Source organism: Amborella trichopoda, chromosome 4 (genome assembly GCF_054954075.1).
Source record: "Amborella trichopoda isolate Santa Cruz 75 chromosome 4, AtrichopodaSantaCruz75HAP2 v2.0, whole genome shotgun sequence".
Classification (NCBI taxonomy): domain Eukaryota; kingdom Viridiplantae; phylum Streptophyta; class Magnoliopsida; order Amborellales; family Amborellaceae; genus Amborella; species Amborella trichopoda.
In genome coordinates this window covers 7657785-7801963 of record NC_142339.1, presented here as the reverse complement: position 1 = coordinate 7801963, position 144179 = coordinate 7657785, and the positions used below count along the sequence as shown (strand labels likewise).

Genomic DNA, 144179 nt, shown 5'->3' with positions numbered 1-144179 from the left:
TGTCACTAGGGTAGTTCACTGTAGAGACTCGGGCGGTTCAAAAATCGAGTCATGATGTCACTCGGGCAGGTTCACTGCAGAGACTATTGGGTCATGATGTCACTCGGGTGGTTCACTGTAGAGACTCAGGCGGTTCAAAACACCAAGTCATGATATCACTCGGGCGGTTCACTGTAGAGAATATTGAGTCATGATGTCACTCAGGCGGTTCACTGTAGAGACGTGGGCAGTTCCAAACACCGAGTCATGATGTCACTCAAGCGGTTCACTGTAGAGACTCACCGTTTTTTCTCTAAAACCCGATGATATTGCGAATTTTACTCATGTGGTTCGGGCGGTTCACTGTACTAGATCCGGCGAACTCGATGATACTGCGAATTTTACTTGAGTGGTTCACTGTACTAGAACTGACGATACTGCAAATTTTACTGGACTCAACACGGTGTGACCGATTCCCGTGTCGACTCTAAAATATAGTACGTCTTGCGAGACATTATCTGGTCAGTCTATTTTCAAGATTTTCATGTATTTGTATATCTACTTGATTTGAACCATTATGGAGTTTAAAATTTTAGATGGATAAGGCCATCCAAGTCTTTTTTTTTATGCAAATCACACCCTTTCTTAAAGAAAAATGGTTTGATAGGGCTGCATCCCTATCAAAATAAGTAAAGCCTCACCAAATGACTCATCGAAAATTGTAATTCAAGTATTGGAAAATCTTTACATTCATCATCTTGATTTAAACAAAAAAATTAGGATTTCAAATTCTAAAAAATAGTGTATAGTTTAAAAAATTATCTAGACCGTCCATTTCGCTCTAAAAATAAGTGCTCAAAGATCCACAAGATCGGTACGATATTTTAAGTTTCGATTTTTATTATCGGTGTTGAAAATTGATTTTTAGAGCTTGAACCTTTGCATGGCTCAAAGTGCTTTCCAAACTAGGATTTAAGGTTAGGCTTTATTTGGTTTTCATATACCCTACGCCTTATAGAAATTTCATCCCTTAAAATGGGTGTTGAAAATTGATTTGAGAGGGCACATTTCCATAGCCGAAAGTGCTTTCAAGACTAAGATTTAAGGTTAGGCATTATTTGGTTGTCATATACCCTAGGCATTATAGAAACTTCATCCCTTCTCAAAAGCGCCTCATTTTTCGCTGGTTCCTGATGAAGATCACGGGAGTGTAGACCTCGTCTCTGCCTGCCTTCTATCTCACAGCGATTAGGGCCCTAGAGAGGAGAAATATTCCAGTAGGAGGAGAGAGAGAGAGAGAGAGAGAGAGAGAGAGAGAGAGAGAGAGAGAGAGAGAGAGAGAGAGAGAGAGAGATGGATAGGGATTGGGGTTCGAAACCGGGGAGTGGAGGCGCGGCGTCCGCACAGAATGAGGCGATCGACAGGAGGGAGCGGTTGCGGAGGCTGGCCCTCGAAACCATTGACCTCGCCAAGGACCCCTACTTCATGCGCAACCACCTTGGAAGGTAAGGTTTTTTCTCTGCCTTCTTCTCTCTCTTAATATGCCAAAATCCCAACCACTCTCTCTCTCTAGTCTGTCAACATTGAGTAATCAACTCTCTCTCTCTCTGTATTTAGGGTTTATGTTTGTTTGTTGTGGTTGATAGCTATGAGTGTAAGCTTTGTTTGACACTGCACAACAATGAGGGCAACTACTTGGCACATACTCAGGGGAAGCGCCATCAGACCAACTTGGCAAAGAGAGCTGCACGTGAGGCCAAGGAGGCGCCTGCTCAGCCCCAGCCGAACAAGCGCAAAGTCGCCCTTCGAAAATCAGGTTTTTTTTTCCCATTGTTAATCTCTGATGAAGATCCGAATACCTGAAACCCCAATTTAACCGATCACTTAATATCACACACTCAATACCAAACACTCAATTCCAAGTATGTAAAATCGATGATTCAATAATAAGCTCAAGGATAATGTGCAACAATTTAGATAATAAATTAGAGACGGAAAACATAGTCGTGAGAGAAAATTAGAGAGACAAACTACAACACCAATTTAACGTGGTTCACCCTGTAGGGCTACGTCTACGGGCAAGTCGGCAAGTATTCCACTATCAAAAGAAAAATTTACAAGGGGATATAGTGTTACCTTAAAAGGAAAAAATTGATGAAAAAACATTACCAAAAATATCTTCCTTGTGATCATCCAAAAGAACACGATTTACCTTGCTTCACTTCGGATATCGCAAGAACATGAGCAATACATGCTCATACCATTTCTCTCAAAAATAGAACAAGAAAATTCTTCTTCACCCTATTCCCTTTCTCAACACAATCCAAGAAGCTCTGGCCCCTTTTAGAGAGAGAGAGAGAGAGAGAGAGAGAGAGAGAGAGAGAGAGAGAGAGAGACGAGTTCAAGAACAAGAAGAATCGTGTATCATAAAAAATCCCTTTGTTTTTTGTTTTTATTCAAGCCACCTAATTACAGTGACCAAAAAGCCCCCAAACAAATGATAAAAGACAAAAGCATTTATCATGTGATTTTTCTATCACCATTCAACAATCTCCATCTTGATAGTAAATTACTTATTTGCCTTGCCGATAATCCCCTTTTTACTTCTTCGTGAAGCCTAGAGAAGTTAGGCTCCATTCCAACTTCTCTATTGGAACCGTCTTTGTGAGCATATCCTCCACATTTTCCTTGGTTCAAACTTTCACCAAACGAACCAAACCATCTTCAACAACTTGTCGAACATAATGGTATTGAACTAGTATGTGCTTCGTCCTCTTGTGATAAACAAGATTCTTAGCAAACCGCTTCTTTGCTTGCTTCGGTTGCCGTCATGTATTCCGCCTCGGTGGTGGACAATGTCACTGTTGATTGAAGCTTAGACATCCAACTTATCGGCCAATTTTCAAACTTGAAAACATAGCCGGTAGTTGATCTTCCTCTATCAAGATCACCGGCATAATTTGCATCAACATAGCCTTGAATCTGCCTCGAGCCTTTGCTAAACGTCATGACATAATCACTCGTGCCTCTCAAATAACGAAGCACCCATTTTGCACCTTCCCAATGAGCTTTTTCGGGATTTGCCATAAAGCGACTCAAGACACCAACCGAATATGCTATGTCCGGTCTAGTACACACCATGGCAAACATTAGGCTTCTCACAACACTTGCATGTGGCACCTTAGCCATATTCTCTTTTTCATCCACAGTCTTCGGAATTTGCTTGAAATACAACTTAAAATGGGGAGCTAATGGAGTCTTCACCGGCCTTGCCTTGCTCATGCCAAACTTTTCAAGCATCTTTTCCACAAAACTCTTTTATAAAAGTGGCAAAGTCCCACTCCGTCGATCTCTTTGGATTTCAATTCTAAGTATTTGTTTTGTCGGCCCGAGATCTTTCATTTAAAAACTCTTGCTTAAAGATGCCTTGAGCTCATCAATCCTAATCTTATCCTTGCATGCTAAAAGTATATCATCAACATACAAGACTAAAATTAAATAAGAACCATCATAAAAAAACTTCATATAAACATAATGGTCATAATCACTCCTATGGTATCCAAGACCAATCATGAACATGTCAAAAGTCTTGTACCATTGTCTTGATGCTTGCTTGAGTCCATATATGGATTTCTTCAACTTGCATACTAACCTTTCTTTTCCCTTTGTAAGAAATTCTTCCGGTTGTTGTATGTACGCTTCTTCATCAAGTTCACCATGTAAAAATGCCGTTTTTACATCCATTTGTTCAAGTTCCAAATCATGCAATGCAACAAGCCCAAGCACCAACCTTATGGAGTCTAATTTGACAATCGGGACAAATATTTCAAGAAAGTCGACACCTTCCTTTTATGCAAACCCTTTTGCAACTAGCCTTGCCCTATTTCTTTCCAAACTTTCATCAATCTCTTTCTTCATTTTGAACACCCACTTGCAACCAACCGATTTTCTACCCTTTGACAACTCTACCAAATCCTAAGTCTTGTTCTTACGAAGAGCCAACATTTCATCTTTCATGACCTTCTTTCAAGATATGGAATCATCCCCTTCCATAGCTTCTTGGTAAGGGCTCGATTCTTCATTCATAACAACCAAAGCATATAGTACTTCAAGATCCACATAGTCCCTAAACTGCTCGGGTGGATGAATCACTTGGTTCACCAACTTGCTCTTCTTCATCAATGACTTCTTCATTGATACTTGTGGGTGCTTTTTCCGGCATATGACCTTCATTAGATGATGGGACATAAGGTTGAAAATAAATTTCTTGGGTGTCATTATGAGATTCTTTCCTTTCTTTAATCTCATTTTCTACACCTCTTGTCAACACGGATGACTCATCAAAATGCACATCTCGACTTGTAATTATCTTTCGAGCACTTGGATCCCATAACTGGTATCCTTTCACGCCTTTGCTATATCCAACAAAAGTGCATTTATTTGATTTTGGTTCAAGCTTATTTATTTGACAATTAGGAATTAAAACAGAAGCATCACAACCAAAAATCTTTAAATCGAAATAATCACAAGGAGTTTCGGACCATACCTCTTGTGATGTTTTCTCCCACAAAGCCGTCGAAGGTGATCGATTGATGAGATAACAAGCCGTCATCATGGCTTCGGTCCATAGCTCTTGTTTCAGTTCGGCATTGCTCAACATGCTTCTGGCTCGCTCCATCAATGTGCGATTCATCCTCCGCGACACCATTTTGTTGTGGAGTGTAAACGAAGGTGAAATGTCTCTTGATTCCTTCATCTTTACAAAATTTTATAAACTCATCGGAATTGTACTCCTTCCCAATGTTGGTGCGAAGTATTTTGATGTGGGGCCCCGTACTCTTTTCAACTTCGGCCTTAAAATGCTTAAAGGCCAAAAATGCATCACTCTTTGATTTAAGAGTGAACACTCATACTTTCCTTGAGAAGTTATCTATAAAAGAAATAAAATATAATGCACCACCATATGACATTATGGGTGAGGGCCCCCATAAATCCGAGTGAACATAATCAAGTATTCCCTTGCTTGTATGGCTTTCGGCTTTGAAAATTCGTCTATGTTGTTTCCCATAGACACAATGCTCACAAAATTCGGATTCCCTAAATTTTATAGTGGGAATTAGCTTCCTCTTCATCAAAATCTCCATACCTTTTTCACTCAAGTGGCCTAACTTCCTATGCCATAAGCGTAGTGGAAGATCATTACTTTCCACTGCCGAATTTGCCGCATCATCAACAATGAAGGTTTGCAAGAGCTTATACAAGTTCCCAACTCTAACACCCTTGATCACAACAAGAGTACCCTTAAATTCTTTGAGAACTCCCTTTTGCCCGGTGAATTTATAGCCATGGGAATCCAATAAAGAAATAGAAATTAAACTTTTCTTCAAGTCCGGTACATGTCGAACATGCTCAACTGTACGGATACTTCCATCATACATCCTTAATTGCACCGTGCCAACCCCAACAATTCTACTACTTGAATTATTTCCCATCAACACGGAACCACCATCCAATGGTACTAAACCATGACTTGTGTGGACACATATGATGTGTAGCACCACTATCCAAAATCCAATTTTGATGGAATTCAGGATTGCTACCCACGGCATAAACCTCTTCTTCATTAAAACTGGATGTAGATTCTTTCACTTGATTCATCTCATTTTTAGATTCATTGGTTTCCTTTGCTTTTTAGAACTTTTGTCCTTTACTTTTTGTACAATTTTACTTCATATGTCCCGCTTCACCACATCCCCAACAAACAAACTTGTTTTCTCGACCTTTAGACTTAGATCGACCTTTCTACTTACATCTAGAAAAATTTCGAGAGGAATTACGTCTCTCACTTGAACGACACCTTGGAAAGTGTACTTCCGATTCCGGTTCTCCAATAGATGCCTCTTTTCAAAGTTCATGGGCAAGCAAAGTACTAGTCACCGTACTTAAGTCAAGTGAATCTTCTTTATTGCAACTTAATGTTGTCACTAAATTATCATAAGATTCCGGTGAAGTACATAACAAACTTACCGTCGTGTCCTCATCTTTCATTTTTTCACCAACACTATCAAATTCACAAATACTGTTATTGAAAGTTTTCAAATGATCGGAAACTTTTGTCCCCTCTTTCATCCTAACAATTTTCTCTTTAATAGAGTACGATTCTTAAGAGATTTGTTTTGATAAACACTTTCCAATTTATCCCACAAGCCTTTTGCTGTCTTCTCTCCCACTATATTGAATAAAATCTTATTTGCTAAGCACAATCGAATTGTAGCCATAGCCTTAAGGTCCATTTCCTCCCAATCCTCATTACTCATAGACTCTGGTTTCTTTTCCTTTCCGAGTAATGTTTTGTATAACCCTTGTTCGACCAAAAGATCATGAACTTGAATTTTCCATATCTCAAAATCATTTTGTCCATCAAATTTCTCCACCGCAAACCAATTACTCGCCATTTTCCAAAATATATTGCACAAAACCTAATGCTCTGATACCACTTATTGAAGATTTGAATACCCGAAACCCCAATTTAAACGATCACCGAATATCACACACTCAATACCAAGTATGTAAAATCGATGATCCAATAATAAGCTCAAGGATAATGTGCAACAATTTAAGAAAATAAATTAGAGATGAAAAACATAGTCATGAGAGAAAATTAGAGAGACAAACCAGAACACCATTTTAACGTGGTTCACCCCGTAGGGCTAGGGCTACGTCTACGGGAAAGCCGGCAAGTATTCCACTATCAAAAGAGAAATTTACAAAAGGATACAGTGTTATCTTAAAAGGAGAAAATTGATGAAAAAACATCACCAAAAATACCTTCCTTGTGATCATCCAAAAGAATGCGATTCACCCCGCTTCACTTCGGATAACCCAAGAACATGAGCGATACGCGCTCATACCATTTCTCTCAAAAATAGCACAAGAAAATTCTTCTTCACGTCATTCCCTTTCTCAACACAATTCAAGAAGCTCTAGCCCCTTTTTAGAGAGAGAGAGGAGTTCAAGAACAAGAAGAATCGTGTATCATAAAAAATCCCTTTGTTTTTGGCTTTTATACAAGCCACCTAATTACAGTGACCAAAAAGCCCCCAAACAAATGATAAAAGACAAAAGCATCTATCATGTGATTTTTTTATCACCATTCAACAATCTCCTTCAGTTTATTTATTTTATATAATTAACTTAGTTGTTTTATCTTTTTTTGCTTTGATTGTTTTGGCATGTCTGTTACATGATTCTGTCATTTGGGTCACAAAGGCTATTTTTTGTTCTGAAACATATTGTGACCTCTGAATACCTTTTCTGAGTGAGTAACGATTTCTTTGAATTTCTTCTTTGACAAAATGATAATTAGATTATTGTAGTGAAATTTTAGAAATATCAAGTTTAGGGATAACAGAAATCCCATTCAAGTGTTTTAAGTTCTTCAGACTCGAGAATCGGGACTCATGAATCGACATGTAGATCGCCCGCTTGGGAATCATGATATGAAGCGAGCAGGATGTGTTCACATAGTGGCAACTTCTAATGTGATTTATTATATATTATTGTCAATTTCAATTTGTTGAGTTCAATTTTATATTATATCCGCTTTACATTTTCTGCAAATTAAATTCATAATTATGAACGTTGTGATTATTGAGCTGCTTATATGGAACATAACTTCAGGCCCCAAGCCTAGTGCAAATGACATTCTCTTACAATACAACTTGTTATAAGGACAAGACTTGATTCCATAAGTTGCAATTAATCAACTTCCAAAATGTTATAGTTGATATCGCTTAGCTTCCTAGGGATTTTGGCCATGAAATTGCTATTATGGTATGATTAAATCACTCGCTGATATCCAATAGTGCTCAGAAAATTTTCATTTTTTTTTTTTGAAGAGCTGGTATTGTTTGATAAGGTGACCTGCATTAGTTTTCCATTTGACGAGTCTGCACAAAAACTGAAATATTCATGCTTCACATTTACAGAATGCAAACGTAATTAGGATATTAGCGGGTAGATGAAGTTTCCCTCCCTTCATTCAGTCTACTCTTGGGCCATGAGAGCTTGATACATATAGTTCTTATGAATTGTGATACTTGTCTATCGTTTATCATCCTCCACGTCATTAGGTCCTTGAACACACGGGGAGTCTGGAAAACGTAACACTAAGATTTTCTTCTTAGGTAGTACAAATGTTGGTTATTGATGTACCAACTTGATATGCCCAGCAGAGATTTAAGGATCAAAAGATAGTGATTCCTAGCTTTGATAGAGCGGGCTCCTCTTTCTTAACAGTTTAGTCCTTCAATTCAAAGGTGTCCTCCGCAAAGCTTTTGGAAAGTAATTATGACAATCCATGGGTTGCTCTTCTTGGTCACAAGAATCAAAGATTGATTTACACAACATAAATCGTGAGCTGATAGACAACTAGAGTGCTTCTCTTATTGGAAAGAGAAGAGGGAGGAATATAGTGTGGTTTTTTTTGGTTTCTCAGAGTAGAGAGGGTGGGGAGAGGGCCACGATCTAAAGAAGGAGAGAGGGAGAACTTCATTTACACTGTGGGGTGTGTTTATCTGATGTGCATCTGTGTGTGTGTGTTAATCTCTTTGTATATAATGCCCATTTCGGAGTCCCTCTAATATTGGATTGCACCAACGCGTTTCCTTACTCTAGTGATACTAGATAGAGAATGTAACTTCTTTTTAATATCATCCATATTCAATTCAAACTTCTAGTTAGATTTGGATTTTGAATCAAACCTCTAATATTTCCTTCTTACATTTCGTCTCTTTGGGCCAACCTAGTTGGCCTTCTCTGATAAGTACCATAGAGAAGAACAGGAATGGGAATTTCTCGTTGTTTTGCTAGAAAGGAAGGCTACTGAAGCAACTGAATCCTGAAAGTCAAGAGAAAGGATTATGGAACTACAGATAAGTACAAGGCCCAATTAGTGGCAAAAGGCTATACCCTAGTTAAGGGTATAGGCTACAATGATACTTCATCCACAGTGGTGAGAATGATCTCAATTTGTCCTATCCTTAACATGTTGCCTATTCAGATTTTTTTTTTTTGATAAAGTTAACATTATATTGCTGTAAGGAGAGAGAGTACACAGAAGAGGGGGGGTGGATGGGACCGGAAGTACCCATGAGACAGGTACCTCGGTCAAAAAATTTGGTCCAGCGGCGTTATACAAAAATTGACCTTTGAACCTTCCTGATTACAAAATATATACTTATCTATAACAAAATATGGGGCTTATAGGAGTGCTTGATTACAAGATGAGTAGGTGTGACTAATTACACTCCTAGGCGCCCTCTGTGGTCTAGAGCAGAAAAGGAGATGGACCAGGCGGGGTCTTCAAGACGGGCCCTTGCTCCGTCTTTAGCGAGAAAATTGGCGAACTTGTTCGATGTCCGCCAAGTATGCCTCCAAGAGACATTCATATCCCTGCATATGAAATTAATTTCATCAAAAATAGTGGAGAGGTACCAAGGAGGTGTTGTAGTGCCTGCAGCCCAGGAAATAACATTTTTGGAGTCTCCTTCCACCACCAAGATTGGGCCCCATGAAGGGTTAAAATTTTTGAGACCCATAAGAAGAGCCATGGCTTCTGCATATTGGGAGTCTTTATGTCCCAAGTATTCTAAGTAGGTGAAAAGGATATTGCATTTATGATGACAGAAGACACCTCCAGCTCCAGCTGGGCCCGGGTTACCCAGCGAACAGCCGTCGAAGTTGAGCTTCATGGCACCTTTTGGAGGAGGCTGCCAATTGTGAGGTCTTTGGGTTATATGTGGCTGGAGGTAAAGAATATTCTCCCATTGGCTGAGAAAAGTATTTGCGGGTATCCTCGCAAAAGCCCTGTGATTAGAGGCCTAAAACATTACTAGGGTTGTAACCTTATGGAAAAGCATTGGGACTTCATTTTTGTGCCCTTGGAAGATCCTCTCGTTCCTTTCTAGCCAAATTACCCAGGTAATTGCAGCAATGGCAGACTTGCACAAAGTTCTATCGGCTTTCGGCCAATGGCATACGTAGTATGAAGAGATGGGAGCCTTGACCGAGGGTGGGGTGGCCCATTGAAAGTGGAACAACTGAAGCACCTTGCTCCACAGGTCATAGGCGAGACTACAGTGAATGAAAAGGTGAGATTCCTCCTCACTCATGCACATGGCACACCTATTGGGGAGTGGAATACCTCTTTTTTGGATCTGTTCAATTGTGAGAGCCCTTTGACAACAGGCAATCCAATTGAACGCCTGAACTTTTGGTGGAGCAATGGTGTGCCAGACCTTGGAGAGGATGGAGATAGGATTAAGAGGGAAGGTAGGAGGTTGCTTGAGTTTTTTATAAAAGGGGGCCACTGAAAATGTACCGGATGGAGTGAGAGTCCATACGAGAGCTTCCTTCCCAATCAGAGCTAAGAAAAAGGGGTGCAAAGCAGTCGAAAGAGAGATGAAGAGTCTAGTTTCCTCTTCAGTGAGATTCCTTCTGAAAGAGGGGTTCCAAACTCTTCGGCCCCCTGAGAGGACCATTTCTTCAGCTATGGTGGAATCTTTGTTAGAGGTTAGATGAAAAAGAGATGGGAAGAGGTCCCTAAGAGAAGTGTGGCCTATCCAGAGGTCAGACCATAATCGCACTTTTGTACCTTCTTTAGGATGGAGACGAATAGATTGTTTGAACAGAGAGAGAGAGGTGGCAAAGGACTTCCATGCTCCAGAGCCCCTACTCTTGGAAATCCTGTCGGGCACCCACATTTGTTTCGGAATCCTGTATTTATTACGAATAACCTGAGCTCAGAGGGATTTAGTCTGGGTGGCCAATCTCCACCACCATTTTCCTAATAGAGCCTGGTTGTGTTTTCTTAAGTCTCTAATTCCTAAACCTCCTTGAGATTTAGGTAATCGGACTCTATCCCATGAGATTAGGTAATGTTTGGTCTTTTCGGCCTATCCAGACCATAGGAAGTTTCTCATGAGTTGGTCCAGCTGATTGGCCATCGATGCTGGCAAATGGAAAATTGAAATTAAGTACTGGGGCATTTGCCAGTGTGGCTTTGATCAATGTAGAGCAGCCAACCAAGGAGAGAAATCTCCCTTTCCAACCTGCCAAGCGCATGTCCACTTGGTCCATGACTTGGGCCCATTGTCTCTTTTTGCGTTTCCCCAAGCCCAGTGGTATACCCAAGTAGGCAGTGGCCTCCACTTTGCATTCCAAGTTAGGAATAAGGGTCCTGATTTCGTCTATTTTCAGGCCTACCTCCATCATCTTTGATTTATCCATATTGACCTTGAAACCTGTGGCAATCTCAAAGCATTTGAGAAAGAGCCTTGGGTTTTGGGTTTCTTCAGGGGATGCATCTAGGAAGACAAAGGTGTCATTTGCCTATTGCAGATGTGACACCATTGGACCTTGTGGGCTGCATTGAAATGCCATGAGAAGTCCTTCCTGGTACAAACAAGAGATAGACCTGCTAAAAACCTTTGCTACAATTGCAAATCGAAAGGGGGACAGGGGATATCCTTGACGAAGTCCTCTTGAGGAAGGGAAAAACCCTTTTGGGCTCTGTTGATGAGTATCGAGAAATGAGGATGGGAAATGCAACCTTTCATCCACTGTCTCCATCAGTCACCAAATCCCATTCTGGCCAATGTCTCATCTAGCACTGACCAATCAACATGGTCATAGGCCTTTTCCCAATCGATTTTGAAGATGAGACCTGACTTTTTGGATAAGTGTTTGGATTATAGACAGTCATGTGCCACAACAGTCCCATCAAGGATTTGCCTATCTTTGATAAAGGCTGGCTGAGACGGCGAAATAATCAGTGGGAAGACTTGTTTAAGCCTTGATGCCCGGACCTTGGCCATAATCTTATAGGATGAGTTGAGCTGGCTAATCGGGCGAAAGTCCTTTAGTTCCTTTGCCCTTTCTACCTTAGGTACTAAAGCAATAAAGGTGCCGTTGATTGCTTTGTGTAGGACACCCCGTCGGTAGAATTCTTCAAAGAAACTAATGAAGTCAGGTAGAAAAGTTCCCAAAAAGGATTTGAAAGGGGCCATGGGAAAACCATCTGGCCTTGGAGCTTTTTCTTTCGCTAATTGGTCTATGGCACTGGAGATTTCCTCCACTGTGAAAGGTCATTCAAGCCATAATAACCAATAGTCTGGAAGGGTAGGAAATTCAGGGTGGTCATCCTTGGTCTGTAGCCCCGAGGGCCAGTATAAAGTGACTTGAAGTATCCAAGGATGGCGGATTCGATCTCATCCGGCTGGACCAAATAGCGATTGTCCACCTTGATAGTGGATATAGAATTTTCTCTTCTTCAACAGTTCGCTATTCGGTGGAAGAAAGTAGTATTCTGGTTCCTTGCTTTTAACCATTTGACTCTGGATCTCTGGAGCCAATAGAGTTCTTCTTTCTTAAGGGTGGAAAGGTACTCCAGCTTGGTGTGGGTTCTAAGGTTAACTTTTGAGTCTGTGAGAGGTCTAGACTCTTCTAAACAGTCATGGTCTTGGATGGATTTAAGCAGAGAGCATTTAGTTTGGGAGTAGTTTCCCTGTAAAGACTTACTCCGGGTTTTGAGGGACTGTATAAGGAGTTGGATTTTAGTTTGCTGCCTAAAACCAGCTCTACCCGTAACTTGGGTAGAAAAAGAACTCCACTAGCTAGGAATCAGGGTTTGGAGAGATAGTTCTTCTAACCATGTCAGTTCAAAATCTAAAAGGTTTTGGTCCTCTCTTGACAGGTTGAGTGTTTAGGTTAATGGGGCAGTGGTCCGAGGTTGGTTTAAGCAAATTTAAGGCATGGGAGCCCGGAAAAAGTTCCTCCCAGTCCAAGGAGAGGAGGAAGCGATCCAGCTTAGAGAGGGAAGGTTGGGAAGCATGGTTCGACCAGGTAAAACAATTACCTTGGAGAGGAATATCAAGAATTTCTTGGCGAGAAATAAAATCAGAAAAGTCCATCATTCCCTGAGATATAGTGGGGTTAAGATTTCTCTCATGGGACCATCTAGTGATATTGAAATCACCACCCAAGCACCAAGCAGAGTGAGGTAAAGAGGCGACAAAGTCTAATTCAACCCAGAAATGAGGCCTATTTAGATTTTTTACTTCTCCAATAGGACATAAGAAATTTTAAATAATATTTGGGGTGTTAGCAAGTCGAGATTAGCTTTGGCATGTTCAAGCTCGATCTGTATTTATAGAGCTCAATCTTGAGCATGGCTAAGCTTGAGCGACTGACCCTGAACTTGGGTTGATTCAGGTAAGGGAAGCTTAAGCTTGGTGGACCCTCAAATCGGTTCAGATTGAATCTAGGTTGTTGGGCTCATATGTAGCTGTGAGCCAGTGGGCCTACGGCAGCTTTGTGGTAGGATTAGAGGAAAAACAAACACAAGCAGGATAAAAAGATAAAGATAAATCCATTGCAAACAATCACAGAAGTACAAACTACCATGTCCAGCAGCAAAAACAAAGGACTATAAGAACCATATAGAAATATCATCAATGAGCAAATTTTCAAAGACAATAAGAATGCAACAACACATGACCTGGAAAAGAAGAGAACGGTGGTTAGTATCTGAGTCAAATTACTTTGTCACACGATACCTAGGTCTTCCAATCTTGATTGCAACCATATGAAATAAATCAATGATGTAAATAATATCCAAACAAAATAACAATAGTAATACAAAGGCTCCAGTGTCAGCAAATAATATTTGTAGGACTTCTAAAGCTTCTATTACAAGATACAAGTAACTTGGTTTCTTCTAATAATCTTTAGAGAGTGTGACCTTAAGCAGTGCCTTGGATTGTGGCCCTAATCGCTTCAAGGTTGGACCAGAGCATGAGATTCAAGAACCTTAGGCCATGTGTCAGTGCAACACTTAGGCTCCTAGAAGATGACCAGTGCCTTAGAGGAATCAATCCACGAATAAAGTGGGTAAGACCACTTCAGTGAATGTAGAACACTGTAGATTGACTACGAGCCTTCAGCATTGTTCAAGACAATATAAAGTGAAGAGGACAACTCTATATCACATCTTGTTGTTTTAGCCCTTTCAATTCTATTGTTTTCTGTTGGTTCTCTATGTAATTCTTGGTTTAAGGGTAGAACAGATGAGATGTGTGCCTATGTACTTTAAGAGTCTTACAGTTCTAGTGAAATCATAAAAAATATTTCCGGCCATCTTTTAGGAGCCTAATTGTTACATTGACACGTGGCGTCAGGTTCTTGAATGTCATGCTCTGGTGCAACCTTGAAGCGACTAGGGCCACAATCCAAGACACTGCTTAAGGTTATACCCTATAGGATTATTAGAAAAAACCAAGTTACTAGTATTCTGTAATAGAAGCTTTAGAAGTCCTGCAGATATTAGCTACTGACACTGAAGCCTTTGTATTACTATTGTTATTTTGTTTGGATATTATTTACGTCATTGGTTTGTTTCATATGGTTGCAGTCAAGATTGGAAGACTTGGGTATCATGTGACAAGGCAATTTGACTCGCATACTAAGCAACGTTCTCTTCTTTTCCAGGTCATGTGTTGTTGCACTCTTATTGTCTTTGAAAATTCGCTCATTGATGATATTTATATATGGTTCTTATAGTCTTTTGTTTTTGCCGCTGGACGTGGTAGTTTTGTATTGCTGTGATTGTTTGCAATGGATTTCTCTTTATCTTTTTATCCTGCTTGTGTGTTGTTTTCCTCTGATCCTACGTTGTGTAGATTTAGTTATTTGTCATTTTTAAAGAATTTTTTTTCAGTTCCTACATTATGTAGATTTAGTTATTTAAGTACTCCATTAAGCTTGTTGGTGGTAATATGTCAATTGAGATTCTCCTCTTGATTCACCTGAAACCTGAATTCGCATTTCAGGAGACTAAGGCCTACTGATAGACTTAATAAGGGCATTGCAAAAGATAATGATTCAAATTGAAAATCTGTTCTGAAGGGGAATAAGTGCGGCAAATGGGCCAAACATTACTTATCATTTTGAAGATAAAATACACTAAAATTCTCTCAAATATAAAATAAAATAAGAAAATGCACCAAATAACTACCTGAAAAATTATTGAAAATATTCCATGATGAATGGGTAAATCTCTATAATCTCCCATGTGGGGGGAGTTAGAATCACATATGAATGAATGGTAGGAGATGGAAGTTAAACCTGTTTATGTTTTGCTTGTGATCAAATTTTACTTGTAAACCCTCCTTTGATTCAATGAAGAACAGTTAATTATCCAAGAAAAGGGGTAAGCCTGTTTGTGGGTCATTCAACAGGGTGGACCTTCGCTTGAGATTAGAAAAGAAATTCCCAAATTAGACTTATGCTAGTGATTTAGAAAGATCCAGATTTTTTTTCCAATTGTATCAAGATTTGGCTGTCAAGCATAATGGTGTTATATACAAGTTCAATTTTCTCAGCCAGACACTCTTCTATCTAGCTTCATATATTTGTGAATTGGAAAACCTCAAAAATGATCCTGAACTTCATGAATTTTCACTTATTCTCAAAACTTCCACCCTGACACAAATTATAGGTATGTTTGGCTGATCTTTTTTCCTTTAGCTGATTTTTGGTTTATTGATCTTGCCATACTTCTCTCTAGAATGAGAGTCCTAGGTCAAGGATCATCCCAATCTGATACCATGTAGAGAAAGTACAGAAAAAAAAATTCCCATGTGGAAACTATTAGGTTTCAAAGGAGAAGAAAAGTTGGCTGGACATATTTTTTATGATTTCATTGGAACTGTAAGACTCTTAAAGTACATAGGCATACCTCTCATCTGTTCTGCCCTTAAACCAAGAATTACATAGAGAACCAACATAATACAGTGGAATTGAAAGGGCTAGAACAACAAGATGTGATATTGTCTTGAACAGAGCTGAACGCTCATGGTCAATCCACAGTGTTCTTCATTCACTGAAGTGGTCTTACCCACTTTATTCGTGGATACCAGTCTCAAGGCCAGCATGTGAATCACAATGGGCTGGTATTTTGATTGATGCCACTTACTAGAACTGGATGCACCAATAGAGCTCTTGTTGATTAGAATATGCAAGAGCATGATGCTGTTCCTCACTAACCTGGCGATGGAAGTGTTCTCTCTCACACTGCATATGCCCCATCCATGCATTTAAAAGTTCAGATTTGAGCCTTTACCCTAGCTCTTAAGTATGTTCATACAAACTCCCTTCGTGATGTGTACCTCAAAGGCACTGGTCATCTTCTAGGAGCCTAATTGTTGCACTGGCACATGGCCTCATGCTCTTGAATGTCATGCTTTGGTCCAACCTTGAAGCGATTAGGGCTACAATCCAAGACAATGCTTAAGGTCATACTCTCTAAGATTATTAGAAGAAACCAAGTTACTTGTATCATGTAATAGAAGCTTTAGAAATCCTCCAGATATTATCTGCTGACATTGGAGCCTTTGTATTACTATTGTTATTTTGTTTGGATATTATTTACATCATTGATTTGTTTCATATGGTTGCAGTTAAGATTGGAAGACCTGGGTATCGTGTGACAAAGCAATTTGACTCGGATACCAAGCAACGTTCTCTTCTTTTCCAGGTCATGTGTTGTTTCATTCTTATTGTCTTTGAAAATTTGCTCATTGATGATATTTCTATATGGTTCTTATAGTCCTTTGTTTTTGCTGCTGGACGTGGTAGTTTTGTATTGCTGTGATTGTTCGCAATGGATTCTCTTTATCTTTTTATCCTGCTTGTGTTTTTTTCCATATGATCCTACATTGTGTAGATTTAGTTATTTGTCATTTTTAAAGAATTTTTGTCAGTTCCTACATTATGTAGATTTAGTTATTTATCAAGGACAAATAATTTAAGATGAATAAGGATATTCTGTGCAGGTTTTCGGCCATAAGACACAAGCTTGTGGCAGAATTGGGATATTATGGAGATTATCCCTTGGATATAAGAGAAAAACCAACCAAATCATGTGGTTACCATCATTCGGACAATGGTCATACTGTGACTGGATTGTTTATTACTTGTAATCTGTTAGATTATTTCAGGGCTTAAGGGATCATGTTAAGTATAGAAATGCTTATATTGTTCGTGTTGTCAGAATGAATGTAGAAATTTATTCTTGGTGTTCTCATTGTATGTTAAGGAACCGTTCTCCACAATATCCTGAATGACTGAAACTAACATCAGCTTTGATCTTCCCGCTCAGAATCTACTTGTCATATCCTTCATACATTTTATGACATACCTTCAAAAATTTTCCAACTGATGAAGGTCATGGATTTGAAATTTTAAACTGATGAAGAATATCCACATATGCATGGATATTAAATGAATAGAACAAGAGAATAGGTAATTCACTCAAAGAGAGAGAGAGAGAGAGAGTAGGCTTACACAGGTAGAATATTGTGTGTACACAATAAAATATGTTGTACTTGCAAGGTGTTCATTATGAAGTATCCGTCCACATTGAGGACTTGCATTTAATCTTCAGAAAATGAAAATTAAAGTTGAGTTGAGCTATCAGGAAGTAGTGACTGAATCTGCTGATGGTTGCCTCTTGTTATTTGTATTTAACACAATATTGTTATAGTTATGTAAGGCTACTCCTACATATGGAGTATTTCTTTAATGTACTCAACATTTTTGAACATTTAGTACCTTTACTCGACAATGTAGTAACTTTTCGTATAAGGGTGAGGCCTTAAACAGTCAAATTAAGGCTCACCTAAAAAATTCACTAGAAGACGTTTCAATATTGAAAACCCTCAATTCAATCATCTCGACCTCAAGATGAATGGACAAAAAGAAATAGATTTTAAGTTTTAGAAATAATGCATCTTGTAATCTATTATCTGGACCATCAATTTGCAATATTTTCAAGTGTTCATAGATCTGCTCGATTTGCACTATTTTTGCATTTTTAAATTTTATAATTAAAGATGAAAACAAATTTCAAGCCATCACAAAGACTTCTGATATGGAAACAACATATTTACACAACTATTTGAAGGTGCACGTTATTTTGATTGTTAGGGCCTCAACTTTATGGAAACCACACCCTTTAGGTAATTAATTAATAGTAAAGTAGAAATTCTTGATAGAAAGAAAAACATTTATTAACTATAGTGGAGAATGACATCATCGACATAGACGTAAAATCACCCACATGCATATTTAATTATATTCTACCCCTCTTAATGAAAAAAAATACCTTTGATCGAAAAAGAATTTATTACAAATCAAGGGTAATAAATGTCCAAAAATATTGAGTACATTAAGGCCATACTCCATGTGTAGGAGTACCCAAACATAACATACATGCTCATGGGGAGTGTCGCTTGTTTTGTCTAGTTGCAGTCACTAAGAAACTTATATGATTCAATGTTTGATCTTGTATTGTTCAGCTTCCTCGTATATATTTATTGGGGAAGATTTATTATGCTATTCTATATATATTATGGGTTAATTCGGTTTCTTTCCTTTCTAATGCTGGCTTTTTGATTTGTTGCAGATTGAGTACCCTGAAATTGAAGACAATACTAAGCCTAGACACCGGTTTATGTCATCATTTGAGCAGGTTAATGTGGATTATTTTCTAAAAAAATGAACTCCATGTTAACCCATAATATACTTGCAATGCATCGATATTCCCTTTTAGCCTTTCCACAATTTTTATAGTGGCTTTGGATTGGCTTGCATCATTCTTGCCCTAATCCCTGTCTAATTTTGCTTGATTTTCTTGTATGAGGAAGCCTCCCATTAAGAACCCAGTTTAAGTTGTGATCTAGCTGCAAGACACAAGCCAAGTGTTAACAAATTACATAACAAGAAATACATGACATGATATATTATGTTTTGTCGAAAGATTATATGCTCCCGGAAGATATTGTACATTTTCGCCCTTGGGGTGAGGCTCTATCTAGGCGTATTTTTAGGAGCCCAAACTTTGGGGATATAACCTCTTCAACCTAGAGACCAACCATAGGAAAAGAAAATGTACCCATTCTATATGTTCCTGAAAAAAAAAAAAAAAATCTTGAACAGTGTTAAAATTTTGGATGGTCAGGTCTAAGTTAGAAACTCAAAATCCTTTGTTTGCTTGTGAAAATACTCATCTGGTGATTCTTAAGTGGCCCCCAATTTTCATGTCAAAAAATGCCCTCCTAATTAGCTCTTTTACCTCACGGAGAAAATGTACAGTGTGATTCCTCAATACTAACTACTCAGTAGTATGCAATACATGCTGTTATACGTTTGTCTATTTTGTGGCACAGAGGGTCCAGGGCTGGGATAAAAGGTACCAGTATCTTCTATTCGCTGCCGAGCCATATGAGATCATTGCTTTCAAGGTATGCCATTATCAATTCAGGTCACAAAAAGCTTACTGACCATGGTCCTTATACCTAACATGCCTCATGTCAAACTTATCTTTACCTCCCTCTGGCCAGGTTCCAAGCACTGAGATAGATAAATCCACACCAAAATTCTTTTCGCACTGGGACCCCGACACAAAAATGTTCACGGTTTGTTTGACTATTTTCTCTTCTTGGGGAGTGTACTAAATTTATGATGACTATGGAAAATCCATCTTTCTTACAATCTTCACAAACCATTGAAATGATGCACATGAACAGCACGTGGGACCTGCCAAAGTCCGAAGGAGGACAGGACTGTCATGGCTCCATCACTGTCTATGATTTCAATGGACTGTGATATGGCCCCAATGATTCTAGATTTCCCACGATCATTTGGATTAGAACAATTGTTTCATGCGGGCTCGACTGCATTTGTACAATATGCAGTCCAGAGGTATAAAGCATCCATCTTAAAGACGGATGCAAATAGGTGGTCCATCTAAAAACAATTGTAACCAACGGTCCAAATATTTTCTTAATGTAATTGTTATTTCAAGTTTTCAAAATTTATTTATTTATTCATATTCATGATCTCCATGTTAAAGATTATATATTCTCTAAAAATTAGGAGCAAATTATATTTAAAAATATATTTATTGCCAAGCCCGCATTTGTACATGTGCGAGCTTGGCCGCATGCTAATCGCACGTCCTTTGGATTATGGCATACTTTTCTGTCTTATTTACTCTTCTTAATGCTATAAACTGGAAATGCAGACTTTTAGTTCATGATTATATGTACAAGCTCTCTCTCTCTCTTTCTCTCTCTCTCTCTCTCTCTCTCTCTTTTTCTCTCTCTCTCTCTCTTTTTCTTTCTCTTTCTCTCTTCCTCTTAAATTTATAGTGCACTCTGAAATCTGTCATGTAGTTGCAACTCTACTTCAAAACCAAACCACCCGAAGCCAACAAGCCACCTGGTGTGCCTCCTCCTGTCACTACCAATGGTGCTCCTCCTAGTGCCCCCCCACCTCCAAGGACGCTGCCACCACCACCACAGGCACCACCACCCCCACCACCACCGATGAACCCTCCTCGGGCCCCTCCTCCCCCATTGGGTGGGGGCCCTCAAGTGATGACAAATGGGCCCCGCCCCATGCCACCTGGCAGCGGCCCACCTGTCCCTCCGCCGCCTCCTATTGGGGGTAATACTATGGCAAACTTCACTCTTGGTAGTCAGATGTCTCAGCCTCCGCCTCTACAACAAGGGTTTCTAGGGCAAGGGGTTCGATTGGGTGCCCCTCCAAGTATTATGCCGAGGCCTGCACCTCCATCACAGTGACTAACTCCTTCCCTTTTGGGTTGTATAGACCCGTATGCTTGGCTTCCTGTGCTGTTTGTACATGTGACTGCTTTTTATTTGGTAGAGTTGGGGCTTGCTACGGCACATGAAACACCCTGCTTTTTATTTTAACTGGTTCAGCTTGGATCCTAGTGCAACCATTTGTTCTTTGGGATGTGATATATTGCCGCAATGGCGTGAATGCTTAGCTCTATTAGTTGTGGCGTGTGTTTTATGGTTCATTGTTTTGGGTAGTAAGGTTCTGCATCTTCACAGCACATTTACACGTGTTGAGCACTTTAAGCGGAAGAACTTATTTTTTGACAAGAATTAAGGGAAAAAGCTTTCAATTTCAGCCTCATGAAACATTGCCTGAATTATAAATACCCATTCTTGATTCATTTGCTTGAATTATTTTTTCACATTTGCTTGAATCTTTTTTTCACATTTCGGTGAGATCTATTTCAGGTAGGACTCTTTATGAGCCTCTGAGTTCCGTAACTGTAAAATTTGCCAAGATTTATAGCAGTGAATAACCTCCTATTTTTTGATTATTGGATTCCCAGATCAGATTGCTTTGAGAATGGATGGTTTATGTTTAGAAATGAGTTTCCTTGCATCAGCTAATTTATTATTTGGGCATCAGTGCTATGCCCATTGTGCCCTTCATTAGAAGATTACGCTGACCCAACAAGAAGAGTCAAATTGGCTCCTTGGTTTAGTGGATTTTACTAAAATGTGGGTGGCCAAACTGGCCTTTTTTTTGACAAAGCCCTATATTCGATCGTGATTATTATCATCTGTAAATTTTCTGAAGTTCTATCTTGAAATTCTGTACGTTATCCACACAAAGACTAGGCAACCCTACTTGATCCGAATTTTCGCCAAATTGGGGACATTTTTGTTTTTTTGGGTAATTAAGTGGGGAAGAAATTTGTTTTTTTGGGTAATTAAGTGGGGAAGACATCTTGAAACTCCGTACGGTATCCACACAAAGACTAGGCAACCCTCTACTTGATCCGAATTTTTGATAAATTGGAGACATTTTTGTTTTTTTGGGTAATTAAGTGGGGAAGATATGCCTCTTCCCATTTTTTTCAAATAGTTTAGGAGTTAGTTTTTTTTACATTATTAGTGGGATGGTATCAGTGGGAATGAAAACCATAATGTGGTGGCTAGGTTGTGGGGGTGTTACCATCATGACCCTAGCCACATTATAGTGTATTATTTGGTTGTGTATTGCTACGTAGAATGCAATATGGAGTAGCCTACTAAAAGAGTGGCTGCCCGATCAATTTTGGAGGTCAATGAGGCGGTGTTTTATCAATTCTGTTTTGATTAATGTAGAGCTTAACTAACACTTTTGTATGAAGTCCTAAAGTAACTTCTTAGAAAGAAGTTAAGAAAGAAAGAAAAAAAGGAAAAAAATATCCATACCCAGATTTTGGAATCTATTTATTAAGAGGTTCAAAGTTTCAAAACTTTTTTTATACCATAAAGTTTCAAACTCAAATAACCCTATTTGATCACATATTATTGACTTAAACAAATAATAAAATGGCACCTTTCTCTCAAGATTGAGCATAATGCGTCTCTCCTCTCTCTCTCAATAACCCATAGAGAAATTTTCTCTTTTATTAATCTCCTTCGAAATGAAACATTCAAACTTCACTTTTTCATTTTAAATTATTATTTTTGTAAAACAAATGTGCTCCCTCAGCTTGTTGCATACGCTTCTTCCACTGCAAATGCATAACCCGCAATAAAAAGAACAAAAAGAAGAATAAAAAAAGTGGGTCTCGACTCTCAAAATCTCTTCTTTCTACCTAAATGTCCTCTCTCTCTCTCTCTCTCTAGACTTTTCTATACCCCATCATTTTCGCTTAGCAAATTTCCCCGTTGATCGGAAAACCAAGACAACTGAAAATCTTGTGATGGTAAACCAAAACACAAGGAATTTCAGTCAAAATCCCGGCATACTGTTCACTAAAAAATTCATAAAAAATTGTTGCTCTGATATTGATTTCAAAGTCAAAATATGAACAAATTTAGGTTAAATCCCTTCAGGGGAGCACCAATAAAAGGCCATGATTTCTCCAGTTTTGAGGAATCTTAATAGCACTGTGAGTTTTTCTTCTCTGGTTTTTGTTTCGAAGAAGAGAGCATTTTTGGGTGAGAGAATTTGGGGGAAGAGGGAATTTGTGAGGTGCAGAATGACAGTGAGTTCTAGGCTGTGGATTGAGGACGCTTGCTTGAAGATCAATGGCTATGATGCTCTGACGGGTGTGCCGGATATTATGGTGTTAACGCTGGCTTCATATTCGTCGGTGTTTTTGGGGCGGTGTCGAAGGAGAAGAGGAGTCGCCATGTCTTCAAGCTCGGGGTTTTACAGTGAGCTCTCTCCCTCTCTCTCTCCACCGACTAATTCTTTACTATTTCTCTTTCTCTCTCTCAAATCTTTGTTCTGAATCGAATGTAATGAATTAAAGTTTCGAATTTATGTTTCCATGTTTGAAATGTAACAAGAGAAAGGAGAGAGATATAGACATTGTAGAGAGATGGGGCTTTTGAGAGACCATAGGGCCCGAGAGCTCTATGGGTTTTTGAGAGAGAAAGAGGGGACAGAGAGAGAAACACAATAGAGATCTGAGGCTTTTGAGAGGGACCATGAGGCTTTTGAGAGGGGACCACAAGGCTTGAGAGCTCTATGGGTTTTTGAGAGAGAGAGAGGTGTCATATTATTAGTTGTTTGGGTCAATAATATGTGATCAAATAGGGCTATTTGAGTTAAAGGGGTTGGATGATACAAAAGTTTCAAACCTTATGGTGTAAGAAAGGTTTTCAAACCTTAAGTCGTTTGAAAAATAGATTCCAAAATCTGGGGGTACGAATAAATTTTCTCAAAAGAAAACACATTAAAAAGTAAAATTGCTTAGTAGAAAAACAAGACGGCATGAAGGCATCAATAAGTAAAAACTTACAATAACTCTGATTGTATGCTATAAGACTATTCACTTTTAATATAAGGAGGTTAAAATCATTATTAGCCATTAGATGTGAAATCCGATAGATTAAGTGTTAAATAATATTCGATAAGTTTTATTTTAGACTTCATGCTCAATCAATGATACATATCCAATTACCCAACTTCCACTCAAATAATGCTACCATCACGACCTCAACCCCCATTGGTGACCTTGTACAAAAAAATAAGTTATCTCATTGTATACATTTCCAAATCAATAATGAGTTTGAACTTAGAAAGACAATATAAAATGGAAGGGCGGTTTAATGGTTTGGCTTGTCGAAGGCATGTAAAAAGATCCAAATGTATCCAAGAAAAAGTTGACAAATGATGGCATTCCAAGTTATGTAACTTGATTATTTAATAACAAATGATAGCTAATAGCTGAATTGGCAGGACTTGATTATACAAAAGTAAAGTGATATGGACCAATTAAAATAAGCTGAACTTGGTTGAAGGAGTGGTTTTGGAGCCCCTAGGTCTAAGCCGCCTGCCAAATCCTCATAAAGACAAGAACAAATAAAAAAAGCTGATGATAAACTTCATTCCTAATGGGTCCAGCAATAATATCTTTGCTGATACTGGTCCCATCTTCTTTTTACTTCAATTTCTTTTTTAATACTCATTTGGTGATTCTAAGTGGACTCTTTGCTTGGGATTTTAGGGGGAAAACTTCTAGGAATCTAACCTTTGACCTTCCTGCACCCAAACTCGAAAACTTCTATGACGGCTTGAAAATCTATTTCTGCTTCTGATTATAAAATTTGAAGCTCTAAAATGGTGAAGGTGGTGGATCTATAAACACTTCGAAAGACGATGGTCCCAATAATTAATTATGAGATACTATTTTTTATGATTGAAATAAGTATCCATATTTAATGAAATCAAGATGATCAATTTGAAGGCTTCCATAGCTTATGTTCATAGGAAGGGTTCTGAGATGTGGCTTTACTTTTTCACAATTAGTTTGGGCCTTACATTAATGTTCTCTTTTGGAAAAAGAGAATTGGCTTTCAAGAATGGGATCAAGGTCGGGTGGTCAGGTTGACGGAGTGCTACAATGTGACGTTTTGAGTTTAATTTGTAACATAAATAATATACCTCTTCAAATTGTAAAAAATAAAAAGGAACTCGGAACAATATACACACATACTCTCTACGACAATAGGGTATAAGAATGGTAGGTTTACGATGCTCATACTCTATCCATCCTACGGATTTTCATTTTGCAACATTTTCGTCATTTACTAGCAATCTTGAGAATTAAGAACCTTTTTAGACATGAAAATAGGAGCCCCAAAATTTGGATCCGACCAAGATTGCGTACTTAACTAGATAAAAATAAAATCAGTGAAAGTTAGAACTATAACATGTGCTTGAGAATAAAGCATAAAAATATATATACCACAAGAACACAAAAATTTATCATGTCTATGTCAAAAGGCTACTTCAAAGGGCAAAGAGGTAAATAAATTTACCAAACAATGCTTGCTCCGCATAAATAAATAAATAAATTTCAAATGCTTTCTCCGCATTATTCCGCATCGAGTTTGGTGTCCAAATTCAGGCTTTGGGATCTTAAATGTTACTAGTCGATTACTTGGATTACCTCCATTATGAGTTTTGATAAAAGAAAAACTAAATTCAAAACTTTATAGACCATTTATTTTAGTTCTTCGAAAATAGACAAATCCTATTATTTTGGAGTTTCAAGTTCATGGATTTGTGATGAAAATGAAATTGGACAAATGGGAAAGTGTCCTATCCACATAATATGGAGAACGGGAAGAGCGCACAAGCACACTTCCAATGGTTCAGATTAGATAAAGTTATATTCAATTGCTGTGATCTAATTTTATTTTTTATATCTAAAAAAAATTACATAGGTGGGGAAATGATTTTATGCAACAATTGTATAGCAATACAATGAATATTAAAAAACTATGTTAATATCATTTGTTTGACCCCAATTTTAAAATATACACTCTTTACATTCCAATGAACAATAATAAAAAAAATCAAAATTGAAAAACATACTCTGGAAAATATTTTTTTAGCCCAATTAACATAAGCCGTACATTTTGTTAAGATGCTTAGATCTAGGCCTTAAAATGATTTTTTTCTCTTTCAAATTTTTTAGATATCTTTGTTATCATTAGATAAACACTGTAAAAAAAAAAAGAAATAGTTTTAAGTACATAAATGCTTAGATCTTGAAATTCACCAAATAGATGGTTTAGATTCATTATTGGATGGAACTTATTTTAATTATATCTAAGATGTTAAATAATTTTTTTTTTAAAAAAATTGGTTATTGGGATGAAGAGAGGGTACCTACAAATTTTAAGGTCATACAATACCTACAAACAAGGGTCATTGTTTCAGGGTTAGTTTTGTCCTTTAAAAAAAAAAAAAGAAAATAAAGAAAAGAAAAAAAGTAGCTAATCACCCCTGCAACTAATCAATTTCAAATCACAGACCCCAAATCTTCACTCCAAACCAGTTGAAGAGAGAAAGAGAAACAGAGGTCTTCATTAATATCACTGTGATACATATGACAAAACGGTAATTTTCAGGCGTCTCTTTCCCTCTCTTGTTGGTTACGTCCATTATGCCTCGTCTCAATCGAGCCGTCCACTCTTATTCTCCCTCCTTCTTTCCCTATAAATCTCGCCTTAAACTTGAACTCTCTTCTAGATCCCTACAATGGAGAATGAGCTGAATTCTCTATTTGAAAGACCAAAAGTAAGTCTTGATTTTCCATTTCTGAAACTATTCTCACTTCTTTTGATCATGTCAAGTTGTAGCCTGTTTGATGTTTTGTCTTCAATTGTATTCTAATTTTTCTCTCATTTGGTGCTTGCATCTTCGCATGCTTATTATTTGGTTTTTGTTCTTTGATTTTGGTGTTTTTCTCTAATTTCTTTGCTTACTTTCAGAGATGAATTGCCATTTTGGGGTTTATTGTGTTACTTCACTGGTTGTTATATTATTTTGATTTGTTTAGGTTGCTTCATCTTCATTTGTATATTATTCGATTTGATTTCTTTTATGTAGTTCAAATTTGGCTTCAAATGTTTTTCTTGGATATATTATTTGAGGTTTTAAAGATGATAGAAATGCATTGGATTTGGAAGAATGGATTCTTAGTATATATTATATAAACTCTGAAGAATGACTCAAACATACATATGATTATCAAACTTCTGTGGAAATCTCTCTGATAAAAACTGAGTACAAAGTCTGTCATCGATTTAAGAATGAACTGTATCTACAAACTGGTTTGAAGGGCTTCTTGATTTCCTGCACATTTTTTCTCTGTGTTGTTTTGGTAACAAGCACGGCGACACCATTTAAATGACAGTTAATTGACATCTTGTTTATCCCTTCCATAATATTCACCTTCATAGTTAATAACTTGATATAGCAGGAGTATTAAAACCAAGATCATGGAGGAACTTAATCAGATCACTAAAAGGAAAAGGGAAAGAAGGATCATGCTCCAACAGTGGCATCCTTATAAGCTAGGTCTTGCAGACATCCTAGCTACACAGAATACCAAAAAGTCAAGACTCAAGAAATGGCTTCCCCATGAGCAAGTATATATAATCCCATGCAAAAACTTAATCGAATAGAATTCCAAATAGATATTGCAAAATTAGAGAATCAATCTTAACAAAATCAGAAATACCAAATTTACCGATCCACCTAAGAGAAAAACCGATACTCCTTTCGTATGGTACGTTTTACCGCAATTCTGGTAAGCCACAGCTACATTTAGTGGTCCTATGGGACTAGTCTCCTCAAGGTAGCCAATGTGAAAAATAAAATCCCCCACTCCAACACCTCAGTGCGAAATCATCCCAAAATAGATGTTGTTGTTTCTCTAGGTTGCGTCTCCAATAATCTTTGTTTGAAATTGCAAAATAGCACTAATTATACTGAATTATCATACCCTGTGGTCTAAGCTCCAGAGTTTGTTTCGTAGTCATTGATACTTCGTGAATATTTTTATCTTTTTTTGCCTTTATCTCCCTAATTTTTCTTACTAATCGAGAGAACACCAATTAGTTTATGAGGACAACCGAAATGTTTCAATTTCACTTGAATATGAATATTATGCTACGCCATTGTTCGAAAACTCGAGACTTAGATTTGGCTAAGCAACCTAAGTTGAACCCTTATGAGTCAAGAGGTAGGTTTTACACCTTTGAAAAGAGCAAACCCCCCTTTTCTTACTAATATATACCTAAAGCCCTTAACTAAATATTTCCACGATGCACCTCCCACCACTAGAAGAATCACATGGAATCCACTCTCTGTTGGAAACTCTGATCTGAACATGCATTCACCATGTGAATTGATTTTGGCCTCCTTCTGTTTTAGGGCTTTTAGCATTATAGGTGCAATATTACACCTTGAGGGCCTTAATCCACGGATGCCGTCTCAGAAAGGGCACAAGACTTTGCCATGAACTACAAGCTCCTTTGCGAAGGATGAAATTGGCCGCGCTATTAGGGTATTTGCATTCAATGGAAACAAAATTGACGAAATGGTATTGAGGTTTTCCAAAAACAAGTAAAAATATTAATATGACATATGCAAATGAAATATAAAGGGTATTCTTACGTTGAACACTTTCAAAGCTTTTCAAAATAGATATCATCAGGTGTTAGTGACTTTATTATGACATTCTGAGATACTCTTTCTGTTTAAGGACTTTCACCATCAATTTTTTACCTTCACCTGTAAAGTGTGACACAAAGTAGTCATAACATTTAGGAAAGCCTAACCAGGTGGTCACTTCTCATTAATAGTTCTTCCAATATTGAATAGTTCCACTATTCATTATTTTGATAATTTTCTATATGCCCTTTGATGAAGCCAATGTTTTCAGACAAATTAATGTTGTCTCAGACCATTCCTTTTATTTTTTATTTTATGTTTGTGGATAAATATTTGTTATTTTTGCAGTCTTCTGGAATCTGGACATTGTGAAAATTTCACATACCGAGTGTTGCATGCTTCAGGAAAGTTATTTGCAGTGGTTGTTCTATAAGGCTAAAGATAGAGGTTTAATTTCTTTCTTTTTTTTATTACAGAAAGAAACATGGCAGAACACTCTTTCACTTTCTTTTCAAAGTCTTGGCGTTGTGTATGGGCACCTAAGTGTTGCACCCCTGTATGTTTTCGGGAGTATGTCATTGTCACCTAAAGAAATTATATCTGAGGAAGAGTTATATGGACTCTTATCCTTTATCTTTTGGACTCTGACGTTGATACCTCTCTTGAAGTATATCTTTATAGTACTACAAGCTGATGATAATGGGGAAGGTACCTGCTAATACCTACTTCTTTATGCTCAAGTCACTCTACTTTTTTATAATTCTTCTTAAAAGTTTCACATGAATGCAGGTGGTACATTTGCCTTGTACTCACTGTTGTGTAGACATGCAAAAGTGGGCCTTTTACCAAATTATCAGATTTCAAATCACGAGCTCTTAACAGATGATATGGGAAGCTTTTCTGAGATGAATATGGAATCAAAGGCAAGAAAAGTGTTTCAAAGCCATACAACCTTTCATTACTTGTTGTTGTCTATGGCCCTACTTGGTTCTTGCATGGTCATTGAAGATGGGGCCCTGAACCCTGCCCTTTCTGGTCAGAAAATGTTGATGAATGTTTGTTTGTTAATTATCTTATTAAAGTTAAAATAGAAAGCCTATTTCTTTGGATGGCTTGATGACTCATTGATATTGAAGACTGGTGCTCTACCGTTTGCAGTGTTCTCTGCATCATCCGGACTTGAGCAATCAGTCTTAAATGTTCCAACTGGATGTAAGTGTTCTTTTCCTTTTTGTAGTTATACGATTTATTATGTCATACTTTGAAAGCAGTGCTATCTATTTTCAGGATTGAATAAATTAGACCACCATGGATCATCTCTTTGAAAATTCAAATTTATGTTCTTATATCATGCCTACTTTCACTGCAGCTGTAGCAGTTCCCTTGACATGTGTCATCTTGATTGGCCTCTTTGTGCTTCAGCCTTATGGGACACATAAAATTGGTTCCATGTTTGCACCCATTGTCATCATCTGGCTCTTATTTATTGGCGGATTGGGTCTCTATAACATATTTTGTTGGAATCATCTAGTTTTTCATGCGCTCTGCCCAAAGTACATGTACAATTTTATGAAAACCTTGGATCTCAAGAATTGGGGTTCATTGAGCAGCATCCTTTTGTGCATCACAGGTTAATTATGTGAAAGTTTATGCTCGTCAGTTTGTTGACTTAATGTTCACAAGTTAAGCATTTACTGGTCTAATTGCAGGATCAGAAGCAATGTTTGCAGATTTGGGCCACTTCTCGCAAAAATCAATTAAGGTAGGGCGTTAAAAAGTGACTCGTACTTGTAACTCATTATTCTACTATCATTTGCTACAATGCATGTTCTTGACCTACATTAGTCATTGGGAGTCTTTTGTTTTCTGCTACAGATTGGTTTCGGTTTTATGGTGTACCCTTCCCTTGTGTTATGTTACTTGGGTCAGACTGCATATCTCTCAAGGAATCTTGAGAAATTTGGCACTCATTTCATTTCATGTGTACCAAGTAAATACATGTTTCTTCCTTTTTAATCATTTGTTATTCGGGTACAGTTTCTTTATCACTAATAAATTGCTTCCATTTACTCAAATGATTATAATGTGTAGTTCAGGATGCATACATGGTCCCTTCACAGTGCTAGCCATTCTTGCTTCTATTGTTGGAAGCCAGGCAATCATCACAGGCACATTTTCAGTTGTAAATCAATGCCTTGCACTTGGTTGTTTCCCGAGAGTGAAAGTGATCCACACTTCAAAGAATATACGCGGGCGTGTTTACATTCCTGAGGTGAACTGGATATTAATGGCCTTGTGCCTTATTTCCCTGGTTGCTTTCAGGGACATTGAAGACTTGGGAAATGCAATAGGTATGGGGCTCATTCATCTTCCTTCGAAGTTTTTCTTGTTTTCTTTGGTAAATCCCACCCCACTATAACTATAACTATAACTATGACTATAAATATAAATATAAATATAAATAATATATATATATATATATATATATATATAGGGATATTCTAAACCCTTCACAACCCTTCAAATATATATATATATATAAGGATATTCTAACCCTTCACAACCCTTCAAATATATATATATATATATATATATATATATATATATATATATATATATAGGGATATTCTAAACCCTTCACAACCTTTCAAATTACAAACGTTCAAGATAGAGAGAGTTGTGAAGGGTGGATTTATTAATTATGTAGTCCAGTTTTTAAAAAAGTTACTTTTGTGGGGCAATTTTGTAAATATTACCACAAGACAAATGGTACTTTTGTCATCTCCATAAGGGGTAAAATTGAAATTTTAACTAAAGGACAAGGGTACTTTACAAATAAAGTTCGAGGACACTAACTTCCAAAATGTCATTGTACTTTTGTGAAAATTTCAAATTTGTCCTTGCTTAATGGTAAAGTTACATTATTTAAATAACTTTTTAATAAAAAAGTAATGATTGTTTTGGTAAATACACCCATCACAACCCTTTCTAACTTGAACCTTTGTATTTTGAGGGGTTGTTAACTCTAGACAAACCCATATATAAATATATATATATATATATTTATATATAAAATATTTAAAAATTCCTATAGGTGAAATTCTATTGTATTTCACCCATGGCACTTTACCATCTAAAATCCATCACACAGTCATGCCTCTCCGATAGTATTTGAATTTTAATAATTTTCTACTAATTGAATTTATCTGAAATTTGGGTTATGTGTACATCTTATCAACTGGCGCCAAAATAACATATTAAAAAAATAATTGTCAAAAAATAAAATTACAAAAATACCCCTAGAACTTTAGAGGGGTATTTCGATCTTTTTATCATTCGAATTGTGATTTTTACATTTTATTCAGGTGCACCTCACTAAGGCACACACACCCATAAATTTTCAAATCAATATAATTTATAAAAAAATTATTAAAATTCAAACACTATCAAACAATCCTAACAATGTGATGGACTTTGGATGATGATGAGCTATAGGTGAAATACTGTAGAACTTCAACCTATATGTAAGTGTTTTCCATATATATATAGGGATTGTCTACAACTACAAAGAGACAATTTATCTTTTGTACGTAGAGGTCACAATCATTCTTGTCCCTTAAATTTCAAAATGGGTGGTTGTAAGAATGTTATTAAATAGAAAAAAAGTTTCGAACAAAATTTTTTCGAACTTTGTAACTCACCCCAAGCTGTCCAATTTGACATCTAATGAGTGGGAATGATTGTGACCTCCATGTACAAAAGATAAATGGTATCTTTGTAGACTTACCCATATATATATATATATAGGAAAAGTCTTCCCAACGTCTATAGGGGAAAATGAACAGTGAATTCACCTACTCTCATCACCGTTCAAAGTTCATCGCACGGTCACTATTGTCCGATAGTGTTTCATTTTTCATTTGTTTTTTACAAATCGGAATGACCTGAAATTTGGATAGTGTGTACATCTTAGTGAGGCAAACCTAATAAAAATATAAAAAAAATAAATTGCAAAAACTAAATTGACCAAAATACCCCCAAAAAGTTTAGGGGGTATTTTGGTCAACTTTTTTAATATAAAATATTTTTTTGATATTTTTCGTAGATTCTCCTATTTTTGATGATCACACGCTCCAAATTATAGGTCATTCTGATTTGTAGAAGAAAAATGAAACACTATCGGATAATCGTGACCGTACGATGAACCTTGAACGGTGATGAGGGTAGGCGAAATCACTGTTCATGTTCACCTATAGGCGTTTTGTAGTATCTTCCATATATATATATATATATATATATATATATATATATATTCTAGGCCAAACCACTCTACTGGTGGACTTGAATTCCTGCTCCAAAATTAAATGCTCTTGTATGTTAAAAAATGACTTTTGACTATAAATACTTCATATATTTCTAAGGAAGGTTATATTTATATTTCAAAATCTTTCCAAAGTCAATTTCAAATTCAAAAATATTCTTTTGACTTTTTGAATTAGTATTTAGAAAATCGATTCAGTCAAGGTACTCAAGTCTTGACCTAGGCAAGTTACACAGGCGAGTCCGAGTAACTCACCTGAGTCCAAATCACTTTTTTTAAAATAAAATGAACATAAAAACTTGATATATATAATTAGCAATCAAAAAGCCAATGGCTTGTGGGGTTAGGCATCTTGACATAAAGTTGCCCTTTTGTATGGGGTGTAGAGTTCGATTCCTAGGGTTGCTACATTTTCTTTGTGAAACTCTATTCACATAAAAAAGTATGACAACTTTCAAAAATTGATAGCTGTTGGCGAGATTCGAACTTCAATCCCACTGCCCCATATTCGTTAAGGCTAACCACAGAGCCATTCAAACACAAATAACTAAAAACTGACGCATCAAGATAAATAAAATTTGCAAATATTTTGTACAACCTACTAGCCCAAAACTCGCTTCACCCATACGGCGGGGCTGAGTCTGAGTGGTGTCGGCCAAGTCTCAGAACTTGTTTTGAATCGTTCTTGAATTTGAAAAGCAATTTAAATTTAATATGCCATTTGTGTAAATTTTTAAACATGGTATGCTTAATATTATTTTTAGAATATATCTATCTTTCTATATATATGAAAAAAGTTTATATAAGGTTGCAACCTTAAAATGTAGGATTACATATGCACCTCAAAAATCCATCGAAAATTTTTGTTTTATTGTTGAAAAACCCTCTAATTGATCATCTCGACATCGAGCTGTATGAATATGAAATAAAAAAAGATTTTGAGTCCCAGAAATGGTGCATCTTGCAACACATTATCTAGACCATCCATTTTCAAGATTTTCATATATTTATAGATTTATTTGATTTTAACTATTTATTTAGTTTAAAATTTTATAATTATATATAAAAATAGATTTAAGATAATCCTAATATTTTTTTACATCAACATTACATTTTATGATAAAATTTGGAGGTGCGCCTTAAATTGGATTGTTTAAGGTTGCAACCTTATAGAAACCACACCCTATATATATATATATATATATATATATATATATATATATATATATATAGGGTTTGTCTAGAGTTAACAACCCCTCAAAATACAAAGGTTCAAGTTAGAAACGGTTGTGATGGGTGTATTTATCAAAACAATCATTAATCTTTTATTAAAAAATTATTTAAACAGGTAACTTTACCATCAAGCAAGGGCAAATTTGAAATTTTCACAAAATTACAATGGCATTTTAGAAGTCAGTGTTCTGAAACTTTATTTGTAGAGTGCCCTTGTTTTTTAGTTAAAATTTCAACTTTATCCCTTATGAAAATGACAAAAGTACCATTTCTCTTGTAGTAATATTTACAAAATTGCCCCACAAAGGTAATTTTTTTAAAAAAATAGACTACAAAATTAATAAATCTACCCTTTACAACTTTCTCTATCTTGAACCTTCGTAATTTGAAGGGTTGTGAAGCCATATATATATATATATATATATATATATATATATATATATATATATATATATATATATATATGGGTTTGTCTAGAGTTAATAACCCCTCAAAAAACAAAGGCTCAAGTTAGAAGGGGTTGTGATGGGTGTATTTATCAAAACAATCATTACTCTTTTATTAAAAAATTAAACAGGTAATTTTACCATCAAGCAAGGGCAAATTTGAAATTTTCACAATAGTACAATGGTATTTTAAAAATTAGTGTCCTGAAATTTTATTTGTAGAGTGCCTTTATCTTTTAGTTAAAATTTCAACTTTACCCTTTATGGAGATGAAAAAAGTACCCTTTGTCTTGTAGTAATATTTACAAAATTACCCCCACAAAAGTAACTTTTTTTAAAAAATAGACTACAAAATTAATAAATCCACTATTCACAGCTCTCTCTATCTTGAACCTTTGTAATTTGAAGGGTTGTGAAGTTTAGATTAATCCATAAATATATATATATATATATAGGAGAAGTCTTCCCAACGCCTATAGGAAAAAATGAATAGTGATTTTGCTTACCCTCATCACCATCTAAAGTTCATCGCACAGTTATTTCGCCTACCGGACAATCGTGACCGTGCAATGAACTTTGGATGGTGATGAGGGTAGGCGAAATCACTGTTCATTTTCACCTATAGGCGTTTTGTACTATCTTCCATATATATATATATATAGGAAGCCACTACGCAATGCCTATGGGCGAAAATGAATAGTATTTTCGCCTATAGGCTTGGCACCGTTCGATTTTTTCAAACGTCGTGGATAAATCAATCGCACCAAACATGCTATGTCCGTTGCGAGATTTTTCATACGAAAACATGGGAAACCGCAACGGATCTACCAGAGCCATTGCAACTTTTCAGGCAAACCGCTATAAGAGCCATTGCAGGGCGAAACACTATTCATTTTTGCCCTATGGTGTTTTAAGTGTATATATATATATATATATATATATATTCTATACCACTCTACTAGTGAACTTGAATTCCTAATCCACAATCAAAATGCTCTTATATGTTCAAAAATGACTTTTGACTATAAAATACTTCATATATTCTAGGGAAGGTGTTTTTGATATTTCAAAATCTTTCCAAAGTCAATTTCAAATTTAAAAGGTTTCTTTTGACTTTTTGAATCATTCTTGAACTTGAAAAGCAATTTAAAGTTACAAATATGCCCTTTGTAAATTTTAAAACGTGGTATGTTCATTATTATTTTTAGAATTTCTTTAAGGGAATTTCGTGGTCAAAATTTTTGGCTTTGGAAAGTCTAATTTCACCATTAAATAGGTGTACATTAGAATGGAATAGTCCATATATATATATATATATATATATATATATATATATATATATATATATATGGGAATGATTTCATGTAACGGTTGTATAGTAATATAATGCAACAACGTTCAAACTAAAGCCACAAATTGAATTCATTAGAATAGGAGAGAGAGAGAGAGAGAGAGAGAGAGAGATCTTCTCGCATAGTTGATGAACTACAGTTTATTGTTTACAGGTGTTATGACTAGATGAAATATCTGTCTAATAAGATTGTAATACTGTTTCTCAGGTTTAGTTGTGATAACCGGGATGCTGATCACAACCTGTTTAATGCCCCTAATAATTACTCTACTATGGAAAAAGGGTATCTTCATCGCAGCATGCTTTGCAATCTCTTTTGGGTCCATTGAAGCTCTGTATTTCTCCGCTTGCCTTTCAAATTTCTTGAAGGGAGCATGGATAATTGTTATTCTTTCTTTGATCTTAATGTTTACCATGATATCCTGGCACTATGGTTCCACAAAGAAATACCAATATGATCTGGAAAATAAAGTCTCGATTAAGTGGCTCACCAGTTTAGGCCCTAGCCTTGGAGCGGTCCGAGTACCAGGAATTGGTTTTATATACACCGACCTTGTAACAGGAATACCAGCCTTCTTCTCTCACTTCATCATTAACATTCCAGCTTATCATCAGGTGCTTGTCTTTGTGTCCTTTGTCTCAGTTCCAGTACCTTACATACCTCCAGACAAGAGACACCTTATAGGCAGGATTTACCGGAAAGAATATAGAGTGTACAGATGTATTATCAGATATGGGTACTTAAACACAATTTTTTTTGTTCTTGTGCAATAATCTTGTCATTGATTGCTTGTGTTGTTTTTTGTTATTTGTCCTGAAAATTTTTAAATTTTATGGTTTCTTTCGCTTAAAGGAAGTATGCAATGTCACTTTCTCGTGCAAATTTTCAGGTACCGTGACAATGTCAAAGACTCCAATGACTTTGAGGATCAACTCATTTTTAAGCTTGGTGAGTTTATTTCCACAGAGGATATGGGTTTAGAATTGAATTCACATGTAGAAGGTAGAGTGACTGTGGTGGGGGACCAGAAACAGATCAAGGCTGGTTTGATCCCAATAGATGAGGCAGATCTGAATCTTGGTGACCCGAGTTTCGTAGATAGAGAAAATGGAGATACCCAACTGAGAGATGATCAGTTACAGTCTGCTATTGTCCCCGTCAAGAGAAAGAAAGTGCGATTTGTGCTGCCTCCTGAGAGCCCTGAAATGCCTGCATCTGTGGTAGAGGAGCTTCAGGAATTGTTGGATGCTAGGGACTCAGGGACCGCATATCTTTTGGGTCACTCTCGCTTCGTGGTGCGAAATGGATCTAATCTTCTAAAGAAGCTTCTGATTTTAGTTTACATTTTCCTAGAAAGGAATTGCAGGGGACCTTTGGTGGCTCTTGACATTCCTCATGTTGCACTTCTCAAGGTTGGTACCCTTTACACTATTTAAATTGAAGTTTATGTGCCTTGGTGTTATTTCAGTCGCTAAAGTACAGACAGTATGTGAAGAAAGATGAATGGAGTTTGGTCTGTTTTCCCTTGAGAATTGAAACATTATGTTACGTCTGTATGTTTTGTGTAAAATAAATGTAAATTCTACCCTGATGAAGACTTAGTAAATGGTTTTTGGGAGGAGACATCAAAGTTTAAGTGCCAGTTTTATCTACACATGATATGAGAGTTTTTGTATTGTTTACAATAGCGTTTTATGAGTGCTAAAATCAAGACAGTATTTCTTTAGAAGCTAAATTTTAGGAGCTTCGCATCAGTAGCATGGGTTTGCTGCACATGCTATAAGGCATCTATACTACAGGTTCATCTCCACTGTTCATCCTCGATGACGGACCGAGCAATGACCTGTTCCTTTACCTTAAGTCCGTCGTTGTCCATTAAATGTTTCATCTCCACTACCTATCATTGAGGTGAGTCTACATGGTCCATGCCATATATTAGTGTATAGTATGCGTATCTGCTCTATGCAAAGGCGGACAAGGTGGCGGGTGCCACAACCTGACATCCGTTCGCACCAGGTCCTGAGTAAACAATATGAAAAGAGCATATCTATCCTTTAATTATGATGTCATCGTTATTGTAAGCCAGTAGCATGCTTCAAAAGTTCCATTAGCATACTTCAAACGATAAGTAATTGCTTGAGAATTTTGCAAATGAATCTGAGATAAATTAGAAACAGAAAATCAAAAGGACATCAAATAAGATTCTCGATTTGCGAAAATGTAACTACACATGAAATCAAATTATCTCCGTCCTGTTGAGGTCTTCCGACCTGAGTTTCTCATGGTTGAGAGAGAGAGAGATATATACATATATTTCTTATTTGATATGTGCAAATGCATTGCGTGCACAAACGGTTACACACTAGTGGTCCATAGTCCATGGTCGACAGTACCAGTAACTTAAAACATTGTTGACTATCAAGGTTAAATAGAAGAAGAACCAGCGGTATGCCAATCTACAGTGCAAACATAATCCAGTATCCAAAAACATGGTGTATCCTATAGGAGATATTTCTGATTAGGTTTAGTCACCCCTAGAATCAATTCCATAATTAAAAAAAGAGAAATTTATCAAAATACACATGGGAGATGAACTATTTAACAATTTACTCATATAACTTGATTTAATTTCAAAATATCCATTCCAAGGTACATGATTATGAGTTGGAATTGTTGCAAGTGTGTAAAATGTTAACTAGTGCATCTTTAATGGATAGTTTGATGAATTTCCCGTAAAAATGATTTGGAGCTTAAAACATTCTCAAAATAAGTTCCCCCTTAAAGAAGGATCTTGAATGATCAATTTGAATGTCGATCATTTCTAAAAGTTTTAAGAGTTCCAAAAGCATTTTGTTGTGTTCTTTCTTTCTTTTCCTTTTTTTTTTGCCTTTTTTTGGGGAACTATAGACAGTGAATCAACGATGGATACAGATCACAAGAAAACTCCTTACCATGTATTTAGGTATTCTGAACATGGGTAAAAACTGGTCTCGAGTCGCGATCGACACCCGCTTTAAGAAGCGGCATTAAACACTTTTATATCAGCAAAGGAGTCTTAAGTGTGATAATTGTTTTTTAAAATTGTGCAGAGGGTACAACTGAATAGGTATTCAGCTTAATTCCTGTAGCAGGTGACCACTATTGTCGTAATGGTTATAACAATATTTTGAACATTGATGGACCACCATGATGGCTCCCTCGCAATTAAATTTTTATGCACCTACATATTTAGTTCAACACCTTATCACAGCAATGCAAATTAGCACAGAGTTTTTCATTTGGAAAACTTCTGTTTTCTTGAGTTTTTCTCTCACTGTGCAATCAAGTAACCAATGTTTACAATTGCTTTTTCGTAACCAATGTTTACAATTGCTTTTTCCATTTACAATAGAGTGTATTCATCTGGCTTGCTTGAAATAATTTTTGAAGCAGTTTCACCACTAAACCTGCTCCACCTAATCCATAAAGAAAACATTCTGCTAATATTTTTTTTATATTTTCAAGTTATGTTGAATCTCAGCTGCGCAACATTGAAAAATATAGTTTTGGTGCTGGAAAAATCTTCAAATTAATCATTTCGACTACAACACATATGGATCTGAAAGAGAAATTAGATTTCAAGCTCTAAACATAGTATTTCTTGTAATACATTACTTTCCAGTACTCATAGGTTTGCCAAATCTGTATCAGTAATATCATATGATTTTTCAACTCTGAAACTGCATTTTTTAATCGGGTCTTTGAGGCGTGCTTTATTTTTATCATATATGCCGCATGCAAACCACCCATATATGCCGCATGCAAACCACCCATATATGTTCAGATCGCATCTCAGTCTGTTCTTGCAATGACAATAAATTCCCAAGCTAATTCGAACTTTATGAATCATTTAAATCAGAAAGATAGAAAAACATGATCGAATATATGAACAAAATTGTTGTGTGTTGTAATCTTTCTTGTTTATATTTGATTTCAGCATTTCTTTCCTGGTCTCATGAATGGACAATTATACTGAAATAAATATTAAAATCTTCAATTGTTAGCTTCTCAAGTTTAATTTCATTTGTACAAGGAACTCGGTTAATTGGATTAGTAAAATCTTATACCAAGTTAGCAACCCCAAGTGCTTTAGACTGCACTTAAGTCATGAAAATACCCAGACCCTATTAGAAAGAACAAAACACCATTATCAAAAGCTCCATCAAAGAAATCTCATGTCCTCTTCCCAATCCAGTAGGGAAAATTTCACATGCAAGCATATCTTTCCCTTGTCCATGTCTAGCTTAGCACCAGTGACTAGCCAATGCCCCGGACTATCACGAGGCCCCTTGCACACATGCGAAGCATCCACAAACCTCAAAAGCTTTTGTGCGTCATTGGGCACCGGTGGCCCTGTCGGAAATACTCCTGAGTCCACAACAATTGGCTCCTTAGGCTTTTCTTGGTAACTCGAAAACGAAGAACTGACTGATGAGAGAAATCCCGACTTCCGGGAAACCACCGTCCCACGTTCCCAAACCGACCTTCTTACATGGCAATCGGAAACCAGTCGAAACATTAGCCTTAGGTGAAGAACACTCTTGGCTTGATGCTTTGTCACTTGAAGTTGTGCTCCGGTGACTACATAAGCACCACCTTTTGGTGTGGTGGTCCAGTCAGGATTATACTTAACTGGTGCTGTGCACACATGGGAGAAGGTCCTCCTTTGGATCGCCTCAAGGTATTGAGAATTGCCCTCAATTGAACCTTGCCACATGGTCGTGTCGTTGAATCGGTTCTCAAGTGTCGGTGTCGTGTTTCTGAGATGTTCGAGGTGGATTGCTAGCCTGTGACAAGTTTGGTTATTTTTAGCCATAGCACGGGTGGAAGCTCGACGTTTAAGGGTATTTTGGTTGTTTTATAAAACAATGACATTAGATTGGAGAAACCAATTCAAAGTGGGTTTATCCAATATTTTGAAACTCTCATCTTGCCCTGACCAAGTCGAGTTACTTGGGAGAGTTTTAGTGGCGCACACGGCTAAAAGCCTATAAAATCAGTAAATTGGTTAACATAAACAAAACCCAAAACAATATAAAAAGTGAGAATGGGCTGGGGCTTTGGCGGCAGTACCAACGAGCTCTATGATGAAGTCTCTTACTCCATTATCATCAAAGGATAGGGGCCTAAATCCCCAATGGCTTACTCTTTATAGAAAAAAAACTTGGCTAAATTGGTTTGCGTTTGATGATTTGCAACGCTACTTTCTATGTTCAGTTTCTACCGAATTGGAGATATTTCAAAAAATTCCAAAAGAAAGATGAAATATAAGAACATGGGATATGACAAAAAAAAAAAAAAAAAACTCAAATCATTGTCTAAAGCATCAAAATTATATATAAGATATTTTTATATTAATTCCACCATAATATAAATTTTATGTTTTTGTAATTTTTTAAAGGTGTGGTTTCTATAAGGTTGCAACCTTAAACAATCCAATTACGGCGCACCTCCAAATTTTATCATAACATGTAATTTTATTGTAAAACATTATTAGGATTATCTTAAAATCTATTTTCATATCTAATTAGAAAATTTTAAACTCCAAAAAGAGTTAAAATCAAGGAGATCTACAAACATATGAAAATCTTGAAAATGGATAGCCGAGATAATGTGTTGCAAGATGTACTATTTTTTAGATTCAAAAACTGTTTTATTCATATTCATACATCTTGATGTGGAGATGATCAAATAGAGGGATTTTCAACATTAAAACAGCCTTTCCGAGAGATTTTTGATGTGCATATGTAATTCTACATTTTAAAGTTGCAACCTTATATAAATTTTTCCCATTTTTTAATTAATCTAAGTGTTGAATACTCGGCTTGGTAACGGGCCAAGTCCGAGTAACATGGCCAAGTTTTTTAACATTGTGTTTAACGGAATTTTGGTTAGTTTAAGAAGTACTAGGTCGTTCAGGTGATTTTGGTCATTTGATGGGAAAAACCAACATAAATTAATATCTCTAGCTGCTCAAAAAACAAAAAAACGAAAAACTACAAAAAAAATTGGAAAATAATTCCTGTATTACAAAATGTTCTATTTTTTCTTTTCTCAAAATTCACGCTCAAGTCCTATTTTCTCTAAATTTTTTATTTTTTCTAGTTTTACCCTTGATCTGATGGCTTGTAATTTACTTCACTTTTTTTTTTTTTTTTTTTGGGGTATGTAGGGGTTTTTCTTATATTGTAGGGCTATCCAGGAGGCTAGGGGTCAGTCTATGTTTGAAACATTGGACCGACCAATAGTTACGTTATTTAAGATCCCAAACATCCAACAATCCTAACATATGTTACTTTCCTGTTTTAGGCCTGTTCAATATTTAGAATATCGAACTGGTGCACAACGGAAATGGCTTAAAAATGGGGTTGTTCGATGTTTGAAACATTGAACCGTTCAAGAAAAAAAAAATTGGTCTAATGTTGGCAATATTAGACGGAGGGCAAAGCTAAAAAAAAATTAAAAAAAAGTAGGACCTCCTCATAAATATTGGGAAGTATTAGAAAATACCGTTATTAAAAATTTTTTTCCAAAAAACTAATATCTATAGCTAGAGATTTTTTCCCTATTTCTTCAAGGGAATGTATAGTTCTCTCTTGTTTAGAGATGAAAAGCCATCATTGGACTGGTCAAGCTTAACAGAGCTCTCTCTCTAGGTTATCCAATATCTATGTACATATATGACAAAAATCAGAAATGTTTAAACTAAAAATTGACGACCTTCTCTACAATAATGGTGGCGGATTACCTATTGCATTTCTTGCCTTCAAGATAAAGCCGCATTCCTGTAACTGGTCTTTTGCCAACAGTTACCTGTAAATTGCCATATTACTATGTGAAGCCATCATGGGGAAGAAAAAAAAATCATTGAAAACCAACTAGGATAAATATGTTAAATGGTTTAAGAAATAGACACAATAGGCTATGGCTAGGGGTGGCAATGGGCCGCCCGGCCCAGTCCTAATAAAGTACGGCCTGGGTCATAAAATGTGGCCTGAGAGCAGGACTGGGACTGGGACTGGGACTGGGCCTGGGCCACAGCCACAGCCGGTCTGGCCTTTATTTCCACCTTTTTTATTTCCTTTTAATTTCTGGCTGGCCCTGACATGGCCCAAGCCTAAACTTCTTTGACAAAGAATGGGCCGGACCGGGCTAGGGCCATCACCACCCTGAGCTATGACCTCTTAACTTATTTGCTGGACATTATAAGTGTCCGTACATTGCACAACTTGAATTATAGTAAATGTATCATACATAAACCAGCTATACACCATGCGACCTCATTAATGGATGGTGGAGATTAGCTGAATGTGTTCACCATATTCCACTAGCAAAGGACCAGCTTAACTCCATCATCCATTGATGATGATAGATAGTGGATGACCGGTTTTTGTATCATGTAATATACATTCATAATGTATAATATGGTTTTCCGACCATATTATACATTAAATATTTTAATCGACTAAATTAAAGGAAGAAACGAAAATACTCCTACGAGTATAGAATGGGGTACCCAACATCCCCATCCATGTCTATTTATAACCACCCAAATTTTTTGCACGAATAGTTATTAAACACTTCCGCCCATCGAAGCATGACCTATAGCTGTTGGGTGAGGCTCAAGTGATTAGTTCCAGAACATGAAGTTGAAAATGAATGTAGAATAGGGCACTCAGCTTCACCATCCACTATCCACGAGATTGAATTGAAGTTATAAAAGTGGATGAAGAGTTGTTGTCTACTTTTATAACTGCTATGTCTTAATAGTAACAATTATTCAAGTCCACCGCTATGAATAACTATAGAAGATGAATGTTGGACTTGAGTACCCAAATGCTATAACATATATAGTACCCGGTTCCGAAGAGAAATCATACAAAAACACAGGCACACAAGCATTCATTTGCTTACCTGAGAGATGCTGATGTAGAGCTTGGGGCCCATTAGATTGAATTGAAGTGAAGGGTTTGGTAGAGCCCTGTTTGCTGAGGGCCCAAGTGGGAGGTCACTGTGAATTGGGGCCCATATCTTGTGAGATTGAAACTCCAGAAAGTATTGCATATCCTCTATAGGGGGCTTATCTAGAGAGTCACAAATAAGCACAAGATCAACCAAGTTTTAGAGAAATGTAATAAAAAGAATCGAAATTATGAAATCGAACTTTGGAGTATTCATATGTTTTTCTGCTATGTGCATCCACCGTCCATTCTTGATGATGGACACTGGAGATTAATTAGCCCGAAATATTCATCAGAAGTCATCTCTACCATCTTTTTGCTATGAATTATGGGCAAAGTTTATGAGAGCAAAGCAAGCTAAGTAGAGAACTTACAACGAAGGTAGAGGTTAATGGCATGAATCAAGAAGCCCTGTCCAGGCACTCCATCAAGAAGGGACGTAATGGGGATGAAACGAAAATTAATGGCATCAGGATTCTCGGCAACTGATAAAACCCATTCGCAATGGCTCCGGAGGCTCACATCCCCTCCCCTCTTACAACATATCACACTAACTCCCTGAAATGGCAAGGTTTGTCTTTCAAATTCATGTACTTTCTCCTTATCTGTCAGTTTTGATTTTTCCTTTTTTTTGTTGCTATAACAAGGAAATTACACTAAGAAATAGTTTTAAGGCTTAGGATTCATAATTTGCTCAAAAACCATTTTGATCATTCCAACTGAGAGAGGAAACAAAAAGGAAAAAACCTAAGCATGAATTTTGCCAGAAATCAGTCCCAAATCAACAATATTGCATGCTGTGTTAAACACCTGCCTGCTCACAAACACACATGTGTTTTTATTTTATATAATTTTTTTTTTTTTTTTGGAATGATTGTTATAATATCGTGTGGACTTACGTCTCGTCTTTGTGCAAGTGAGAATCCATCGAAATGCAATGGCTGCGGCCCAAAGATGTTGAAAGCCTCAGGAACCTGAACAAAATTCAAAAAAGCCATAAAAAATTAAATAAATAAACACTCAAAAAACAAAAACATAAATAGATTGAATTGGTCATGGAGTTAAAATCTTCAGCTTCTTGTACAGGTCCAAAGTCCAAAGTCCAAACCAAGGATTCTAATCGTCAATTAAATTTAAGTTGAAATTTGGGTTTCCGGGGGAAGGGTCTTTAGATATCAGTGAAAAACTAGCCAAATTTATTATACAAATTCAGACACAGGTTGGATTAAAAAGTTCTAGAAATTGTTCTCAATTATTAAGATGGGGTGGAATTGCCTCTGAAGTTCATCAAAATTGAGTTACAGTAAATGAATTTCAAGAAGTATCCAATAGGGTCCAAAACTAAGTATAAGCAATGTTATTTAGACTCGTGTGATAATTGGACCGGTCCAAAGCCGGTTGCCCTATTGGACCGATTTGAAAATTATGATTTTTTTAAAAAAGGGTGCAGTTTGTGTAGAGCCGAGGCTCTAAACAATCAAAGTAAAACGTACCTTCAATTAGTGTCGAGAAATGTGGTTTCAATACTGAAAATCTTTGTGATAGCATTAAAATATATTTTCATCTTTAATTATAAAATTTAAAGCTTAAAAAATAGTGTAGATCAAGCAGATCTATGAAAACTTGAAAATCTTGAAAATTGATGGTCCAAAAATGTGTTATAAGATTAACTATTTCTAAAACTTGCAATCCATTTTTTTCTCATGTCTATGCATCTTGACGTCTAAATGATCAATTTGAGAATATTTGGGTACCAAAACAACATATTGTAGTAAAATTTTTGAGGCAAGCTCTAATTTGATTGTTTAGACCCTAGGCCTTATAAAACTTTTTCCAAAAAAAGACAATAATAAAGGCACAGGTTCAGTTGAGAATTGGCCACCCCGTTCCGGTCATGTGTATATGTAGGAAGATGACCTAGTCTAGAAGGGAATTGGTGATTCTACATAGTAAAATGGCTATTTTTTACAATATGAGGGCGATTCAGACCGCCGATTTATCGATTCAGACTGGTTTTGTTGCTGTTTCAATGACTTTTCATGTGTTTTTTTGTCAATTCACTATTTTTTTTTTGTTTTTTCTGTACAGTAAACAACGATTCAGACAAGTTATTGGGGTGCGCAATCCAGGTCACCGGTTGCTTTTAAATGACTGGTTGTAGTTGAATTTCAATAACATCACAGTCTTGTAATGTGAACGCAGAAAGTGTAAAAGCTCTCAACTTAACGCTCGAAGATGAGTACAAACAATGGTTTCCACTCATACAAGTCAAGCAAAAGTAAGAGCAAGCTGGGAGGGCCACAAATACATGGAGGGTCCATATCATTGTGCTCACACACATTGTATACCATATGTGTATGTGGTTTTATTTTCTTCGGATTAGAAAGTTCAAATATAGCACTAGAAAAATGGATATATCAAAAAGTAGGAAACGATATTCTCCCTACTCGCTAGGAGAAACATAAAAAGTATGCAAATTTTAAATTTTACATGGCCCAGGCTTTATGAAAAGAAAAGTAGGTAAAGCCTCCCCTTTTTGGAAAACACTTAGGGGGATGGGAAATCTTTACGATGGCCCTAAAATCAATTTTTTACTACGGATTATGAAATTTGCAGTTCAAAAATTGGTACACATCTTCTAGATCTATAAAAACTTGAAAATGGAGGTACCGGTAATGTATAATATAATATACATTATTTTTAAGGCTTGAAATCCTAATTTATTATCACAACCCTAATGTTTAAAGTTTGAGATGATCAATTTGAAGGTTTTCTAAAATGCAATTTTTGGACATTTTTAAGGTGATGCTTTACTTGTTTTGGTAGGGTTGCAGCCCTATCAAAACATTTTCATTGTGAAAAATAGCACTAAGGCCGTCATTTTCTTCTATAACAGAGGCCTCACCGTAGAAATGCAATCCAAATTCTCAAATGTAGACGTTAATGGAAAAAGAAAATCTAGCATCGACCAATACAAAATAGAAATAGTAAAACCCCAGAAGAAACTAGGGGTGCCTAAAACTTTAAAACAGTTCGAAGTACGGGTGGTAACTGGTCGGTCCGGCGGACCCGGACCCAAAAATATGATATGGGAATTGGAAATTTCTTCCATTATATTCAAAATTAAGTTGTGGAAGAAGATTATCATGTTGTCCTATGTTTCCAATGAACCAATTAATGGAATAAAACTATTATTTTAACCCTATAATTAATGGAATGAAATTAATATTTAAACCCTGTAGTTGTAGTAATGGAGGAGTGATGAGACCTTGTTCTTGTATTCTTTCTTTTTCCAATGGAGGGGAGAGAGTGCACAAGAGCCAGTGAAGAGCTGGTCTCCTAGGGTCTCCAAGTTCTTCTTCAATTCAGATGTCTCCAGACTCGAACCATGGTCCTGACGCGCCAAAACCAAGTCTTCTCCTCCAATGCTTACACCTACTAGTATGTGCGTCCCAAACCTTTCAATAAACCTATACATAGGAGCTCTTTCTTAGTAAATCTATAAAAAAAATTTCATTTTTCATAGTAAAGACATATCAGACAATCACTTATTCACAACCCTTGTGTGGGGCTAGGCCAAAATACACCAAAAAGCCCAGCTAGCTCCTCTATCAATATTTTTTTTCCCCTGTAAATGAGCCCTTCTAGAGCAAAATTATACATTTATTCCTTTCGGCGTAAGAGCTACTTCAGAAAATTTTTTTCATATATGAAACAGTAGGATCCAATTTATAATAGTAGTTGAGAGTTTGCAAAATTTAAATTTGGATTTTGAACACTTAGATCTTACGGTTCAAAAAATTAAGGGTGTATTCATTTACATATACAGGGCATATGAGTTTCTTTCCTTCTTTAAATTTGGTCGCGGGGTTGAGGAGATTATATCACTAAATTTTGTTAATAAAAATGCTCGATAAAATTTTGCTTGAAAGAGTGAATGGACAATATGCTCCCAAAAGAGCATGAGAGATTTTCGGGCTTTAAAAAGTAAGGGGAGCTGATGAGGCAAGATAGGGAAGGAGGATAGGTTATAGGGATAAATTTGTAAATGTTGGAAGTTGTTTGTGGTTGCTCATTAATCTTGAGTTTGCTCATCCTAGCATCGCGAGGGTTGGAAAAAAACTTTGACGATGATGATGATCCAACTTAAAGAATACTAGGTCGATTTTAGGGGTAATTTTGTAAATATTGGTCATTCGTGGTCAATATCTATTGGTCTACTTGATCTTAAGAAATTTTTTGAATTTTGTTAAGCTTTTATTTATTTATTATTTTTATTTAATTTATATATTATTTTATTTTATTACTTAACTTATTAATATATTCTATATCTATAGATTTCTCTAGAAAAAGACAAATTTATTAAGAAAAAAGTTTATATAAAGTTGCAACTTTAAAATGTACAATTATATATGCATCTAAAAAATCCATCGAAAAAAAGGTTGTTTTAATGTTGAAAAACTTTTAATTGACTATCTCGATATCGAGATGTTTGAATATGAAAAAAAAAAAATATTGAGTTCCAAAACTAGTGCATCTTGAAATACATTATCTAGACAGTCCAGTCAATTTTCAAGATTTTCACAAGTTTATAGATCTACTTGATTTTAACCATTTTTGGAGTATAAAATTTTATAATTAAATATGAAAGTTAGATTTTGAGATAATCATAATAATTTTTTTATCAAAATTACATACAATTAAAAAATTTGGATGTGTGCCTTAATTGGATTGTTTAAGGTTGCAACCTTAATACAAATATTTATAAATGGGTGTGTTTTGCATAGGGCCTAGTCTCTAAACAATCAAATTAGAGCCTACCTTCAAATAGTATCGAGAAATGTGATTTCAATACTGGAAATCTTTGTGATAGCCTTAAAATATATTTTCATCTTTATTTATAAAATTTAAAGCTTCAAAAATAGTGTAGATTGACAGATCTATGAAAACTTGAAAATTTTAAATATTAACGGTCCAAAAATATGCTATTTCCAAAAACTTGAAATCTATTATTTTTCATGCATATGCATCTTGACGTCGAGATGATTAATTTGAAGGTATTTGAGCATTAAAACAAACTCTTTTAGTCGAAATTTTTGAGTTACGCTCTAATTTGATTGTTTGGAGTCCGGCTCTACGTAAATTTTTCCCTTTAAATACGCTCAAAGACGCAAGCGTCCCATCTTCATGTGGAAAGGAAGGGTCCCATCGAATATTTACGCAAGAGAGCGCAGCGCGTTAACCACTCAAATCTTTTCACAAAAAGTAAACGTCCACTCCTCTTCCACTTCAAACGAAACCCACCGCTTTAACCAATCAGCACGTGTACTATGCTCTTTCGGGATCATAGTTTATTTCTATTTTAAAAAACCTGCGAGGAAGAATTTTTTTTGTTTGAAATTTTAAAAACCAAACTAGATATTGTTCTCGAAAGAATAAAAATTTGAAATTTGAGTTTTCTACCACTTAGATCGCACTATCTAAAACTCTGATGGGCTCTTTTCAATCTTGAGATATTTTCTTCTTTTTAAGTGTATAGAGGTTACAATTAGGATTTTTTTTCTTTTTTTTCTTTTATTGAGTGGTTGAAGAGATTACATCTCAAAAATTTTAGGGTCCTAAAATTAATTTTAGGTGCAGTTTTAGCCGAAGGACTAAATGGGCATTATACTCTCACGGATTTGTGATATATTTGAGGAGCGCATACTAAGTTCCCTTGGAAGTTTAGTGGGCAGGCAATGGGCTGGGCCAGACCTGGCCCTGGCCCTAACGCAACCCTAGTCTCAACAAACGCTTGCCCTGGCCCTGGCCCTGGCCCTAGCCCAACCCTAGTCTCAACAAACACTGGCTCTGCCTGCCTGATGCTCGGGCTATACTTTATATAGCCCAGGGCTAGGGTTTTGGACCCGGCCAAGCTACCTGCCTATTGCCACCCTTTCACCATTTGAAAGAGGAATCTCTCTCTAAAATTCGAAAGAGAAATATCTCTGTCCCTTTAATTAAGTAGAAGATGGAGGAAAACCTTGACCAAATTTTTGTTTTAACATGAGGATGAGAAAGGAGGGCAAATAATGGAGGATGGAGAGAGAGAGAGAGAGACCTTGCAATGGCGGCCGGATCCCAAGTTGCAGGGACTGAACTTTTAACAAAGTGGCGAAGAACGAGAGGGAAGCGATGGAGGGTGAGGGTGTAGAGGTGGATAAAGTATCCATCAAAGGCCAAGCTCTTTGTTTGTGCTGCATCGGTTGCCCATGAATCGCTGTTGAATCCAAACATCGAATTGAAGTATCCCGACGGTATTTTTCCCGGCAACGAACATTTGCGGTTGAAGCATTCCGACATCTGTGTTCAACATTCATGCTTCTCAATCTATAACCATACAAACATTTGATAGAGAAAGAGAGAATTCACTCTTTAGAGAGATGAGAGACCATTGTCTCTTTGTTTCTTGAAAAGAGATGCATTTTCTCCAAAATTAACTCACAGACATACTACACACAGAGGGTGTTCCCCCTTTTAGAGAGAGAAGCGATAGTTTCCTCTATATTTCTTAGAGAGAGAAATTTTGCTCAAAATTAACTCACAGGCATAATACAGAGAGAGAGAGATTTGAATGTGTCAAAATTAGGTTAGGATAGCAGCTGCAAGCAAGCAAGCAAGCAAGCAAGCAGAGTGGTTGACTTGTGAATCCAAAGTAATGAAATATGATCGGTAAGGTCACGTTCCTCTATTAACTGCGTGAGAAACTTAAATACCAAAACCTGAAAATCAATGAAATGAAGGCTCATTCAATATGAAAAATCATTATGTGATTGAAATTAATGGAAATATAAATGGAGGATTATGTCTATACTATAGAAATAATCAGTGAGCCATCAAAACACTAAAAATTCTACAAACTTCTTGCAATTTTCAGAATAGGAAAGGGATAAAACTACATAAATTTGAGCACCTAAATACCAGAATTATTTGTTTTTGTGTGTGTGTTAGAGAGAGAGAGAGAGAGAGAGAGAGAGAGAGAGAGAGAGAGAAGAAGAAGAAGAAGAAGAAAGAAGAAGAAGAAGAAGAGGAAGGGAAGAGAGCAGGATACACTGTTAAAGTCCAGAACATCGGATTGGTAGCGAATTCGATCCCCTTTATCACACTTAATGTCACTTGATACACTTTGGAGGAGACCACACCTGGGAATGAGCATGTCCTCTCTTTCTCTCTCATTCATCTCTATCAACCTCCCCTCCTCTTTGCAGAACTTCAGCCTGAAATCACAGGTTATGTCGAACCCCCTTCCCAAACAATTCATTGCCTTCTCCGCAACTCTACACCCCATCTCTCTCTCTCTCTCTCTCTCTCTCTCTCTCTCTCTCTCTCTAATCCTTTTATTTCAAGGGTTTGATCTCTCTTTCTCTCTTATCCTTTTATTTCAAGAGTTTGATCTCTCTCTCTCTCTCTCTCTCTCTCTATGAAGATGAAGTTCAATCCCTCTCTCTCTCTAGATGATTCAATCTGTCTCTCTCTCTCTCTAGATGATTCAATCCGTCTCTCTCTCTCTCTCTAGATGATTCAATCCGTCTCTCTCTATGAAGATGAAGTTCAATCCCTCTGGCTCTCTCTCAATGATTCAATTTCTCTCTCTCTCTCTCTCTCTCTCTCTCTCTCATAAATATAAGTCAAGAACCAGAATTGCTATTGTTTACTTTTGCATAGATTGCCTCATTAATTTAATAGACCAAGGTTCTGTTTCTTGTTTTTCAGGTAGGAGTTAGATCAATCTTTAGTTACTGATAACCTTCTCCCACGCATACTTAAATCTATCTTGAAATGATTTCTCGCTCCTTTTTCATTAAAAAATTCATATTTTTATGCTAAGCTTCAATAAGTCATAACCGTAGTCATGTTTACTTTTTAAATTGACGAGTAAAACCAAGACTGAAGTATATGTATCTATTAATTAAAGGGTGCGATTTCTATAAGGTTGCAACCTTAAACAATCCAATTAAGGGGTACTTTATAAAATTTTATCATAACATATAGTGTTATTTTAAAATCTATTTTCATACTTAATTAAAAAAATTTAAATTTTAAAAATAATTAAAATTAAGTAGATCTATAAATATATGAAAATCTTGAAAATGGACCGTCTAGATAATATGTTACAAGATACACTATTTTCGGGACTAAAAAAGTTTTTTTTTTTCATATTCATACATCTCGATGTCGAGATGATCGATTAGAATGTTTTTTCAACATTAAAACAACATTTCCGATAGATTTTTGAGGTGCATATGTGATTCTATATTTTAAGGTTGAACTTTTCCCTTTAATTAAAAGGGTACAGTTTGTATAAAGCCTAGGCTCTAAACAATCAAATTAGAGACTGCTCTTCAGCCCTAAAACCCCCAAGTCTACCCCAATCTTAAAAATTTTTAAGGTAGTCTGTTTATAAAGACTACCTTAAAAATCTTTGTGATGGCCTTAAAATACATTTTCATAGTTGTTTATAAAGTTTAAAGCTTTAAAAAAAGTGTAGATCGACATATCCATGAAAACTTAAAAATCTTGAAAATTGATGATCCCAAAATATATTACAACATATACTATTTCCAAAACTTGAAATCCATTTTTTTTTTCACGTCCATTCTTCTTGAAGTCGAGATGATCAATTTGAAGATATTTGAGCATCAAAACAACCTCTTCTAGTAAAATTTTTTAGGTATGCTCAAATTTGATTGTTTAGAGCCGGGGCTCTATATAAACTTTTCTCTAATTTAAAAATAAGAGGTATTTCTTCTTTTGTGCTTTTTTGGTAAGAGACATTTCCTTTTAAGTTTTTATCTACTGTAACATTGATAGAAGCAAAAAGTTTAATGTAAGGTCGACACCTTGTAGAAAGAAGAAAAGATATTAAAAATTTATCAAAAATAGGCCGTTATTCTGGAATAACAAAACCCTATTTTTATTTTTAGTTCAAGTTTACCGTCGATCAGACTGCTCTTCAGCCCCAAAACCCCCAAGTTTGCCCCAATCTTCCTTCTTGGTCGTTCTTTCTCTCGCTCTCGCTCCCTGTCAATGTAATTTTCCTGCCCCTCTCGCTGTGAATCTCCTGCCCCAATCTTCCCTCTCTCTGTAAATTTCTTTTCCCTCTCGCAATCTCTCTTTAAATTTCCTTCCCTTTCTCTCTCCCTCGCTTTACCTCTGTAAACCCCCTCTCCCTCTCTCTCTCTCCCCATCCCCATCGTCTGTGAGACACATGTGTCTCTCTACCAGTTCATTTGGTGCTTAAGCATATATTGTATACATGCTTTTATGTGGGATTGGATTCATTTGCAAGGCTAGAATGACTTTTGGGTAAATTCTAATCGTGTTACCTCAAGGCAATTCTCCCGGAATGGGTGCATGTTGAGAACTAAGAAACATTTACTTGTGTTTGATTTTGGGCCTATGCATTTGTGCATTCATGCAGTCTGATGCATTTAATCTTTTCCGTTAATGGAACATTGTTTAGAAACAAATGAGCTCCCATAAGTTTGTTAAAATAATGCATTTGTGAAGCCATGGGAAGCATTCATGAGTTTTCATTGTATTCAGGCTGAAGTCATGCCTTGCTTGGCAACGCTAAACCTTTTTTTTTTTTGATGTTAGAAATATTTCATTACTTGGTTTACCAAAAAAAAATCAACAAAATACGGTCCGTTGGTTCTAACATCGGATCGCTTAATTTACTTAAAAGAAAATCAACAAAAAATGGTTCGATATCTCAAATATCGGATTACATGGTTCACCAAAAAAAATCAACAAAATGCAGTCTGATGATTCTAACATCAGACCGTTTAGTTCACTATCACCAAAGGCAATCCGATGTTTCGAACATCGGACTGTATGGTTCACAAAAGAAAATCAACAAAATGCAGTCCGATGATTCTAACATCGGAACGCTTAGTTCATTGAAACAAAATCAATAAAAGGCGATCCGATATTGGAGAACCGGGGGCAAACTTGAAAAAAAAATAAAAAAATCGAAGATCCGTTCATCAAAGTAATAATTACTTATTTTCGAGGACTAAAATCCGGTTCATACGTAAATTTTCCATTAAAAAGCTAGTTTGATGCAAGAAAACTATCCAATTGATCATCTTGATGTCCAATCTATGGATATAGAAAAAAGTATACGAGTCCCAAAAACAATATATCTTCCAAGATATTATATAGGCCATTCATTTTTAAGAATTTTTTATGTGTTTATAGATTGGGTGTAGTTTGTATAGAGTCGAGGCTCTAAACAATCAAAGTAGACCGCACCTTCAAATAGTGTCGAGAAATGTGGTTTCAATACTGAAAATCTTTATGATAGCTTTATAATATATTTTCATCTCTAAGTATAAAATTTAAAGCTTAAAACGTAGTGTAGATCGAGCCGATCTAAAAAAACTTGAAAATCTTGAAACTTAACAATCCAAAAATGCATTATAAGATGCACCATTTCCGCAACTTGAAATCTATTTTTTTATCTCGACATCTTGATGTCGAGATAATCAATTTGGGGATATTTGGGCATCAAAATAACCTATTCTAGTAAAAATTTTGAGGTACACTCTAGCCCAAGCCACTAAATTTGTTCCGATGATTAATTTAGTCTTGAAATAAATTAAGACCCAAATTCCAGGTGTCGAACCGGGTCTTGCCCCTGCCCAGTTGGCCTGACTTTTTTCCTTGTTGCATGAATTAAAAATTTAATATCTATCGACCCGGCCAGCCCAGACGGGGTTGGGCTGGGCCTGGATTGCGCAAGGGCCTCTATGGTCCTATTCCATGCTCCACCCTAATGGCCCACAGCCTAGTACAGGTAAACTGAACACACTCACAAAAAAGAAAAAAAAAAGTAGGGATGTTTATTGTGAACGATAAGTAGTAATGTTTCATTACAAGTCTTGTTAAAAAATCAGATTCAATACTGATTAAGCGGTCAAACAAGGCAAATGATTAAATACTGATTGCGCTCTTGTGAAAGGAAAAAAGTATTTTGCAATGTGAAAGAAGGACAGGAAAATGATTCCTATGCGCAGTCCTCATCAATTTGACGCCATTCCAAGTCTTGACAAAAATCCATACTAATTTCCCTTTACTACATTTCAGTCTCCCTCTTTAATACGGAGATTCAAATTTGCCAGGCTTTTCGGGTGCTCCCTTGTTAAGGGGTGGCAACGGGTTGGGTCCCACACAAAAAAATTATGGGATCCAGATCGATCGGACTCGGACCCAGGCACGAACCTGATTCAAAAATAAATGTATATGTAAATATATTTAAGTATTATACATATATTATTTAAACTTTGTAATTAGAAATATATAGTTATATTTATTTAAATATTATTAACATATTATATATTAAATATTATTTAAATAATTGGGTCCACATGGACCAAACCCATACCCGAATAGTGTTCAAGGACCCGGACCTTGTCCCTCAGGTCTACTTCTTGCACCCTTATCCAGACCTAGGTTGGGGGGGGTCGGATCCCACCGTTAGGTCCCGGGTCGGGTCTGGGTACATTGCCACCCCTATCCCTTGTAATCGAGATAGAGATAAAGGAATAATGGGAAGACGGTAAGTCTCTCTCCCAACCTATCTCTTAAAGGCTTCAATATTACAACAGGTGAATATTGGAGAATGGTTTTATATTTTTTATTCTTTTTTAACACCTAACAAAAGAGAAAAGAGATATATGCAAAATATTATAATAAAGATAGAGTAATGATACTATGAGACCCCAAAAGATCACTATTAAAGATAAAGTATTTTGAAAAAAAATTAAAAAAAAGTGGAGAATTCAATTAATTGTGAATCTAGCGCCCGAAGCAGTGTGACAATAGGTGCACTTGGTGTAATCCATAAAGGGTGGGGTTTGGTGTGTTAGCGAATGAACCGATTTATATGTGGTCGCCTTCTAAAATTCATCTTAGATATGGATTTCGATCTAAAATTTTATCTCTTTTTTTTAAAAAAATTAAAAGATATTTAATTTTCTCAAAAAATAGGACTGGATTGTAAAATACAAAATATATAGGATTGTTTTTAAATATTTAAAAGTAACAATATTTATATAAAATTTTTTTTTTCTTCATACGTCATCAGATCCACGTTACTTTAGGAGCTGCAAATGTATGGATTCAAAGTGGAGATGCCTTTGTAGTGATTTAGGTTGTCTTCTATATCCTAACTTTATAAAAAACATTTTATATCGTAACTTTCTAAAAAGGGATTGCCTACGAAAGAGATTATTTACTTTTTGTATAAGAAGGTCACAATTAATCTTCTCTCTTAAATTTTAAAATGGATGGTTGTAAGAGTGTCATTGAATAGACAGTTTTTTTTTTAAAAAAAAATTCTCGGACTTCGTGACTCACACAAAGTCATGCAATTTGACATCTAATGAGTGAGAATATCTTAACTTTATAAAAAACATTTTATATCGTAACTTTCTAAAAAGGGATTGCCTACAAAAGAGATTATTTACTTTTTGTATAAGAAGGTCACAATCAATCTTATCTCTTAAATTTTAAAATGGATGGTTGTAAGAGTGTCATTGAATAGACACAGTTTTTTTTTTAAAAAAAAATTCTCGGACTTCGTGACTCACACAAAGTCATGCAATTTGACATCTAATGAGTGAGAATAGTTGTGACCTTTTGTAAAAAGATAGTAAATGGTCTCTTTGTAGACAATCCCATAAAAAACCAGGGTCGACTCATGCGTCCGCAGATGCATGATAATCTTTTTCAACAATAAAAATATGTATGAAACAAAAGAAAAAAAAAAGTATAGGTACTTTAGGAATGGGATAGTAAAAGTTAGGGGTGGCAACGGATTGGGTATGGGTATGGGTCCGGCCAGATGTGGACCTGGACCCAAACCTTAATGGGACCTAGACCCAAACCCGTACCCAACTAGACCCGACCCAAAAATCAAAATATCTATACATTTATATTTCGTATTTAAGTACTATAACTAAAAATATGTAGTCATATTTATTTAAATATCATATATTAAATATTATTTAAATATCAACACTATTCGAATTAGTTCCGAGTCAAGTCTACATGGACCCGGGCGCAACCCGTCAAGTCCAATTTTTAAACCAAGGTCGAGTCTTCCATTGGGTTCCAAGTCAGGTCCCGATCCATTGCCACCCCTATGATCTACTAAAAGTTGTTCATCTAAACAGTCAGGTCGTCAAGTTGGTTGGGGTGCAGTTGTATGTAAAAAAGTAAAGTAGTACACTATTAAAAAATGACTAATTTTTAGCATATGTGGGCTTGAATATGTAAGCTAATAGAAATTTAGATCTAGTATGTCAGAGTTGTCGACCCATAAAAAGTGGCAGATATCCTTCAAAAATACCTCGAAATCGAGTATTAAAAACTAAAAAATTTATCATATGATCATTTAATATTGAAAAAATTATGTAAATATCCAATTTAGTTTCCGTTATTACTAAAATACCAAATACTTTCCGTTATTACTGATATGTCTATTTTTTTTAACTTCATAACAAATTTTTTAAAAAGATGAAACTATCTATTTTTGGTTTTCCAAAAACCAAAATTGGCTTAATTTCGGTTTTTGAAGACAAAAATTGGCTTAATTTTGGTTTTTGAAGAGCCGAAATTTTTTTTTTTCTTTCTTGTGGATCTTGTGTGTATTCTTTCTACCTCTCTCTGCATTACACATATAAAATTGGTTTTTTTTAACTCTCCCTCTCCCCTTCACCCAACGTTTTTATTTTGGGTAAGTTTCACCGAACGTATTGAGAGAGGAATTTGGCCTAGTCTAGATATTCCCATAGCTTGAATTGACGAGAGATCTCTCCTTGAAAGTAGGGCATCATGGGCTGGGTCATCAGCTTTCTATTCTCCACTGATATAGGGGCTCAAACTAGTTGTTCCCTTGATTTTATCAAATAACTATGACTTTATATAGGTAGAGAGAGAATATGCCACAAGGGAGAAAAAACTCCACAAGCGAGATAGAGAGAGAATACGCCATAAGATTTTTTCTAATCTCTTAATCTTATAATCTTTGAGATTTTTCCTAAATTTAGATACTCAAACTAGGTGTTCTCCTGATTTTATCGTATAACCATGATTTCATAGAGATAGAGAGAATATGCCACAAGAAAGAGAAATGCCACAAGAGAGGTAGAGAGAAAATAGGCCACAAGATTTTTCTTAATCTTCTAATCTCATTATCCCTGAGATATTTCCTAAATTTAGGGGCTGAAACTAGATCCCCTCTGATTTTTTCCAATAACTATGGTTTCAGAGAGGTAGAGAGAATACGCAAGAGAGAGAAAAAACATTTTCGGTCCTTAAAGAACCCAAAATTTAATTCGGTTTTTCAAAAACTAAAATTGGTCTGATTTCGGTTTTTGAAAAATCGAAAAAATGGGTAGTTTTGTCTTTTTAAAAAAAAAATCGAAAATAGGTAGTTTCGTCTTTTTTTAAAAAAAATTGTTATGCAATCTAAAAAATTGACATATCAACAATAATAAAAAATATTTGATATTTTGATAATAACGAAAACTAAAACGAACATTTACGTAATTTTCCCTTTAATATTTTATTTATCTTTTTGGTCCTAACATGTATAATCCCTCTGGGTGCATTTCACAGCGGATCAATAACATAGTAGCATTTCTTTTTTGAATGTTACCTGGGAGAGCGAGAATGAAACTCTAGAGTTCGAAACCGCGACTCGGGGGATGCTCCTGGTCCATGGGTTGAGTCTGAGTTACACGGCCCAAGTCGACAGCGCTGCAACCAACAAAAAAACGTGTTTAAAAAATAAAAAAATTCAAAGGCCCCAAAAATAGCAAAAATATGTTTAAAATAAAATTAAATAAAATACATCTAAATGAGGTTAACGAAGTATTGAAAAATAAATTTTGAAAAAATCAATTTGTGACCAAGGGTATTTTAAAAATAATCCAAAAAAAAAGAAAAATATAAAAATAAGTATTCATGGAGAAAATAATTTCCAATATTTGTCAAAATGATAAAAAGCATAAAAAACATATTTCAAATAAGTTTTTTATTTTTAATATTTTTTATGCTCTTTAAATTTTTTGTTAAGATCCCCGAGTTAATGAAGCGAGTCCGAGTACTTAAACATGTTGATACGTGTGGGTAGTCATGGGGCCTTAAACATGTCATATTTCTCTTTCCTTATCTTCATCATATAGTTTAATATTTATTAATAAAATGTGGCCCTCTAATCCTACGAGGTGGGCAGTTATTTTCTGCATGTTGGATAATAGCATATTTTCTCTCTAAGAAGACCCCAGTTATTGATAAATATTAAACTATATGATAAAGATAAAGAGAGAGAAGAATATGGCACGTTTAAGGCCCCATGCCCACCCATACGTACCAACATCTTCCACTTGATCATGACGACCAGGTATATTGAAATAGCATAAAGTATTTATCACTTAGTGGGTTACACATTTATGAACATATATTTATCATGAGGCTTTTCACGCTAGTGCGGTTATATATCTCATAACAAGAAATATCCAAAGTCATGTCATGGTATTTTTCACGCTAATGCGGTTTTTCTTCTCATGACCAAAACATCAAAAACAAAAAATCCCATTTGGTAGTTCTTGACTTAAATATTTCCAAGTCTCATCAAAACTACATGATTTGATAATATTTCTGCACTCAATCCCTTTGTTAAATGGTCTGCAATCATATCTAAAAATGGCAAATAACTTATAATTATTTCAATCATTTCAATAATATCATAAATGTAATGATAATCAACTTCAATATCCTTACCTTTATAATTATAAGCTCCATTCCTGATTATCACAAAAAAATTTAACAGGTTTGTCGGCTATATCCAGCTTCAAATAATTTATAAAGTGTTTAATCCAGACGACATAAGTTGTAGCAATGCTACAAGCAATATACTCGGCTTCTATAGTATATCGAGCTACATAACTTTGTTTCTTGCTAGACCAAAAAACACATCCACCTCCAAAGAAAAATACAAATCATGAGGTTGATTTTCTATCATATAGGTCTCCTGCAAAGTCAGCATTAGAGTACCCAGTAATCTTTAAGTTATCAGCTTGGAAGCAGAACTTGTAATTTTTTGTTTTCGGAATATATATGAATATCCTTTTTGGCTTGCCAATGAGTCATCATATGATTACTCTGAAATCTATTTACAAGACCATATATATGACTCAAATCAGGTCTTGTACACAACATGTCATAATTTATGCATCCTACAGCTTGAGCATATGGAATTTTTTGAATTTCAGCTTTATCACTATCATTTAATGGACACATTTTTTTTTTTGAGAATTTTAAACCATTACAAACTGGTGTATCTATGGGCTTGCAATTTTTCATCTTAAATCTCTTTAAAATACTTTTTAAATAATTTTCTTGAGATAAACATAAAAGTTATGAACTTCTATCTCTTATTACCTTACTGCCCATATAAAGTCGCCAACATATTAATTGACTAGCAGACAACCTTGTTCTTAAACACAATTGAATTTTTTTTAACTATACCCACCTCTCAAGATTAAAGGGCCACGTTTATCTGAGATTCCAGGAAGAAACCAAACGTTGGAGAACGGCCTCCTCACATCTCTATTTAAGAAGAGTTTCATGGCTATGGAGAAGAAGATATAGAAATTTACAAAGTTTTCATTGTTCTGGTAAACCCTGATCTCTGGGATCCCTAGTCTTACGACACTGTCATCAATTCCTAGGAGTTTCGTAAATCCATCTCTTCCCTCAAGAGACCAACATTGGTATCAGAGTGACGTTCCATTACTAATTTATTTATTTTTTATCATTGCTCTCTTGATATTATTGTCATGTTTAATTTGTGCTGCTGAGATTTTTTGTTTAATCTCTTGCCTCATAAGTCCAACAAAACATTGCTCTAAACATGATTTTGTGGCACCCACCATGTAACCACCTCTTCAATACATTGTTATCCTTGTCCTGATTTTGAAAAGCCTTTAGATCTCATAGTGAATCAATAATGAGTTTCTTACCCCACAAATTCTAAGTAATTTTTAGAAAAGCCAACTATGTTAGAAGACATTGGTACCGTTGAAGACAAATATCTCAGTCCTGACAACCTATATATAATTGGTATTTTCAAACATAAACATCTCACTATTTTTTTTTTTTTGACAAATGGCACTATTTATTAGTGAACGAAAAGCAAATTACAGCGATGAGGTTACAACATCATTCACCAACAGTGAAGGTAGGGAACATCTATTTTTTTACAAAGAATCAATCATATCATTGGCCTCCCCGAAAATATGTCGCAAAGTAATTGTTAGAGACCGAGTCAAAACAAGAACTTGCAACCAGATAGAACGCAACTCCCATTAGATACGCTGCTCCTTGTTGCACCATCTTATCACATTCCAAAAATCACCTTCCTAAATACCACATACACCTATGTTCTTACTTTTAAAAAGCTGTAGACCACAAAGAAGAGATTGAAATTCAGCATAATTTGTTGTCTTCACCCCTATGGGACCTAAAATTCAGCATAATTTGTTGTCTTCACCCCTATAGGACAAGCATAGGAAAAAATTATCGCTCCACTCCAATCCCTTCGAACACCTCCTATACCAGCTTCACCAAGATTTCTAAAAGAACTACCATCAAAGCTTAGTTTAAAACAACCATAAAGAGGGGCAATCCATCTAATCCTCGATCTGCATTTTACAAATCCCATCTCAAATAAGTTCCTCAAATTAATCATAACATCCACCTCTGCAATACATCTCCCATATTTTGTCATAGCCATCTAACACCACATTGTATGTTTGATATTGTTAAGGATCCTATAAAAAAGAATGACATCCCCATCAAAGGTCCTTCTATTAAGTTCTTTCCACACTTCCTGCATCACAGCTCCTCGCACAACTTTCCATAGTACCAGCCTGTCCTTTGGTAAATTTGAGAAAGCCAATTGAGTAATAATGCCCTGAACTAGTTGGGGCAAAGCAACTTTGACGCCTAGAAGTGAAAAGAACCAATACCAAATTCTGGAAACAAAAGCTCAATGTAAAAAGAGATGAGCCCCAAACTCCCCATCAGCCTTACGCGTGAGACAAACATTAGGAAGAATTTTACCCAGCTTGATTAAATTATCAAAAGTAAGAATCGTGTCAACTAAATGGAAACTTGCACTTTGTGATGGACTGGCTACTTCCAAATAGTAGCAATTTAACGTATAGATCTGTCGTGGAAGAGAGACCTATACATGGATTTCACCGTAAAAAACATCTCACTAAATAAATTTCTACATGAGCTATCGTTATTTCTAAATATCAATCTCTCAATAAATCTCCATGTGAGATACTGGTATTATCGGATGGAAAAGTACGCAATAACACCATTTATATTTGGCACATTGAATCATTAAATGTGAAATTGGGAGGATGCATTTATTCCATTAACCAATCTCAAAGTTCAAAGAATTTTTTTTCGAACTTTCTGACTCACTCAAACTGTTAGATTTTACATCAAATGGGTATAAGCAATTGTGACCTTCTTGTATTAAAAGTAAATGGTCTTATAATATACAATCGTTTTCCGGATATCAATATTTCATTAATGTTAAGTTTTAAAAGATATTGGTCATTCCAAACACCAATATCTAACCAAATGTGTTTGTTATATGAGATTTTGGTGTTCATGAATACCTTACTAAGTTACCTATGTATTTTTAAATAGCAAAATTTGTAGTGTGTTTATAGTGAAATATTCAGTATTTAGAAATACCATTATCTCACACAAGTGGTATTATTGGAAATCACTCATGGAGGTGTAAAATTGGAAACTTCTCCAACTTTTGGCCCCTTGTGATGTGCACTTGGTGGGTAAGGGAAAAAAATAAAATAATAGATATTGAATATATCAAGTATGGTTACAAAAATTTCCTATTTTCAATAATCCAAAATCAAAATTTGCACGCGAAAACATTCAATTTATTTTTTATTATTTTTTAGTTAAATGGGGACGACATACCTATTTTTCCAAGTAGATTAAGAGGTAACATTTTCTTTTTTCTCTTTTTAACAAATGTTCATAACTTTTATTGCTGTCTAATAAAATGAAATTACATCATTAGAGATAACAAGAGAAGGCAGGGAAGCACCACCCCTAGCCTCTATTGCCGACTAAAAAAAGAAAATTACATCATTAGAGATAACAAGAGAACACAGGGAAGCACCACCCCTAACCAAAGAATCTGCCAAAAAGTTTGCTTCACAATAAACATGAACCAAAGAGTCTGCCAAAAAGTTTGCTTCACAATAAACATGGGTGAAAGAAACTGATATAGTTAAACTTTTTGAAAATATTAGTAGAGTGATGTTATGGTGGGAATAAAAACTACAACATGGTGACTAGGATGTGAGGTGCTCCCACCACAAATCCCATCTCATTTCCCAAACATTTAGTTACCATACTATTCATTCATATATTTCTAGTAATCACTCGGGAAGTTTCTATAATTCCCCTTAGCCTTGCACCTCGTAACTCTTCTTCATCACAACTTGGTTTCCATGTTCACATTTCACAAACTCTTTCTTACACAAGACTAGAATTAAAGTCGCTAAACACAATCCCCGCACCTTCCAACCAACCCTCTCCCCTTCAATGTCTCTCTCAATGCATAAATTTACTTTACTAAATGTGTCAAAGGTCTCTCTATGTATAAATATACTAATATGTATCAAAGGTCTCACCCTCTCTCCCACCCAATGTCTCTCTCAATGCATAAATTTACTAATATGTATCAAAGGTCTCTCTCTCAATGTATAAATATTAGACTAATATGTATCGAAGGTCTCCATCTCAATGTATAAATATACTAATATGTATCAAAGGTCAACAGACAATCTTCCCATGTGAAATAAGGAATTGAATGGAGGTAGCATTGGGTCCTCAAATGCTTTCAAAGTCGTGGCACATATTGTACGCAAGGTTGGTTTTGATACCGTCTACTAGGCAGGCACTTGGACAGCTACATGCAAAGAACCTCTCGTTTTTTTCACCCCTACCTCCCGACCCCCCTCTCATCATCATCATCAAAAAAAAAAAAAAAAAAATCTTGATTATCAGAGCGAGGGCCTGACTCAACCCTAGAAAAGTAGGGCTGGACCATTGTTAGAAAAATCGAACCGAAACGGTTTAACCGAACCCGGTAAACCTGTTGGTTCAATAGGCCTAACCAAACAAGTTACGGACGGTCAAAAGAGTGCTAAAAATAAATAAAACCAATACAAATTTTTTTTAATAAAATATGAAAAATATATTTAACGTATGATTAAACAAAGCACATCCAAATGAAGTAAAAAATTAATAAAAGAAACTGGATTTTAAAGAATCGATTTGTGCTCAAGAGTATTTTTCATTGTTTAAAAAAAATGATAGGAAAATGTAAAAATAAGTATTAATGACCAAAACAATTTCCAATCTTTTCCAAAATGATGGAAAAAAATACATTGCAAACAAAATCCCTTACTTTTGGGACTTCATATTTTAAAAAAAAAAAAAAAAAAATACGCGACCAGTTCACAAAAAACAGCCGAAACCGAAACCGATCAACGACCGGTTCTGATCAACCCTAGAAAAGTTGGACCATTGGACCATTGTTGGAAAAATCGAACCGAACAATTAATCGGACATGGGGTCGGAAGCAATTACTCGATGCCAACTGGTAAACCTGGTTCAACCGGCCTAATCGGGTAAAAGTCCGAGGGAGTCAAAAAAGTTAAAAAAAACACATCCAAATAAAGTTTAAAATTAATGAAAAAAATAGATCTTAAAGAATCGATTTGTGCCCAGTGGTATTTCTCAAATTTTCCAAAAAAACTTAGAAAATATAAAAATAAGTATTAATGGATAAAACAATTTCTAATATTTCTAAAATGATGAAAACATTAAATACATTACATATAAAATCCCTTCTTTTTGGGATTTTATATATTTTGTTTTGAATTTTTTTTAAAATACTCGAACGGCTCACAAAAAACGATCGAAACCAAAACTAGCCAGTCGCTGGTTCTTATCAACCCTAGAAAAGTAGGGTTGGACCATTGTTGGAAAAATCGAACCGAACAGTTAATTGGACATGGGACTGGTAAACCTAGTTCAACCGGCCTAACCGGGTAAGCCCCAGACAGTCAACAAAGTGTTAAAAAAATACAAATTTTTTTTAATAAAATATAAAAAATATACTTAAAGTATGATTGAACAAAGTACATCCAAATGAAGTTTAAAATTAATGAAAAAAAATGGATTTTAAAGAATCGATTTGTATCCAGTAGTATTTTTCAAATTTTCCAAAAAATATCGAAAAATATAAAAATAAGTATTAATGGCTAAAACAATTTCCAATCTTTTCCAAAATGATGAGAAACATTAAAAAAAAATACATTACAAATAAAATCCCTTATTTTTGCGATTTTATATATTTTGTTTTGAACTTTTTTTAAAATACTCGATGGTTCACCAAAAACTGTCAAAACCAAAACCGGCCAGTGGCCAGTTCTTATCGACCCTAGAAAAGTAGGGTCGGACCATTGTTGGAAAAATCGAACCGGGACGATTAACCGAACATGGGGTCGGAAGTCATTACTCGGTACAAACCGATAAATCTGTTTGCTCAACCGGCCTAACTGGGCAAGTCTCGGGCGGTCAAAAATGTTAAAAAGAATACAAAAAATTCTAATAAAATATAAAAATTAAATTTAAAGCATGATTAAACAAAGCACATCCAAATGAAGTTGAAAATTAATGGGAAAAAAAATGGATTTTAAAGAATTGATTTGTGCTGAGAAGTATTTTTGAAATTTTTCAAAAAAAAAGTTGGAAAAAATGTAAAAATACTTAAAGGTATTAATGGCCAAAACAATTTCCAATCTTTGCCAAAATGATGAAAAACATTAAAAAAAAAAATACATTATAAACAAAATCCCTTATTTTTTGATATTTTATAGTTTTTTTAAAAAAATTAAATATCGCACCAATTCACCAAAAAAGGCGGGCGGTTACAATTTGAACCACCGGATTTTTCCTACATTGGCTTGGACCACACACTATGGCTTGAGGTCAAGACTAGGACGAGTTTGAGTACAGCTTAGTCCATTTTTTTCCTACTTTTTTCCTTTTTTACCAACATTTTTTCCTTTATTTTTCTTCATTTGTTTTTTACTTGGCCATAACAGGCTGGCTGGCTGGCCAGGCCGAGTCCCAGCCTGTTACATCCCTTAAATTTAATTTTGATTTTTTTTTTCAAAGTCTGGATTGCAAAATTGTAGCATTGCCCTTTCCCAAAGTTGGAAAAATACAGAACCCAAAATCCTAGTCCTCTATAGGAATGTTGTTAATGACAATAATCCTAATTCATCGAATCAACGGTGATGTCATTTATTTGATCGATTAGACCTTTGGCCTAATTGCGAGACACGTGGCACGCACAAGAGACGTTTAGCCTTCAATCCTGATCCTCAGATCCCCACATTACAAAATACAAACCAAGCCGCCCTACCCAAGAGGAAAAAATTTATTCGTTTTTACAATGATGACACGAATTGACCCTAATACTCATATATAAAGCAACACAATTGGCCCTATATAGCACAATGTCTAGTTAGTCATTTTTCTCATGTTAACATTATAAAATAAAATAAAATAAAATAATTTTGGTCATGTTGACTTTTATGGACCATGAAAATCTAGATACTTCTTACCGCTAGAGAAGTATTTTATTATTGGATGAAGTTCTTAGAGGGTTTAGGTTTTATAAAACTAAAATAAAGCCTCACTTCAAATCCTCATCCTGAAAATGGACGGTCTAGATAATATGTTACAAGATGCATTATTTTTAAGACTCAAAATCTTTTTTTTTTTTTTTCATACCTAGGAATAGCAAAGACTTCAGACCAATATTTTATATAGATTGGAGCTTATCGGCCACCGGATGAACTACTGAACAATGACTTGACCGGGTAAAATTATTTATCTTTTGATCCATGAGTTCGGTAATTTTAGCGTGAGCTCGCACTCGCTTTTTTTTATTATTATTGTTCCATTTTTTCCGGTTCTTCCATGTTTCAAATATTAAAGTGCTCATTTTTAAAAAAAAATTGACATTTGTAAGTTAGTATGGTCCAATTTTTTTAAAAAAAATTGAGATTTGTAAGTTAGTATGGTCCTATGTTAATATCATACCGCCCTACATGTTTTGCCTATGTTGTTTATAAGGTAGTTTGATATTACAAATCTCTGAGCACCATTTTTCATAGTTTTTTATTAGAGTAGCGGTCTGAACTTTCGAAAATAGTACCACTTTTGAGATACTTTATATTTTCTCCCAAGTATCTACGGTCAAATATTCCAAAGCTCGAATTACTATAATATAAAAAAGCATAAAATTTGGAGGTCTGATATGTGCAACATTGTAACCCATAAAGATGAATAGGCCAATAATGTAGGGCGGTCAAATATTATCGCTATCGGACCACCCTACAAATAGAGCAGTTTGATATTTAAGTTATAGAATACCCCACAAATATCAAGAAATAAAAAAGCAAAAAATAAATTAATTGATGTTAGGGTCAAAAAGCTCCACAGGTTAACCCGACGTTTTAACAGGGAGAAGTTCCATGCGGATTGTAAACTAGGATCAAGTCTAAGAGGAAAGGGATTTTGGCGACCTTCTCGGATTTGTATAAGGCGCCCATCTTATACTGTACAAGTAAAGTGCACATCAAAATTTTGCTGGAAGATATGGTTCTTATAATGACTTGAAAATCCATGTTTGGTATTTATGTTGAAACTTAAATTTTAAAAAAAATGCGCAAGTTGAGTACAAATACCTATAAACACTTGAAAATCCTGATGGACTGACCAAATATTTGTTGTCTTTAAAATAAAAATATTTTTCTTCTTTATTCTATACATCTTGAAGTCGAGAAAGTCAATTGAAAGGTTTTCCATCTTTGAAATAATATCGTTTCTATAAGATTTTTGATGTGCACTTTACTTAATTATATAGTGTAATGTTGCGAGTTTATCATAACTTTTTCCTTTCAGAAATAGAATTTGTTATATTTAGGACGTGTATACTATATTCACGCAATAGTATATTGTACCCTTTCTCCCACGACCTTAACACTAATGTAGGAAAAAAAATTTCTATTTTTTCTATTTAATCTCAAGGCATTAGTTTTTCCAAACCCATGAAGAATGCAATTTAGGACTATTTTTTGTTTTGCAGAGGTTAACTATTCAATTGAAATTGGAAATATGATATTTCATATGAAAATTGAATAAATAGATTGAAAATAAAATCCATAATAGTTGGATTCATGACAAATCCTATGAATATGTGGAATTGGATTATTTCAGATCATGCAGCCCCGAATCATATATAGATGAAACTAAAGGTCACAATTCCTTTCCTGCTTTCTGACCTCATTTGTTTTACTGTTGGGCTTGCTTTCTTGCTCCACTGCTCTTTTCAAATCCGATCTTTTCGCCTAGGAATGTAGACTTATTTGACATAAATTAGTTCTATAGAGTAGCAAACAAATTTGTACATCTCCTCGGATACCCCTAGATTGAGTTTTATTCAAATAAGCAAATACACAAGCATGAAATTTTCTATCATTATATAAAAGGAAAAGTTTATATAGAGCCTAGGCTCTAAACAATCAAATTAGAGCCTACCTTAAAAATTTCACTAAAAGATGTTTTGATGTCCAAATATCTTCAAATTGATCATCTCGACATCAAGATGCATGGACTTGAAAAAAAAAAATTGAATTTTAAGTTTTAAAAATAGTGCATCTTATAATGTATTTTTGGATCGTCAATTTTTAAGTTATTCAAGTTTTCATAGATATGCTCGATATACACTATTTTTGAAGCTTTAAATTTTATAATTAAAGATAAAAATATATTTCAAAGCTAGTCAAATATTTTCAATATTGAAACCACATTTCTCAATACTATTTGAAAGTGGGCTCTAATTTGATTGTTTAATGCCTCGACTATATACAAACCACACCCTTATATAAACGGTGAGGTTTGTATAAAATGTCAAACCTTATACTATTGAAGTAACGTGTACATCAAAACTATGCCGAAAATGAGACAAAGCCTTGATATGAAAATCGATCATTTCCCCAATTATGATATTTGAAATACAAATCAAACAAATCTATAAACATTTCAAAATATTAAAAATAGACGGTCGAAAGAAGAACTATTTTTAAGACTAAAAATCCCAAATATTGAAAATAAACGGTTCAGATAATACGTTAGAAGATGAACTATTTTTAAGACTAAAAATCCCTTCTTTTCTTTTTTTTTTGTCTATAAATCTCGATGCTGAGAAGCTGAGATGACCGATTTGAAAGTTTTCTAGAATAGAAATTTAGAAACAAACCATCGATTATGGACTCTTTACATGCACCCTATTTACAAGTGTAAAGTTGACACCTTGTATAAACTTCTTCCTTATATAAATTATAATTTATACTATGTGCAGGTCATATATATATTTTCACACAAGATCAGGCAAGCTCTGATGGACCCAGGATCTGGTCCGGGTGTGGCAAAACTCAGGTGTTAGGTCAAGACCCAGACCCTGGTCGATGCCCCGGCATCCATGTTTGCTCACTGTAAAAGATCTCATCATTTTCTACATTTTCAAAGCAATTCTGAGATGCTCCAGATATCACAAACTCAGGTCGCCATGGACTCCCAAAAGAAACAGCTTTTACCTCTATTTTGCTCGCTGGGTTATTAGCCTCCTTATTATCCAATACCACCCAACAACTACTGCCACTGACAGCTAACCCATCTGGCTACCAACTAATGCTATTATTACCATAACCACTTTTTATACTAATAAAGTTATTGTGATCATTATTGAGCGGTAGCTAACCCCAAATAAAAAAATTAGGATAAAACTCGGATGATGATGATGATTAATTAGGATAAGACTCGAATGAGGATGAGTAGAATGAGGATGAGTAGTGACACTTGTGAGTCCAAATAACAATCAATCAGTAACTGCAAAATTTACAATGGCAAAGCATCCAATAATACAAGGATTATTCTCAGCTCCTAAACCACAATCTAAAAGTTTCATACATCCCACTAAGACACACCAAATATATTTACAGAACAGTAAAACACAGATGAAAGGTATGACCCACCTCGATCCAAAGTGCAGTGTTTTCACAACAATACGTCTTAACAGCATCTTCAAAATGCTGCAAAACCAAGTGGAAATTTATCAAATGAGCTCTCGAATGAAAACAGGTTCCTTCTCATTTGAAGTCCTCCTCATGAAGCCGAAGGCAAAAAACGATGACCCCAATTCTTCAAACAAGCAATAGGTCTGTTTATTTTGAGACCATAAAAAGCTTTCTCACAGTAAGTGGAAGAGGCAAACTCATGGGGCAGTGATCTTTTTCCAAGTAAAACCAACTAGCACTTGTACCATGTTGCGGATTCCTAATGGTGAGGTGAGCTCCTTTCTGCTTGCTCTGATACAGAGGCCAAGCCCTGTAACATTCTAACAATTTCTATGGTGTCATCCAAATAATACTTGGCTTTACTTGGTTTCCGACCAACTGTACAAGCAAATACTTCAGCCAGCGAGGACAGAGAAGGGCCAGCCTTCACTTGCGCCTTCGCTTGCATAATCACCTCGAACATGTCCTCATCGGATCTATCATCTCCAATACAGAGAACAAAATCAGGTGGTGTTCCTCCCTCTTGCATCAAAGAGAGAAGCCGTCCTGCTACGAGTCCCTTGCTGACACCCTGCAGGTTAAGCGACAGATAATAAACAACTTACTGCCTACAATTGCAATGCATATTAGCATCAGAATGGAAAATGAGAAGATATGGAGAAGCAAAAGACACAGGAATGTCTTTTCCATCTCCTTTTTCTTTTCTTTTCTGTTTTTTTTTTTTTTTTTTTGGGTGGTAGATGAAATAAGACTAAATGAAGAGCAAAAATCCGCAGACCCCCAAGATATGAGGAATGGGTAATTGTTTGGTCAGAAGGTTCAGACAAGTGGCATGCTGCAGTCCACATTAAGTGGAGACAAGATTTCTAGACAAGGCATCTTGATTGAGTTATACAGGAAAATATCAAAACAATCGAGTACGCTCATGCTGTTTTAAGTGTGTATCCGTTTCATTCTTGTTATATAAGATCAGGTACCGCAAATACCATTTTTCCTGGGAATAATACCGAAAACAAATAAATACCCCAACAAGTTGATACAGATAGACTTATTCCAGTTCTCAAAAAATGATCCACCTCGTCCTCATACCTGTGGTTTAACTTCCACAATGTGTTGACCGCTCTTAACCGAAACGGGCTCATTGGCAAGAACACTCTCAAGATGATCAAGAAGCTCCTTAGACTGGCAAGACCCAAAATCCGGATCAGCATCTTGATAATGCCAAACCAGTGCAGTGTCTTTGGTTTCTATGCTGGAACCATCGGTTGTTTCTGTATACAGTTTCATTACAGGTTCTGCAATTCTTTTCCAGTCAAAATCTGTCACAGAGATGCATGTTTCCCATTCTACGTCATGCTTCAACCTGAAAGAAGACATCTGCTTATCAGAAAGAGAATTCTGACCACAGAATTTATGTAAACCAATGTCTAAAATATTGTTTTCTAGAGTAAGTAGACTGAAATTCAAAACGAGACATCTTTACATGATAAATCCACATTTAATTTAGAAAATACACTTAATCTACCCATGAAAGTAACATAAATTTTAATCCAGATTTTTGTATTATCAAATTCAAAGTTTGAAGAAAGAAAAGGGTAGTCAAAGATTTCAAAGGCAAATAAATTTTGCAACTCCAGCATGTTAGAGTATCCATGCCAACTATTGATCCAAAATCTATCAATCAGCTGCTAATGATTTCAGCCAAGACCCAAACTGACTAACATTTAAAACTAAAATATGCATACATTGGCAACTCTCCCATCACCACAATTTCAAAAAACAAAAAGATGTATTACCATACTGTAATCCAAAGGACTATCAAAAACCATGGTCCATTGGGTAATCCAATGGACAATGAAAAACCATGATTCATCATCTCCATCTTAATGAAATGGATGATAATGGAGAGATTTCCATCCACAATTGTGGTCACATCCCGTTCTGATGAATTCCATTCTCCCCATCACCATCCATCATTGCATTACATTAGATAGTGATGACCCCAATGAATAATTCTCTTTATGGACATACAGAACCGTGTTGTAGGGTTACGTGCCCCAAAAAAGAGTTTATTCGAACCAAAGGAAGAAATGGAAGTCACCTGAAAAAGAACCCATGTTCTGCCGCAATCCCAAGTTTTTCACAAGGAGAAAACCAATCGGTCAGTGTCTTTCGATCCCTTGCACTCACCAGGAACACAACATTGTTTGGATCCGCACACAACTTATTCAAAATGTCAATTGACTCAAGGGTTGGAGTCTTGTTTATCGATGACTGAGGCATCATGGTTCCATCGTAATCGAGAAGGATAGCTCTGGATTTAGTCCTTTTATAAGCAGAAACTATATGCTCAGTTGAAAGCTTCCTAAAATTTGGATCAAGCGCAACCACCCTGAATCCCAATCCAAATCCAATTCCCCAACACCTCCGCCTAATGTGATCCCTACATGTTCTCTCCAAGTCCTGGAGAAAACTATGAGCCCAATATCCCACGTCATGGGTGCTCACATATCTATAATGCTTCTCATGCCTCAATTGCTTCTCCCCCTCTGCCATTACAATAGCACTATCCATGGCTTCAGCCACTGCATCAATATTCCACGGGTTGACCCGAATAGCCCCACTTAAAGAGGGAGAACACCCAATAAATTCTGAAACCACAAGCATGCTCTTTTTTGGTTTGTCCGGATCTCGCTCTAACACCTCATCCAGTCGTTCGTTCCCTTGTCTGCAAATGATATACTCATATGGAATCAAATTCATTCCATCCCTCACTGCTGTGACCAAACAACATTCTGCAACTACATAGTAAGCAATTCTCTCGTAGAACTGAAGTGGTTTATCAACCAAAACCACTGGTTCATAGCCTGGCCTTCTAAATGTCTCATTGATACGTTTCACAGTCGAATAAGTCTCAGCCTGCACTTCCTGAACGTCTTTTCCTCTTCCCCTTGCAGGATTTGCAATTTGAACCAGGACCAACTTGCCTCTCCACTCTGGGTGCTGGATAAGCAACTGCTCCATGGCCAAGAGTTTCAAGCTTATACCCTTAAAAATATCCATGTCATCTACACCAAGTAGCATGATCCTATCTCTAAATTTCTCTTTAAGAATTGCAACTTTCGCTTCAGTTTCAGGAAGGCTAAGCACTGATCGGAGCTGACCCATATGAATCCCCACAGGAAGAATCTTTATGGTCACATTTCGGCCATAATACTCAAGCCCAATATAACCCCTCTTTGATTCATAGACAAGCCCAAGCATCCTACTGCAACAAGAAAGGAAATGGCGAGCATAATCAAATGTGTGGAAGCCTATTAGATCAGCATTCAGAAGGCCTCGAAGAAGTTCTTCCCTCACTGGAAGTGTCCTATAAATCTCTGAAGAGGGAAATGGGCTATGAAGAAAGAAACCCATTTTCACCCTGTTAAATCTCTTCCTTAAAAAGGTGGGTAGCACCATTAGATGGTAATCGTGCACCCATACAAAGTCATCATCGGGGCTTATCACCTCCATGACTTTGTCTGCAAAAATCTTATTGACTGAGACATAGGCTTGCCATAGAGCACGGTCAAATCGCCCCCCAAGGTCAGGAGAGAGAGGCAGCATATAATGAAATAGCGGCCATAGTTGTTGCTTGCAAAAACCATGGTAAAACCTAGAGAAAAGATCAGGGGGAAGGAAAGTTGGAACACATTTGAACGTCTCAAGCAAGATTTGAGAGACTTCATCTTGTTCACTTGGGGGAACCTCCTCTTTAAGGCAACCCACATAGATAACTTCAACGTCTTCTCCTAACCCATCTTTCAATTGCAATAGCAAGGCATCCTCATCCCAACTGAAAAGCCACCCTTTCCCATCATCTCTTCGATGAGCTCTAATGGGAAGCTGATTGGCTACTATAATGGTTCTGTCTTGAGTTACCGAGGAAGGTGGGTCAGAGCCGGTACTGTGAACAGAAGCACCATCATCAAAATCTGAGATGATACCAGGCACTGTCATGACTCTCGGGAGCCTTCTTCCCATCCTACCAAATGATGGAGGGGTACCACCTGAAACGAGGTCCAATAGATTTGAATATGATCTCGAAACCATTTATTCTTCAATGTGCTAATTTTCCCTATCGGAGGAATGCGATCATCAACTAAAGGAACCCTCACTGGTGCACGTTTCGTTTCTAGCTGTGGAATTCACTTTCTAATCATCAAAGACCACGAAGCAGGTCAAGGCCCCAGTCATCAACTTGAGAAATGAATTGGGTGATTCTATAAGGATCTTGCCCACTTTCAGTAATGGGTTCCTCCAAAAATTTCCATTTTCTCATGAAGAGCTCGATTTCCATTTAAGTCCGAAATGGATTTGTCGACAAATCAGAGTCCGTTATCTTATGATATTGTCTCCTAAATCAAAATTAATACCACCCTTTACCTGCATGACCACAACAGAGTATCATCAAAGCACAAAAAGTTTCCAGCCTAAAACATTGAAGTCTGAAGATATATATTGCAAAAATATATACATCTTAAAAGGACCAAGTCATTTTGTCAGAACAGCAGAAGGTTCTACTACACACATCTCCCAAAGCAACAAGCATATTCTTAATATAGCACAAATAGAATGACAGTGACACAATCCTCACCTTTTTATCTATAATCTCTCTTCTAAATCAGTTATATCTCTTGCAAAGTTACATCAATAATTAATTTTCCTTGAAGAGCAGCGCATTGCCAACAAAGTCCAGAGCTGTAGTGCAACTTATTACACCATAAACAGTGTGCCGGGACTCATCTAGGCCAAAGGCCTCGTCCCTTGGACAAGGCGTGTTACTGGCTGAGTCCTGCACAGGACTAAAAGGCCCTAAAAATAAATAAAAAATGAAAAAGGAAAGAGTGAAAAAACTAGAAAAATATAAAAGTAAAGTGAAACCTGAAACAACTTTAAAAGTTAAAACAAGCTCAAAAAATTAGAGAAAATGGATCAGAAAAAATCAGACAGTTTGGGACATTCTAAAAAATCCAAAACAGGACATAGAAAAATAGCGATAATGGCCAAAAACATGCACCAATCTTTTTCAAATACATCTAAATCACATTAAAAAGTTCGTGTAACATTCCCATATGTTTTACATTTTTTTTTTTTGTGAACCTTTTTATATGCCCCAAGTTGTAAACACAACTCGGGCTTCTCAGCCACGCCTATGTCGAGGCCTAGTCCCGGCACACTGCCATACAATTTTAAGTGACAAGAAATTGTAAGGTAATTTCTTTTCTTCATTTTTTTCTCTTTTTTTGAGATGTCTCAAAGAGATTTTTTCATCTGGCTCATCTCCACAATACATTGAAGAATGTCATTTCTAAAAAGCTTTTTCCATTCTGATAGTTTCCATTATATTTAGACATTTGGGTTATTTTAACAATCTGATAGAGAGAAAATTTGGATCGCTCCCGCAATATCCAACAGCAAAATAATTTATCGAGATCACTGTTTTACGCTGACAATGAAACAATTTCAATAACATAAATGGTATAACGAGAGGAAAAATAAAAAACAATAACATGAACCAGAAACAATCACTTAACTCTTGAAATTTCTACAAAACTAATAAGAAACATATTAGCCAAAACTAATTAGACAAAAGAAATCTGTTTGCTGAGCGCGAAATTAAAGCCGACAAAATCAGAAAGTACAAAGTGTCAATAATACCATTATAGTTATAATTACTATTATTGAAGCCATTAAAGAACCATCTCTGAATAATAACTGACAGCAATAAAGCCTTCCTTTAAGAGCTTCGAAGAACCAGAAAAAGGACTTAAGGCTGAAGCAGGAAACTTCTCAAGGATATAAGCAATAAACACGAGAAATACAGCAATGATAACAAGATTTAATTGAACAGTAACAGTAACATTGTTGTGAAGAACCAGTTTTAAGAGCATAAAACTAATGGAAATAATAACAAAATAAAACTGGAAAAACGAGAGAGAGAGAGAGAGAGAGAGATACCAGCTTCTAGAGCTTGGAAAGTGGAGAAGACCAGTAAATGCATATAAGATAGAGAGATAAACCAGAGACATGAAACAAAACAATTGAGCATGAACACAAAGAAACCATAAATCGTTTTGGTACTTTACCTGAACACCCAACAAACAGAAAGTGATCCAAGAATTCTAGAGAGAGAAAGAAAGCTCAGGTTTTCTTCTTCCTGTCTCTGCAAGACCAAACCCCCACTCTCTCTCTCAATCCTCTTCTGGCCGCATCTGGTTAGCTGGACCCATTATTATACTTCGTGAACAAAAAATAAATTAAATCAAAACGAAATAAGCCATTAGAGATAGATTGACCAGGAAAGCACTTACTTTTATATGAATGACAAACTCATCCTGACCAGTCCACTATGAGATACATGAACCGTTTTCTAAAATGACATGTTTCCCCTAAGAACGTAACATCATATACAATTTTTTTTTCTTTTCGTGAATAATATAGTGAAAAGATTTATTTTTTGTACAAAAAAAATCATATTTTTGCCTCAGTTGACGTAAAATTAATAAACTAAAGCATCAGCTAGTGTAAAATCTAGAAATAATCTTTCGAATTTTGTGGCACATTCCTATCCATTGAATTTAACTTATGTCAGGTATTGTTATCCTCAAATTTTTATACCAAGGGCAAATAATCTATTATAGTATACTACCTATTATTGTATACACACTTTCTTTTTCCATTTGCATAGTACTAGTTGTTGGGGAGCATAATTTGTTTTATAGAAAAATATACAAAGAGATCATTTATTTTTGATATAAAGATTTCATAATTGCTCATGTTCATCTAATTAGGTGGTTGTAAGAATATCTTTCATTAGATTCAAAATTAAAAAAAAATCTCAATCTTCGTGAGAAATACCAAGATATTCAATTTGATATCTAAAATCTAAAAGTAATTCTAACTTTCTTGTGATAAAGATAAATAGTCTCACATAATACTAACCTTTGTTTTATTTACTAACATCACGTGAGGCTTTCTCTAGTGCTTTTTGAATGTTATCAATCTTAACTCACTTATTTAAAAAATGGGAGTTAAACCATGAAATTTGGTGTATAAAATATAATATACTCATGAGAAATCAATCATTATGTCTTGAGAATGGATGGTGGAGATTTAATAATGGACATCCACACAAGATGAAGGCAAATATTTTGATGGTGTACCATATAGTACGTAGAGCACTAGAGTATGGTGTTCTTTCCCATTTTCTGTGGCCAATAATCACCCCCATTGCACAAATGAGGTCCAAACTTTTTAGGCATTCATCTTGTTTGAGTGGAGTGGCACCCCAAGATTTTGATTTTTTTTTTGGTAGTTTAATGGGGAATACAGTCCCTTACCTGTTTTTTAAATTGTTAATGGTATTCAAAAGTGCTAGGTGAAAATGAAAGCTTAGACATTAACTAAGACTCACGTGATACTACCACCACAAACCCAGCCCTATTCTCATCCTGAGATAAATTATTTCTAGCTTTTTGCATGGTGCCGTAGACTGAGAAGCCGAAACTAAGGGTTTCTATTCCCTCTCATGCCCAACTTCTATTCCTCTTTCTACCTAAAGCAAAGAATATACCAAAAGTCTAATTCCTATGAAGACTTAAAAAACCCTCCCCATTCTCTTCTTACCTACCTCAAACTAAGCAGGTAATAACTAATGGATGACTGAGCTAGAAAGATGAAGGGTGAGTTATTTCTCATGTCTGGAACCCCACAAGATAATTTAAGCCTTCTTTTGGAAAATAATAAAACGTAATTTGCATATTTCATATAAGAAGACATATAATTAGTTTTAGCTGTCAGATTTGAAATCTGAAATTGGAGTGTGCTATTTACCAAGCTACAATTCTAAAATACTAATAATAATAATGAATTGAATCTCTAACCATCTAATTTCACATATAAAAATTAAGAAATTAATGTGATTTTTGTTCCAAAAAAAGAAAAAAAAGATCTTAAAATGTAGAATGTCCTTTTCCTCATGTCTATGCAAGTGCCTGTGGCTATAAAACCCCGAGTGAGGGGGATTTTCGTCGGAACTAAATTTTCAGGGGCTTTTGGGCATATTTCAAGGATCGGGCAGTCTCCGTCTTTTCAGTAAAGGACGAGGGTCGTTAGTGTCATTATTTCAGGATAAAATAAAAAATAAAAAAATAAAAAAGGTGGTTAGAGAAAGAGTTGTAATAAAAAAACAAGTATCGATAGTTAGGGCAACGTTATCCCTTTCTCTCGAAGGGCACGCCCGAGAGGGCTTCAAGGCTCGGAACCATCGACAAAGTGGGGCCCACCAAGCAGCTGTCATCCTCGTGCTCCTAGCCACGTGTCGGTCCTGGAAAGCCCATCAACCTGCCCACGCGCCTTCTCAGTGGCCAAATAGGGCTTACGTGTGCAGTGTGGGAATCGACACGTGTCCAGGGACCGGCTTACGCGGCGGCTTCGTGAGTCGGCTCACGAGGCAGGTCTAATGGCCCAAACAAATTACGTAATACTAGGGTTTCTTAAAGGCTTCGGTTTGAACTTGGTTTTTAACTATAGTCATCATTAAGGAATCGAAAGGTCGCTCGACCGATTGGACCATATATGGTGGTTCCCGAGTAAGTTTCATTCAAAATGAATATATATATATATATATATTATTGAAAATTGGTTAAAATTAATATTTAATTGATTTAGATAATATGTTTTAAATAATTTTTTAAAAAATATATAATATATATTTTATATATATATATATTTTTTAAATCCAATCCAACCAATTCAACTTGACCGATTTTGATTGGACTGAAGTCTTCATAAGTCTATGATCATTGCTACCTCATAACACCGGTTTTAAATTTGACTTTAGGCTCAACTTCAATTATTGTTGGTGGAGATGTAATTTTTAGTGCATTATATTCTTAGATCTATCGTTTATCTCTAATAGTGAACTTGGTGATTTTAAAAAAAGAAAATCGTTTTATGCGGCAGGAATTGCATTTCTACATTTGAGATCCCTAAGGTATAAAGCATCTATCTTAAAGATAGAGGTAAATAGGCCGTCCATCTAAAAATAATTGAAACTAACGTTCTAAATGCTTTTTAATAGAATTATTATTTTTAATTTTCAAAATTTATTTATTTTTTCATATTCGTTATCTCCATGTTAGATAGTATGTGTTCTTAAAAATTAGGTAAAAAAGTCCATCTCAAAAATAGATTTTTAAGAGGTGATTCCAGCGTTTTAAAAATCGCCGAGTCGAACCGGACTCGCCCGGTTCGACTCGGAATTCACGAAAAAGGTATCGGATCGGTTCAAAAACCGGGAATCGTCCGGTTCTAGAGAGAACCGGACGATTCCGCACAGTGACTCGCCGATTCACTGTGCGGAATCGGCGAGTCCGTGAAGAACACGGGTTGCACAGTGTTCTTCACGGATTTTTTCAAATTTGTCATTTTTTGATCATTTTTTTTGTTTTTTTCGGCATGTGATCTGTTTTGCAGGCTGTAAACAACTTTATTCAGCTTTTTCAAGGATTAAATGGTGGAAAAATTGGTTGTTTTTTTATCAAGAAAAATTCGGGGTTTAGGGTTTCCGCCATTTCTGAAAGTTCATGCCAAATAGGGCATGAATCTTTCAAAATTTGTAGGCATATTGATCTTAAAGCTGTGAATCAAAAGCTTTTGTTACTAATTTGTGATAATCGTTGAGAAAAACAGAGTTTTTTGGAGATTGAAGGCTTCGGTTCACAAAAACAGGTAAGAACTTTGGGTTTTTTTTTTTTTCCGCCATTTGATTTATTTCACGGCATATTTTGAACAAAATGAGTTCAATAATTAGGGTTTTTAATATTTATTGTGTCTAGTATGATTTAAAATTTTCAATTTTACGTAATCTGATCAATTACAGCAAGAAATTTGATATGAACAGTGAGATGTCTGCGGAACCAAATTCCGCTGTTTTTTTTTTTTTTTTTCGCCTTTTGATTTTGTTTTCATGATATATTTGAAATAATGTGTTAAAAATTTAGGTTTTTGATTCCTTATATTGTTGTTTATCAGAAAATATAGTTAATTGGATGTAATTTATTCACTTGGAGGTGAATTTTTTAGTTAAAATCGCTTATGTAAAACGACTCTGTGAAGAACAAATTTTTTTTTTTTTTTTTTTTTTTTTTTTTTTGCGTAGCCCATGATAGAATTTTTTGTAATCTATGATCGAATTTTTTGTAATCCATGATCAAAATGTTTGTTTTTTTTTCTTGTAATCCATGATCGAATTTTATTTTTTATTTTTTATTTTTGTAACCCATGATAGAATTTTTTGTAATCCATGATCGAATGTTTTGTAATCCATGATCAAAATGTTTGTTTTTTTTTGTAATCCATGATCGAATTTTTTGTTTTTTGTTTTTTATGTAACCCATGATAGAGTTTTTTGTAATCTATGATTGAATTTTTTGTTATCCATGATGTAATTGTTTTTTTCTTTTTTTGTAATCCACGATCGAATTTTTTGTTTTTTTTTTGTTTTTAATTTTTTGTAATCCATGATAGAATTTTCTGTAATCCATGATCGACTTTTTTGTAATCCATGATCGAATTTTATGTAATCCATGATCGAATTTTTTGTAATCCATGATAGAATTTTCTGTAATCCATGATCGACTTTTTTGTAATCCATGATCGAAATGTTTGTTTTTTTTACTTGTAATCCATGATCGAATTTTTTGTGTTTTTTTTTTTTTGTAACCCATGATTGAATTTTTTGTAATCCATGATCGAATTGTTTTTTTCTGTTCTTGTAATCCACGATCGAATTTTTTGTTTTTTTATGTTTTTTTTTTTTTTTGTAATCCATGATCGAATTTTATGTAATCCATGATCGAATTTTATGTAATCCATGAGCGAATTTTTTGTAATCCATGATCGAATTTTTTGTAATCCATGATCGATTATTTAAGAAAATTTATGATTTTTTTTTTTTAATCCATGATCGAACTTTTTGAAAATTTGTTAATTTTTTTTTTTAATCCATGATCGAATTTTTTGAAAATTTGCTGTACTTTTTTTTTTTATTTCTTTTTATCCATGATCGAATTTTTTGAAAAATGATGATTTTTCGAAAAGATGTGAAAATCGTGATAAAGTTTTGATTATCATGATGTATTAAACATTTAAACCCAATTTTTAATTTTTATTGTTTGAGTTTGCTGTAACTTTTTTTTTTTTTTTTTCAAGATCGAATTTTTTGAAAATTGATGATTTTCTGAAAAGATGTGAAAATCGTGACAAGGTTTTAATTGTCATGAGGTATTAAACCATATTTTAAATTTTTATTGTTAAAGTTTTTGTTGAAAAAATTGTATGTTGATGGATTATTTATGCAAAAAAATGCATGTTATTATATTTTCAATACAAAACTGTATTTTTTTTATCTGTTGTTCATGGATTTTTTAGTTGGAATGACTGATGTTAGCCGGCTCTTTGAAGAATTGTTTTTATTATTAATTTTTTAATGCAAAAAATGTATGTTCTTGATAATTGAGTTGTAGCCATGTTTGGAGCTTGCATTTTGTATTATTCTAAATGTTTGTAATTGATATATACAAAATTTTATTGTCAAAAAAGGTATTTGCAATAACAAATAACAACGAATATGACTACATGAACTACCGCAACATATTATCACTACATATGGTGATTATTTTTCTTTTTGAACTGTCAGGTTAATTTAGACTTTTTACATCTTAAAACAGTTGAATCATGTCAAGATCTACAGAAGACCCTGCATGGCAACATGGGGTCAGACTTGATCCCAACAAGAAAGACAAAATTATTTGTAATTACTGTCAAAGAGTGATAAGTAGTGGGGTACATAGGTTCAAGCAACACTTGGCAGGGGTTAAGGGAGAAGTTTCTGCATGCACTAGTGTTCCTAGTAATGTAAAAAAACAGATGGTGGCAATTCTTAATGCTAGCAAAGGTAAAAAAATTGCCAAACATAGGATGAATGAGGAGATAACTAGTTTATATACACCATCAAGCAGGAATGATACAGAAGCGCAATATAATTATGACCTAGAAGAGCAATATAATAATGAGCTGGACATGGCCACAAGATTGAGTTTACATGAACAATATCAGAGGGAATGTGGGTTTAGAATGCCTAGTGGGTCTAGCTCAGACATGCATGGTGGGCCTAGCTCCGATATGTATGGTGGGCCTAGTTCAGATATGCATGGCGGGTCCAGCTCGAGCATGTATGGCAGGCCCAGCTCAAATATGTATGGAGGGGTTGGTGGCAATATGTATCAAGAAGAATCAGTTGTTGAAGAAATTGTTTCTAAGTTACCTAGGAGTGCCAGTATTGCAGGTCATGGTCGTTTCTCTCAAAGCCTAAGTCACAACAGATGACCCTAAAAGGCATGGTTAAAGGTACAAGAAATATGTTAGGGAGATATGTTGGTAAATGGTTCTACGATAAAGGGATTCCCTTTGATGCAGCCAATAGCCCATATTTTCCACCTATGGTTAGTGCAATCCAGAGAGCCGGGCCAGGGGTAAAACCCCCGACGGCATATGAGCTCAGTGGGCCAATATTAGACGAAGAGGTAGAGGAAGTTAAAAAGTGGATTGAAGAATATAAACAGAGTTGGCCAAGGACAGGAATTACTCTCATGAGTGATGGTTGGTTGAATAAAGTTAGCAAAAAGGAGTTTTTAAACTTCTTGGCCTATTCCCCAAAAGGTACAGCTTTTTTGTCTAGCAAAGACGTATCAGGGACGAAGAAAGATGCAAACTTATACGTACGACTATATGATCAGATAGTGGAGGAGGTGGGGGATAAGCATGTAGTCCAGTTTATTACGGACAATGCGCGTGCATGTGTTTCTGCGGGCAGCAAGTTGATGGATAAGAGGAAGCATCTAGTATGGACCCCGTGTGCTGCACACAACATCGATCTTATGTTAGAGGAAATCGGTGAGATCAAAATTGTGAAGGAGACTTTAGATGAAGCAAGGTTGGTGTCGAGATTTATATACAACCACTCGAAAATATTATTTCTGTTTAGAGAACACTCTAAGAAAAAAGAGATAATCAGGCCTGCCATAACCAGCTTTGCGACCGATTACTTAGCTGTGGACTCCATTCGACAATCTGAATGTGCATTAAAGAGATTGTTTACTTGTGAAGAGTGGTTAAATGACCGCCTCTCGAAGTCCAGTACCGGTATAAAAGTGGACAACATAATCTCAAATAGGCTGTTCTGGTCTCGATGTTCCAGTGTTGTAGAGGCCACTGCCCCTTTGGTCACGGTGTTAAGAATGATGGATGCTGATAAGAAAGCTACCATGGGTATCCTTTATGAAGGTATTGAGAGGGCGAAATCAGCTATTGGGGAGAAGTGTAATTTTGCTAGCAAAGTGATCGAGATTATAGAAAAGAGGTGGAACACCAAATTCGGACGTCCAATTCATTATGCTGGTAAATATATATTTATATCATTACAATGTTTCAGTTTAAATCATTTTTTTATGAAATTGTAAATGACATTTTTCTACCTATATATTTTTTAGGTTACTACTTCAACCCAAAATTTTTCTATTTGACACCTGAACAACCCCACAAGATTATGGAAGGGGTCAAATACATTATTGCAAGGTTGGAGAGAAGCCATCGAAACCAAGTAGCAGCAATACAAGAGGTATTATTTAATGTTTGGGTAAAAACTTCATTGAGTTGTTATATTTGTGAGGAATAATGTACTAAAACGTAATATATTTGTTTTAGCTTGCTATGTATAGGGATGCTATAGGATCCTTCGGAACTAGACTTGCCAGAAATTCTCGAACTATGATGGATCCAGGTTATCCCCTCGCTAATATTTTGTTTATTCATATATTTAATCTTATGAATTGTTCTTGGCCTTACAATGCTTTTTACATTTTAATCCAGCTGAATGGTGGGAGATATATGGTACTGATGCACCTCACCTAAAGAGGATAGCAATCAAGGTGCTCTCCCAGACATGTTCTGCTACTGGCTGTGAGCGCAACTGAAGTACGTTCCAATGGTTGCACACTACTAGGAGGAATTGACTCGCTTTTGAGAAGCTTCATAAACTAGTCTACGTTCATTATAATTTAAACCTTAGAGAGCGACAAATAAGAAGGAAGCTTGAAGACTATGGGCCGATAGACTTAGACACAATATTTGTCACAGACACAGCAGACCGATGGGTAGTAGAAGAGGAGGAGCCAGTATTGCACAAGAGAGCGTTCCTTGAGGCTATCGGTGATGAAGATATTGAAGAAAGTGATGAGCGGCATGAAAGAGGAAGCAGCCAGCCAATGTATCCACAATATGTCGGTGATATTGCACCTAATGAGGGAGAGTGGGAAGGGGGTCTAAGAGAAAATGAGAGAGATGATGATTTTGAGGCCACCCTATCCCAGCCATATTATTCACATATCGAGTCCCAACAGCAACAGTGTAGGGATGAGCACGACAGTGCAGGTGAGCATGAAGGATGGACAAGCTTCGGGGATTTTGGATTGGGAACACAACAAAACACTAACACTCAGGGATTTGAAAATAGTCAGACGCCCGCTAATATCGATGATTCGTTTTTAGATCGAATCAATGAATTGTCAAACGAATTCAATCAATGGCACCAGCGTGACCAAGAAGAACAACAACGTCGTCTATCATTTTATTTTTAGATCGTATGTTACTAATTTTATGCTTTATTGTAGTCCATGTATGTTGATATACTTATTCCATGATAATTCTATGTTTATCCTTTTGTGTGATGTAAATTAAATGTTGAATGGCGGTTCATGCAGGGGAAGAACATATCAATATTCGCATATTCATTCAAAAACATGAAAATTCTTAATGGAGTACCCTCATTTTTTATTGAATTCCTAAAAAACAATATTTATAATGAATTTTAATAATTTTTTCGGATTTTTTTGAAGCTTTATTCTGACCGATTCACCCGATTCCGATCGGGATCGCCGATTCGCCTATCCGGATCGGTTTTTGGAAAGCCCGATCCGGGTCACCGATCCGGTTTTTAAACCATTGGGTGATTCATTTCTACATGGTTTCATGGAAACTGTGTCCTTCTAAAATAGTATAGACCAAATAAATCTATAGATATTTGAAAGTTTTAAAAATAGGTTGCCCAAATAATATGTTATAAAACCATTGTTTATAGGGTGTGGTTTGTATAAATGATGTTCTAAACAATCAAAGGAAAGCGCTCCTTCAAATAGTGTTGAGAAATGTGGTTTTAATACTGGAGATCTTTGTGATAGCCTTAAAATATATTTTCATCTTTAATTATAAAATTTAAAGCTTCAAAATAGTGTAGATCGAGCAGATCTATGAAAACTTGAAAATTGACGGTCCAAAAAATGCATTACAAGATGTACTCTTTCCAAAACTTGAAATCCATTTTTTTCTCATGTCCATGCATCTTGATGTCGAGATGATCAATTGGGGATATTGGACATCAATACAAGTTTGATTGTTTAGAGCATCAGCTCTATGTAAACTTTTTTCTTATTTTTAAAACTTAAAATCTTTTTTATGTTATATCCACAAATCTTGAGATAGAGGCAATCAACTTCAAAGGTTTTCTATAATCAAAACTACTTTTTCTGATGGATTTTTTAGATGCACTATACTTCTACATTGTAATGCTGAAATGAACTTTTCCCTTTTTTAAATGCGGAGCTCTGTGATCCTAATTAAGCTCGGTATAGTTTGCTAGCACACCTGCTGACATCCTATGTCACTACGGTTGATGGATACTGTAGAAAACCAAATGATAGTACAGTACATGAGGATTATATAAGTTGAATGACTTGGTGTTTGAAGCTTCAATTATATTTGATATCAACTTCTCGAATTGACACATTAGTAAATGAATGGGGTGTAACCAATAAAAACAAAATTTGGCAGCATTGGTAACATCACAAAAGTGGAACAAGAATTTGTTTCGGGATTGAACTCCTCCTACACTCGCCTTTTCAAAGGATGAATCTAAACAATTGATGTTACATTCAAGAAAAAGTATAGCCAATTGATACGCGGTGCATTTGATTAATTCCAGTATATTGGGAACTAGAAGTGGTCAATTATTGGGATGGGATAGTACATACCAGTGATTTAAAAAATGTTCGGTCAACACGGAATCACCTAGTCTGACATGGGAATCGGTTACCTTGGAATCAGTCACTCCGTGCTAATATGTCAATGTATAGGAAATTGTCCAGGTTTAAAAGAAAAGTGTCGTTTTCCTATAATAAAACTATCGATTCATCGATTCGGACTGATTTTTTGTCGGTTTATTGTTTTTGCATGTATTTTTTAGCTGGATCACTATTTTTTTTACATAATTAAATGGCAATTTGGACCGCCGACTCACCGATCCAAATCGATTTTTGTGATGCCCGATCTGGGTCACTGATCCATTTTTTAAATCATTAATGCATACCATCGCCATACTATATGTCATAACCGGTCTTGCTACATGCCATAGCGGTTTTTTTTTTTTTTTGGTAGATCAGTGGATAATACGGGCCACACCGTTGTTGCAAGTAAAAGGTGTATTCTTTCTCTTTTTTTTTTTTTTTGTTATATAACAAAGAGTGAATTCTTTCTTTCTTTCTTTTCATTTTATTTTATTTTTATAACAAAGAGTAAAGGGTGTAGACTCTCGTCCACTGAGGCAAAGACACACAGATAGTGGTTTCCAACTGCAGAGCCATCAAACGAGCTTGCAGCAATATCGAAGGAGATAAAGTTGTTAGTCAAAACTTTTAAATAATAGTTGAATTTTAAAAAATTAATTAAAATGAATGATAACTCAAAATAGAAATATATAAAAAAGTTAACTTTATCTAAACCGTCCGAAATTCGAGTGATCCAACCAACTAAACTAATAATTTTGATAGGTTTTCAATTAAACCTAATTTCTATTTGATATATACTGGGCAAGGCACCAATTTATAGTTTTATTTGTAGGATTCGGCAGTCTGATACGGTCTGTAGCTATGCAAGCTTAAATTGAAGGTTCAAACCAAGCTCGCGTACTGCACAGAAAGAGATAGATCTGGGCAACCGATATTGTAAAAGAAAATAGAATTAGCGGATGATTGAAAAATGGGAGTAAATAAATTATGAACATGAACAAAACTTATTGAAAATAAAAATCACAAAGAAGAATATTGAGATTTTATATATATATATATATATATATATATATTAGAAGAAGAGTAAATTACCTAGGGACACAATTTATAGGATTGGGTAGTGTAATAAAAAGAGCAAAAATTTTGTTTGTCCGACAATGCAAATATCGAGTTTTACGTGGTTAGAATCACTATTGGAGGTCTAATAAGATTCTTTCATAAGAAAATATACTCTCTCAAACGCTGAACTCAACTTCAGAAAGATATGTTTATATACTCAAAATACTCTTATAATTAAATTTTAATTAAGAGCCCTTGCGAAACCCCTGCCAATTAATATCAACGAAGCGTGAAGATTCAGGGTTGACATAACATAAATTATTTAAGAAATTTTTAATTTATTATCCTACATATGTGATTTGGACTATTTAACATCTTACCCATATTCTTATTTAATTTTTAAACTATCCATCATTGTTTTGTTTAAATTTCAAAATCGAATTGGAAATTTATCAAAATCCACGTAAGGTGAAATATTAAATAGTTTGAATATTAGATACATTTTGGTAAATTTTCCTTAATATTATTGCATAATACAATTCAAAATAAGAAAAGCTTCAAAAACAAACAACACTTAGAAATGAGAACTCAAAAGTTGTGAGCCCCCAATTGCAAAGTTCAAAAATATTAAGAGCTCAGCTAGCCAAGAAAATTAACATGGATGGAGCCAGAAATAGAAAAGGAATATTAGCCAGTAATGGGTCGGGCAACAACCTGGCCTTAAAAGAGTAGGGCCTAGGCCGCAAAATATTGTTTTCCCGGGTCAGGGCCGGCCCATAAACACCCTTAGGCCAGAAGTAACTCGACAAAAAACCTTAGAAAGGAAATATAGTTAGTTATGTTTTTGTTGGGGAGAGAAAACGTGGTGATTTCCCAAATGGTGTGAGAGAAACTCCCCATTTTAGAGAGAGAGAGAGAGAACATTTTAGAGAGAGAAAGAGAGAGGTCGAGTCGAGCCGAGCTAAGCATTCAAAGAGAGAGAAATAAATTGAAGTTATGAGTCAAACTTAATCCGTACAAAGTTTGGACCCCATGAATTGTAGGCTTAGAGGCACAATTAATTAGGTAACCAAACAATATTAAAATAATAATAAATAAATAATAAGTGGGTGAATGAGCCACGAGATCGTGTGACGTTAATACGACGAGTCTTTCTGCGCCACGTGCGCAACCCACCATGGCCCCCACTTTTCGAATTCTTTACCGCTTTTTTCCCGAAATTTTTCCGAAATAGAAATATTTCGGTCAACTTCGGATGAAGAGATGGCTCTTGGAGAGACCAAAAGCCGAAGCATATTCCTCGCCTTTCTATCTATGTTCAATATAAAGCGTATAATGGACGGCTGTGATTTCCCTGTGGTGCCGATCTCCACGATCTAAACCGTTCATGTAAAGGGCGAGGCACATGGGGTAATTAATTAGGTTTGTGGGGGTAAATTTGAGCATTTTTGCATTCTAGAGGCCTGTTTTATCTGTCAATATGGTTAAATGGTGTTTGTCAAAGGGTCAAAATGACGGTTATGCCCTCGTCTATTGGTTTAATCCCAACGAGAGAGATGATTTTTGTCGGAATATGGTACAAAAGCATACCTAACTAGTTAGCCAAAGGCATCTTAATTGTAAAACAACCGCAAAGTTTCTTGACAAACCAAAGGAAAAGAGATATTTATCCTCTCTCTCTATATATTATTTTTAAGAGAGAGAGAGAGCCCTCCTATTATCTTTGATCTCCGTGTTAGAGATTATGTGCTTAGTCCAAAATTTCATTTGAAAAATTGATTTATTAATAATAGATATGTATTTTTACATATGCAGGCTTGCCCGTATAGAATCCGGATCCTTACATCTTACTATTTTATTTCATCTTTCAATATAATTAGATAAATTTATCAAAATACTCATAAGAGATGAATTATTAAACATTCAAAAAAGTTTATATAGAGTCGAGGCTCTAAACAATCAAATTAGAGCCCACCTCAAAAATTCCGTTAGAAGCTTCAAATCGATCATCTCAACATCAAGATGCATAGACATGACAAAAAAAAAATAGATTTCAAGTTTTAAAAATAGTGCATCTTGTAACGTTTTTTTTACCGTCAATTTTTAAGATTTCTAAATTTTCATATATATGCTCGATCTACACTATTTTTGAAGCTTTAAATTTTATAATTAAAAATAAAAATACATTTTAAAGCTATCACAAAGATTTTATGTATTGAAGCCACGGTTCTCAACACCATTTGAAGGTAGGCCCTAATTTGATTGTTTTGAGCCTCGTCTCTATAAAACATTTTATATATTCACAACTATTTCGCTGCAAGATTACGTGTTTTTTAATGGGTATTTTAAGACGAAACAAAATAAAAAAATATAGATGATGTGTTAAATGTTCATCATTAATGAGTGCTTCGATAAATTTCTTGATGGCCTAGACCTATAGAAAACCAGGATAGGGCCACAAAATTAACTTGAAGGTGGGATTCTAACCAATAATGGGACAGGTCATAGCCGGCTCGGCGCGAGTGGATCTAGGCAAGGGCTGGCCACCTAGCCAAGAGCCTAGGGCTGGCCAATAGGGACCAAGCCCGTCTCGAGCCAACCTAGGTCCGGCCCATTGCCAACCCTACTTTTAATTTTATGTTTTTCTTGTGATCGTGTCATTCCCCTTCATCCTATTATTTTTTCCTTTCGTCTTTCTCTTTAACAAGTTAGAGGGGAAAGGGTCCCCTACCTATTTTCATTAGTAATAAAAGTTTATTACATTAAGTACAATGAGATGTCAATTAAAAGGGCATATTTCTTCAACAAGTTACCAATCAATCAAAACAAAAACAAAGGGAGATATTTCATCCTTTCATTTTTATTTTTTATCTTTTAACTGTATTTCTTCCTGTCATCTCTTCTTTCTCCTCTTCTTCTTCTTCTTCTTCTTTTTTTTTTTTTTTTTTTCATTTGCACATTTCTTCCTTTCATCTTGTTCATCTTGTCATCTACCTTTCATTATTTATTATTGGTTTTCTCCCTTTACTAATTTTCACCCAGTCATGTTTTTCTTCATTTCCATCCTGCAGCCCACCGCCCACCGCCCACGTGATTCCCATTAGCATGTGAGCTATTGGTGATGGTTGTTGGTTTTTAATATAGATGACTGAAACATTTGGCCATTTCTCCATTTTTTTAGGTTCAAAATTCTGAATATTAATGCAAGGCACCCAATTGGTTCCTGAGTCAAAAAAGGGAACTTCTTTATTTCTGCAAAGGAAGATGTGGGTACAATAATTCTTTTTCAAACTGACCCTTAAATCTTCAAAAGAAGTAATTGGAAAATAATATTTGGTGCATCAGCCAATTCATGTGTCTGCCAAGGACTTAGAATCTCCAAAATCAATGTACAACCGTTTCTGCCTTGGATCCATGACTTTGAAGTTTTAAAAGTAGTGAAAATCTGATGATCTTTTAAGAATAAAATAACATCGTTCCAAAACTCGGCCGAGGCAACTCAGATTCGTCTGGATAACTCGGCCTCACCCCATAAGCGAGGCGAGTTTTGGACGAGTAAGTTGTACACAATTTTTTTAAACTTTAAGTTAATATTACCGCAATTTTATATCAAATGTGTTAGAAAGCCGCCAGCGGAATGGAGCTCAAAACATCTTATAAATAGTTCAGGTTTCTTACTGCCCATGACATTTTTTTAAAACATCATTTCCTTGGGGCTTATAAGGTTTATTCAGAGAAAAAAAAAAAAGCTGCCAGCGGGTGCTCAAGGTTTATTCAAAAAAAGAAAGCCGTCAGCGGGATTGGAGCTCATAACATAAGCCACCAGCAGCAATGGAGCTCATAACATCTCATAAAGAGTTAGGGTTTCTTATTATTAAAGGAGGTTTGGCTTTTTGTAGGATGGTGTGTTATCATATGAATAAATATCCCTTATAATAAGATTATGTACCTTTGGATATGTATCTTTTGATTATGATAGGATTAGGTGTTCTTAATATGTATGATAGACATCTATCCATAACTGTTACTGATTGTACATTTATACTGGTCTCGTATATTATTTGATACATCAATATAAAGAGAGTTAATATACATCAATACACAAAGAGTTCTCTACATAAATTATGACTCGAGCAAGATCTTTTTCATCTCAAATTTGGTACTCAATTCATAATTCCCAAGTGATTATTTCAAAAGAAAAGGAAAACAAAAAAAATTACATCTTAAGTTCTTAACCCCTTGGACCTATTTGTCAAAAAATTGAACAGCTTATATTTCTAAAGGCCTTATTTTGCCTTCAATATTTTTTTTTTTAAGTTGGTCGCTAGATTGAGAAGGTGTATCCCTAGAATTTGGAGCCCAAGAAACTATTCGTAAAGAAAGTGCTACACAAGGTAGTAATACCTTCAAGATTATATTTTAAAAATGTACACAATAAGATTAATTACTTTTGATAGAAGGAAGTCACAATCATCATTGACCATTAAAATTCAAATTGGGTGGTTGAAAATATGTCATTGGTTGGGCACAAAGTCAAGAATAAAATTTCTCGAATATTGTGACACATTTTCATCTACTCGATTTCACATCATATGACAAAAAATAATTGTCACCTCCTTGTACCATCAATAAATGGTCTCATAGTATACAATCTTTTTCTTTTTTTTAAGTCCCTAGATTAGAGAGGTGTGGCATGCATGCATATATTCCTCTATTTTTCATTGTATTAAATCACTCAATCTCACTGGAATCACTCAATCTCACTGTAACTTTCGTGGAATTATCTCCATGTTTACTAAGCTGTGAAACCTATCATGCGTGAGTTCTCTAGAAGGCAAAAGTATTATGTTGGGTGTAGACCTTAATTTCTCCTCAACTCGAACTACAAAATTTCGTTAAGTGCAGGTTTTAAGGGGTCCTATTTCTCTTTAATTTTTCCTTTTTTAACTATTTTTCTGAAATTCTGCTTGTCGTCACCTAGAATAGGTTATAAGTAGCTTACTGCTCATGTCTTTACACAGTCAAGAGGGACGATGGAAATTTAGTTTCTCAAATTTGAATTAAAATTGAAATTGTAAGCCCACGTAAAAGAAGTGGGTTCTACATACCTTGTGTTATGTAAACAGTCGACATAAAACTTTATTAAAATTTTCCATAAATCCTAATGGATTGATTAGGATAAAATTATGAAAAGATAAACTTTACCAAAAACCTTACATCAAACCAGATCAATTGATTGAGATAAAAAGATGAAAAGATGATTAAGGAAGCCTTTTCGATGGTCTGAATTCGAATTGGCAAATATTAAATAGGATTTAAGAGTACAACGAAGGAATTACTGTTCATGGAAGAAAAATATAGGGCTGAGAGAGATTCTTAAATATACAAATGAGATGTAATGCACATATTCTTAAGAGGAAAATTGCTGTCCACATTTCTGTCCATAAAGTGTAAGACATCCATTTTAAAGATGGGTGTAAGTAGATGTTCCACCAAAAAACAATAGAAACTAACTGTCCAAATGTTTTCTTATTAGAATTATTATTTTTAGTTTTTAAAATTTATTTGTTTATTCATATTCATGATCTCCATGTTAAAGATTATATGTCCTTAAAAATTAAGTCTTACAATTCGTCTAAAAAATAAATTTATTATAAGTCCACATTTCTACATATGCGGGTTTGGCCACATAGAAACCGGGTCCCTTCTTAAATATATGAATGAGATGTAATAACAGCCAAACCCACCATAAATTGTTTCATGAAGAGTTTTGAGTGTTCTGCCGTTTAGAGAACCTGCACAAATAGTATATGACTACTCGTTTTCCGCTAAAAATAGTTTTTGATGCCCTTGCAAGTAGGAAAAGATTATCCAACAGGATAATGGAAATTCTGGTTGGTATGAAAACCAAGTCTTTTTGTTTACCTATGAGCAGGATCGTTGCTCAAAATTACCAGTGCAGCACGTCATTCGATAAGTCCACAGCAAAGTCGGATTATTATTATATGTACAAAAAAATCTCCGATTAGGCTCTAAACACCAGTATGAAACGAGCTCGATGATTCAGACTCCACCATAGTAAACAAAACAAAGCGCAAGAGACTCACCTCGATATTACAAGGCTTGAACAAAAGGCAGCGCACCAACAACGCACAGCATCACCCCTCAGCCCATTAAACACTTCCAATCCCAATCTTTTTTCTGTTTCCCCCTTCAATAATTACCACCCTTCAATAATTACCAAGTTGTCAAAAATAAAAAACAACCGATTCATGAAACAAATGCATTTATTTCTGGCATCACCCTCTTTCCCCTCACTTTTGTTTCAAGAGCGTTGAGCTACACTGAGCCATTATCTTTGAAGCCCTCGTGATTGAATCTGTCATATAGAAGTTCTCAACCGCCTTTCCGAAATCCTCTGACCCCAATTTCCGACAAAAGTCTGGCGAAAACGCACCCGAAATAACAGAGGCCTCCTCCCTCTCATCCACCCTTAAGAGCCCCGGCGCCACCCCCCTAATCCTTGCCCTAAGAGCCAAAGCCGAATCATAGGGTAATCTCACACCTGCAACCTCAGATAATGCCCTCAAGATCTTCCAATCATCTCTCGCATCCCCTACAGTCGGGACAGCTGGGGCCGTGCGTTGGGCCCGCCCCTCAGTGTTCTCATATGTTCCCTCCTTTTCAGAGAAAGCAGCAGAAGGGAAGATAACATTTGCCCTGTACACGCTTTTATCACCGTGGTGACCTTGGTACACAACAAATGCATCGTTAGGGATTTTGTCCAAAAGCTTCGAGTCATCGGCTCCCAATAGATACACCAGCTTTGCAGAGGAGAGGTTGTGTATAGAGTTAGGCCTTGGTATCAAGCCAAGGTCAAGGCCAGCAGCTTGAGCAGCATTGAGAAGGAGGAGGTTGAAGCCGTTCCACTCAGGCTTGACGAGCCGGCCGAGGTCTCGGATGGTGTGGAGGGCAGAGAGGAGGGCATTTTGGTCGTTTCGGTCAAAAAGGCCAGCGCCGGCAATGAGGGCAGGGCGCTTTGCGGAGAGGAGGGTCCCACAGAAGGGGTGGCGGCCCTCTGCTATACGGAGGAGGGTGGAGGGGCCCGTGCCAAGGTGGTTGATGTCATAGTTGAAGTCAGTGGGAGGCCCAATGTAGCCAACCTTGGCCTGGGAGGAACGCACGGCCTTCCGGATCCTCGCGTTCACCATTGGGGCTTCAAATCTTGGCTATCGAGTAAACAAAAAAAATCAAGATGTATAATTTATCAGAAGGGAAACTGTACTATGATCCATATGAAAGCATACGAAAGATTGATTGCATGTCATCAATCTGATTAATGGATGTAACACATACAGAGGGTGGGACCTAGCACTTGTGTCATGCCAGTTTTTGGGGCATCCCAATGTCTTTCCATCACTGCAGGTCCATTCATTGGACAGCAGTTACATTCATGACCATAGTATTTTCAATGAAACTCGTAGCTTTTAAAACAAAAAAGACAAAAACAAAAAATTAATCATAGCTATATTCCCTAGTTAAAATGGAACAAAAAGTTGACAGAATTTATATATCAGACATTAAATTGTGTATCAAAATCTAAGGGGATATGTATCGAACTGATATAAGGGAATGATGAACATCAGAGAGAACCCATGAAATGGACATTACACTTTTAGTGAATTGGTAAAAAATACTAACATGGATCTGGCCAATATTTAACTTTCAAGCAGATGACTAAGAACCTACTTAAGTTCTTTGGTAAATAACTAGGTACATATAGATAAATCCATTATCCAAAAATATGTTCTTTAGTAAATAACTAGGTACGATTTAGATAAAGCAATTCTCCAAAAATACTACCTCTTTTTGGATAAATGGGTTTTGATTTGACATTCTAACTTAACAAAGACCCTATCGTATCTGAATGTTCAATACAAATCACTAAACCACATCGACCATAACTGAAGCACCATGCATGAGTTCATAGCACTTTAATATCTAATCCTCTGCAATAGGGAAAATTAATGTAGGACTCATTTATTGCATCAGCTCCTTTTCTGGATCTCTGGATTAACTTAATCCCATGCAATTCTTGAATATAAGGATTGGGTCAAGATGTGGAAGCCATTACTCAAGTGTACTGCATCAAATCCATTTTTCTTTCCTTAATAAGTAAGGAAAACACACCCACATGCACAATGCACATGCACAATGCACATGCACACATTGGGTATATAGAACTTTTACTGCCCAAATGACAACAGCAATTTTTTGTCACAAAGAAATATACACACAAACCCACCTCAACAGAGACCTGAGATAACTCATGAACTCAAAAATCCAGTGATTCATATTTGAAGAATATATTACTTGCAAAATGTAGCCTAAGGGTAACCTTTATAAACCAAGCAACATAATGAGTCACTCCAGTTCAATGCCAACTTTTACTAACTACTGCTGCTGCTGCTACTACATCATCACGACCATCATCATGAGCATCCGAGCCTTATACCTAACTATTTCGGATCGGCTACATGAACCATGTTCCGCCATTATGCTCTATAAGGACGCTACCTTCGGTCAGACTATAAGTCACCATCAATGTTTGAAAAAACAGATTGGTGACCCGAATTGGCCATCCAGAAAACCGATCTGGGTGGCAAATCTGTGATCTAGATCGGTGGATCGGCCGGATCAGCTGCATCAAACCTTTGAAAATTTCAAAAAATACTAAAAATATTAAAGAATATTATTTGAGTTTTCAAGAAAATATGTCGTAATGCATTATGAATTTTCATCATCATGTTAAAATAAGTGAATATTAAGATGCTATGTCCTGTTTGAATGTTTGTTGATCAACATTTCAGTTGTGTTTCGGGCTATTATTTTACAGGGATTTTCTCGTTCACTATCTAGAGATGATGAGGCAAGAAATGTTGGTTTTAAGGTGGGTCTAAGCTCTTTGCTCTTATGATCTTGGTTTTCTTGTATTTGATTTTGTTTGTGATGTGATGGAGAAGGAAATTGATGTTTTGAGGGGGTATATGCCATTTGAATTTTGAAATAATAACATTGTAGGAAAAGATCTAGCTCATATTTTTTTGGTTTTAAAGGAAAAAACGGTAAAACATAGGTGATTGTCCATTTATTTTTTAAAATAATTAGAATGTTGGGTTCGTTGTCCAAACTCCCAAACCTTGGCAAAACTTACATCCTACCCGGTTCTCTCTCTCTCTCTGTGAAACCTAGGAAACTAGAAGCCTAGGAATCTATAAAATACCATGTTTTATGTCAATTGTTTATTGAACAATACATTGGTCTAATAAGGGTGAGAACCATAAAAATTCCCTTAACCCATCTCAAGCCGAGGTAAAGGAGGTGGGTTGCACTAGGTACACAACCAACATAAAACTTTGCCACATCTTATCATGAATCCTGAAACTATGCCCTTGAAAAGAATGGATGAATAGGATTCATATTGTTGACTCCAAATAATTAGGATAAGGCTTGGAGGATGGTGATAATGATATTTATTGAACAATATATCGATAAGATGAAGGTTCCAAAAAGCGAATCGGCAACCCGAATCGGCCACCCCAAAAATCGGGTCGGATCAGTGGATTAGTGATCCGCATCAGTTGGATCAGTCAGTTTTGGCCTAAAAAATAAAAAAAAAATATTAAAAATCCCTAAAAATAATTTTCTAAAAAATTGGGGATGGTTTATTATGTAGTTTTGTTATTTTACAAAAAATACATGAATATTGAGACGTTCCCCTGTTTGGATATCTGTTAACCATTAATTTGGTGGTCCTCCTCGCCTAATTTGGGATCCAATTCATCAAACATTTACTAAATCTCTCTACTCATCCAAAATTATTACAACCTAACCAACTATAATACTTCACTCTGATATTGGAATTATCAGTTTATATTTTATAATTATTTTATAGTTGGAAAAGACTCTGATGATGATGATGATCTAAATTGTCTTTGTGGCGCTATTTTATCACTAGTTCACAATACAAATATTAATCAATTTAAATCGCCTTATAATATCACCCAATTTAGTCACAACTATTAAAAAAAGAATACATTATATAATGGGTGTGGTTTCCATAAGGTTGCAACCTTAAACAATCCAATTAGGGCACACCTTCAATTTGATTATAACATATAATTTTGATGCAAAATATTCTTAGGATTATCTCAAAATCTATTTTCATATCTAATTCTAAAATTCTAAACTCCAAAAATGGTTAAAATCAAGTAGATCTATAAACATATGAAAATTTTAAAAATGGATGGTCTAGATAATGTGTTGTAAGACGCACTATTTCTGGGACTCAAAATCCTTTTTCTTTCATAATCATACATCTCGATGTCAAGATGCTCAATTAGAGGGTTTTTCAACATTAAAATAATATTTTCTGATGGATTTTTGAGGTTCACCCGTAGTTCTACATTTTAAGGCTGCAACCTTTATAAACTTTTTCCTTGTATAATTTATAATGTAAACATATTAATAAATAAAATACAAGATTTGGTTATTAACATATACTTATAATATAAGAGATCGTATACAATGAGAAAACCATCTGAGGGGAGGGCCACCCCTAACCCCTCTTATGACCCAAAAAAAATTGAAACAAAAAATTGAAATAAAGAAATTAAAACCCCCCAATCTATTAAGAAAATATGAAATACGAATTAAACATAAATTATAATAAAAATTACAAACTTAGGGAACCGTTTCGAATCAGCCGGTTCCTGATATTTTACAGGATCCAAATTGGCCTGACCGATTCCCAATCCAAATCGCCTATTCCTATCCGGATCACCGATTTTCAAAACCTTTGGTCACTGCCTCTCTTCTCAGTACTATATCATCATCATCATAATCATCATTACTATTGTAGCCATTATTACTGGCACCGACAGTGCAACTACTACTACCCCTAATAACTAATACAATTCCTATTAGTGCTGCTACTGCTACTGCTGCTGTTAGTAATATTCTAACTGCTGCTAATACAATCCTACTACAGATCCGGTTTCAATTACTATTCCTGCTACTGCTGTAGTGCAGCTACCACCATTAATACGACTACAAATTGACGATTGACCAGGCCTTAACAAAATCAATCAAAAAGAAACTAACGTTTCCATATTGCCAAACTGATGAATTTACTATAATTAGCATGTAATAAAAAAGGCAATGTCAATTTCCACATCTGAAACTAAGAAACTAACCTGAAGCTTCTTCAACAACATTACAATATGAAAGCTAAAGGAGCAGGTGTATACTTAATATATAAAATACAATCTAATCGAACAGAAATGAAGACATGTGATGATGTGCATTTAAACAATTTACTTCTCTCACTTCGTCTTTACCAGTGTCTAACTGCTGTGTAAAATTCTTAACATGGACATCAAGAAACCATTCAGCACTCACTTTACTTTCTTATGTTTGCCCCTTTACTGATATATTGAATCATGCAACGACCTCACTAAAGTATATAAATGAGAAAATATACCAGACAGGACAAGGAATTTATTTATTTATTCTTTGATCAAAAATCCTGAACAAACCTTCAGCCAGTAATCAAAATCACGATAATTTCTTTCTATGCAATCTTTTTGGGGGCAAAGTATCTCAAAATCAAGTGATTCTCAAATTTCTTTTCTATGTATTTCAAAATCATGTGAATCAAAATCCAGTGATTTTAAAACTTGTTTTCACTACGCAAGTGAATCTCAAATTAGTTACATTCACACAAATATTACTTTCCAAAGTGAGGAGCTATAAATAACAAGAAGTGAGAGCAAATAAAGAATGTTATGCACCATTCACTAAACTACAAGAACAGCATCATGAGGATATCCTAGTTACTCACTGAACCTATGAAGGAAAATGCCCACTAAAAGCAATGAAAAATGTCAATCATGTAGACTTGCCAGGATACCTGGGTACCAACTAAAAGGATCGCATCTGCCTTCTCAAGACCAGCAATACTGGTGTTCAAAAGGTAACCTGAGCGGAGGTCAGCTTGAGGATGCAATCCATCTCCTTCACACCATATGTTATCGGAGCCTAACTTGTTCAAGAGATCTTTCATGGCCATCATAGATTCAGCATCAGAAAGCAGGCCAGCAATTCCAACTATTTCCTCGGGATTCACTTGATGAATAACCTCCGCCACAATGGCAAGGGTATCACGCCATGTTACAGGCTTGAAACGTCCGTCAGGCCCACGAATCATAGGATCATTTAGACGTTGTCGCTTAAGGCCATCATAACAAAAACGAGTTTTGTCAGAAATCCATTCCTCATTGACATCCTGCACAGTGTGGGGCAGAGCAGAGTGGTAAGTGCATTTGAAAATCAATTTATCTTGGGTGAAGTTTACCATTCTCCGATGCTAAAAGTTATCCAGATTTCTTATTACATTTTTTTTCTTTTTTGTCAGTAGAATTCTTTTCATATTTCTAGTTCTAATTACGAATAGCTGGTAAGCAATCCTAAAAATGGAGCAGTTTAGAATGGGGAAGGCACCCCTAGATTGCTAAACCCAAACAAACAAAATAAGAAGACAGACAAATATCCTTGAAAGAGATCAAACTAGTTATGTAAGTGACATGTATCATGCATTAATGAAAAATTTCAGAAGACAAATATTCTTATCCAGCAAGTTCCAATTGCACTCCATATACGAGCGAATCTCACAAATAGAAGAGAAAATATGCAAAATTTCTCAAGAATTTAAGCAAACTGCAGCCAATACATCCGATATACACAAATATACAAATACAGACAGATAAATTTTGATTTCATTCTAGAGAGTCCCTGATTAATCACACAAACATCCAGAATGACTGGGAATACAAGGGCCCCACAAAAGCGGTATAGAAATGAGCCCAACCTAAGACCCCCATCTCCCTGCACTCAGTTAGGCACACACCAACATGCACTGTGTAATCGTTAAAATCAAGTAATGAACTCCATAGACCTAAAGAAACATCTTGGTGTATGGAAAGAAACTTCAATGAAAAACATGTTAAAGAAGACGAGCTATTTAAGCAAACAACAACCTATTCAAGAGAACTAGAGAAAACCAGTCACATGAGCATCAAATGGAGATTGGCGGGGCAAGCTTAAATGAATTTATATGTGCATTTCAGAATGCTAAATACTTTGGCCTTCGCACCAATATAGCTAACTTCATATAAAAATCAAAAATTGAAAAATAACTGTGCACCTAGACACCTACATAAATAACTGAGAACAGACATACAACAAACAGCTGTCAAGGAAGTGGAAGATTATTTTGTAAATGCGAGTTGCTCTACCCCTTCCCTCTGAAGGAAGGGAATCACCCTCATCTTCAAGCTGACATGTAAACCTGAGGTCAATTAAAAGTTACGATAGCACGTGCTAGATTGCAAAGTTCCAAAACGAAATGGTGGAGACAGAGTATATTACTAAAACAAAAACATGTTTATTTATCGACAAAGGACCAATAAAGAGACCTAAATGAATGATAAATGTTATCATTTGGAATCAAGGTTCTCTAAACATTCCAAATGCCTCTGCATTATGATGCGCTGCAATCTAGGTAGGTAAGCAAGCGCACTGGAAATTCACGCACTTGCTCATACAAGAGGTCTAGAACGAAAAATTTGTAGAATATTACATGATTTAGGTAGTAATTCAAGCCATGGTTTAGGCGGTACTTGCAATGCACTCCTGACACAAACAAGGTTGAGAAAAGCATCATGGCCTCTGGCCAAATACGCACTAAAAGGCCAAAGGGTTATCCAAACAGGCCTCATGCGTGCTATATCAGTTCACTCGCCAGGAGTAGCTCATGGCAGTCATTATCAGCAAAATAAAATTAGCATCCACCAGCTAAGCAACAGCCATACAAACTTTGACCTAACAACTTAAACAGTACCTGTTGTCATTTGGCTCTATTAGGCACAAGTTTGCCTTTTGAAAAGAAAAACAATTCACTGATGGATGGATACAAATTTGGTTGCTACATCTAAAGCATGCTACATCTAATTGCTGAATTAGCCCAATTTGAGCAGTTGACACCAAATGAAGTATTGTCGACTTGATACAAATTCTTCACTGTTGGATTGATACAAATTAGGGTGCCTAATCAAAGTGATGCCACATGTTAATGATATGTGTGGCCCAATTTAAGCATATAACAACATATAATTCTAAATGACTCAATCTAGGAACCAAGATTTGTTAAAGTTCTAACTGCCTTGTACTCTGTACTAATTACTGCCAAAACCCAAACATGCTTCCACTTGTTCAATCTAGTACCAGACATTGCCATTACCCACCTCATCACAATTTGGAGATCACAAGCCTTCTCCATATCCACCATCAAATAATTCCTGTGCCAAACTTCATCAGAGGTTATACTTGCCATCATAATGGGACTCAATAGTTGGCACAAGTCTACTTTACTTACTAACTGCACACACTTGAAGAAAACATATCCACAGAGTGCATCTACCCTCTCTCCAAGGGGGTGAGATGAACCCGATGACTAAAGCCGTAGGATGCCTCCTTTAGCATGTCAAGCAGGAGCATCATATATTCAATTTTTTTTTTCAATAACTCATACATCACTGGACAAAAAAGGCGCACAAATCTTGTTGCATCCATAGTTGCAGACAAACAAGATGAAACAAACAAGTAGCAAAGAGGGCAAAGATGAAAGGAAAGAAGAGCATACACAAAAGAACAACAAAGGAAAGGAGAAAGGATTGGAACAAAGAGCTAAGGGATGGAAGAGGCATATTCTATGAGTAAGCTGGATGTGTCCACTCTATTTCAAGCTAGATGTTCTGTTCATGTTTGCTTCTTCCAATAGTAGAAAAGCAATGTCACCTATTCATGAAGGGTAAACGACGTCACCCACAAAATCTGCTAGGCTCAAAGCAAGAACTATCTCCTACAAGAACCAACTAGAGATATCGGCAGAAGAGCCCTCAATTAATAGCTGACCCAATTAAGAATCTTGCACCCATCAGTAGGGCAAGCATTTAGGCACAGGCTTTGAGTTGCCTATCCAATTGGATCAAAGATAACTTTAAGAATACTTACCAAAATTATTGCCTATCCCTTAGCGTGTGGATCCCTAGTAAGAAAACAGAGGAGGGCAAGGTTGTCATCCAACAAATGATGGATTGAAACCACTTCATCATGCGATCTTTCAAACAAAAGTTGATCCTGGAATCATGAACCAAATGAATAAAGCTTATGCCTCGAAATTCTTTTATCATAATTGAAGAAATAATGTCATCATGGATTTCCTCAGGGATTGTTGATCACTTCTAAAATGAATTTAAGTGTGAAACATATGTGAAAGGCCATAATAGAGTTTATAGGAATTTGTACACTTACTCCCATGGGCAAAAACCTATATAAGAGTGTCTTTTCAGCCCCAAATTTTTGGGATGCAATTCACTTATCCTAGAAACCAACCAGAGAGGAGGGAAGAAAAAAGAAGACGAAGAACAAAGAAGCACCCTAGAACTATTTAATTATGCCCAATACTGAACACAGAGCATTCTTGAGTTGGGTAGCCAGATCTGTGTGTTTAAGAACTCAAAATATTTTTGCATTCTTTTCAATATTACTGAAGGTGATTCCCAAAATCTCAGATCACAAAAATGCTCTAATGAGAGTTTTGCTCAAAGAAGAAAATGCACAATTCCTCATGTTGGGATCAAATAGATGAAAAGATTCAATGCCTTTTTTTTTTGTTCCAGGAGGACGGGGGTTATAAAATGTACACTTACTCCCATGGGTTAATTGATGGCATTTTTTGGGCACCCAAATTTCGGGGTTGTTTTCTACTCATCCCAGCAGCAGATCCAAAACAAGAAAAAGTTGAATTCACATCCTAAAACCGCCAGTAAATATCAACACCATGAGTGAATGCAGACCACCCATTTTCTGGATAGTCAGATGGTGCTTTGGGACTATATTTTTTTCTTTTTTTTTCTTTTGGGACTTATTCATCAGGTGATTCTAGGGTTTTTCCCAAAGTTTTTGACATAGATGCGAGAACCTTGGGGATAAGGCCACTGTCCCAACTTAGGAATTCGATCTCGCAGTTCCTCTAAGGGATCATAGAGGGAGCTATATTTAAAGAATAGGGATCTCGCTCCCTATAAAATGGGATCTCGGTCTACAAGCTTGTAGGATTGCTTCAAGGGGAGGAGCTATACTATTAATTGAACTACAGCTCCTCTCCTTAGTATTATAAATCTATTTCTTTAGAATATGTTAAAATGTGGTGCATATCATATCGTGGTATACTAGAATTATGGTATCTAAAACTACAATTTAATATCATGATAAGCCAATTTATGATATCATTAAACTAACTCCAACATGGCCAGTCAACCCGGTCATGTCGGTCCTAAGCCTGAATAAAGCAGGAGGGCTGTGTTATAGGTAGGGCAGCCAGCATAAAACTTTGCCACATCGTTTTATGAATCCTGATGCTGATTAAATTGCATAATTATAGTAAATTGGAGTATTATAACTATGGCATTGGTAATAAGCTAAGGTGTACGATAATAGATGGAGGGGGATTGGTTCGATCCTAATTTTATCATATACTATTAATTGATCTCATTTTATCATATATTATTAATTGATCTCATTTTATACATAATTGAGCTCAGATCCCTCCCGGTCAAAACCTCAATCTTAGTGGCATGGGATCTCACTCCCAAGCATCTTACGATCTAGCTCCTTAACTTGTTGAATATACGGATGTTGATCCTAAATTCCTAATCCTAAGGAGCTTCCACCCTATGGCGGTTCGGCGTTCCCCGAACGATCCCACTCCTACCTCCAACGACTATGGTTTTAGATCCAACAAATCAATCTAAGAAGGTGTTTTGCCTGGGGGTGTAAGAGTAAGATCTCCCCAATGGGGTAAGAAAAAGATAAGAAATCAAAACCACATCTAACAAAGAGAGGTCTACAGACGAGCGGGAGGGTGGAAAGAGAAACAAAATTAAATGGAGAGCGAAAGGAAGAGAACTAGGGAGAGAGAGAAGAGAAATGCTAAGGAAGACATCATTTTCTATTTTTTTTGGGGGTGGAGAGTGTGACTAGTGACTAGAAACATAATAAAGACCCGACAAGAATAAAGGGAGAAAGAGAATATATTTGTAAGATGCTTCTATTTATTTTTAGCTTGCTTGCTATCCATTTTGTAAGCACTTCTTTATAGTACCATTTGAAATTCCTAAGCACTTCCATTTATGTTTCTAGGTCGCTTGATACTGGTTAACATTCTCCATTTACTTCCATCTAGCTCGCTACACAATTCCAAAATGCATTCTAAATATCTGCATCACATTATTCCAATCCATATAAAACTTCATAGACATCACACTTTCTTAAGTTTGCATTTCACGTTAATTTTTTCCATTCTTTGCGCTCTTATTATAGGTGCGCGCTTCTTGTATTTGGTCCCTTTCTCAACTATGCACTAAGAAACCCAAACAATGGCATGACTAGAAAGCTTCCAAATAATCCCCTTCCTTCCAAAGGAGCCAGGATAAACCAAGATAAAAGCAAGCAGGCAATGAAGCTACCTATAACCAAACCCAACTTATGCCAAAGAGATTTAGAGAGAAATTCGAAACCTTTACGGCCAAGGGGCAATGGCTCAGAAAATTTTGCAGTCTCATGAACCACCCAAGATATATAACATATAAGGAACAGGGTGCTACGATACTGAATGCAATTCCCTTAGAGGGCATGCCTACTATGCTGATCAACCGAAACTCGAATGCTAGGAATTGCCGAAACTATCCAGTACTCATCGCAACAAAAACAAGTGTTGTCCTGCTGAAGCATCATCAAGATGTACTAAACCAAAAAAATTCCAGAACTACATGTGAACAAAATTATTTCAGGACTCCCAAGCATGAATTAAAACTAACTCCAGCATGAAGAGAAACTCCTGCAAGAGTTCAACTTCTTTATACTTGAGGCTATCCTTAACCTAGGACACAAGAGCACCTCATTCCACCCCTCTTGAAGCAGTTCCAACCAAAGCATCAGGGTGTGACGCGATCAAAACAATGCCCCCAAAATGACTCCTGCAGGGAAAATTCCAACACAAGACATTGCTTTTGAGGAAAGACCACACCAGACATTTGACAAGAATATAACAGCACTCCCATCCGCAACCCAGCCTACATTTACATGACCACCCCTCCACTTATATCTTTCATTCAAAGGAGAAAAATTGTTCCCCATCTTTTCCCACCAGTCATTGACACCATCCTTCATTGACAGAAGAACAATTGCTCCCCATCTTTTCCCACCAGAGCCATTGACACCATCCTCTGCTTAAACATCCCCCAAGGCATTAGACATGCGCTCTCCCTCCCCACTTTTAGAACTCCTTAGTACTGTATCTCTTGGGAAAAGAGGCAATCTACTAATATATATTGAGACCTATACACTCTAATCATCCAAATTAACTAGAAAATGTGCAAGAATTAATGATCACTTACAAAACATGGTTTAAGTTTATTGTTATCAAAATTTATAACGGATGGAGGTTTGATACACTAATATGAGAGCAATTTTTGGCGCAGGTTACACTGTGATAGTGTTCCTCGAAGTTCTTCCAATGTCATCCACATCCTTCCACCAGCTATGGATTGCCATTTTATTACTAGTTTACCACCTCCACTATTTGGACCAAGGAATTATCTTCATAACTTACAAATATCACTGCACCATCGTAATATCATAGATTCCAATTGGGGGCATCAGAAGGAGGTTTATTGGAACTATAACCACAAGGAAACACAACAACAAAGTTAAAATATCACTCACATTCTGAGATATGCAAACAGTCAACAAAAAGAACGATAAATTTTCTAAAAAAATAATAATGAAAGTCAAGCATTTTAGGGAAGCACAGGATTTCACATAATCTGAGTTTGCAATTTATACATAATCTAAGCCTACAAAGAGCCAAAAAGGAATCACAAGTGTAACTTTATGATACATGTATTCCTATTCGACTGAATTTTCAGCAATTATCTTGCATGTCACAGCATGAGCAATGAGCATCAATTGCAAACCTTTTTCTCTAACAAGTTTGATAAGATAGGCTCATTGCTGCTTGAAAAAAGTTAAGTCTCCAAAGCAATATTCATAAAAAATGTAGAGAAAGGATACTATCCAGTCCAAATTGGGTATACAAAGAAATATATACATACAATGCAAAACTAATTATGTCAGTAATCACTTTCTATGGAATTCTATTAGTTATCCAATTACAATTGATTGGTACCAAACCTCATTCAGCCTAGGAAGGATACGCATGACTTCTGGGCCTCTACTATCAATTCTTATGTTTGAACCAACTGCATCTGTAACATCGATACTCTCAGTACCCTTCATCTCCCAGTTACGTGCTTTAAAGGCAAATGGTTTGGAAGTGAGGGCCCCAACAGGACAAATATCTATCACATTTCCAGATAGTTCGCTTGTCATAAGATTTTCTACATATGTACCAATTTCCTCTCCACTTCCCCGACCTAACATGCCAAGGTCCTGAACTCCAGCAACCTCCGACGCAAACCTGACACACCTGTTTCACAAAACATCTTGTCACATGCCACCAGCCACATATACATCTCCTTAGCAAATCTATACCCACAAAACTAGGTATAACAAAATCACTAACAGCATCATAACCGAATTATGGAAGATAAGGCTTGGATGATGATGATGATACTAATGATATGAATAGTAATCCTCACAATAGGTAAAATAAATAGTCAATTAAAACTCAGCAGATTACATATGAAATAAAAACCACAGTAAATAATTAAAATTTCGTTTACTTTTTGTTTGTTTTAAATAGTTCAGATATTTGTGCCATTTAAAAAAAAAAAGACCTTGGTCCCACAAAAAATTTTCACTCATCTGATGCAAAAGAACAAACAACAAATTGGTGTCATCACATACTTTCCAGACATCTGACACAAATCTAAGAAATCAAGCCACAATTCTCTTTGTAAAACCAACATTAACTCACATTAGAGAGATACATAAGGATTCAGTCAAAACTTGTATATAACTAGATAGAACATGGAATCATGGATGCTATTAAAAAAAAAAGAAGTTCTGTACATACTGATGTCATTGATAAATCCTATCAATTTCAACAGTGAGGGAAAAATGCTTTAGTGCCTAGGATGGATTGACTACTTCAAACCTTTAAATAAGCTTAGATGGTAAACAAATATGAAGCAATTGGAACAGCTTGAATCATCAAAAAGAAGAAATAAACTAAAAAGAAAAGGGAAGTATACTTATAATATATAGTTATATAATCTTCAATGTTGATTTGGATATTCTCAAAATTTCAACCAAATGAAGGATCACTCTAAGGCACTTATGGGTATGAAAATAAAGTGAAGTTTCCAGATTCATGAATAGCATTTTCCAAACTAAATGTGGAATATGCTAACATGGTTTTTTCTTTTATGGTGAACTTTCTTAAAAGTGCCAGAAGATTAAGACATCAAATAGATGCTCTCCCCAAATCATAGTCAAGTGCACTAGTTCATCATTGGTCAATGTAAGCCACAAAAATAAGTATAAAGAAAGGGTTGATTATGCTGACATCATCCATCATATATTTAATGGTGAAATAGAGGGTCTATAGGATGCCTGAATTTGCTTTATAAAGAATTTTAGACACTAACAAAGACAATTGTTGAGGACCCATGTATGGAGCCCCAGCTTATGGCCTGCCTCCATATTTTGATAAATATGTAACTTTTGTGGGAAATACAATTTGACCTTTCAAAAAAAAAATCCACATGTAAATTTTTTTCTTTGAATAGTTACAACCAACGAATAAAAATGGTTGGCATTTAAACAAGAAAATATGTGTGCTACAGGATTTCTCCCCAAAAGGTCTTTTTATTTCATATATCCTTGATAAAGTGAATTAAATTATTTTATCTCCTCTAGGTTCATGACTTTTAAACAAATTTATGTCCAGCTTATTCAAAAACAGAACCGGCACTCATATAGAGTTCGAGTAATTTCGAATGAACCTTCTTTTTCTAAAGCTTCTCCTTCTTCTTTTTTTTGAATGTTAACCTGGTGAAAATGGAACTTTAGACATTGTGTTTTGGCATCCCCCACCTCCACCTCTGCCTAGAGCCCATCCTCAGTTTCTTAGCCTCGTTTAAATATACTAACTGATAATCTTCTACTCCCTTCAATTACATGAGTATAGAGATTAATAAGCAAAGTGTAACATGAAACTTGGGGCAAAAAATCAAACCATGGATGAATCATCTACCCCTCTACTTAAATCATGACATAGCATGCATTAATCACAATACCACATCAATGAAGAAGTTTCTGAATAAATTTTGGAATTTTGACATCACAGAAAATGACTACCATATCAGATTTTGAAAAAGTTCAACAATATATACCTTGCCATGAAAGGACAGAAACTTTCAAATCCAACAATAATAAAATAACTAGTACAATTTCGACCAAATGAATTGCAGGGGGACTATATAAATTTCAAATTCCACAATGCACAATACTAACTCGATCAAAAGATTGATTTAAGACTATGCTTCCTGAAAACCCAACTTTTCATCACAAGCAATTCATTTCTTGTACAAAAGAAAACTCAAAAACAAATATAGAATTGGCTCCACCAAGATGTTGAGGCATACTGAAGCAAATAATGCAAAAGGGATGAAAATTGAAAAGTTTACTTAAGAATGGTTATAGAATACAAACCTGGTACATTGAATACATCGTGTCATTACAGTCTTAACCAAGGGACCAAGATTCTTATCAACCACTGATCTCTTTGTGTCTATGAAGCGACCACGATCAGATCCGAAAGCCATAGACTGATCCTGCAGGTCACACTCCCCACCTTGATCGCAAATTGGGCAGTCGAGAGGGTGATTCATTAGGAGAAATTCCATGACACCTTCCCTGGCCTTCTTCGCAACAGGTGTATTTGTCTTAATCTTCATCCCTAGGGTAAGAGAAAGAAATATTTCAGTTCATAAATTTTCGTTTTTTTTTTTTTTAACATTGACTGCTAGAAATGGGTTAGCAATTTTTAAACCGTTAGTAGTTTGGGGCTAGCATTGGTAGGAATGGAAACCAAGACCAGTAACTAAATCATAGATAGTGCTACCACCTTGACCTCATACATTCAAGAATTGCAATCATTAAAACCAAGGATCAGTCGAGCATGCATGCAGAAAACGCAACCATATTTTTTTAACAAGAATTAAAGCCGATGGTAGATACTTCAATACTGAAATATGAAAAATGAGTAAGGGTATGAAGAAAAAGTAAAACCTACTGAATTACCCTGATAACTATTTAAACTGACCCAGAAATACACAGATAACGATCAAACTAGATATAAAGCAGTTTGAGGTTTTTGTGCATGGTCTGGATTAAGTGGCTATTCATGTTTGCCACAATTCTAAATTGTGCATTCAGATCAGGGGATGGAAATGTGATCAAGCAAACAAGGCATAGAAACGAGATATATGAAATTGCCAAAGGTAGAAAGCCAGTGATGAAAAGCCCGTCAAAGTTCTAACTTCTAGAAGCTATCAAATAATGTCTCTAAACGCAAGGAAATTCGGACTTTACCAAGAAGATCAGGGTGCGACAATCAATTAAAGAACAGATAGATCACACAGATAAATTGAACAAACCCGAAATTGCCAACAAGAAAAAGGAATAGGGAATAGGGAGAGGGAGAGTGGCCAAATTAAACTGCATACAAAAACATAAAAATAAATGGAAAAAATTGCCCAAAACATTATAAATACATAAGCAGACAACAAAAAATGGAATGGAGATACATAACAACATGAACACAGAAAAATGCATAACATTTTCCTAAAGTTCATTGAAACTTTCAGTTTTTACTGGAAGAGCACACACAACGATCAACAAAAAGCATAGACAATTAGACATTTGTACCTACTTAGGAATGTCAATGGCAAATGGATTTTATTTTTATTTTTAGAGCCCATCTACCAAAAATTCTAAAAAATGATAGTATAAAAAGCTGCTCATTTGATGACTAAATTGGATTTTTACCCGGAAGAGCAGGCATGGCACAAGAAGCCACAGGCTTTGGTGATTTCTCCACCTCGACCAAGCACATCCTGCAATTCCCTGCAATAGAGAGCCTGCTATGGTAACAAAACCTTGGTATATCAACCCCTGCAACCTCACAAGCCTGTAAAACCGTAAACCCCTTTGGGATCTTCACCTGAAATCCATCAACCGTAACCTCAATCGCATCTTCAGGGCTTGTAAACTCAACCCTAGCTCCACCCACAGGGGTCCGAGGCCTAGGGATTTCCTCTGAAACAGCAGCTGCGGAAGCCTCTGGATTTTGAAGCGATGCCCTAGAATGGAAGCACCTAAGGGGAGCGTTGATGGAGGCGGACTGTACATTTTCTAGGGAAAAAACCCTAGAATTGGGTAAAGGAGAAACCCTAGAATTCGAAAACGGAGGTGGAAAAAGGCGAGAAGAGAATAAGGTCTTTGAGCGCTGAATGGCTCGAAGGCCAAGCCCCATTGTTCTTCGCTGCAAGTGGAGTGAGAAACGCTGAGGAGAAGAGAAATGGGATTTTGTGGTTTTTTATCGGGGGAATGATATGCGACACACGTCTTGTGTATGTTTGTAGTGTAGGGACATTGACCGTCCATCTCCGTTCAAACTCGTCAATGGCGGTTGAGATGAGCAGCCTCAATGCTCTTTTGTAATCAAGAGAACGGAAGGTGATTGTAACCCCAAACAGGGAAATAGAAATCTCCGAACCGGGAACTGGAGATTCGGATATCTGAAACCAGTGCGTTGGGCACTTTAGTGATTTTATGTTACTATTAGGGGTAACCAAATGATTTAGCACAAAGTACAGAAACACCCATGAGTTTCTAGAACTTGTATCGAGACCTCACTTCACAGGTCGAGGGCACTTTTAGTATTTAAAATTTAAACTAAAGAAAAAGTGTTTTATGACTAAGCGGATTCACTAGCCCGTTGTTGAGTCAAAAACGGTAGGATCAACGCCCACAACTAAAGATTCCTATCTGTTGGATAGGAAAAAGATTTTTAAAAATTATTTTAAAAAAATATATGTTATTTTTTTTTATTATTATGTTGATCATCATCATAGTGTATATCATGGATCTCCATAAATTTGGATCCAAGATCTATTTTTGAGTTCCAGGACGTAGGGTGTTAGTAAAATCAAAACGGAACGACAGTTAGAACCGAAACCGAACTAACCGGGCGGTTAATTGGACTAATGGGTCTCATAGATTATTATTTTTTTAAATGGGTCAAAGATCCCCAAAAAAATAAGTAAAAATTAAAACAATGACCAATGATTTCATGCAACCGTTGTATAGTAATATGATGCAACAACCTTAAAAAACCATCTTATGGCAATTTGTTTGATCCAAATTTTGAAATATACACTATTTTCATTCTAATGAACAATCACAAAAAATGAAATTTTGAAAACACAACGTAGAAAGTATTTTTTTTGCTCAATTAACATAGGATGTTAATTTTGGTGAGATGCTTAGATCTAGGCCTTAGAAGGATTTTTTCATTTCCAATTTTTTTGGATGGTTTTATTATCATTAGATGAACAATGTTAAACAAGAAAAAAATGATTTTGAATTTACAAAGGCTAAGATCTTGAAATTCATACAATGAAAGCCCTATATTCGTCTCAACCGCAAATTTTTGTGGTATTTGATTACAAAAAAAATATATAATTTTATTGAGATGAAGAGAGTGTGCGTGTAAAATTTGGGATCATACAAATACCACAAACATGGTTTCCTAGAAGTGTTGTTGCATTATACTATGATACAACCGTTGCATTAGATCATTGCTCTAAAACAATTCTGATAGAGGCACTTTTCAAGTTCGCCCCTCTAAATAGGGAAAAGTTTATATAGAAACAAGGCTCTAAACAATCAAATGTGAGCCTACCTAAAAAATTTCATTAGAATAAGTTGTTTTGATGCTCAAATATCTTCAAATTGATCATATCCACATCAAGATATATGGACATGAGAAACAAATAGATTGCAGTTCTGAAAATAGTATATTTTATAACAAATTTTTAGACCGTCAATTTTTAAGATTTTAAAGTTTTCATAGATATGTCAATCTACACTACTTTTGAAGCTTTAAACTTTATAAACAAATATAAACATATATTTTAAGGCTATCACAAAGATTTTCAATATTAAAACCACATTTCTCGATACTATATGATGGTAGGCTCTAATTTGATTGTTTAGAGCCTAGGCTCTATACAAACCACACCCCTCCAAATATGGGTTCCATTTGATAGATTAACCTAGACTTCTTGGCTGTATTTTGATATTAATGACCCAAACAAATTGCACCCTATATATATATATATATATATATATATATATATATATATATATATATATATATATATATAGGGTGCAATTTGTATAAAGCCTAGGCTCCAAACAATTAAATTAGAGCCTACCTTCAAAAAGTGTGGACAAATGTGGTTTCAACACTTGTAATCTTTGTGACACCCTTAAAATATATTTTTATATCTATTTATAAAGTTTAAAGCATAAAAAATAATGTAGATCGACATATTGAAAATCTTGAAAATTAACGGTCTAAAAATGTACTACAAAATACACTATTTTCAAAACTTGAAATCCATTTTTTTATCATGTCCATGTATTTTGAAGTCGAGATGATCAATTTGAGGATATATGGACATCAAAACAATCTCTTTTAGTAAAATTTTTGAGGCAGACTCTAATTTTACGGTCAAATGCTTTAGGCATCTCCTCTTTCCCTCTATGCCAACTCTATCTCTTCTAGTGAAATTTTTGAGGGAGGCTCTAATTTTATGGTCAAGTGCTTTAGGCATTTCCTCTCTCCCATCTCCTCTCTCCGTCTATGCCAAAACACTCTTGGACCTCATTTTCTCTCTACCAAAAAAACCCATTTGCCCAAACTATTTATCTCTACCAAAAAAAAACCATTAAACTCGCTCTTTACTGAAAAACCCATTCTCTCTACCCAAACTCTTGCTTCTAAAACCCACTTTCTCATTCTCTCTACCCACCATCTCTTTTTCTCTCTCTATACCCGCCTTTCTATCTCTCTATTTCTCTCTACCAGCCCCCTCTCTTTCTCTGTCTACCTGAAATCTCACAAAAACCCATTTCTCTCTCTCTATTGAAACCAATAGCGAGTGGGCTCATTTTTGGAAGAATGGGGGTGTGGGGAAAGGCAGCATAAAGCTTGGTTAGGGTCATGGCTGCCTCGTGGCTCTCTAAGATGTGTGTTAGGCCTAGCTCGATTGCGCACTTGGCCACAGCAGTGTCAACGAAACTCACATTCGGGCCTGACCTTCCATGGTAGCTGCATGTTTTTTTGGTACTATTGGGGACTTAAGCCTTGGACGGCATGCGCTCGGGTAAACGTCCTGACCTCTGTTCACAGAGCCTAAAGCCATCTTTTCTTTTTTTTTTATACGGATAATCAAACCCAGTATTGGGTTCAATAGAGAGACAGATTGGATTTTGTGAGAGTTTTGGTGGAGGTAGAAAGAAAAAGTGGGTTTTCGTAGGGAGAAAAAAAGGTTTTTGTAGAGAGAGTTTGAAAAAAGAGTAATGATCTTTTAAGACCTTTCCATATTTATACGAGTAAAACCTCAAATGATCATCATTAAATTTGACACAAAAAAGTCAAGTCTCACATCTTTGAGATAATTTTTCGATCAACATCAAATTTAACACAGTGTCACACCCATGTGATAATTTTTCTACAGATCTGTATCAATTTAATGATGATCTTTTAAGGTCTTACTCACACAGATATGGTAGGGTCTCGTAGTTTCATTTTCTTGAAAAAATAAGTTATTTTGGTAGAAAGAGAATTTAGGTAGAGAGTTTGGTATAGAGGAGATGCCAAAAACAAGTGACTTTAAAAATTGAGAAAGAAAGAGGGTAATGACATTTTAGCCTTAAACTTGTCGACCTCTTGAGTAAATATAAAAAAAAGTAATTTCGGGGTTTGTGGTGTAATATTAAAGGATTTTGTTAGGCTATAAGTGGATACCCTAAAAGTTGTTAATATTTTTGGATATTTAAATACCTTGAAGTGTAATACAGAATTTAAAAAAAAAAACATTTTCTATAATTTAGAAGGGTAGAATATAAAAAAATAATGGCATTCTGTTTTTGTGGAAGCATACGCTCATGGATCCCAAGCTTGTTCATGTTTTGTGGAAGTATAAACTCATGGGACGTGACTTTAGCTGATGTCATTGGCGTATGGACACTTCATTGTCACAAAACCAAGAGGAAGCGGTGGCGAGTGCTCGCGCACATGAATTTTCCTAAAATGCCTCTGGCCTTGACTTTTACTTGATTCTAGTTTAGATCATATCCGTATTTATTGTTGGATTCAAGATTTGGATTTTGACAGGTCGGATCTAAATCCAATGAATAATAATTCCGGTGGGGTTTGGTTTTAGGTGCATTTGATCTGAATCCGACCCAAATACTATTATATTATATATTGTTTTATATATACATATATGTTAAGTATTTTTGTTATATATTATTTTATAGATGTAAAATATTATTCAATTTTTTTTTAGATCTGATCAAGTCTGGATTTGGATTTGGATCCCATGTATAAGTTTTGAATTCGGTATTCTAGATTTGAACAGATTTTAATTCAGATCCAGACCCCTTGGATATTTTTCGGATCCAAACCTGATTTGACCGATTCACAACCATTGTTAGAAAAACTAGCCGGTTAGATCGAAACCGCTAGGGTTTCGAGTCCGATTAGGGCCGGTTTTGGGTTTGTAGTAGCCTAGGGTACACCCTCCTAAAAATGTCCAGCCCAAAACCAGGTCAGTTAGAATCCGAATCGGCATTTTTTTCGTCAAAACGGCGAGTTTTCTGTCAACCGGACCGAATCCAAAATTTCACCTTTCTTTTTATTCGTTTTGTGCTATTTTTTTTTATGATTTATTGCTATAAATCACTATCTAGAATCTATAAAACAATAAATTTGGATTGAAATATATAAAAAAAAAAAAAAATTGGATCGGAATGGCATATTTTTTAGGTGTTTGAAAATTTCTGCTAACCTTTCAATAATCTCTTAAATACCTAATGGTTCTTGAAGAACTTTGGGGGGCTTGATAGAATAGAATTATTTATCAGGTTCATGTTTCAATTTGTTAAAAAACCCAAACTTTATGTGTTGATTTTGGCCGGAAATGCTGCTATTCAAATAACCTGTTTTTTATCCTTTATCAATTTATTAGTCATTTTTTTATCAAATTAAGTTGTGGATTTGATCATCAATGTTTAATCTCTCAAATAAAATAGGAGTTTCTATTTATGATTGATTAAATTTTTTATATGAATTTTTTTGTTGCACAATGTCATGAAAATTTTGTAGATATGAAATTTCTGCCATTTTTAATTAAATTAAAAATACCAAATATTTTTTGATGAGATTTGATGCATTTGAAAGATGATCAAAGCCTTTACAAATGCATGTATGTTGATTTGTTCGATTATTTAAATATTGAGGGTCGTTCCTTGCTCAAAATGTTGCTCGAGTTTAGAGATTTTTGAGAAATCGATTTCTCGCTCTTTGTCTCTCTCTCTCTCTATAAATATATATATATATATATATAATTTAATAAAATTATATTTTTTTGACGAATATAGGAAGTCTATATTTTATTTTGCTTAATAAAATTATTTTTCTAATAAAATTATGTTTTTTTATGAATATGGAAAGTATTTTTCTATTTTGCTTAATGAAATTATTCCTTTTGATAAAATTATTTTTTTGATGAATTGGATTCTTCTTTTTGATAAGTGCATGATAATATCGCTTGATATTTTGCTCGATTTTTTGCATTGTGTTTTTTTAAGTGCATGATAGAGTTATATTTGCAATAATGGAAATGTGATATTTTGTTTTTTCAAATGCATGCACAATTTTTGGTTGCCTTATGTTCAATGAAACACTATACCGCTGTCTTGTATGTGTTTGGTTCTTTTCTCTTTTCGAAATTTTTATTTTTATTTTTTATTTATTTTTATTTTTATCATTTTTATGTCAAAGTTTTTGGAATGTTATGGAAACGAAACTATCCTTTGCTTTTTCAGAGCTTTGGGCAAGAATATATTTTATAGCAAAAAAATATGGTTGAAGCAAATAATCAACATACTTGGACCCCGATGACTCTAAACTTCTTCCCAAAATTCTTAAAGATACCCAAAACCCTACATTTAGATCTCTAATTTTGCCCCAAAACCATGCTTCGCAGTTTGTACAGTTTCTCTAACTAGTAGGTCTATGCTCTTCCTCTAAATGTCTCCTACTATAGATCCTTTATCACTGTAGGTTGGCTCAATTAGTCTGAAATCTTTCAAGCAATGTGAATATTTGGAAGAGTACATCAAGAGAGAGCGGTAATTTTATAAAGGTTATCTTAAAGAGAGAGAGTGTGTTTTATAAACGGTCTTAATTTCAAATCATCCATCACATTTGGCTATATAGTTTGCGTCATTAATATCAAAATACAGCCAAGAAGTCTAGGTTAATCTATCAAATGGAACCCATATTTGGAGGGGTGTGGTTTGTATAGAGCCTAGGCTCTAAACAATCAAATTAGAGCCTACCATCATATAGTTGAGAAATGTGGTTTTAATATTGAAAATCTTTGTGATAGCCTTAAAATATATGTTTATATTTATTTATAAAGTTTAAAGCTTCAAAAGTAGTGTAGATTGACATATCTATGAAAACTTTAAAATCTTAAAAATTGACGGTCTAAACATTTGTTATAAAATATACTATTTTCAGAACTGCAATCTATTTTTTTCTCATGTCCATATATCTTGATGTGGATATGATCAATTTGAAGATATTTGAGCATCAAAACAACTTATTCTAATGAAATTTTTTAGGTAGGCTCACATTTGATTGTTTAGAGCCTTGTTTCTATATAAACTTTTCCCTATTTAGAGGGGCGAACTTGAAAAGTGCCTCTATCAGAAATGTTTTAGAGCAATGATCTAATGCAACGGTTGTATTATAGTCTAATGCAACAACACTTTTAGGAAACCATGTTTGTGGTATTTGTATGACTCCAAATTTTACACGCATACTCTCTTCATCTCTTCGTCAAAAAAATATAATTTTATTAAATTATATATATATATATATATATATATTTATAGAGAGAGAGAGAGAGAGAGAGACAAAGAGCGAGAAATCGATTTCTCAAAAGTCTCTAAAATCAAGCAACATTTTGAGCAAGGAACGACCCTCAATATTTAAATAATCGAACAAATCAACATACATGCATTTGTAAAGGCTTTGATCATCTTTCAAATGCATCAAATCTCATCAAAAAATATTTGGTATTTTTAATTTAATTAAAAATGGCAGAAATTTCATATCTACAAAATTTTCATGACATTGTGCAACAAAAAAATTCATATAAAAAATTTAATCAATCATAAATAGAAATTCCTATTTTATTTGAGAGATTAAACATTGATGATCAAATCCACAACTTAATTTGATAAAAAAATGACTAATAAATTGATAAAGGATAAAAAACAGGTTATTTGAGTAGCAGCATTTCCGGCCAAAATCAACACATAATGTTTGGGTTTTTTAACAAATTGAAACATGAACCTGATAAATAATTCTATTCTATCAGCCCCCCAAAGTTCTTCAAGAACCATTAGGTATTTAAGAGATTATTGAAAGGTTAGCAGAAATTTTCAAACACCTAAAAAATATGCCATTCCGATCCAAGAAATTCTTTTTTTTTTTTATATATATATTTCAATCCAAAGTTATTGTTTCATAGATTCTAGATAGTGATTTATAGCAATAAATCATGAAAAAAATAGCACAAAACGAATAAAAAGAAAGGTGAAATTTTGGATTCGGTTCGGTTGACAGAAAACTCGCCAGTTTGACGAAAAAAATGCCGATTCGGATCCTAACTGACCTGGTTTTGGGTAGGACATTTTTAGGAGGGTGTACCCTAGGCTACTACAAACCCAAAACCGGCCCTAATCGGACTCGAAACCCTAGCGGTTTCGATCTAACCGGCTAGTTTTTCTAACAGTGGTTGTGAATCGGTCGAATCAGGTTTGGATCCGAAAAATATCCAAGGGGTCTGGATCTGAATTAAAATCTGTTCAAATCTAGAATACCGAATTCAAAACTTATACATGGGATCCAAATCCAAATCCAGACCTGATCAGATCTAAAAAAAAATTGAATAATATTTTACATCTATAAAATAATATATAACAAAAATACTTAACATATATGTATATATAAAACAATATATAATATAATAGTATTTGGGTCGGATTCAGATCAAATGCACCTAAAACCAAACCCCACCGGAATTATTATTCATTGGATTTAGATCCGACCTGTCAAAATCCAAATCTTGAATCCAACAATAAATACGGATATGATCTAAACTAGAATCAAGTAAAAGTCAAGGCCAGAGGCATTTTAGGAAAATTCATGTGCACGAGCACTCGCCACCGCTTCCGCTTGGTTTTGTGACAATTAAGTGTCCATACGACAATGACATCAGCTAAAGTCACGTCCCATGAGTTTATACTTCCACAAAACATGAACAAGCTTGGGATCCATGAGCGTATGCTTCCACAAAAACAGAATGCCATTATTTTTTTATATTCTACCCTTCTAAATTATAGAAAATGTTTTTTTTTTAAATTCTGTATTACACTTCAAGGTATTTAAATATCCAAAAATATTAACAACTTTAGGGTATCCACTTATAGCCTAACAAAATCCTTTAATATTACACCACAAACCCCGAAATTACTTTTTTTTATATTTACTCAAGAGGTCGACAAGTTTAAGGCTAAAATGTCATTACTCTCTTTCTTTCTCAATTTTTAAAGTCACTTGTTTTTGGCATCTCCTCTATACCAAACTCTCTACCTAAATTCTCTTTTTACCAAAATAACTTATTTTTTCAAAAAAATGAAACTACGAGACCCTACCATATCTGTGTGAGTAAGACCTTAAAAGATCATCATTAAATTTGATACAGATCTGTAGAAAAATTATCACATGGGTGTGACACTGTGTTAAATTTGATGTTGATCGAAAAATTATCTCAAAGATGTGAGACTTGACTTTTTTGTGTCAAATTTAATGATGATCATTTGAGGTTTTACTCATATAAATATGGAAAGGTCTTAAAAGATCATTACTCTTTTTTCAAACTCTCTCTACAAAAACCTTTTTTTCTCCCTACGAAAACCCACTTTTTCTTTCTACCTCCACCAAAACTCTCACAAAATCCAATCTCTCTCTCTACTGAACCCAATACTGGGTTTAATTATCCATATAAAAAAAAAAAAAAAAGATGGCTTTAGGCTCTGTGAATAGAGGTCAGGACGTTTGCCCGAGAGCATGCCGTCCAAGGCTTAAGTCCCCAATAGTACCAAAAAAACATGCAGCTGCCATGGAAGGTCAGGCCCGAATGTGAGGTTCGTTGACACTGCTGTGGCCAAGTGCACAATCGAACTAGGCATAGCACACATCTTAGAGAGCCACGAGGCAGCCATGACCCTAACCAAGCTTTATGCTGCCTTTCCCCACACTCCCATTCTTCCAAAAATGAGCCCACTCGCTATTGGTTTCAGTAGAGAGAGAGAAATGGGTTTTTGTGAGATTTCAGGTAGACAGAGAAAGAGAGGGGGCTGGTAGAGAGAAATAGAGAGATAGAAAGGCGGGTATAGAGAGAGAAAAAGAGAGGGTGGGTAGAGAGAATGAGAAAGTGGGTTTTAGAAGCAAGAGTTTAGGTAGAGAGAACGGGTTTTTCAGTAAAGAGCGAATTTAATGGGTTTTTTTTGGTAGAGATAAATAGTTTGGGCAAATGGGTTTTTTTGGTAGAGAGAAAATGAGGTCCAAGAGTGTTTTGGCATAGACAGAGAGAGGAGATGGGAGAGAGGAAATGCCTAAAGCACTTGACCATAAAATTAGAGCCTCCCTCAAAAATTTTACTAGAAGAGATAGAGTTAGCATAGAGGGAAAGAGGAGATGCCTAAAGCATTTGACCGTAAAATTAGAGTCTACCTCAAAAATTTTACTAGAAGAGATTGTTTTGATGTCCATATATCCTCAAATTGATCATCTCGACTTCAAAATACATGGACATGAGAAAAAAATGGATTTCAAGTTTTGAAAATAGTGTATTTTGTAGTACATTTTAGACCGTTAATTTTCAAGATTTTCAATATGTCAATCTACATTATTTTTTATGCTTTAAACTTTATAAATAGATATGAAAATATATTTTAAGGGTATCACAAAGATTACAAGTGTTGAAACCACATTTGTCCACACTTTTTGAAGGTAGGCTCTAATTTAATTGTTTGGAGCCTAGGCTTTATACAAATTGCACCCTATATATATATATATATATATATATTATTTTTTTAAGGGTACAGTTGGCATACAGATGCATCCGTAGCTGTAGAGGTAAGGTGCACCTTCAAATTTTATCATGCCATATAATTTTGATGTAAAATGTTCTTAGGATTATCTCAAAATCTATTTTTATATCTAATTATAAAATTTTAAATTTCAAAAATGGTTAAAATCAAGTAGATCTATAAACATATGAAGATCTTGAAAATGGACGGTGCAGATAATATGCTGTAAAATGCATTATTTTTTAGACTTAAAATCTTTTTATTTTTCATGGTCATACATCTCGATGTCCAGAGGATCAATCAAAGGGTTTTTCAACATTAAAACTACCTTTTTCGATGGATTTTTTAGGTACATCTGTAGTTCTACATTATAACATTGCAACCTTATAGAGAAAATTACATAAATATCCGTTATATTTTACGTTATTATATATTTACCAAATAGTTTCCATTATTACATGTATATCTGTTTTTTTACCTTTTATAATACAAATTTTTTAAAAAGACGACTTTACCCTTTTTCGGATGTTGAACAACCGAGTTGGAGGGTTTTTCAAATGTTTAATATCTGAAAATAGGTCGAAAGTTTAACGTTCACATTCCCATTTTCGGGTGTTGAACATCTAAATTGAAGGATCGATACATTGTATTCCTTGTGAAAATGGTTTCGGATGTTGGACGTCCAAAAATATCACATTTTCGGACGTTGAACATCAAAAAATGGTTTCGGATGTTGGACATCCGAAAATGTCATATTTTCGGATGTTCATCATCTAAAAATGACTGCTAAATTTCAAAGACTTTTTGTAAATTCAAAGTTATATTTTCGGACGTTGACCATCTGAAAATATGACATTTTCGGATGCCCAACATCCGAAACCATTTTCGGATTTTCAACATCCGAAAAATCCTTCAATTTGGTTGTTCAACACTTAAAAATATGAATGTGAACATTAAACTTTCGGCTTATTTTCGGATGTTGAACATCCGAAAAACCCTTAAATTCGGTTATTCAACATCCGAAAAATGGTAAAGCCATCTTTTTAAAAAAATTGTATTATGAAAGGTAAAAAACGAACATACATGTAATAATAGAAACTATTTGATACATTCGTAATAACGCAAAGTATAACAGATATGTATGTAATTTTCCCATCCTTATATAAACTTTTTCCTTTTTTTAAACTATCAAGTTTTGTGAAAAGTACTCGAGAGAAATATTTATCGCTACCAAGCCTTTTTTCTCCCTTTCAAATAATGATCCAATGCAACGGTTGTATTATAGTATGGGCAAGTTTTCTATGCTTCCCCTACAACATAAAATTTATATACTTCACCACAATATTTTAAGCCTCAGGACCACCTATATAGTTTTGTAAATCGAAACACAACAAACCTCTCAATAACGTGACTTAAAAATAAATAAATAAATAAATAATAATAATAATAATAAGGCAAAAGAAAAGAAAAGAAGAAGTGAGTACATATGTGCACCCTAGAAACTACTCTATTTTTTTAAACTATTAGGTTTTGAGAAAAGTACATTCAAGGTATGACCAAGAGAAAGACTTATCAATTTTTTAAAATATTTAGTATTTAAATAGATTTACGCAATAAAATCTGCACATATACTTTATCAAATAAGGGTCCACTATAATACTATAAACCCAAGACCAAAGCTCTATCGTTTTGACAAATAGGCTCCGAAGGAAAATTCTTAGTTTAGTGGTCTCGCTAGGTTACGTAGTTATTAATAAATAAATATTTACATTAATCTCACGTATAAATAGGAATCAATTTTTTCATTATCTTAGGCAAACAAAATTTGTTATTGCAGATCTTCTTTTATAGGTGATTTATATAGAGAATATACAAATTGTTAGGACTAAAAATTTACCTGATCCGAATCCGAAACCCGAATTTCGGATCTTATTCAGATCTGGGTACGGATTGAAAGTACAAATAATTAGCACTGAAAATACAAATAGTTAGGATTGAAAATTTATCTTGCTATTATCGTTATTTTGCTGATAAACGGGATTCCTGACATTGTCCTCTTAAATAATAAAGTTCCAAGCTCAATTGTCATTCATTCCAACAAGCTCTATGATGAAGTATCGGACTCCATTCTCACAAAAAAAGGTAAGGCCCAAATCCCATTGATTTACCTTTTACTTATCCAAAAAAAGCAAGTGCCACCCATTCCGGTGTAAGTGACTTCTACATGAATGGGTAGCATTCAGGTTTTAGATGATGGGTTTTGTTAGGCTACACCACTTGGTGGTGTATACCCTTAAACTCCTCAAAATTTTTTGACATTTAGATACCTTTATTCTATAGTATAGTAACCTTTTGTCTAGGGGCATTTTAAGTAATTAATCAAAAGCAAAGTAGAAATTCACAAAAGCATTTAGTAACAATAGTGGACAATAGCATTACCAACATGGTGTGTAACATTACCCATAACATACATTAATTGTTTTTTAACTACGGATCGAAGCCACTGTTTTTTTATAAAAATATCCAGTCTACCTTTCTAAATGACAAAAAATGCTCATACTAAAAAAACTTTGCATTACAATTCAAGGGTATACACCACCAAGTGGTGTAGCCTAACAAAACCCTTAGATGAAATAATTAGTGGTCATAGTGTACGAATGTGAATAAAAACTTTTTATGATGTTTGAGGAACTTATATAAAATTTGTCCTAAATACTAATGAGGTAAGGAAAAAGTTTAGGATGTCGTTTCTATGAATCCTTGGACTCACATGTAAAAATGCGGGCCCCTTAATAATTTATTTTTGAAATAAAATTTGATCTTAATTTTTAAAGAATATATAATTTTTAACATGGAGATTATTAATATGTAAAAATAAATAAAATTTTAAAATTAGTAATTATATTTTTTTGAGTAACAAGTGCGGGTTTGGATATACCAAACAATTTTCCATAAGTTTATATGAGGGCAGCCCGCATTGTAATTGCCCATAGCTACCATCCAACTTGTTGGAAATTGGTGGACATTGGTTTTGGATGGTGGTGATGGGGAGTTACCATACTGCCCATACGCTAACCACATCCATGAAGTAAACCTAAAGATCCAATTTTGTTTTTCTTTAGCTTTTCCCTTCTTGATTTCTTCTTCCTTCTTTAAATCAGCTCAAATCTCATTGAACCCAAAAATCTCATACAATTATTTTTAGCTTTCTTGTTTTTTTTTCTCTAAATATAATTGCCATGGCACATCAGGATATATGTTTTGTCTGCTCCCTTTCTTAAGTTATTTATTAATTTTTTTTAAAAAAATGCCATTAAAAGTAAAATGAAAAAATTAGTTTTCTTTAGATCTTTATTTAACCTAATCAAGAGGACAATTAGTTTGTCCTTGCAACCTCTCCCTAAGGTAATCAACCAAAATTAGTAATGAATGGAGATTAAAATTTGACCTCACATGAATTTGTTCTAGATGTCTAACCCTATTTAGTACGGGAGATCTCCCTACTTGTCTCCACGCATGGACATTTTGTGCGCCTAGAGAATTATAGTCAACTGTTTTTTATCAGATAGCTAAAAGTGAGCCGACACCAAAGTCATAGGTGCATACCTACTGTTTTCTTCGAGTTCTAACTATGTGTGACATGGCTACTAAGTTATTTCGATCAGTATCGGATGGTTCATGTCTCCTCACATAGAAATTTTGTAGAAAGACAGAATACAAAGCTTACCCAATGGATGAAAAGACAAAAGACAAAAGACAAAGACAAGATAAGAAATAGAGCGTCGAGCAAACTACCTACTTACTATTTTTCTCAATTTAAAAATTAAAATCTACTCCAACACTTCAAGATGAGTATTTTTAGAAAAAAACAATAAATAGAAAATCCTAAACTCATATCAAAATTGATACAATCTGTTGGCTTGCAACATTTCATTATTATATTTCTTTCATCAACAAATGGCCACATACAATCAATTACACAATGGTGGAGAGAGAGATAAGAGAGAATGGACCATATGTAGGTAAGAAAATGAGACATAATACTTGGCTTGAGCCAGAGAGATATTGAGATTAATCTATCACCCCCACACTCTAATCATCACATTGTGACACATTGTGGTTTTCATTCCCACTGCCACCGTCCTACTAACGCCTTCAAAAAACTAACTTTTAAGTTATTTGAAAAAACGAGGAGGGGCTTGTCTTCCCCACTGAATTACCCCAAAACAAACAAAACAAAGATTATATATGTCCCCCACTACATTCCTTGAAAACAAATTCCCATATTTAAGCCAACAAACCAGATTTAACCTCACCATAGAGCACAAATGGGCCTCATCTCTTAATAAACAAGCCTTTCAAAGTCATAGAAGTCACACTACATTCCTCGAAAAAAAAGAAATGCCCATATTCAAGCCAACAAACCACATTTAATCCCACCATAAAGCACCTATGGGCCTCGTCTCTTAGTAAACACAAGTATTCAAAGTTATAGGTGTCCATAACACAATCTCAATATCGATTTAAGCAAATAAATAGAACAAAGTATCACATTAGCTGGTCAGCTAGCCATATGATTTAGCTTGGGGATTGTCTACAAAGAGACCATTTATCTTTTATATATGGAGGTCACAATTATTCTTGTTCCTTAAATTTCAAAATGGGTGATTGTAAGGCTGTCATTGAATAGATACAAGTTCCAAAAAAAAATCTCAAACTTCATGACTCACCCCAAGCCATCCAATTTGACATCTAATGAGTGGGAATAATTGTGATCTCTATGTAGATAAATGGTCTCTTTGTAGACAAACCCTTTAGCTTGGTTTGGTAAACCTTTGAATGGCTGGTGGGGTGATTCTCTGCATTTCTGCTCCATTTCAAGCCCTAAAAATGAGTATGTTGAAAGTGTCACTCCTTGCCTTAGAGAGCTCAAACACGCATGCATCACCTTCCTTCAAATCATTATCTGTTACGAATTTTTTCCAACCACTGCTAATTCTAGTTTTTCCCCTAGCCCATGAAATCTTTGCAGGCCATGAATTTTTCATGTTTGGAACTTGGAGCTTGATATTTTGGTCCTTTGTCAAGACATCCATAGCTACAAACTTATGTGGAATAGTCTAGACATGCACAAAGATAAGCAACTTAACGCCATACTTGTTATAGAAAGGAAGGATAGAAAACAAGGATAAACAATAAAGGAAAATAAATTAGGGAATCATGAAGGTTTGAAATAACCTGGTGTACTTTGTTATATGGGACTCCATAGCTATATCCATTGTATGTTGCCACTGATGGATGGTTGGAGATTGACAAAAATAGGGTCCATAGGGACATTCACCCCGCTGGGTTTAACTGCACCAACCATTCTTTTGTTAAAGTGGGGTGTGGATATAAAGCCCGAGTACTGAATATAGCATAGTCCACCATACTATGGAGTACTTCCCCCAAACAAACATTTATTGATTACCTTGAATAGCAGTCTTAGAAATGCAAGAATTTCTCCTTTTCTTAATTGATATACATGCAATATAATTCCTCCACACACATGCACAAATGCCATAGATTGCTTGATTACCTTCTATAGCATTGTAACAAGAATATTCCCTCATGCACACATACACACAAGTTGATACTACATTGAATGTTGGTTGTCCTTTTTTCTGAGTCAAGGTAACTGATATTGAATGCTAGTTTTCTTGTTCACTGAACAGTAAAATTGAATGTTGCATTCCAGTAACAAGAATGATGGATGATTTGAAGACAATTGCTTTCATCATGTCATTAGAAGCCCTTTATTTTCTCCTCTGTTGAAAATGATGGCATTTAAAATCTTAAGGAGATACTGATTGAATCAATGTTTAGAAAACCTAGCAAGGCAAACATGCTTCCAGTGAACCACATGGATCTTCTTTCTTTGGTCACCTCAGTACCAACCTAATATGATTCTTTAAGAGCCTGTTGACCAATTGACCATTACTGTGATCATAAAACATATACCAATATGATCTTGGTGAAGTTTGCAAGACCTCTAATGGATGTAGCACCTTACTCTTCCACCAAATCAAAACTCTTTTTGGCATTGAATCAATCATCGGTATTAGAAGTGCCATTTAGGAACATCCACAAACCTAAATATGAAAGCTTTCAATAGTTCTGCTCACTGCATTTGCACCAAATCCACACTACTTTTATTCATGTGATTACCATAGGTATAATCTCATTAAAGTTTACATTTTACCAACATTTCCTAGAATTCTCATTTAGCAACATCATTTTTTAAACAATCAGATAGTGGTAACAGTAATTGTGAGGATACCAAAGAAACCCATTCTACCATTAAGCTCAAACTAAGCTTTAGACAACATCACTCTTCTCTTTAGACAACATATTCTCCACCTACCCTTTAGACAACATATTCTCCAACAACCCAATCCAGGAGAATGGTGATATTGAATAGCAAGAGGTCAAGCTCCAAGCAAATATATGTTAATCAGGCTTTCACATTGACAGATAGCAGAGAGCAACAAAAAAATTGACACAACAAAGGATATGATATAAAAAGTCATATGATACCAACAAAACACTTTGTCACACTTTTAACAAGTAGTTATGGTTCACAGTATCTCCACAATTATCACAATTCATAATAGATTCATGGTTTGCCAAAAGTAGTTTGTAATGTTAGATTATTATTCAAAATATAATATGTAACTGATGGACTTTTGTCCATGTCTTGATTAGGATAGAAAATATTAAGATAGAAGATATTGTACATTGAAATATTCATTGAACGAATTGGGTGGGTAGCTCGTAAAATCCTCCTCTACAATGGAAGAGTTCATCTAAAATGGTTTGTGACTGAAAACAAAAATTGACATATATTCAAATAGCTCGCTTACATCCAACAAATTACAAATCAATGTCTGAATAGGGCTGTTAAATTGTTTCTTTAACTCTTTTTTTTCCCTCGATGAGTCCTGCGTTAGCTTTTGTTTTATGGAAAGTCTCCTTAACTGTATTTAGTTTCCCAAATCCAGTTGAAGGAAAAAAGTAATCTATCTAAGAGAAAAGGTACAGTGAGAAACCGTATCTCCTACTTGCAGTGACACTGTTTGGCTCAATGCTCGTCTAGGTGATCGAGGCACGCACCTTTTATCCCATAGCACGTCGTTGCAATCATGTTCTAGTGATTCACATGGCCTCTATTCCAGTTACAATTCATGCCACTGCTGCAATTAATGGTACACCACATTAGTGTTATAATCTCTAAAAGAAACTTTCTTCCCATTAACTTATTTTCTCAAAACCACATTTAATTTGAAGGGAACTAATAGACTATCATATAGAACTTGAAGGGAATCTAAGACATTGTTTAGTTTTTTGTACTGATGACATTCATCTGTTCCATAATAGTAGTATGGACAATTGTATACTCTCAGAAGGGTAACTTTCCGTCATCATCATTTCTACTTTCATGCAAAAGATACCTTATTTGTGACCTTTCCTGGATATTTGTTTTGGATAATATAAATAGATGGGTGCGGTTTGTATAGAGCTAGGGTTCTAAACAATCAAAGTAGAGCGCACCTTCAAATAGTATCGAAAAATATGGTTTCAATACTGGAAATCTTTGTGATAACCTTAAAATATATTTTCATCTGTAATTATAAAATTTAAAGCTTAAAAAATAGTGTACATCAAGCAGATATATGAAAACTAGAAAATCTGACAATCCAAAAATGCAATACAAGATGCACTATTTCCAAAACTTGAAATCCATTTTTTTCTCATGTCCGTGAATCTTGATGTCGAGATGATCAATTTGAGGACATTTGGGCACCAAGACAACATCTTCTAGTGAAATTTTTGAGGTGCGCTTTAATTTGTTGTTTAGAGCCTCGACTTTATATAAACTTTTTCCTAAATGGACAAGCAGATAATACAGTTCCATGTGTTATTTATGCCATGCTTGTTAGTGCTATATCCATTCAATTAAAAAGACTAAATAAAAAAATAATAATAAAGGAGAGTTAAAGGAACCCACAAAGCTACCTTTTTCGTATCCATATCCTTGTTTGCTAACATGTTCAATAAGTTGGCTTGGCTTCCTTATTTATATGATAGAATTCGGTGATAAATAAGCATGGCTGGGTGACGGAACTAGACAATAGATGAATAATTGATTGGCAAGCAAGGTTTCAAGTGTTAATGAAACTAGACAATACAGGAATAGTTCATGGTACAATAGTGAAATTCCTTGGACAAAAGAAGATTATTAGATGACTGTAGAATGTATCAACCATGGTAGAACAAAATAACTTGAACTGTTAATAATAAAGAAAGTGAAAAATTAACTTGGGAATTTTATGCTAATAGTTATAACGCATACATGCACTAGAATATTACCCTACTATATGTACACTAGAATGTGTGCAACTCAATCATTGTTCATAGATTGATACATTGTGCCTTATAAACCCCATGAAAAACTTGTTTTAAAATAATTCTTAAATAAAAAATTTTAGGAAAAATTATTTCCTTGAATTGTGTTGGTAAAACAATAACATGGAAAGACAAATATATGAAATTTTAATCCAAAAAAAGAAGGAAAACTCACCACATTGAATTTGGAAGAAACTAATGTGCTCCTCATAACCACGATGAAGTGGAGATGAGTAGTCCTAAATGATTGGGCTTTCTGAATTGCTCCTTCATTCTGCTTGTCAGTGACCAAGTTCTCAGATGCTTTAACAATGGCAGGTGGAGACTCTGACATATTTTTCTCTACTGGACTATATTTCTCAGAGCATTCAACATCAAATGCATCATCTCTCTCACATGCAATCTCATCAAATATATTGATAAGAAAATGAGTATCACCATCGTAGTAAAATACTAAGAAATCCCCATCATTCAAAGAATGGTCTTCAACAAATTTCTTCCATCCTCTAGAGAAACACAAGGCATCCCCAACTTCTTCAACCTCAACGTTCCAACAGTTTCCACTTGGACCCTCCAAGACAGCTTCATGAAATCCTTTCTTGAAGTTATGCCAAAAAGCTGGTGGAATGATCTAAGAAAATACAAAGTTGATTTAACCACCACATTGTATGAAAAAGAAGAAATATTATGCCTTTCTTTTGATAAGTAACATGATACCTTACTTATAAACCAATGTTAAAAAACAAGGTTATGATTTGACAGGCTCACGAGTTTGAGTCTTTCTTATTGATTATGCCAGATATGTCACGGACTTTGTCGAGTTTGTACAAGTAATAGTGAAAAAATACAGGAAAAAGAAACCCAGTTTGACCCGTTCCCACATGAACTCAGCGCCCTACCGAGTCCGAGTAACTCGGATGAGTCCAAGTGCTGAGTGGATTTGCCCAAGTTTTAGAACATTGTTATATACACAAGAATGACATGAACCTTTTAAAGAAATTTTAGATGGCTTCCCACTCATTATCAGATCTTACATTTCTCTTATTTTCTTTTCTTTTCATTTTTTTTTTGTATTTCTTTCTTATCTCAGTCCTGTTTTCCTATAAGTTCTTCAATTCTAGAATTTATTTACATACAAAAAAAGCAACAAAAGCTCATTAACACATACCAAGTTACTAACATGCATTAACAACTCGACCTACAATCATTTGTAAGATGATTTAGTTCACAGTTTTACTATATGATTTAAACTTTAAACTTTAAAGAGAAACACCCATAAAAATGCCATGAATGTTGCTAATCATGGTAGAATTCACTTGACAATTGCATGAGGAAAAGTTTAAGAGCTAATGTTTGAGTGTCCTATACTTTGCCAACACCTCCCCCAACCTTTAGATGTCAACAAGGGACGGCAAAGGTGTGTTGATCTGCTGTTTAAAATTCAATCAGAAAATTTGATGGGCTTTCATCATAGAAATGACCCACCCACGGGCCAACCATCTATTGTTGAGTTGGGAAAGTGCTAGTGCACAGTAGGAAATTCGACTACTAACATGGCATACAAACCTTTTGTATAATACTTATAGAAAATCATTATCTATAATACAATACCACTCCAAATGATACTACATTATAGCATTCCAAATAATGAACCCATGAGACAAAAGACCAATTTATCCGGGCAAAAAATTATGTATGTCAAAACCTTATGTGCTCTCTGCGGGAGCATATTGTCCATTAAAATTGTGGGACCCAATTTTGGAAGGATTAGAAAGTCAAAAAATAGATCCTTAAAAGTTTGAAAAAAGAGATTTTCTAATTTTGGAAGGATTAGAAAGTAAAAAAATAAAAATAAAAATCTTTCTGCTATAAATACCCATCTAGTGATAATTTTAAAGTACATCTTCAGAAAATACTCATGAGTAGCCCCTTTGCTCGAGGAAGTAAATGTATAGGGTGCTCCTGCAGAAGTATGCTCTACTCCCTCATTACATGTTATATTTGTGCACAGCGTTTTCCATTTTCACCAATTTATTAGCTATTCCTATTTAAGAAAGCCCATGTATTTTTGGGTGGGAATATAGAAAAATATAATTGAGAATAGCAGGCCTTTTCAATTAAAATTTTTTCCCTCTTCATTTCATCATTTTAAAAAGGTTATTTAGAAAAATGGTTTACAAACGTATCATATTTCCAACTCAAAAAAAAAAAAGAAAAAAAAGTATGGGCATCATCCATCTAGAGGTTCTTTGCATTCTCACCCATCTATTTGATATTCACACCTAAAAAAAATTTATGTGCTATTATTCCCTCCCTCGTGTAAGAAATTTTTTTTCAAAAAAAAGTAGTTTATGCGTCGGGAGACGCATTTCTACATTGACAAACCATCCATACATAAAAAGTAGTTTATGTGTCGGGGGGACACATATATATACGTTCACAATCAGGAAGACAGATTAAAAAAAACCGTGAAAGTTTTAGAGAGAAATATTCAAAACAATCGTGAACGTTTTGGAGAGAGAAATCTTCAAATAACCTTGAAAGTTTTAGAGAGAGATTCAAACAGCCATGAAATTTTTAGTTTTAGAAAGAGGAGGAGGGCATGGTGAAGGTTTTTACCATTTTCTTGGAGAAATTGCGAAGCATAAGCTTTGGCGGTGGTCCTCCTGATCGTGAACACAAAATTTGTCCATCCTTCACTGTGATAACAAGGTTCTCTCTCTCTCTCAGCTAGATGCAAACCAGTAAACACATTTACAGTTAAAATGCTATTTGAAACCCTCAGTCAAGGTCCTCCCAAACCCTAAGGTTCTTTTCTAATTCCATTGGATATTTGTCTGAACTTTGTAAATGTTCTTTTTTCCTAAATTTACGTTACGTGCTTTAAAGTTTTTGAGTTCAGCTGCAAAGGGATTTCTTCTATACTGTAAATAGAAACCAACAACTTATTTCTTTGAAACCCTGAACGCTGATGACAGTCCAGGTTCTAATTTTTTCTGAATTTATCTGACATTTCTGAGTGAAGCTGAAAGGGGAAACTAACCAGAATAAGAAAGAACTGTTCATATTAATCCATATTATCTCATTTCTTTAAATTGACGGTTGGATCAACTTTATCTAGTTTAAATTTACTTTTTCAACCCAAACAACTTGTAAAAAAAAATTTATGTCGTAAATCAATCCGCTCTGTACGTGTTATTTGCCTAAAACGTCTCTTTCTCTCTCCCAAACTCTCTCTCTCCTTCCCATTTTTCTCTCCTTATTTTCGTCAACCCCCTCTCTCTCTTTTCCCAATTTCTAGGGGTGGCAATGGGTCCGGTCCAACTGGACCCAAACTCGGACCTAGACCCAAATGTATTCGGGTTCAAATCTTGGACCCGGAACCGACCCGTCGCGTTCAAAAGTTGGAACCATACCCGTATTCGTCGAGGTCCCGAGTCTATCCAGTCGGGTCCATTGTTACCCTCAATGAGCTTCTTTTTTACAAGCCTACAATGGTCAACAACATAGAACTGATTTTTGAGGTGCGGGCGATTGGAGAGAGACATTCAAGATCTAGAGAGAGCTATGTCTCCAAGAACCTGAGCGAGGGGAAATTACGGAAAAGGAGGATGGCGATGCGGTTTGGCCGTTCGGGGAACCAGAAGAAAGCGACAAGTATTGAAATGATTTTAGGATTGGGTCTTTGGCATTTTGGTAAACTAAAAATTTGGGTCCAGGTACCAGTCGGGCGCAGTATAACAAGATCCGTACCCGGACCAGAGATTATCTGGGTATCTTTTATTAAACCTGGACCTTACTCGCAGGTCCAAAATTTGGACCTATACCTTGACCCATGTCAAGTATACCTGGCAGGTATGGTTTGAGTCGGGGTCCATTGCCACCCCTATCAACCTCTCCTTCAACCCCCTCTCTCTCTCCCAACCTCTCTCTCCTGCCCGGCCCACTCTCTTTCTTGAATCTCTCTGCTTCTAGATTCAACGCTTCACGAGTTTAAGGAAACCACCCATCTGACTCAACCTCCTAAAAACGAGTTGCTTGGGTTCTTCTCTTATGGAGACTCCCCCTGCTTCTCCCTCTCCAATTTATAGCCCCCAAAACTGCATTACTCGCTCTCCACCTAGTGAGCAGCTCTACTTTTCTCAGGCTTGGGGCAAGAAGCAAGAAGGATTCGCCTGCTCCTCCAATGGCTAAGAGAATGAAACCAGTTGTGTGAAGGAGAAGAGAGAGGAGAGAGAGAGTTGAAATTAGAGCCCACCTCTAAACAATCAAATTATAGCCCATCTCAAAAATTTCACTCGGCATCAAGGTGAATGGACATGAGAAAAAAAATGGATTTCAAGTTTTTAAAAATAGTGTATCTTGTAACACATTTTTGGACCGTCAATTTTCAAGATTTTCAAGTTTTCGTAGATTTGCTCGATCTACACTATTTTCTATTTTTTAAGCTTTCAATTTTATAATTAAAAATAAAAATATATTTTAAAGCTATCACAAAGATTTTCAGTATTGAAATCATATTTCTCGACACTATTTGAAGGTGTGATTTACTTTGATTGTTTAGAGCCTCGGCTCTATACAATTTCGTGTAGTTTGATAGTATTAACCTTAAGAGGCCTTAACCGAATGATAATTGGGGGTAAAACTACCAAATTGTGATTATCATGGCTTCCCAACACCAAACAATGACAATTTGAAATTTGTTTGACATTGTTTTGATGATGTACCTGATTGATATTAGAATTAAATTTAAACTCCTATACTCTAGTATAAATTATAATTTTTTGACCACTTGAATAACATTTTAAAGGGTTTCAACCCATTTTTTTTATATTTTCCCTATTTTATCTTTTGATATATGTGTATTGGAGGTATAGATAAGGATCTTTGAAATTCTTTTACTTGGTTTTTTCCCTATTTTATCTTTTGATATATGTGTCTTGGAGGTATAGATAAGGATTTTTGAAATTCTTTTACTTGGTTTGTGAAGAAATGTTAGAGACAGCCGAACAAGGGTAGTTTGAACTGACATGAGTTTTTCAACTGAACCCGAGGGAAATAGCCGATAAATTTTGGGGATGTGAGTTTCCCCTGAAGTATAATGTACAATATGCTAGAAGGAATGAAATGTACCATGGTCACAACATATTAAAAGGGATGAAATGTCCCATGGTCGCTCTCTCCATAAGTATACTGTAAAATATGTTACAAGGAATAAAATTTCCCATGATCACATATATTAAAAGGGATGAAATGTGCCAGTCACTCACGCTAACACATTTGGTATGCATGATCATACTTTCGTGAAAAGTATTTTCACATAAAAAAATTTCTTCATGCGATCAAATATAGTAGATTTCTCACACCAAAGATTTCTCACACCAATTGATCCCTACATTCTTTTCAAACTCCGACACCTAATTGTATGAGGGAGTTCTTTCATGTGAAAATATTTTTATACAAATATTTTCACACATACCATACGTGCCCTATATTTTCCCCTGCTAATGTAAAGGTTAGATGCAAGGGTTTGGTTTATATAAGGCGCCAACCTTAACGATCGAAGCACAGTGTATTTTCCCCTGCTAAATGCTCAAACTTCGCTGATATAGGCGGCACACCCAAGCATGTTGCTTAGTTCTTGACCAGAACTAAGCTTACAAGAAATTAAAACAAGTTATTGTTAATAAAAGGTCTTATGAATCATTGTCATATAGCAAAGTACATATACTTAACATTACTGAAGAAGATTCAAGTCAATTTCAGAAATGATATGGGATCAAATCATGATATATTTGAAGGGATGTGAGAGAGCGAACATGGATTTATGTAGCTTGAAAGCATTCCATATAACACAGAAATCCATATTTTCTATCGTAAAATCCCTTTACTTATTCGAATAAAGAAAAGGCGATTTCTTTTATACCACACAGTAACAGTAGAACAGTCTTTCTCCATGCATTGGAACAGAAAGGGGATAAGTCCCTCATATTATATCATTGTGAAACCATTCTTTGTCTCCCTTACAATGCCATTATCAATTTGAAACCATGCTTTCTGTCTCCTTTACAAAGCCATCACCAGTCCAGTCCTTATCAGATTGCAAGCCTTTTTTGATTGCTTTCCTCTGCTTTATTGCTTCTTGTTGCCGCTTCACCAAATCCGTGTGAGTTGTAAAATATTGCAGAGATACCCTGGTAAAATAGAAAAGAAGAAACGACAAGAATACTATTATAAGTGATAGAGAGAGAGAGAGAGAGAGAGAGATTCCCGGCCATAACATCATTGTTATGTGAGGATATTATTTGTTATCAATAATTAAATAACAAGGAAAACGAAGTTTGAGTTATGCTCTTCTGATAATCACCCTTTGAAATCCTTGATCGATGTGAAATTGTGCATCCTCATGAAGTCCTTCAACTCAGCACACAGTTTCTTCACAAGGCCATAACCATGCATCATCACACCTGTGCAAACCTGTCAAATACAATGACCCGTAAGGGCACAAAATTAAAAAAGAAAAATAAAAAGAACAAAGAAAAAAATAATTATCTGTATATCTGAAATTTGTTATGTAAAAGAAGAAATTAGCTAAGATGAATTTTCCGTTGTACGGGCAATAGCTACATTTTGGCCACCAAAAGGAAAAGGAAAACCAGTTTCCATATCCAAATTAATATAAAAGGCTTAGGAAAACCTAAGAAAAAATCTCTTGGCTTAGAGGAACTCAAGGTTCAACAGGAAGATGAAAGCAAGAGAGACGTACAGTTGAAGACTTCGTTTTAGTGACCTGGTTTTGAATGGATAAGCCTGAAGTGATGTGCTCGTTTGAGTATGAATATAAAAGCTCTGCTAATCAGAATTGTTTTATTATTGATTAAAATGAAACAAGTAAGCAATCGTAAATAATGTAAAAGTTTAAAAATGAGAAATTGAGAACAAAAGAATAGAAGGAAACTCTTTCAGTTTCTACGTACAATTATCAGCTTAAAGCCTAACCTGAACAGTGTCTGCTCCGACAAGAATAAACTCAGCAGCATGGTCCCCTGTCTCAACTCCTCCAATTCCTGAAAGTGAACGACCTTCATTACTGAATTCCAACTTCATCATCTGTGCAATGCTCATAACCCTTGCAAGAGCAATAGGACGCACTGCCTTGGAAGAATATCCTCCTGGCGTTGAATACCTGGATTAAAAAAAACCCTACAAGATCATAAGGAGTTCCATGAAACCAGAAAAATAATAAAAATTCAAAATTTAAAATAGTTACTCATCCAGAAAATCTATTTGTGAAGATGTGGGTTTCTAAAGACTAACCCCTCAACAGAAGGCTCCGGACGTAGAGTTTTGAGATCAATCCCCATGACACTCATAATGGTGTTAATCGCTGAGACCCCCTCACATCCCGACTCCAATGAAACTCTAGCAGGCTATAGACAACACAAAAAGAATATCAACAATTCTCTCAACAAGATATGAAAATAGGGAAAAGTACAAAAATGGTGTATATACTATATAATACACAGGCAGGCATTTCAAAGATCAACAGTGGACCATCCATCTTGAGAATAGATGGCAGGTCCACCTGTGCACTGTAAAGCATAAAACTCACAAATATGCCATACTTTCCCAAAGTATTAATCCACATAATGGTCATTCCATCGGTTTCATGTGTAAAGAATTGCACATTACAAATGCCCAATGTAACAAAAGGAAAACATTGAAGTAAGTCGAGATAAAACAGCCAACATTGGAGGAGGTTTTCATGATCTGTATGAACTTCCAAGAACGATGAAATAACTTAGACAACAACCATTAATAATTTTACATCTCGAGACAAACATTATTACTTAGTGCATGTTTGGTTGGTGTGAAAATGCGTAAAATTGCCTTACACATGTTTGGTAAGGGAAGAAAGCATATGAAAACAAAACTCATTGTAAAACATTTTAGCATAAAATGGTCCCATTTACATGAAAACAAAACCACATCTACCCATGGGGAAGTATTTCCCAGGTTTTATTTTCACATGCAGACCCACTATTCACTATTGACTATTTACAATATAAAATATATTATACTATTATATTTATTTATTAAATAATATATTTAATATATAAATTATATTTCAATAATAATATATAAATAATACTTCATATAAATAATATACTATATTATTAATATATATATTTTAATTATATTATAATAAATATATATCATATATTATATATTAAATAACATATACTAGTATAATATAACATAATATAATAATATATTATATGTTAGTTTATATTTTATTATATATCATCATCATTTTAGCATTTTTCCAATTAATTGGGGTCGGCTACATGAATCCTGGTTCTTCATTCTGCTCTGCCATAAGTCCCCATGTCTTTTCGGACTACTTCCAACCACGTCCTTTTGGGCCTACCATATTTTATTATATATGTAATATATATTATTAATATATATTTATATTATATATAATATATAATGCTTATATTATATTATGATATATATTTATATAAAAAGCCAAAGGTTACGACCTTTTCCATCTCACCCCTCCCAAGACCCTGTGTAGGTACGACCAGCAACAGATTACGACCCTTTTTTTTATTTATATAATATATAATATATTTTATCAAATAATATATTTTATTATTTTATTCATTTAATAGATATTTACAATACAATAGTTATATTTAAGATATAGATAATATCTAATAGACAATATTTTAATAATATTTAAATAGTATTTAAATAGAGTAATGATCCTATGAGACCCTCCCACACCCATGTGTGTAGGATCCCAAAGGATCACCATTAAATTTGACACAGATCTCTAGAAAAGTCAAGTCACACACCCATGTGATAACTTTTCTAGAGATTTGTGCCAAATTTAAAAATGATCCTTTGGGGTCCTACAAATAAATATAACTATATTTTTTAGTTATAATATTTAAATAATATATGCATATATTTAACATACTTACAAAATATATTTAAATGACTTATGGCCTCACTGAGGATATGACCTTTAATAGAGCAGCATGGAGTACCGGGATTCATGTAGCCAACCCCAATTGGGAAAAGGTTAAGATGATGATGACAAAATATATTTAAATACCAAACAAGTTACCAACTATGAAATTCATTACACAGGGCTTTTTGAATGTGTTACCAAACATGGAGAAAAGAAAGTTTGCTAAAAAAAATTTTCCTCATGTAAATATTTTTCCTAGGGAAATAGTTCCGCACCAACCAAAAGTGCCCTTATTAATTTCATATCTTGAGATAAATTATTAAGGAAAATTATCATATTTCATATGATAATGTGAAGGAACTTCTACACCATACAATATCTCAAAGGTATGCACTTATTAAATCCTTTGCCAACTGCTCAAAGACTTCACCGCCCATCTCAGTATGGGTTTCTGTTTCCTAGATAGTCCTCATTCAAGAAACTTAATATGTCAACCAATTAATACGGTAAATACAGGCCTCCTACTCCATCATTAAAGGACATACTAAGATATATGATTCTTTCATTTTCCTGGATTGAGCAATAATATTATATTATTTCTAGAGCATTGTAGTTGGCAAGTTGATAGAAAGTGAAAACAAGACTACTTTACTTTGGTTCAACGCAAACCTCGACCAATGGTTGAGATCATAGTTGTTGGGAACAGGATCGAGAATGTTCCAGGAGCGGGGGGGATTAGATGGACCGAGGCTACCTGGAAGCTCCTAATGATAGGGTTTGATGTCTGTAGTATGAAATCTAAGGAACTCGATCCCTGTGGTCTAGATCGAGCTCCCCAATTAGATAGGATCGAGTTCCCAATTAGATAGGAATAGCACCATTGCTTAGTCAATAGGAGCTCCTTGTATGGGTTCTTAATGATATCTTCCACTTTGTATAGTTCTCTAGCATGTGCACGCATGGTGTTGCATGCTCTAATGATTCATCAGCTGAAAAAACTGATTGATGGAATTCAATGTCCATACAATTAAATCCAAGGTACTCAATCCCTGTGTTCTGGGGATCAAGACCTAAAATTCTAAAAAACAAGATCTGTAGAAGATCCCATTATGGGATATTAGGATCGAGCTTCCGGAACGGATTGCCTACCAAAGTAGGCGATGCCAGTAACTATGGTTGAGATGAAAAGAACCACCATAACACTCATCTAGGAGCTCAAGCCCAAAAAATCACTTCAAGAAAATGTTTCTCAAACAATAATGTTATTCTTAGTCCAAGTACATACAATATCAATATGCATTCAAATAAAGAGACACTGATAGATCAAATGATCAGAATTAAACCTTACTAATGTCAGTAATATTTGGAGTCATCTTCGCCCATACAGGGATTGTAGCTTTCTTGTTTATCCATTCACAGACCTCTCCCAACAAATCGCAGTCTTGTCCAACTGCTGCACCCATCTTACGCTCAGGCATACCATGAGGGCATGAGAAGTTAATTTCAAAGGCATCCTGTTCCATGACAACAGCAGTAAGTAGTAAAAAATTACACCAGCTATAAAAAATATGAGTAGGTTGGAAAGCTAGAAAAGGCTTAGAAATAGGGAAGTGTAACATAATTGAATGAACTATAGTTGATTCAAAAAGCGAACTGCCCAACGCCTAGGCGGTCCAGAAGGCCTGGGCGCATCACCCAGGCCTAGGCGATCAATCTGGGCGGCGATGGCCTAGGCGGGCGCCCTGCCCAAAGGCGAAAATTTTTTTTGTATTGATTTTTTTTTAAAATGTAAAAGGTTAGAAGGATGGTTTTAAATTCATTTAAAACCTAAAACTTATTGGAACCCATTTTAGAAAGAAAAAGCCTCCAAAAAACTAGTCTATGGTGATTTCTTTAGGATCGGAGGGTTTCTCAAAGTTGATCAAAACAACACTCATTGATATTATATTTAATTTTTGATGTTTTATAAATCTATTGGGGTTTTTTAGAAGATTTTGAATACTTAGATGCATCTTTGAGGTGGAAGTTTGAAGATTGACCAATCAAACTCAAAGTAAGTGCCCTACATACCTAATTTTTATTTTTATACTATATATCCTTTTTTTATTCAAATGGGCATCCTTTTTGGATTCGACTTGGCCACCCAGGTTCTGGGTGCCCGCTGGGGGCTGCCTGGGGTCCAGGCCGCCTAGGACCCGCCTAACTCTTTTTGAAACATTGTTGTCAAGTGAAGTAATAAACAGTGATGGAAAGAGAATATTGACCTGCCATTCAGTTCATGTCCTGCTCTCTCTCTCTCTATATATATATATGTATATATTCTATCAGTGGATGGTGATTATCCCAATGGATTAATCTGGTGGGTTATAATTGGCGAACGAAATGAAGAATAGTGATAGAGATGAATCCAACATTAGGTTCATATCCAATTCTGGTGGATCCCTGTTCTTGTCTCTTCATCACCTTCCATTTCATTGGATTTTGATGAGCCCAATGGAGTAAAGGTTTCTCTAGTCCATTGGTTAAAGTTTATTGTCCCTATAGGATAATACATTAAAATTAAAATTGACAGGTTATCTTACAACACCAGTTTCTTCCACTCGCTCAATTAGTTCCTCCCAAGCAGCTTTATTGTATTCCTCCATAATAGAGGCAATGAGTATTCTGTCTGGATACTCTGCTTTTAATTGCTTGAGTTCTTTGAGCATAGTCTCAAGTGGCCTATCGCTGATGAGCTCAATGTTCTCCCACCCAATAATTTCCCCCATGGCTGATCCATTTGATCCTGCTCTGAGACGTGCATAGCGAGGGGTGACGTTTACAACTTTAGTAGAGTCCAGTGATACCTGGTGAGATCAAGGGAACATAACAACCATGATTGTTTCGTTTAGATAACCCCAGAAATGACCAAGGGACTTGTAGGCATCAGATCCTCAGCAGACATATGATAAGAAGACATCAGGGAGGAATGCAAAGTACAAACCACAGATGAAACCGGATTACATTTCTAGCATTCAAAACATAAGAGCATTAATCAATCAAGTATGGAATAGATGCTAATATGTTTTTCAGTGTTACTTTAGTGCTGTAAAAGAAAAGATAACACAGACGATAGACAACTGAAGTCATTGTCTTGAGTTGAACTGGTTACTTGAGAATCAACGAAGAATTTAGTAGAAGCAACAATTTGATTAATTCCAAGGATCTCCAGTCAATAGAATAATGACAAGACTATGCAATGTTGTAAGGCAAGATTCATCTCAAATAAACTCTTTTGCTGATTATATGAAGGATTTCTCAATCTTTCATTCTAAAACCAAAAGTAAAAATTTCATTTTGGAAAGAAACAAGCACTTGGCAGCAAAGGACGCAAAAACTTTGATGTCCCAGAGCTGCAAGTTGGATGAAAAATCAATCGATGTCTTATTACTTTTACATTAGTGTTGCTAGTCAATATCAATATCATCAACTCCATCAAGTTCTTCTTGGCACTAGCTCTTCTCTTGTGAATCATAGCTAATGACCAGCATTTACTGCATTGTTGTAAACTTTCAGAAAGAGGAGACAAATGTTTGAGAGCTCTACATGTTCGAACCACTGCCAGTTGGAGAATATGGCATTTTTCTTTATCCTTTATTTTTTCTTTTGTAATTACATATGATTGATAACCTTTATTTCAATAAGTTTATGAGTAAAATGGAAGTCCATAGTGGCCATTAATCCAATGCCTCAACCCTTTCCAAGCTACAACCAATTTGCCAGGCCAGCGAACTCATCAAGAAAAATTATCATAAAGCTATTATTACAGAAAAGATTTTTAATCAACAAAAATGGCTTCGGATGATTGCCCTCAGGCCATCCAGTCCTCAAAACATTTTCACCAATGATAAAACCACATTTCCATCATTTTTAATTTCCAAACAAACACTGAAACACATGATATATAAGTTTCAGTGTCTAATTGCACATACATTTCAATACATAAATAAACAATTTTATAGCATAGATGCAGACTTTTGCCGAAACACCTTAAATCTCAGATTTGAGGGATATACAAAAAGAACAATTTCAATCACTTGGTCTCAATCCCATGAAAAACCAAAAGGTAATAAAAAAGGTCACACAAACTCTTCGCAAACTCAGATAGTCAGATGAATGCATTACACATACCCAAATTTGTATCGACATACATGAACATGCATGAAGACGTTACAAAAGCACGTACGTTTCAATTTTTTTTTACAAAAGCACATACATATGTGCATGAGCATGCATATACATATGTGCATGAGCGTGCACATACATATGTGCATGAGCGTGCTACTTACGACTTTGCTGCTGCATGTGTGTATCGATGACATGCATTTATCTCAATAGATAAATAGGTGCTAAGTACACAATTGCGTGCGATTATATGTACGCATGCATATGAATCTTTTGTAATCTTGAAATTACAGAGGCATGCTTGAGCAAACAAAGATGAATTCTTCACTCTGATCAACCTTAAACTGCGTCAATCAATAGAAGAACTTGCAAACCAAAAAGACGAAAAATAAAACAGGGAAAGAATGAACATTTGTACAAGTTCTAATCCACATAACGCAAATCAAAATACAAATTTCCATAAAAACAAAGTAAAAACGGATAATAAATCGAAAAAATGAAATAAACAATCGCTAATGATTTGGGAGTAATTTGTCCAAATAAATCAAACAAGAGTATACCTCAGTTAAATAAAAGTAAATAATCAATCATTTCACCAAAGTTTGAGAAAATGGAGGGTTACATTTGAGTATTACACCCAGCGAAGTAACAGTTTAACAAAAACACAGAACGAAGTTTCGTACACAGATAATATATCAGAAATACAAATAGTAAGCAATTTCTCAAGCTTTCGACGAATTTTTTACCAAAAATGAAGCAAAAGATAAAAACTAAAAAAAGGAAAAAAAAAAAAAGAAAAAAAAAAAGGAAACAATTCCTTACAGTTTTCGCAATAACAGCCCCCCATCCTTCATCAAAAGCCCGTTTCATAACAGTGTAATTTGTGCCAGGAGGACCAGATCCAATAACAAAAGGGTTTGGAAGCTGGAGCCCATTAACCCTAACGCTCAGATCTGGTTCAGGAGCTGCATCACATCGAACTCTAAACGAGCTCGAATGGGCTCTAGAAGCAAGTCGTACTGGCTCTGGTTTTGGGTGCAAGAAGGCTCTGGTTGTGATCTGAACCGCCATTGCTGACATGCAATTGGAGAGATGGAAACGTTTCTAGGGAGAGCGCGGTTTAGGAAAGTGGAGGGGTCCATTTGGGAATCTGAGGTAAATAAAATAATATAATAGAACTGCCATGAATATTCAAAATACTCATGAAGAGAAATGAATATTCAAATTAACTCTTTCGATAGGTACGAACCAATGGTTTACAAACCGGATCGGTGACTCGGATCGGGCTTTTCAAAAATCGATCCGAATCGGCGAATCGGTGATCCGGATCGGTGAATCGGCGGTCCGGATCGGAATCGGGTGAATCGGTCAGAATAAAGCTTCAAAAAAATCCGAAAAAATTATTAAAATTCATTATAAATATTGTTTTTTAGGAATTCAATAAAAAATGAGGGTACTCCATTAAGAATTTTCATGTTTTTGGATGAATATGCGAATATTGATATGTTCTTTCCCTGCATGAACCGCCATTCAACATTTAATTTACATCACACAAAAGGATAAACATAGAATTATCATGGAATAAGTATATCAACATACATGGACTACAATAAAGC

General features: G+C 35.3%; 7 protein-coding genes and 1 long non-coding RNA gene across 32 annotated transcripts; 3 read left to right on the top strand and 5 right to left on the bottom strand.

The window, feature by feature from the left end:
* Positions 1-1159: 1159 nt before the first annotated feature.
* LOC18439564 (hydroxyproline-rich glycoprotein family protein) lies at positions 1160-20926 on the top strand. The gene is made up of 7 exons (XM_088864752.1): positions 1160-1484; positions 1626-1795; positions 16497-16573; positions 18503-18568; positions 19266-19340; positions 19440-19514; positions 20274-20926. The coding sequence occupies exons 1-7, from the start codon at positions 1333-1335 to the stop codon at positions 20682-20684; spliced, it is 1026 nt and encodes a 341-aa protein (XP_088720878.1). The 5' UTR covers positions 1160-1332; the 3' UTR covers positions 20685-20926.
* Positions 20927-26084: 5158 nt separating this feature from the next.
* On the top strand, positions 26085-37317 carry LOC18439569 (potassium transporter 6). Of its 21 annotated transcripts, none has more exons than XM_088864738.1 (10): positions 26085-26274; positions 28812-29043; positions 29125-29370; positions 29494-29547; positions 29705-29965; positions 30045-30097; positions 30211-30325; positions 30432-30686; positions 35895-36301; positions 36577-37317. In XM_088864738.1, exons 2-10 carry the CDS (start codon positions 28908-28910, stop codon positions 36583-36585), a joined length of 1536 nt encoding a protein of 511 aa, XP_088720864.1. In that variant the 5' UTR covers positions 26085-26274; positions 28812-28907; the 3' UTR covers positions 36586-37317. The 21 variants fall into 21 exon arrangements, with proteins under 21 accessions (XP_088720864.1, XP_011625382.2, XP_088720877.1 ...); XM_011627080.3 differs by having other exon boundaries at positions 35895-36423; XM_088864736.1 differs by having other exon boundaries at positions 26157-26454.
* Positions 37318-39624: 2307 nt separating this feature from the next.
* On the bottom strand, positions 39625-51437 carry LOC18439572 (MAC/Perforin domain-containing protein). The gene is made up of 8 exons (XM_088864730.1): positions 50778-51437; positions 49788-50029; positions 46956-47157; positions 44587-44661; positions 44062-44245; positions 43641-43810; positions 42475-42539; positions 39625-40513 (listed from the first exon to the last, which is right to left on the bottom strand). The coding sequence occupies exons 1-8, from the start codon at positions 51012-51014 to the stop codon at positions 39889-39891; spliced, it is 1800 nt and encodes a 599-aa protein (XP_088720856.1). The 5' UTR covers positions 51015-51437; the 3' UTR covers positions 39625-39888.
* An 18359-nt stretch (positions 51438-69796) lies between these two features.
* LOC18439556 (alpha,alpha-trehalose-phosphate synthase [UDP-forming] 6) lies at positions 69797-76260 on the bottom strand. Of its 2 annotated transcripts, XM_006849726.4 has the most exons (4): positions 76143-76260; positions 72113-74439; positions 71101-71374; positions 69797-70582 (listed from the first exon to the last, which is right to left on the bottom strand). In XM_006849726.4, exons 2-4 carry the CDS (start codon positions 74104-74106, stop codon positions 70271-70273), a joined length of 2580 nt encoding a protein of 859 aa, XP_006849789.1. In that variant the 5' UTR covers positions 74107-74439; positions 76143-76260; the 3' UTR covers positions 69797-70270. The 2 variants fall into 2 exon arrangements, with proteins under 2 accessions (XP_006849789.1, XP_088720855.1); XM_088864729.1 differs by lacking the exons at positions 69797-70582; positions 71101-71374 and having other exon boundaries at positions 72109-74439.
* Positions 76261-83831: 7571 nt separating this feature from the next.
* Positions 83832-84835, top strand: LOC148782234 (uncharacterized). The gene is made up of 2 exons (XR_016053199.1): positions 83832-83899; positions 83989-84835. It is a non-coding gene; the product is annotated as an uncharacterized LOC148782234 (long non-coding RNA).
* An 8430-nt stretch (positions 84836-93265) lies between these two features.
* Positions 93266-111011, bottom strand: EMB1467 (NADH-ubiquinone dehydrogenase). Its single transcript, XM_006849725.4, has 5 exons — positions 110493-111011; positions 109155-109401; positions 106671-106965; positions 99268-99642; positions 93266-94525 (listed from the first exon to the last, which is right to left on the bottom strand). The coding sequence occupies exons 1-5, from the start codon at positions 110977-110979 to the stop codon at positions 93611-93613; spliced, it is 2319 nt and encodes a 772-aa protein (XP_006849788.1). The 5' UTR covers positions 110980-111011; the 3' UTR covers positions 93266-93610.
* Positions 111012-126066: 15055 nt separating this feature from the next.
* On the bottom strand, positions 126067-132216 carry LOC105421077 (B3 domain-containing protein Os01g0723500-like). Of its 4 annotated transcripts, none has more exons than XR_016054033.1 (4): positions 132036-132216; positions 129592-130047; positions 128124-128203; positions 126067-126326 (listed from the first exon to the last, which is right to left on the bottom strand). XR_016054033.1 is itself a non-coding variant. In XM_088864726.1 (3 exons), the coding sequence occupies exons 1-3, from the start codon at positions 132060-132062 to the stop codon at positions 128186-128188; spliced, it is 501 nt and encodes a 166-aa protein (XP_088720852.1). In that variant the 5' UTR covers positions 132063-132216; the 3' UTR covers positions 126345-128185. The 4 variants fall into 4 exon arrangements, 2 of the variants coding, with proteins under 2 accessions (XP_088720852.1, XP_088720853.1); XR_016054034.1 differs by having other exon boundaries at positions 128124-128200; XM_088864726.1 differs by lacking the exon at positions 126067-126326 and having other exon boundaries at positions 126345-128203.
* A 3067-nt stretch (positions 132217-135283) lies between these two features.
* PYD1 (pyrimidine 1) lies at positions 135284-143705 on the bottom strand. The gene is made up of 7 exons (XM_011627078.3): positions 143386-143705; positions 140982-141245; positions 139743-139913; positions 136734-136846; positions 136416-136602; positions 135784-135893; positions 135284-135610 (listed from the first exon to the last, which is right to left on the bottom strand). The coding sequence occupies exons 1-7, from the start codon at positions 143641-143643 to the stop codon at positions 135454-135456; spliced, it is 1260 nt and encodes a 419-aa protein (XP_011625380.1). The 5' UTR covers positions 143644-143705; the 3' UTR covers positions 135284-135453.
* Between the last annotated feature and the right edge of the window lie 474 nt (positions 143706-144179).

Bases quoted from the DNA above. Each gene is read 5' to 3' on its own strand.
- LOC18439569 (XM_088864731.1), top strand. From the start codon at position 28,731: ATGCTTCAGGAAAGTTATTTGCAGTGGTTGTTCTATAAGGCTAAAGAT. The intron at 29,548-29,704 runs GTAAGTGTTCTT...CTTTCACTGCAG, and splicing joins CTTAAATGTTCCAACTGGAT to CTGTAGCAGTTCCCTTGACA. The intron at 30,098-30,210 runs GTAGGGCGTTAA...TTTCTGCTACAG, and splicing joins TCTCGCAAAAATCAATTAAG to ATTGGTTTCGGTTTTATGGT.
- LOC105421077 (XM_088864726.1), bottom strand. From the start codon at position 132,062: ATGCTTCGCAATTTCTCCAAGAAAATG. The intron at 130,048-132,035 runs GTAAAAACCTTC...GTATTTTCTTAG, and splicing joins GCAATTTCTCCAAGAAAATG to ATCATTCCACCAGCTTTTTG.
- LOC18439572 (XM_088864730.1), bottom strand. From the start codon at position 51,014: ATGGGGTGTAGAGTTGCGGAGAAGGCAATGAATTGTTTGGGAAGGGGG. The intron at 47,158-49,787 runs GTCTCTCTCTCT...TCCTATGTATAG, and splicing joins GATCCGGCCGCCATTGCAAG to GTTTATTGAAAGGTTTGGGA. The intron at 44,662-46,955 runs GTCTCATCACTC...AATTTTGTTCAG, and splicing joins AGAAAGAATACAAGAACAAG to GTTCCTGAGGCTTTCAACAT.
- LOC18439556 (XM_006849726.4), bottom strand. From the start codon at position 74,106: ATGGTTTCGAGATCATATTCAAATCTATTGGACCTCGTTTCAGGTGGT. The intron at 71,375-72,112 runs GTGACTTCCATT...GTCTTCTTTCAG, and splicing joins GAACATGGGTTCTTTTTCAG to GTTGAAGCATGACGTAGAAT. The intron at 70,583-71,100 runs GTATGAGGACGA...CTTAACCTGCAG, and splicing joins TTGTGGAAGTTAAACCACAG to GGTGTCAGCAAGGGACTCGT.
- EMB1467 (XM_006849725.4), bottom strand. From the start codon at position 110,979: ATGGGGCTTGGCCTTCGAGCCATTCAGCGCTCAAAGACCTTATTCTCT. The intron at 106,966-109,154 runs GTTTGTATTCTA...TTTGTGAAACAG, and splicing joins CGATGTATTCAATGTACCAG to GTGTGTCAGGTTTGCGTCGG. The intron at 94,526-99,267 runs GTATCCTGGCAA...TTTACTCGATAG, and splicing joins TCCTTTTAGTTGGTACCCAG to CCAAGATTTGAAGCCCCAAT.
- PYD1 (XM_011627078.3), bottom strand. From the start codon at position 143,643: ATGTCAGCAATGGCGGTTCAGATCACAACCAGAGCCTTCTTGCACCCA. The intron at 139,914-140,981 runs GTAAGATAACCT...GTCATGGAACAG, and splicing joins GAGTGGAAGAAACTGGTGTT to GATGCCTTTGAAATTAACTT. The intron at 136,847-139,742 runs GTTTAATTCTGA...TGTTGTCTATAG, and splicing joins ATATTACTGACATTAGTAAG to CCTGCTAGAGTTTCATTGGA.
- LOC18439564 (XM_088864752.1), top strand. From the start codon at position 1,333: ATGGATAGGGATTGGGGTTCGAAACCGGGGAGTGGAGGCGCGGCGTCC. The intron at 1,485-1,625 runs GTAAGGTTTTTT...TGTGGTTGATAG, and splicing joins ATGCGCAACCACCTTGGAAG to CTATGAGTGTAAGCTTTGTT. The intron at 18,569-19,265 runs GTTAATGTGGAT...TTTGTGGCACAG, and splicing joins TTATGTCATCATTTGAGCAG to AGGGTCCAGGGCTGGGATAA.